General features: G+C 47.6%; 3 protein-coding genes across 7 annotated transcripts in view; all 3 read left to right on the top strand.

Moving 5' to 3' along the window:
- Positions 1-69,293: 69,293 nt before the first annotated feature.
- Positions 69,294-72,556, top strand: SRSF6 (serine and arginine rich splicing factor 6; the record flags this gene model as incomplete). The annotated part of the gene is made up of 6 exons (XM_080716267.1): positions 69,294-69,400; positions 69,629-69,777; positions 71,032-71,156; positions 71,286-71,494; positions 72,022-72,105; positions 72,196-72,556. 6 exons carry the CDS (start codon positions 69,294-69,296, stop codon positions 72,554-72,556), a joined length of 1,035 nt encoding a protein of 344 aa, XP_080572393.1.
- A 16,917-nt stretch (positions 72,557-89,473) lies between these two features.
- Positions 89,474-119,776, top strand: L3MBTL1 (L3MBTL histone methyl-lysine binding protein 1; the record flags this gene model as incomplete). 3 transcript variants are annotated; one of them, XM_080716696.1, is made up of 21 exons in its annotated part: positions 89,474-89,609; positions 89,987-90,213; positions 90,622-90,760; positions 90,993-91,143; positions 91,276-91,384; positions 92,435-92,519; positions 105,492-105,577; positions 106,068-106,172; positions 107,301-107,436; positions 107,604-107,695; positions 109,924-110,075; positions 110,490-110,566; positions 111,211-111,296; positions 111,446-111,556; positions 111,999-112,113; positions 112,492-112,591; positions 112,787-112,984; positions 113,095-113,144; positions 116,368-116,525; positions 116,921-116,983; positions 119,642-119,776. In XM_080716696.1, the coding sequence occupies 21 exons, from the start codon at positions 89,474-89,476 to the stop codon at positions 119,774-119,776; spliced, it is 2,511 nt and encodes an 836-aa protein (XP_080572822.1). The 3 variants fall into 3 exon arrangements, with proteins under 3 accessions (XP_080572822.1, XP_080572823.1, XP_080572824.1); XM_080716697.1 differs by lacking the exon at positions 116,921-116,983; XM_080716698.1 differs by lacking the exons at positions 89,474-89,609; positions 89,987-90,213 and having other exon boundaries at positions 90,619-90,760; positions 112,760-112,984.
- Positions 119,777-138,828: 19,052 nt separating this feature from the next.
- SGK2 (serum/glucocorticoid regulated kinase 2) overlaps positions 138,829-143,015 on the top strand; it is a gene marked incomplete at both ends in the record, with an annotated part of 17,946 nt that continues 13,759 nt past the window's right edge. For 2 of the 3 annotated variants that reach the window (XM_080716343.1, XM_080716341.1), the window contains 5 exons: positions 138,829-138,864; positions 139,759-139,808; positions 140,785-140,842; positions 140,979-141,062; positions 142,372-142,503. In XM_080716343.1, coding sequence (XP_080572469.1) covers positions 138,829-138,864; positions 139,759-139,808; positions 140,785-140,842; positions 140,979-141,062; positions 142,372-142,503 — 360 coding nt within the window. The remainder of the gene's footprint in view (positions 138,865-139,758; positions 139,809-140,784; positions 140,843-140,978; positions 141,063-142,371; positions 142,504-143,015) is intronic. The other variant, XM_080716342.1, reaches the window with a different exon arrangement.

Here is a 143,015-nt window from a genome sequence, read left to right as displayed (position 1 = left end):
AACCCTAATCACACCTCTCCCCTCCTCCGTGAGGCTGGTGCTAAAACACAAGGAGCAAAAACAATCATCGCTGGAGGCTTAATTATGGTGAGCAGCCTGGCGGTGCTGGATATAGACTCTGCTTTGGGGGAAATGTGCTGATTTATGCAGTTTCCAACATTTAAAGGTGGAGACCAGACTGTGGCTGAATCAGATCAGATCATTCTCTGAGACAAATTGCAACCCTGAGCTTCTGAGCAAAAAACTGTCAAGGACTGTCTGGGCCCCTCCTGTCCCTTTTATTCCCAGCTGACTCCCAGTCGGCACCTTGGGTTCTCTGGCCTTTCCTTAGATCCAAACCTCTACGTCGGCCCCACAGGCACTGAGGTGAAAGTTAACAATATTAAGCACCTGCTCTGGGCCTGGCTCTGGGGAAACCAAAGCCCGTGGGAGCTCACAGCCCAGGGGGGCATAAAGACACACAAACAGACCCTCCTCTCCTACTGCACCGCTGTCCAGCAGGGGAACTTTGCAGAAATGGCCTCAGTCTGCTCCACACTCCCTGGGTCTGCATCCTGCCATTATCTTCTTCCAGTGTCCTCCTCTCAGACCCCAGGCTCAATCAGGTGACTTGTGCTGGCCAATAGGACCCTGGCAAACACGATGCACACAAAGGCGGGACAGTCTCTTGGCAGCAAGACTTGTCCTTTTTTGCAGCTCTTGAGATTCATCGTGTGATGAAGTCTGGCTGGCCTGTGGACAGTGGGAGACCAGAGAAGCACGTGGGGATAGAATCAACCCATCACTGAAGATGGTGAGGCCATCAGAAACCCACCAGCCTCACGCAGTCTGCACTCCCCCAGCCAGCCCAGCCTGGTCCAGAAAACCACCCAGCAGAGCCTGCCCAACAGCCAAAACACACTTATAAGTTAAACTTATGGTGGCTGTTTGAAGCTTTCCATGCAGAAGAGAGGACTGAACCAGACCTAGAAGGAGAATGGGATGTAGCAGGTAGACAAAGGAGGAAGGAAGCCAGGGAGAGGGAAGAGCAGAGGCAGAGGCATGCCTCAGTGGGATCAGTGGCCTTGTGAGAAGAGGCAGGGAAGGAGGTGGCTCCATCTCCACCGTGAGCAGATGGAGAGGGAAGGTGGCCCTCACCGGAGCCCGACCTGCAGGAACCCGGGGGCATCAGGCACTTCTAAATGCCAAAACTATAAGAAAACAGACTTCCCTTTCATTACGGTAGTCCCAAGAGACAAAGACTATTCAAGTACTTAGTTCCACATCACTGAGGTCCAAGTAAAGCCCCCTGGGCTCTGCAGTACACAGCAGGGGAGGAGGGAGGCAAAGCTTATCTTCAGTGCCAAGGGAAACATGGCAGTGTCTATAGAGCACCACAAACTCAGCTTGAGGGAGGCCAGGGTTCCAGTGTCAGCGGGTGCTGTTGCTTTTGATGGCTTCACGTCTTTGTGAATTACAGCAACAAGAAAGCAAGTGCCACGTGGAATCCAACAGACAGCAGGAGTGAGGGTGGCAGTGCCCATCCGAGTCTTAGCTTTGAGAAATGGCGCAGCGCCCAACAGGCACGTATGTCCTATTGCTATGTGGTTGTGGCTACTTGAGAGGGAACAAAAGTACTTTTCCTTCCAACTGATGTTATTTTTTTCAAATGACTACTGAGCTGTTAGGACATAAAAGTTGTAAGTTATTTGGACCTCGCTGTCCAAACTGGTAGGTATTTGTTTTGGCCTTAAGGCACCACAAAGAATTTACTTAGATATTAAGGGTATTGAGAACAGAGAAATTGTGAGAATCTTTGTTTTCAGTATTTTTACTTGGGGGCCTGTTTTCCTACACAATATAAACTGGGAGTAAATATATATCATAAGTTTGTTTAAAGGATTAATTAGAAGAGGATATGTGTAGTATTTAGAATAGTAGTTAACACATAACTTCTGTGTTACTATTATTACATGGAGAAGCCAAATCAGTAATTGGCATTATTATATGGGAAATATCCAAAATGTAGCAGAGAGCAATTTTCTAGCATTATCTTCTTTTGTTGATAACGTCATTACCATATACCAAGTACTTTGACATACACCACACAGAGCACTAGACTGGGAGCCATGAAATGTGTTCGAGTCACACTTCAGCCTTGAAGCCTTGACCAAGGCACCCCCTCTCCCAACACCTGTTTCCACATCTGTAAACCATACGACCAGTGCAATGACCATGGTGTTGGGAGCCAGGGGGTACAAGACTCTTTCCCAGGGTGGACAAAGACCAACAGGGACCCATGTAAAACCAGCAAGGGGTGATTCAATGCTTTGCCATTGGTATGCTAATTACAAACCATCTTCATCAGCGTGTTACTGTAAGTTTCTCTGGACTCTGGAGGTAAAAGAATGAGTTTTCTCAGCTTACTCTGAGTTGAAGGTAATTAAGCCTGTCGGAGTTACAAAACCATCCGCTTCTAACTGATTCAGACCTTTCACTAAATTAGACCATCTCAAAATATGTCGCAATAGGGAGGTTTTGCCAGCTGTATAATCAGTTTCATATTCAATTCCTTAAATAGAGATTTGTTGATAAACCAACCTACAGTTTTTAAAGTGTAGTTTTGTGTTTAGGAGAAAAAAATCTGAAAAATATCTCAGTCTTCAACAGATGAAATTTCCTGTGCCATTTGCCTCTAGGGTTCCCAGGGATTCTGGGATTGTTTTAATGCTGAATTTATTCCTTTATTAGATAGTCATTGAAACTGACCTCATTCCCGTAGAGGGGTGATTACAGACTCATTCCTTTTACAAGGCTGGTGGCCAACAGAAGTGATTCTGCAGGTAGCGTCAAGGAAATATGTTTTATAAAAAGATTGAGACTGTTATAAACCTGATTTTGGCGTGTCTTTTTAAGAAAACAGAAAAAGCGACAATGGCTTCTCTCTGCTGAAGGGCTCTACTTGTGTAGCTGGGGCATCAAAGCCTAAAACCCCACAGACAATGAATGAAGGTGAGTGTCGCCCCCTGAACCCCTACCACACTCCAAGCCTCCCTGACTGCCTCTGAGCCCGGAGCAGAAAGTAGGACCCCCCTCCCCATTTCCAGGTCCTCTCTGAAGGCAGGTGGCATTCAGACATAAGAATATTTAAATCCAACTCAACAAAACCAATGATTGCCTCCTGAACTTATCTAAGAAATCACCTTGGCCCATCCTTGAAACTGAATCCCTTGACCTCAGTTATCCTGGTACAAAACGTGGAAGGGAAGGCCTCCAACATCTGCAGAGGAGCAGAGTCAGGACAAAGGATGTCCTCCTCACATAGCTCTGAGAGCCACCTGGAGCAGATGAAGGTCCTGACAGCCACGTCCTAGCTGCGTGACTTTTAACAAGTCACTTTACCTATCTGTGCTCTGCTTTGTTTGATTGCTTAGTGGAAGTACCATCAAAAGCTAAGTGACTGCCAGGCGGGGTGGTATATGCCTGTTATTCCAGCTAAGGAGGCTGAAGGAGGATTGCAAGTTGGAGGCCAGGCTGGGCGACTTAGCCAGAAACAAGACAGAAAAAGAGCCAGGGACACAGCTCAGTGAGACAGAGCTTCACTTAGCATGTGTGAGGCCCTGGATCTGAGCACTGGTGACTGAGCTGCCATGTGCTATGTATAATATATACTGCATTTCAAAGACTTAGAAAACTTTCATATATTTCATTAGTAATCTTTATATTACATGTTGTAGTAGTTTGCTAGGGCTACTGTAAATAAGTGCCAAAAAACGGGGTGAACTTAATCAACATTATCATTGCCTCACAATTCTGAAGGCTAAGAGTCCAAAGTCAAGGTGTCAGCAGGGCGACGCCCTCCCTGAAACCTCTAAGTGGAACCCTTCCTGGCCTCTCCCTGCCTTCTGGGGATGGCCTCAACCCTCGGTGTTTTTTTTTGTTTGTTTGTTTTTTTAGCTTGTATCTGTATCACCCCTATCTTTCTCTGCACCTGCTGTCCTGTGGTGTTCTCCCAGTGAATCTCTGCAGTCACCAGGCATCCTCCTCTCGTGATAACACTGTCCTAGACAGTCGTTGCGGTGCACCCCTATAATCCCATTACTTGGGAGGCTGAGACGGGAGGATCACAAGTTCAAGGACAGCCTCAGCAACTCAGCGAGACCCTGTTTCAAAATAAAAGATGAAAAGATCTGGAGGTGTCGCTTAGAGGTAAAATGCCCCTGCATTCAATCCATAGTGCCATAAAATAAAACACTGGTCTGGCCTTGTTAGACAAAAAGCCCGCCCTATTCCATCTTAACTAATTACTTCTGCAACTCCATTACCAAATAAGAAGTGCCGTGGGCTCGGATTTCAACGTATCTTCTTTAGACGCATGACTTAATCCACAACACACATTTAAATGATGCAACTTTGCACAGAAGAAGTTAAATCCAATAAGATGCTTAATTGTGCGCATGGCTCACGCTCATGTTCCATTTCTAGTGGATGTCATCACTGGGCAGCTGTGCCGAAGCTTCTCTTGCCATTTACTGTTCACTAGGTCACTTTACAACTACAGGGATAGATGGTAAATGCAGGAAATCAAGAATGACAGCGGGCTTTACCCTTCAAAGACGCAAGTGAAAAGATTATAACCCAAAGCTTACAGGTTTCTTTTCTATATCTGTTGGCAATATTACTCCAGTGTCCTTTCTCTTAAGGACTACAAACATTTCTCACTCTCTGAGGCTTTTTTCTTTCTATTTTCTTTTTTTTCTAATTTATTTATTTGTTTGTTTGTCTGTTCATTGGTGGTACTAGAGATAGAACCCAGGGTCACTCTACCTCTGAGCTGTATCCCTAGCCCTATTTTGTTTTTCATTTTTAAAGGTTTCATTAGGTTGCTAAGAGTCTCACTACTTGCTGAGGCTGTCCTCAAACCTGTGATCCTCCTGTCTCAGCCTCCCAAGTACTGGGATTACAGGCGTGCGCCACCACACTCTGGCTTTTCTCAACTCTCTAACCACCTCGTTGGTCCACTCACTGATGGGTTGATTACATCTCTGACCCACACTCCCTCTGTGGGAAGGTAAGTCTTTGATATTTAGGAAACTGTACTTTGTCGAGCAAATTGTAAGGACAGTGAAGCTTGAATAGACTCCCTTTCCTTCCCACCCAGTTCCAACATTATCCATCCATTGCCTTTCTGAGCAAGACCTGGTTTCTGCAAAAGCTGCTGCTGGAGGGCACAGTTTCCTAGACAAGTGACTGGTGAGCAAGGCAGAGGTAAAAAGTGATTGTTCCAGCAAACAGCTACCCTTGCAGGATCCTGAGACGCTGCATGAAACCACTGAGCCTTCCTGACCACGCAGAGGCTGGGAAGGGGAAGTCGCTGCCCTGGGAGCATGTCTGTCTCTCTCTCTCTCTCTCTCTCTCTCTCTCTCTCTCTCTCTCTCTCTCTCTCTCTCTCTGTACTAGGGATTGAACCCAGAGGCATTCTACCTCCAAGCTACACCCCCAGCCCAGTTTTATTTCTTATTGGGAAGCAGGATCTCACTAGGTTGCTGAGAGCCTTGCTAAGTTGCAGGCACTGGCTCTGAACCTGCAGTCCTCCTGCCTCAGCCTCCATGCACTGGGATTACAGGCCTGCACCACCACACCCGGCTTTATGAGCATGTCTGATTGTCTAGAGGGACCAGGCAGCAGAGAAGCCTCTTTTGGGTCCCTTAGCAGAGAGAGCTGCCTGCCTCCCAATAGCCAGGGCTCCTCCAGGACAGAGACCCCGTGTCTCTGCTCATCTTTAAGGATACCTCTCAGCCAGATCTTGAAGCCCAGGAAAGCCTAAGCCCCCTAGCTTCACTTGTGTCTAGTTACTTGCTTTCCTCATTGATATTAAAAGTAGCTTAGCTAAACAATTAATAGACAGCTGCTACTTTGTTATAGATAACACCTCTGAAATGTAGTCACCTTGGTAATTGATTGTTAAAGATGTTTTTCAGAAATTTGGAGAAAGCCTTGTCTAACTCAAACCTGTTGAAACTATAACAGGGACTTAGAGAAGCTGCCTTTGCTAAAAGCAGTGACTCTTTATTTAGGCAGGCAGATGCCCAATGAGTAACTAAAAGCAGGGTAAACTTGGCATCTCTGCTTTCATCTGGTATCTGTCTCCTTTATGGCTGTAAACTCTGTGACCTGCACAGCTCTGCACATAGGCACGTTAATCATTTAAGAGTGTTCATCTAAGAACTTGTAATACAAGTTTTATTAGCCCTAAATTTACCCAACCTCTCTCATCCCTCACTCTTTAAGACTGAGGTAGGATTTGCAGGGATGTTTTCAGTATCCTATTTCAGACCATTGGAGAAACACCTAGCACTCTGCAGGCATTTCCCTACACCTTCCAGGAACAGTAGAACTTTGCAGGCGGGTCACCCCATGATGAGGCTGCCCCCTTGGGAAGAAATGATCATCTCATGGAAATCAAACTGCCCCTTCCAGGATCACAGGTGTGACAGAAACACATCCTGAACAGCAGAGAGAGACTAACCCTCACCACCACCACCACCACCACCACCACCACCCCAGTAGCACAGTCTTCTCTTGAGCTGCCTGGCAGGACAAAAACTAAGACAACTATCAGCCAGATCCAGATCAGTGTGTCCTAGACTGCTCAATTATACAGTCCTTTCCCCAACCTGTCCTCCCTCCATTTAAACCTAAAGCTCCTATTAACACCCTGAAGGTAGGGCTGAGAGGCTTGGACCCACTTTGCCTTTCCCATACGGCCACGTTCATTAAAGTAACTCTCCTGCCTTTGTTTTGTTGGCTTTTGGTTGGGGAGAGGGCTGGGATTTGAACCCTCATTCTACCTTCAAGCTATACCCCCAGCCCTTTTGATAGTTTTATTTTGAAACAGGGTCTCACTAGGTTGCTAAGAGACTCACTGAGTTGCTGAAGCTCTTCTCCAACCTTCGGTCTTCCTATCTCAGCCTCCCTAGTACTAAGATTACAGGCATGTGCACCCTGCTAAGGACTGGTGCTGGGGATTGAATTCAGGGCCTTGTACACGCTAGGCAAGGACTCCACCACTGAGCTCCCAACCCAGCTCTCATTCATTGCCTTCCATCATTATCTTTTCTTTCTTGCTTTCTGTGTGTGTGTGTGTGTGTGTGTGTGTGTGTGTGTGTGTGTGAGATACTGGTTATTAAACTCAGGGGCATTCTACCTCAAAGGTATACCACCAGTCCGTTTTATTTTTTATTTTGAAATAGGGTCTTGCTAAGTTGCTGAGGCTAGTCTAAAACCTGTGATCCTCCTGTCTCAGCCTCCCAAGTACTGGGATTACAAGCAAGCGCCACCATGCCTGGCTTATCCATTACTTTTTCTGCTTGGTGTTTGAAGCAAGTAGCCAAACCTGGCTTGTTGGGACCCCACGAGTCAGGTCTCTGGCCTTGAAATCCAATAACAAAACCACCAACCCCTCCCTTGGGCCTGTGCAGATGTCCGATGGGTGACCTTTTGATGTCAGAGGGCCATAACTCCACCCTCAGATCACACGAATGCTGCCATTTTCTGAACATGTGTGCTAAGAAGAGCCACAAAGTGTGCAGGTGTGCAGACCACGGGTGGCCTCACCTTTCACTGCCTCCAACCACTCTCCCCAAGCCTAAGGCCACCCCACTTTTTCATCACCAAAATACTCCTAAACCTTATCCTCAGGAAAGCAGATTTGAGATTTGGGTCTCCCAAGTCCTCTGTTTGACAACCTCATGAATAAAAGCTTTGTCTTTTGCAAAACGCGTCTGCTTTAGTGATTGACATACTGCAGGGTAACAACCTAAGCCTTTACAGGCAGATGGCAAATGATAACATCCCAACAGAGGCCCCCTAAGGAGGATGAGCTAGAACACTCGGATGGCATGCCCGCTGGGTACAACTATAGCTTGAGGAGACAAATTAATATTTGAGTGTGTGTGTGTGTGTGACAGAGACAGAGAGAGAGAGAGACAGAGAGACAGAGAGAGAGAGAGACAGAGAGAGAGAGAGAGAGAGAGAGAGAGAGAGAGAGAGAGAGAGAGAAAGAGACAGACAGACACTAAGGACTGAACTCAGGGGCATTCTATCTCCAAACTACACCCCTAGCCCTGTTTCATTTTTTATTTGGACACAGGATATCACTAAGTTGCTAAAAGCCTCACTAAGTGGCTGAGGCTGGCTTTGAACCTAGGATCCTCCTATCTCAGCCTCCCAAGTACTAGGACTACAGGTGTATACCACCACGTCTGGCTAACACTTGATTTTTTAAAAAAATTAGAGTAAACTTTAAGAAGACCCAAACGCATCACACAAAAAGACTTCTGAAGCTTAAAACAAGAACTTTGAGCTGTTCTAAAAAAAAAAAAATTGGTAAATTAAAGGAAAGGATGTCATTGTTGAGCCCTGAATCAGAACCCTGGAAGATCAAGTATAAGAAATATCTTACAGCTTAGAGAAGAAAGATAACGAGATAAAAGTCATAAGGGAAAAGATAAAAGATTTAGAGGAGAGATCCAGGAGTCCTAACATGCAAAGAACAGAAGTTCCAGATGGAGAGGCAATAATTAAACAGGATCCAGAAGAGAATCCCTGAACTGAGGGAAGACTTGAATAGCTTGTTCAGACCAAAGAACTGCCTGGCTAAAAAATCACTCACAGGATAGAATGGAAGAAAGACATTCAAGTATATGCATGAACTCAAAGGCAAGCCTGCAGATAAGACACAATACCGGCGAGCTACAAATGGTTTCTGCTTCACCTCTGCTCTCCAAAGCGCCCACAAGAACCCCTCTCTTGTGGCCCCCTCCAACAAGAAATGAATGGGTAAGGCAATTTGTGAAGTGTAGTTCAGCATAGCCAAGTTCACGCATTTCAAAGCCACCAGACCAGCTAAGGCTAAAAGAATCCAATGGTTATTTTTAGCCCCATTTTCTCTGGATGGCTTCCAGACAAAGCTTAGCCATTTCTACCCAGTGGAGGATTTCACTAATGGGCAGTTGTTGCTCCAGAGCTAGCAGAGATGGTCCTAGGGATGTATTAAAATATGATGATTTCTCTTGTCCAAGCCTACTTCCTGCTTTTTTTTTTTTTTTCCTTTTTCATTTGGCGGGGGAATGAACCCAGGGCCTCATGTATGGCCTCTACTACAGAGCCTACTGAACCCTTTTCTATGTTTTTATTTTGAGACAGGGTCTTGCTAAGTTACCCAAGCTGACCTCGGCCTCGCAAGTAGCTGAGATTACAGGAGTCTCCCGCCCTGCCTGGCCTGCCCGTTTCTCTTCATGGGTGTCATTCCGCTAGAAATCCTGTGTATTTCTCACTTTGCTTCAGCATCTGCAGCTCAAAAATTCTCACCAGCATAAAATAATTTTAAAGCAAATACTATAAACATGCACAAAGACTCAAGAGAAAATATGCTTCAAATAAATGAACAAATAGAAAATTTCAACAGATAAAACTACAGAAAAGAAGCAAACGAGCATTCTAAACTAAAAGAAGTACTTTCAAGTTGATCTTTTGGGGTTTTTTTTGTTTGTTTGTTTTATTTTTGGTGGTACTGGGGTTCCTGGAAACCCTTCTACCTCCGGGCTACACTCCCAGACCTATATTTTATATTTTTTTATTTGGAAACAGGGTCTCCTAAGCCAGCGAGGCTGGCTTCGAACCTGCGCGATCCTCCTGTCTCCGCCTCCCAAGCGCGGGGATTACAAGAGTGCGCCACCACGCCCGGCTCAAATTGATCTTTTAAAGTTCACTATATAAGTTTAACAAGAGACTAAAGATAATAGAAGAGTGAAGAATTTAAAGACAGGTCAACAGGAATTGTGCAGTGTAAGCTGGGCATGGCGACCTGTGCTGGTTATCCAGTCAATCAAGCTGAATAACAGAGGGAAGAAAAAAAAAAAAACAATTAACCAACCTGTGGAGTAGATTTAACATATAAATAATGGGAGTCCCCAAAGGCAAGGAGAGAATAAGACAAAAATGTTTTGTGAAAATAATGGCCCCAAGCTGGGTGCACATTTGTAATCCCAGTGTGTGGGAGGCTGAGACAGGAGGATCATGATTCGCAGACAGCCTCAGCTACTTAGTGAGGCCCTTTGCAATCAGTGAGACCCTGTTTCAAAATAAAGAATGAAAAATACAACTGGGGGTGTAGCTCGGAGGCAGACTGCCCCTGGATTCCATCCCCAATACCGCAAAATAAATAAAGGCCCCAATTTTCTCATTTTAGTGAAATTTATGAATTTACAGGTTCAAGAAGCTCAACAAGCCCCAAGCAGGAAAAATAACAAAGAGCCACACATAGATACATCATAATAAATTGCTGAAATCAAAGATTAAATATTATGAAAGCAGCTAGAGAAAATTTACATATTGCATATGGGGAAACAATGATTCAAATGACTTCTAACTTCACATTAGAAATATTGGAGGGTAAAACACAATAGAATACTTCATTAGAAAATGAAAGAAGAATCATCAACCCAGAATTCTCTACTAACCTATACCTCAAAAATGAATTACTACAGTTTAATGGCTTTAAAACCGTGCGCATTAAAAACAAAACAATGCAGCCAGGCATGATGGTGAACACCTGTAATTCCAGTACTCTGAAGTCTGAGACGGGAGGATTACATGTTCAAGGCCAGTCTTAGCAACTTAGCAAGAATCTCAGCAACCTAACAAGACCCTGTTTCAAAATAAAAAATAAAAAGAAGCCGGATGTGGTGGCGCATGCCTGTAATCCCAGCATTTGGGAGGCTGAGACCAGGGGATTGTGGTTTGTAGACAGCCTCAGCTACTTAGTGAAGCTCTCCGCAACTTAGTGAGACCCTGTTTCAAAATAAAGAGTAAAAAATAGGGCAGAGGGTGTAGCTTGGAGGTCAAATGCCCCTGGGTTCCATTCTCAAATCTGCAAAAAAATAAAAATAAAAATAATAAAAAAAAATAAAAAGAACTAGGGATATAGTGTGGAGGTAAAATGCCCCTAGTTCAATCCCCAGTACCACAAAAAGAAAAATGCACACTATTATTTCACAGTTTCTGTGAATTGGATGTATACTGCATACCTGGGTCTTTGGCCAAGTAGCAATCAAGTAGACAGCTAAGGCTCAGTTTCCATCTGGAAGCTGGCTGAACTTGAATCCTCTTCCAAGAACATTCAGCTTGGTGGCAAGATTCATTTCTTCAAGGCTGTAAGATGGATGTTATCCTGAGCAACTAAATCTTGCCCTAAATTTCTTAACCTATGGGCACCAATTACTTTGTGGCAGTTTGACTGCTCGGATTTAACAAGTGAAAGAGCCACCTAACAAGACAATATTTCATAAGGTAACATGATCCTGGGGGTGCCATCCTGTCACCTTTGTTATATACTTTTGGTTAGAAGCAAATTGCAGGTCCCAGCCACACTCAAGGGAGGAGATCACACAGGATGTGAGTATCAGATGGAGAGGGTCACTGGGGATCACTCAAGGACTGTCCCACAACATGAAGATTAAATTAAGACGTTTTCAAATTAATTAAAGCTAAGGGAATCCATTGCCGGCTAGGTAAAGATCAAGTCAAGAGAAGCGGCACAGGTAGAAATTTCAAGAAGAAGCAACAGTTCCTGAAAATGTTAAATATGGAGGTAACAGAAACTATCATATCTTCACTTCTAAACACATCTGCCTCCTCAAAGTACAGATTATATATAGCATTGTATTATGGGGCTTATAATTCATATAGATGTATGTATGTAGTCCAACAATTACAGCATAAAGGTTAAGAGGTCAGCGGAGCTATATCGTTGCAAGGCTCTTAAATTTTGTGTGAAGTGGTAAATAAAATATTCAATCTGAGTAGAATGTAGAATCTAAGAATGAATATGTCAGTCATTCAGCAATGACTTCTAAAAATGGAAAGAGGATCTAGAGATGTAGCTTAGTGGTAGAGTGCCTGTCCAGCATACAGAAAGCCCTGGCTTCAATCCTCAGCACCACAAAAATAAAGAGGTAGAGTTAAAAAGTCATTAATGAGCTAAAATGGAATCCTAAAAAGTATTTAACCCAAAAAAGGCATAAAATAAGAAAGAATAATTTATATGACCCACTAATATTAAAATTATAATGACTCTATCAAATGTCCATGAATATTATCCAGCCAGGCATGGTGGTGTGCAATTCTAATTAGGAGGCTGAGACAGAAAGATCATGTTTTCAAGGCCAGCCTCAGATACTTAGTAAGGCCCTCCACAACTTAGTGAGACCCTGTTTCAAAATAAAGAATAAAAAATAAAAATAGGTCTGGGGATAGAGCTCTGAAGTAGAATACCCCTGGAGTCAATCGTTGGTTTTTCATCACTATGACAAAATACCTGAAAAAAAACAGAAAGAGTTATTTTGACCCATGATTTCAAGTTCATGGTTCATGGTTGGCCAACTCCATTACTATGGGCCTGTGGTGACATCATGGAAGAAAGCCATGGCAGAGGAAACCACTCAGCCCATGACAGCCAGGATAAAGAGAGAGACAGACAGAAGGCAGGGAAGAGGAGGAGGGGAGGGAAAGAGAGAGAGGAAAGAGAAGAGAAGAAAAAAAGGGTCAGGGACAAGATATACTTTCTAGGCATGCCCCAGTGCCCTACTTCTTCAACTAGGCCCCACCTCTTACAAGTTCAACTACTACCCAAAGTCCATTCAAATATGAATACATCAATGTCCACTGATGAGGTCGGAACCCTCATGATCCAATTACTTCCCAAAGACCCCACCCCACCACAATGCTTCAGCACATGAGCCTTTGAGGGACAGTCCAGAACCAAACCATAACACTTTGGATTTATTTTGTTTTGTTTTCTAATAGGCTACAGTCTAACTACAAAGTCAGAGCCATTCTTTGACAATACAGATAGGTTAAAAAAAATGGATAAGAAAAGACATACCATACAACATGCAATCAGGCACGAGAGGGCTGAAAAGAGGAACAGGTTAATTTCTAATAAAGTGGACTCCAAGACAAAAATTAAAAGGGATATTTATGATGGTAAAATGATTGATTTTATCAGGAAGACATAAAAATTATAATTATATCTAAGGACGGAGTTTCAAAACACATGAAACAAAAACTGACAAAATCTAAAATTCCTCTCTCAACTACTGATAAAAGAACTAGATTTATAAAAATCATTAAAGATGTAGAAGATTTGAACAATGCCATAAACCACTTTGATCTAATTTATACTTATAGAACACTAAACTCAACAGCAGAATACACATTTTCTTCAAAAGCTCATGGTATATTCATCAAGATAGATCATATCGGCCATAAACAAGTCCCAATAAATTAAATTGAAATGCAAACTGTATTTTCTGACCACTAAGGAACTAAATTTAAAATCAATAGCAAATAAGTACACAGAAAAAATATTTGACTATTAAGCAATAAATGTATAAATAATCATTGGGTCAATGAAAAATCACAAAGAAATCTTTTAAACATTTTATATGAATAATAAAATATATCAAAATTTGTGGGATTCAGCTAAGGCAGAGCTGAGAGGGTTCACTTTTAAATATTTATATTAGAAAGTAAAATAGGCGGCCGGGCATGGTGGTGCACGCTTGTAATCCCAGTACTTGGGAGGCTGAGACAAAAAGATCATAGGTTCACGGCCAGCCTCAGCTACTCAATGAGGCCATCTGCAATGTAGTGAAACCCTATTTCAAAATTGAGAATAAAAAATAAGGCTGGGGCTGTAGCTCAGAGATAGAATGCCCCTGGCTTCAAACCCAGTTAAGCAAAAAGAAGAAAGAAAGAAAAATAGGCAGCCAGGTGTGGTGGCATATGCTTATAGTCCCAGCACTTGGAAGGCTGAGTAGGAGGAGCACAGGTTTGAAGCCAGTCTCAGCTACTTAGTGAGGACCTCTGCAACTTAGTGACAACCCATTTCAAAATAAAGAATAAAAAACAGGGCTGAGGGTATAACTTGGAGGTAGAATGACCCTGAGTTTAATCCCCAGTACTGAAAAAAAAAAGTAAAATAGGCATAAAATAAATATCCTAAGTTTCTACCTCAAGAATCTAGAAAAAAATAGTACAGTAAGTCTAAACAGTAAAGTTAGTAGAACTAGGGATTATTAAAATAAGAACAGAAAGCAACAAAATAGAAAACAAATAATAGAGGGAAATCGACAAAGCCAAAGTTGGCTAATTGCAAAGATCAATAAAATTAACAAATCCCTAGAGAAAAAACACAAATTACTAGTCTCAAAAATGAAAGAGGAGACAGGCTAAAGTGGTTAGGATGTAGTTTGTGTACCCTGAAATATTCTTGTGATTTAAGGCATGGTCCACAAGTGGGGATATTGAGAAGTGGGGCCTATAGCCGGGCATGGTGGCACATGCCTATAATCCCAGTACTTGGGAGGCTGAGAGAGGAGAATCACAGGTTTGAGGCCAGTCTCAGCAACTTAGCAAAGCCCAGTTTCAAAAAAAAAAAAATCAAGAAGCCCGGCATGGTGGCATGCATTTGTAATCCCTGTACTTGGAAGGCTGAAATAAGAGGATCACAGGTTCGTGGCCAGCCTCAGCTACTTAGGCCCAACGCAACTTAATAAGACTCTATTTCAAAATAAAGAATAAAAAATAGGGCTGGGGCTGAAGCTCAGAGGTGGAATGTCTCTAGGTTCAATCCTCAGTACCACCAAAAAAAAAAAAAAAAAAGGCAAAATGAAGGAAGACATTTATCCTGTAACTCGGAGTTGAAGACTGAACTACTGGAAATACCGTGCCCCTTGGCAAGAGAAGACAGTCTGGGCGTACCCAATGGAGTCTGAACTTGGCCTATGCAGAGGGTGCACAGTGAGTAGATGTTTGAAAAGAGCTCTGTAAACCAGACGTGGTGGCACACGTTTGTAATCCCAGCTTTTGGGAGGCTGAGACAAGAGGATCGCAGTCGGCAGACAGCCTCAGCCACTCAGTGAAGCCCTTTGCAACTCAGTGAGACCCTGTTTCAAAATAAAGGATAAAAAGTAGAGCTGCCCTAATCTATTTAAATAGAATATCCCTGGGTTCCATCCCCAGTACTGCACACACACAAAGAGCTCCGTACTTCTCAACTGATTTGCAGAGGGCGGAGGCGGGAGCCTTGGTGAGGAGCCGCACTGTGGCTGCTGCGGCCCAGCAGCTCCTGGTAAATACAGCTACACTGTCCCCGCCACACTTGCTGAGGTCAGGGAGACGGAGGGAGCACAACTCGCTTCCCTTTGAGGCGGGTGGCCTGTGCGACCAGCTGAAGAGGGTCTGGGAAACTGCAAGGCTGGGCGGACTCTAAACCCTGCGAGGCCATATGCAAAGGCAGGAAGGAGCGTCTATAGAACCCGTAGTGCTTCCTGGCCCAGGAACCTTCCGGAAGCCCCCAGCAGAGACCCACATCCGCCTGGACGCAGAGTGTGTCGATAAAATCTCTCCGGAGTTGATACTATCCAACAAGTCCCAAAAGTTCCGTCCAAAACAAGGCCTCGGCTGCCGGAACTTCCTTTTTAGAACTCTGCACCAGCCATCACCTGGAGTGCACCAACCTATTCTGTCCGGACAAAACTCCAATAGACGGTACTTTCCGTTCCATCCTGTCAGGTGCTGATGAGCAGGGAAGTTGAGCCCCATCTCAACCAATTTCAGTTCCAGGGTAGTCGGGTCAGCCTCGAGGCAATTGATACAAAAGGAGGATGGAGGGGCTGGAGATATAGCTCAGTGGTAGAGTGCTAGCCTAGCACAAGTGAGGCCTTGGGTTTGCTCCCCAGCACTACAAAAAAAAAAGGGGGGGGGTGAGAGGGAGAGTTTTAAAAAACCCAGCTTTATGCTGGGCGTGGTGGTGCACGCTTGTAATCCCCACGCTTGGGAGGTGGAGACAGAAGGATCGTGCAGGTTCGAAGCCAGCCTCACTGGCTTAAGAGACCATGTTTCTAACTTTAAAAAAAAAAAAAAAGTATAAAATAGGTCTGGGAGTGTAGCCCGGAGGTAGAAGGATTTTCAGGAACCCCAGTACCACCAAAAATAAATAAATAAATAAATAAATAAATAAATAAATAAATAAATCCCAGCTTTTGCTCTAAGGGGACATATCCCAAGAAGAAACAAAAAGAACGATAGTCTACAATAGGGACTGTCCATAGTACTGAGCACTTCAACGGAGACTTTTCTTTTTTTCTTTCTTTTTTTTTAGGTTTTAACCTGAAATAATTCTGTTGATATTTGAATTGCTTTCAGTACTTTAAACCACAAGATATCTCCATCTCCAAGTACAAAATCCCTTCTCCCCACCCACCCCCCAGCCAAACAAACGAGGAAACAAAACCCCAAACCCACAACTCAGCTTCGAATAAGTTTGGAAGAAATGTATTGACTTTTACTTTTCTCTTTTTTTTCTTTTTCTTTTTCTTTTTTTTTTTTTTTGTTTTATTATGTTGTTGCTCATTCTTGTGTGTGTATGTGTGGTGATGGGGATTAAACCCAGGGGCATTGTACCTCTGAGCTACAACCCCAGCACTATCTCTTAGTCATTTTATTTTTCCATACTGAGGATGGAACCCAGGGGCATTCTACCTCCGAGCTACACTTTCTGCCCTATTTTTTATTCTTTATTTTGAAACAGGGTCTCACTGAGTTGCAAAGGGCCTCACTAAGTAGCTGAGGCTGTCTGTGAACCACGATCCTCCCGTCTCAGCCTCCTAAATGCTGGAATTACAAGTGTGCGCCACCACTCCCAGCTTAGTCTTTTTATTTTATTTATTTGTTTACTTATTTATTTATTTATTTATTTATTTATTTTGCGGTGCTAGGAATGGAACCCAGGGGCATTCTACCTCTGAGCCACACCCCCAGCCCTATTTTTTTTTTTTTTTTTTTTTTTTTTTTTTGGTGGTGGTACTGGGGTTCCTGGAAGCCCTTCTACCTCTGGGCTACACTCCCAGACCTATTTTATATTTTTGAAACAGGGTCTCTTACACCAGCACGGCTGGCTTCGAACCTGCGCGATCCTCCTGTCTCCGCCTCCCAAGCGCGGGGATTACAAGCGTGTGCCACCACGCCTGGCCCTATTTTTTTTTTGAAACTGGGTCTCACTGAGTTGCAAAGGACCTCACTTCACTAAGTAGCTGAGGCTGTCCCCGAACCCTGATCCTCCAGTCTCAACCTCCCGAATGCTGGGATTACAAGCCTGTACCACCACACCCAGCTCATGTTCTTTTCTCTTAATGAACCATATTGTTACCAGCTTTTAGAACCATTTAGTTCAAAATATGAAATATGCCCCTACCATTTATGGTGTTGCTATTATTATTACTGTAGATGTCCTAGTTGGAGCCTGGTGTTTAAAGCTCTATCTATGCACCTTTGTAATCCCAATACTTGAGAGGGTGAGACAGGAGGATTGCAGGTTCAAGGCCAGTCTTAGCAAAATAAAACAGGGCTGGGAGTATAGCTCAGAGGTAGAATATCAGCCAGGCGTGGTGGTGCACGCTTGTAATCCCCGCGCTCGGGAGGCGGAGACAAGAGAATCGCAGGTTTGAAACCAGCCTCAGCTACTGAGTGAGGCTCTCAGCAATTTAATGAGACCCTGTTTCCAAATAAAAGATATAAAATTGGTCTGGGAGCATAGCCCAGAGGTAGAAAGCCTCTGGGTTCCACCCCCAGTACCACCAAAAAAAAAAAAAAAAGGTAGACTATCCCTGGGTTCCTCCACTCCCAAACCAAAAGAAGAAGAAGAAACTATATCTAGTTCATGGCTGATCCTTGTCGCTGTTGCTAATCACTGACACGGCCATTCCTGTGCACAGTGTTTTTAGTGTTGTGGCTGTCATCACAGGCACCTGACATTCATTTTAATGCTGTACAGTGTTCACCACCGTGGTTGCTGTTGTTTACTTTCCCTCGTCTGGAAGGAATGGGGAATCTAGTGTTAAACAACATATCCTTGGGTTAGTTCTGCTGCTGCTGAACATCTACTCCAGATGATAGAGATGGTTGCACTAATCATCACCCCAGAACTAGCAGGGAAACTATGCTATGAAAAGAGGTGCAAATCAAAGAACCCTGTGAAGACGAGAGAACAGTAAATACACCCCACTACAGTGAAATTCACTGAAAATACCAGAAGGTAAATTTGGAATTTTAATTATTAAAATGATCGAAGTTCTAAAAGAAGAGCTGAGAATTAAGTCAAAGAGAGTATACAGCATCTGAATAAAGGAATCGAAACTCTGGAAAAGAACCAAATGGAAATCCTGCAACAAATCCAATAAAAAATTCAGTAGTAAGTATCACCAATAGACTAGACCACATGGAAAACAGAGCCTCAGGCATTAAATACAGAGTAGATGTAACTGAATAATCAATAATAAAAGACAAGCCAGGTGTGATGGCACATGCCTGTAAACCCAGTATTTGGGAGACTGAGACAGAAAGGTCGCAAGTTCAAGGCCAGCCTCAACAACATAGCAAGGCCCTCAGCAACTTAACAAGATCCTGTTTCAAAATAAAAAATATGACTGAGAGTGTAACTCAAAGGTGGAACACCCCTGAGTTCAATCTGCAGTACCACCAAAACAAACAAACAAACAAACAAACAAACACAAAAATGAAATTCTTCACAGAGCTAGATAAAATAGTCCTAAAATTTACATGGAAGAACAAAAGATCCAGAACACCCACAGCAACTCTGAGCAATAACAACCATGCTGGAGGCATCATAATACCTGATCTCAAATTATATTACAGAGCTATAATAACAAAAATAGCATGGTATTGACATAAAAGCAGACACAAAGACCACTAGAATGGAATAGAAAGCCGGGCATGGTGGCGCACACTTGTAATCCCAGACTTTGGGAGGCTGAGACAGGAGGATCATGGTTCACAGACAGCCTCAGCTACTTAGGCCCTTTGCGACTCAGTGAGACCCTGTTTCAAAATAAAGAATAAAAATAAGACCAAGGGTGTATCTCAGAGGTAGAATGCCCCTGGGTTCCATCTCCAGTACTGAAAAAAAATGGAATAGAAGGTATGGAAACAAATCCTCACACCAACTGATTTTCAACAAAGGAGCCAAAAATATATGCTGAAGAAATGATAGCCCTTTAACAAATGATGCTGGGATAACTAGATATTCATATGTAGAATAAAGAAATTAAACTGCTACTTCTCACCCTGCACAAAAGTCAACTCAAGAAAGATCAAAAACCTAAAAATTACAAGACGGGTGTGTTGGCATATGCTTGTAATCTCAGCATTTGGGAGGCTGAGACAGGAGGATCATGGTTTGCAAACAGCCTCAGCTACCTAATGAGGCCCTTTGAAATTCAGTGAGAGCCTGTTTCAAAATAAAGAATTAAAACAGGGCTAGGGGTGTAGCTCAGAGGTAGAGTGCTCCTGGGTTCCATCTCCAGTACCGCAAAATATTAATTAATTAGTAATTTTATTAATAATAAAAATGGGGCCAGAAATTTTGCAATTACTAGAAGAAAAAACAGGACCCACTTTCCAAGGTTCAATCCTTAGTACCGAAAAAAAAAAAAATCTGAAGAAGCCAGGCCTATAATACACCTATAATTCCAGTGCTTTGGAGGCTAAGGCAGGAGGATTACAGGTTAAAGGAAAGCTTAGCAACCTAGCAAGACCCTACTCTAAAACAAAAAGTAAAAAATGGCTGAGGTATCACAATGCCCCAGGTTCAATTCCTAGTACTACACACAAATAAAAATAAAAAAGAAAGAAGAAAGAAAGAAAGAGAGAAAAAAGAAAGAGGGAGGAAAATGTCTGAAGAGAAATAGTACAGAATGGGAAAAATATTTGCCACCTCTTCTTCCAATAGAAAACTACTATCTAACTTCTGGGAAGATGGCAACCAAGAAAAGCGGGGCTTAAGAGCCCCGCTAACAACCAATCTCCATTACCACAAAATCAGCGCCTTTCATAGCCAGAAAACACCATCACCAGAGAAACAAAAAAATCACCAGGCTCCAGAGAGAAAGCGGACTGAGAACAGAGCTCAGAGCCATAGAGGAGATACACCGGCCTCACGCCCGAGGACGTGGCAGCAGCGCCATACTGCCAGCGGCAGCGGTGAATTCACTAGACGGCCACAGCAAGCCGAGGTGAGCCGCTGTGGAACAGCCGGGTGGAATCTTTCGGCACACGGAGCATCTAAAGCTCCCAGTGGCTGAGCTCAGCACACGCTGCAGGGACTCAGAGTGGAAATCAAAACCAGAGAAGAAAAAATACGCCAGCCTCACGGCCGAGGGCAAAACAGTGGCGCCATATTGCCACCGGTGGCAGCAGCAGTGAATTCACCGAGTCCAGTACAGCTACATCTGCGTACTCAAGAACAGTGAGTCAAATTGCGGGCCACAGAGGAGAAATCCCAGTACTGTACTCCCTGGGACTTGACCCAGTGGGGGAGGGGCGGTGGCAGAGATATCACACCATAGGAGAACGTGCAACCTGGCACCCCCCATAGTCTAAAGCAGCCTCTATCGACTCCCTGGGTCGGAGACTCTGAGATACAACCCAGTAAAGGAGTAGTGGGGTCAGAGATACTACAGACTCGAGATCCAGAGCACCTTAAGCGAAGTCATAGTGACCCAAGGGAAGAACCCAGAGAAGGCACAAACTTCCGAAATCATGGGAAAGAGGAATAACACTGGAGCGATGAATGCCCACAACCTCACAACATCAGAACCCGATAAAACAGAAAATCAGAGATTTCTAAAAGATCAAATCAGGAAAATAACTGTAGAAATAATAGAGGTGCTTCGAAAAGAATTCAGAGAGAGCCAAAAAGAGATAAAGGATGCAATTAATGAAGTAAAGGCCTCAATTCAAAGCACAAACAACCGATTAGAACACATGGAGAACAGAATCTCGCTCTTAGAAGATGATTATTCCAAAAATGAACGCATAGTTTCTAATCTAGAAAAAAATATCCGACAACAGGAATCTGACATTGAAGAAATATGGGCCCATTTTAAGAGAGCTAACCTAAGAATAACTGGAATAGAGGAGGGAAAAGAAAGTGAAACCAAAGGGATCAACAATCTCTTCAAGGAAGTAATAGCAGAAAAATTTCCAAACATAGAGCAAGAGGTCGATACACAGGTCCAGGAAACTTATAGAACTCCCTTTAGACAGGATCGGAGAAGAGGATCCCCACGCCACATAATTGTCAAAATGACCAATGTGGAAGCCAAGCAGAGAATCTTAAAGGCAACAAAAGCAAAGGGCCAAGTGACATTCAGAGGCAAGCCAATTAGAATCACTCCAGACTTCCCAAACCGAGTCATGAGAGCCAGAAGGGCTTGGAGTAACATATTCCAAACTCTGAAAGAAAACTTCCAGCCAAAAATTTCCTACCCAGCAAAACTTTCAATCAAATTAGATGGGGAAATAAGAAGCTTCCATGACAAACAGAAACTGAAGGAATTTATGTCTTCAAAACCAGCGCTAGAGAAAATACTCAAAGAGATTAACTACAAAGAAGAAATAGGTAACTCACACCAGAACCAGAGAAACAAGATTTTCCATCCAACAGACAACTAAGATTGGTTATCTGTGGAGATTCATTATTTATGTTAGTCTTTTACCTATCTCTAAAGGGTATTGTTTGCCTTTATTGTTGTTAATTTTTAGGATGTCTAGTTGGAATATTAATATACCTTCAGATATAGCATTTGGAAATATTTTATCCCATTTTATCAGTAACTTTTAACTCTGTTTACATTGTCTTTGGATATACAATATTTTTTTATTTTTTAGGGAGTTTGTATACTCTTCTGTTGCCTGTGCCATTGAAATCATATCCAAGAAATCACTGCCAATTTCAGTGTTGTGAGGTTTTATGACCCAGATTTTCTTCTAAAAGTTTATAGTCTTAAGATTTATATTTAGGTCTTTTATCTATTTTGAGTTAATATTTGTATATGGGATTAGGTAAGGGTCCAATTTTATTCTTTTCCATGTAAGTATTATATTTCAACAATATTTAGTTAAAAGATTATTATTTCCACCACCAAATGTTCGTGGAAACCTTGTCAAAAATAACTTGACAATATAGGGAAGAATTTAGCTCTAGGCTTTTATTTAACTCCAATGGTTTATATATCTGCCTTTAGAACAGTACTACACTGTTTCAATTATTGTAGCTTTATATGGTTTGAAATCAGAAAATATATATCTTCTAGCTTTATTCTTTTTCAAGATCGTTTTGGGTATCTAGAGTCCATATTCCATATTAGGATAGATTTTTTTCTGAAAAATAAATATATAAATATATGATAGTTTCACCTAAAGAAATAGAAAAAAAATATTCTCTGATAAGAAAAAAAGCAAAAAGAAATATTGAAATGTTATCTTTAAGTTATCAAAAGCTTGGTATCAGACAAATGAAACTGTTATGTGAAATTATCATTTTTAATTTTGGATAAATTGCTATAATACTAGATGTCAACCACTAAGCCAAGTATGGGAAGGAGGGATGGGGAGAGAATGGGGTGGGGATCGGGTGGGGGCTGACTGGGAGATGTGTGCATGTATGTCTACAAAAGTTTGTATCCCACTATGATGTATGAATACAGTGCATCAATAAAAAAATAAAAAAATAAATAAAAAGAAAACTACTATCTAGAATATATAAAGAATTCAAAAAATGAACACCAAAATAAAAAATAACCCTATTTTTAAATGGGCAATTGAGTCAGGCGTGGTTGGTGAATGCTTGTAATCCCAGTACTTGGGAGGCTGAGAGAGGAGGATCACAGGTTGGAAACCAGCCTCAGCAACTTAGTGGGGCTCTCTATAATTTAGTGAGACCCTGATTCCAAATGAAAAAATAAAGTAGTTCTGGAGGTATAGCCCAGAGGTAGAAAGCCCCTGGGTTTTATCCCCAGTACCACAAAAATTAGGGACAGCTGAACTAAATAAACATTTATCAAAAGAAGAAATACAAATAGCCAACAAATATATGAAAAAAAATTGTGTGTAGTATTAGGAATAAAACCCAGAGTTCTACCTTCAGACTATGCCTCTACCCCTATTTTACTTTTTATTTGGAAACAAGGTCTCACTAAGTTGCTGAGAGCCTCATTAAGTTGCTGAGACTGGCTTTGAACCTATGATCTTTCTGTCTCAGCCTCTTAAGTCCTGGGATTACAGACATGCACCACTATGCCTGGCTGAATTTTTAAATTTTAGAAGAATTTTTATACTTTTATTAGTGCACTTTAATTATACATCATAGTGAGATTCAAAGTCATACATCACAAATGCATGCATCACTTGGTGTATTTCTTTCCGCATCCCACCCAGCTCCCTGCTTCCCCATATACCTGTCAGTGGGATTAGCAGTGATTCCTTCAACTGTGCACATAAAACATTATCTACAGTGTTCCCTTCCATAACCCTCATTTTATCCCCTTCCCTCATCCGTCCTCCACTCCCACTCCCCTTCCACTATTTTACTGATCTCTCCTCATTTTACTGAAGTCTCTTGTTAAAAGTCCCTTTTAAGCAGATGTGGTGGCTTGGGAAGCTGAGAAGGAGGATCACAGGTTCAAGGAAAGCCTCAGCAAGTAGCAAGACTCTCATTAACCTAGTGAGACCTTCTTTGTTTCTTTCTTTCTTTCTTTCTTTCTTTCTTTCTTTTTTTTGTGGTACTGGGGGTGGAACTCAGAGGCTTTCTACCTCCGGGCTATACTCCCAGACCTTTTTTATATTTTATTTGGAAACAGGGTCTCACTAAGTTGCTGAAAGCCTCACCAAGTAGCTGAGGCTGGCTTCGAACCCGTGCGATCCTCCTGTCTCAGCCTCCCAAGCGCGGGGATTACAAGCGTGCACCACCACGCCCGGCTAGAGACTCTCTTTCAAAATTAAAAATAAAATAAGGCTGGAGGTGTAGCTCAGAGGTAGAATATTCCTGGGTTCAATCCCCAGTGCCACAAAAATAAAAATCTAGCTGGGCATGTTGGTGCATGCCTATAATCCCAGTACTTCAGAGACTGAGACAGGAGAATCACGGGTTCAAGACCAACCTCAGCAACTTAGTGAGACCCTGTTTCGAAATAATAAGACCTGGGGATATAACTTGAAGGCAGAATGTCCCTGGGTTCAATCACCAGTACCAAAAACAAAGTAATTAATTTATTTAAATAAAAATTAAAGCAAAACAAAAGCCAGGTGTAATGGCCCAAGTCTATAGTCCCAGCTACTTGGGAGGCTGAGTCAGGAAGATTACTTGAACTTAGAAGTTTGAGGACATGGCCCTGACCACGGGAGGGTGGGCGGGCGCAGGTGGGCTCCCTTAGGCGACCCCCCCACACCCAGAAGGGCCCCAGAGGTCCGGGCCACATGGCCCCAACACCGGGAGGGTGGGCGGGCAGGAGCGTGGCTCCCTTAGGCGACCCCCCCACCCACCCAGGTCCGGGCTGCATGGCCCCGACCCCGGGCTGGTGGGTGGCGCAGGCGGGGCACCCCTAGGCGACCTCCCCCACCCGGAAGGACCCGGAGGTCCAGGCTGCGACCCCAGGTGGGTGGGCGGGTGCTGGCAGGACACCCTTAAGAGACCCCCCTCCTACCCAGGAAGAAAAAAAATTTTTCATCGCTACTGAGTGCCTGATCCTACATCCTCCCCAAACCACACATACTCTCTTCTCTTATTTAAAAAATAAAAAGGGAAATGAAAAAAGAAAAATATTGGAGAGGGGTTAAGATGGCCAAGACGGCAGCTAGAATATTGGAGATGCAGACAAAACATATTCATCTGAACTAGAACTTTTAGAAAAATTCCCCGCGAAGGAGGACTGCTGCTTCTCTACATCATTAAGAATCGGGGACATCGCCTGTAAGGAAAGAGTCTAGCGGAGACCTAGGAGGAAGGTGGTGATGGCAGCAGTGGCCAAGATGGCGGTGGAGACTTGGATTTGGGAGAGGCAGACATCTGATCCAACCCACCCTGATCCTCTGAAGAAATTACCCCCAAAGGTTGAATGCTACTGTCGTGCATGCTTAGGAACACTGGACATTATGCAGTATGGGAAAAGAGCTTGGGAAAGATTTGAAATGGTGGAGGCAGTCGCATTGGCAGTGGCAAGTACTCAGGGGAGGCAGAGATCTGATGTAATACACCTGGAACTTTTGAAGAAATTACCTCAGAGGCAGAATACTACCACCATGCACCCTTGGGAACATGGGACAACCTACTGGGTGAAGAGGGTGCTTGGATTGGAGCCTGCCAAGGGGTGAGGCCGGTGCCGGGGCCAGCGAGTCCGGGAACAGAGCCTGCTATGAGGCAAGGCCGCTACTGAGGTCTCCGAGGCTGGGATCGGAGCCTGCCAAGGGGTTAGGCCGGTGCTGGGGCCAACGTGGCTGGGATCGGAACCTGCCGTGAGACAAGGCCAGTGCTGGGGCCTCCAAGGCCGGAATCGGAGCCTGCCGAGGGGTTAGGCCGGTGCCAGGGTCAGCGAGACCAGGATCGGAGCCAGCCATGAGGCAAGGCTGGTGCTGGGGCCTCCGAGGTCAGGATCAGAGCCAGCTGATGTGTTAGGCCAGGGCCGAAGCCAATGAAGCCAGGATCGGAGCCTGCCGCAAGACAAGGCCAGTACTGAGGCCTCCAAGGCCAGGATCAGAGCCTGCCAAGGAGTTAGGCCAGTGCTGGGGCCATCGAGGCCAGGATCAGAGCCTGCTGTGAGGCAAGGCCGGTGTTGGGGCCTCCGAGGCCTGGATAGGAGCCTGCCAAGGGGTTAGGCCAGTGCCAGGGCCAGTGAGGCCAGGATTGGAAACTGCTGTGAGGCAAGGATGGAGCTGGGACTTGCAAGACCAGGATAGGAGCCTGCCGAGTGGTTAGGCCAGTGCCAGGGCCAGCGAGGCCGGGATTGGAGCTTGTCATGAGGCTAGGCTGGTGCTGGGGCCTCTGAGGCCAGGAAAGGAGCCAGTCGAGGGGTTAGTTCGGTGTGGGGGCCAGCAAGGCTAGGATCGGGGCTTCCCATGAGGCAAGGCCGGTGCTGGAGCCAGCAAGGTCGGGATCAGAGTCCTCCGGATGGCCAGGCCAGTACTGGGGCCATCAAGAGTGGGATCGGAACTTGCAATGTGGCATGCACAGAGAAATAGCACAGAAAATAAAATCCAGATGCTTCCCCTAATTAGCAAGAACTAGGAGGAAAGGGGTAACAGGAGGAGGTCAAGTAGTAGAAAGGGTCCTATTGAGAAGCAATTAAGGTTACCAATGGAATCTCTTTAAAACTCATGAGGTACGTAAACAATTATATCAAAGATAATCACCAATTAAGCATGGGATCGAGGGAGGGGGAGAGAATGGGATGGAGATTGGATGAGAGCTTATTGGATGATATGTGCTTGTCTATCCTCTCAAGTCTTGTATTCCAAAGTGATGTATGATTACAAAAAATAATAATAAATAATTTCCACAAAAAATAAAATAAAAATAAATGCTGTAAACAAAAGAAGAAGAAGAAGAAGAAGTTTGAGGCCAGCCTGGGCAACATAGCAAGACCCCATTACAAAAAAATGAAAAAAGAAACAGGAACACTAGTTCCATAAAGCTAGAATTAAAGGACTCTTTCTCCATATGATTAATAGCATCTTCAAAAGCCTACCAATGGGCCAAGTGTGGTGTTGCAAACCTGTAATCCCACTACTTGGGAGGTTAAGACAGAAGGATGGCAGGTTCAAAGACAGTTTCAGCAATTTAGTGAGACTCTCAGCAAACTATCAAGACCCTCTTGCAAACAAAAATAAAAAGGGCTGGGGGTATAGCTCAGAGATAGAATGCCCCTGGGTTCACTCCCCAGTAACAGACACACACACACACACACACACACACACACTCTGCCCTTGGGCTAGGATACAATTTGGTGGTAGGGATCTTTTGTATCATGTATAAGGGTCTGTATTAAATTTCCAGTTACACACATACACACACACACACACACACACACACACACACACACACGGTCTACAGTTAACATTATACATAGTAGTTAAATATTGAATCTTTTCTCTCTAGAATTAGGAATAGTTGGGCGTGGTGGCGCACACTTATAATCCCCGCGCTTGGGAGGCTGACACAGGAGGATCAGACAGGTTCGAAGCCAGCCTCAGCTACTTACTGAGACCCTGTTTACAAATAAAATAGAAAATAGGTCTGGGAGTATAGCCTGGATGTAGAAAGCCCCTGGGTTCCACCCCCAGTACCACACACAAAAAAAAAGGGGTTAGGAATAAGGCAAGGATACCCATTTCCCCACTTCCAGTCACCAGTGTACTGTAGGCCCTAGTGGGTGAGGTAAGGCAAGAAAGAATTAAGTGGCCTACAGCTTATAAAGGAAGAAGCAAAGTTGTCTTTATTCAAGCCAGGCATAGTGGTGCCTGCCTGTAATCCAAGTACTTGGGAGGCTGAGACAAGAGGATTGATAGCTTCAGCAACTCAGTGAGACTATCAGCAGAGACCCTGCTTCAAAACAAAAGAAAAAGAAAGGCTGGGGCTGTGGCTTAGAGGTAGAATACCCCTGGGTTCAATCCCTAGTACCACACACACAACAAAAAAATTGTCTTTATTCACAGATGAAATGGTCGTTTGCACAGAAAATGTTAAGGAATCTATAAAACATCTATGAGAACTAATAAGTAAACTACCAAACATGCTGATACAAGGACGATATCCCCAAATCGATTCTATTTTGTATTCCAGCAGCAGAAAATTGGAAAGTGAAATTAGAAAAACAATTTCACTTACTGTGTTGTCAAAAAACATGAAATACTTGGGAATAAATATAACAAATGATATTACCTCTACATTAAAAACCACAAAATATCACTGAGAGAAATCAAAGGAGATCTAAACAGAAAGAGAGATATACCAAACTTATTGATTGGAATATCCAATGTTTTTAAGAGGTCAATTATCCTCAAAATCAGTCTATATCTAAAGACATCCTAACCAAAACTTGACCCAAGAATTTTATAGAATTTGAAAAACTGGTTCTAAAATGCATACAAAAACACAAAGGACATAGGAATATCCAAAACAGCTTTGAAAGAGGTCTAATTTGTTTGTTTTTTGTTTTTTGTTTTTTGTTTTTTGGTGGTACTAGGGGTGAAGCCCATAGGCTTTCTACCTCCAGGCTATACTCCCAGATTCTATATATATATATATATATATATATATATATATATATATATATTTTTTTTTTTTTTTTTTTAATTTGGAAACAGGGTCTCACTAAGTTGCCGAAAGCCTCACTAAGTAGCTAACGCTGGCTTCAAACCCATGCAATCCTCCTGTCTCAGCCTCCCAAGCGCAGGGATTACAAGCGTGCGCCACCACACCCGGCTGAAAGAGGTCAAATTTGGAGGACCAACACAACCTTATAAGTTTACTACAAAGCTGTAATAATGAAGGCATTAAGGCGCTGCCATAAGGATAGGCAACAAGATTCATGAAATGGAATCAAGAGCCCAGAAAGATATTCATTCATAATAATTCACTGTGTGTGATCAGATTTTTGACAAAAACACCAAAGCACTTCAATGAAGAAAGGAAATATTAGCTGAGTACAGTGGCATGTGCCTATAATTGCAGCACTTGGGAGCCTGAGACAGGAGGATGGCAGGTTCAAGGCCAGCCTCTGCAACTTAGCAAGACCCTGTTTGAAAATAAAAAATAAAGAGGGATGGGCGGGTCTAGGTTGAATATAAAACACCCTGGGTTCAATTTCAAGAGAGAGAGGGAGAGAGAGGGAGGGAGGGAGAGGGAGAAGGGGAGGGAGGGAGAGAAAGAGATAGAGATAGAGAGATAGAGAGAGAGAGAGGAGAGAGAGAGAGAAAAGAAGAAGAAAGAAAGGAAGGAAGGAAAAGAGAAGGGAGATAAAAAAAAAAGAGGGAAGGGAAAGGAGGAAGAAAGTAAAATGTTTTCAGCAAATAATTCTGGGACAACTAGAGATCCAATATGGAAAAAAAAGGATAAATCAAGAAGAATCATGGACCTAAAAACAGAAGCTCAAACTACAAGTCTTCTAAAACAAAATGTAGAAATCTCTTTTTGCAACTTGGGGACTTAGGCTTCTTAGGTAAGTTTCTTAGGTAGTAAGGAGAAAAATGTATAAAATGACATATCCAAATTTGAAACTTTTTACTCATCAATAGACACCTTTATACCAAAGGAAGCAGCACATACCAGTCCTGCTGACACCCGATCTCCACTGCCTCAAAAACGGCATTCTAGCTGGGCGTGGTGGCACATGCTTGTAATCTCCATGCTTGGGAGGCTGAGACAGAAGGATCACACAGGTTCGAAGCCAGCCTCAGCTACTTAGTGAGGCTCTCAGCAACTTAGTGAGACTCTGTTTCCAAATAAAATATAAAATGGGTCTGAGAGTATAGCTCAGAGGTAGAAAGCCCCTGGGTTCCACCCCCTGTACCACCAAAAAAAAAAAAAAAAGCATTCTATAACGCCAGAAAATACTATCAGGGAGCATCTAAAGCTCCCAGAGGCCGGGCTCAGCACACCCTGCAGGGACTCAGAGCGGAGCTGAAAACCAGAGAAGAAATACGCCAGCCTCACGGCTGAGGGCGTGGCAGCGGCGCCATATTGCCACCGGCAGCAGCAGCAGCAAATTCACCGAGTTCACTACAGCTCCATCGGCACACTCAACAACAGTGAGTCAAATTGCGGCCCCTAGAGGAGAAATCCCAGTACTGCACTCCCAGGAACTTGACCCACTGGGGGAGTGGCAGTGGCAGAGATATCATACCGTAGTCACAACTCCCCGCAGGAGAATGCCCAACCTGGCACCCCCCATGGTCTAAAGCAGCCTCATTTGACTCCCTGGGTCTGAGACTCTGCGATACAACCTAGTAAAGGAGTAGTGGTGACTGAGATACCACAGACTCGAGATCCAGAGCACCTTAAGTGAAGTCGTAGTGAACCAAGGGAAGAAACCAGAGAAGGCACAAACTTCCGAAATCATGGGAAAGAGGATTAACACTGGAGCGATGAATGCCCACAACCCCACAACATCAGAACCCGATAAAACAGAAAATCAGAGATTTCTAGAAGATCAAATCAGGAAAATAACTGTAGAAATAATAGAGGTGCTTCGAAAAGAATTCAGAGAGAGCCAAAAAGAGATAAAGGATGCAATCAATGAAGTAAAGGCCTCAATTAAAAGTACAAATAACTGATTAGACCACATGGAGAATAGAATCTCGCTCTTAGATGATGAGCACTCCAAAAATGAATGCATAGTTTCTAATTTAGAAAAAAATATCCGACAACAGGAATCTGACATTGGAGAAATATGGACCCATTTTAAGAGAGCTAACCTTAGAATAATTGGAATAGAGGAGGGAAAAGAAGATGAAACCAAAGGGATCAACAATCTCTTCAAGGAAGTAATAGCAAAAATTTTCCAAACATAGAGCAAAAGGTCGATACACAGGTCCAGGAAACTTATAGAACTCCCTTTAAACAGGATCGGATAAAAGGATCCCCACGCCACATAATTATCAAAATGACCAATGTGGAAGCCAAGCAGAGAATCTTAAAGGCAACAAAAACAAAGGACCAAGTGACATTCAGAGGCAAACCAATTAGAATCATTCCAGACTTCCCAAACCAAGTCATGAGAGCCAGAAGGGCTTGGAGTAACATATTCCAAACTCTGAAAGAAAACAACTTCCAGCCAAAAATTTCCTACCCAGCAAAACTTTCTATCAAATTAGATGGAGAAATAAGAAGCTTCCATGACAAACAGAAACTGAAGGAATTTATGTCTTCAAAACCAGCGCTAGAGAAAATACTCAAAGAGATTAACTACAAAGAAGAAATAGGTAACACACACCAGAACCAGAGAAACAAGATTTTCCATCCAATAGACAACTAAGATTAGTTATCTGTGGAGATTCACTATTTATGTTAGTCTTTTACCTATCTCTAAATTGTATTGTTTGCTTTTATTGTTGCTAATTTTTAGGATTTCTATTTGGAATATTAATATACCTTCAGATATAGCATTTGGAAATATTTTATCCCATTTTATCAGTAACTTTTAACTCTGTTTACATTGTCTTTGGATATACAATAGTTTTTTTGTTTTTGTTTTTTTTTTAGGGAATCTGTATACCCTTCTGTTGCCTGTGCCATTGAAGTCATATCCAAGAAATCACTGCCAATTTCAATGTTGTGAGGTTTTATGACCCAGATTTTCTGCTAAAAGTTTATAGTCTTAAGATTTTATATAGGTCTTTTATCTATTTTGAGTTAATATTTGTATATGGGATTAGGTAAGGGTCCAATTTTATTCTTTTTCATGTAATTATTATTTTTCAACAATATTTAGTTAAAAGATTATTATTTCCTCCACCAAATGTTCATGGAAACCTTTTCAAAAATAACTTGACAATATATGGAAGAATTTATCTCTAGGTTTTTATCTAACTCCAATGGTTTATATATATCTACCTTTATTTTTTTTTTAATTTTATTTTATTGGTGCACTGTATTCATACATCATAGTGGGATACAAACTTTTGTAGACATACATGCACCATCGCCCAGTCAGCCCCCACCCGATCCCCACCCCATTCTCTCCCCATCCCTCCTTCCCATGCTTGGCTTAGTGGTTGACATCTAGTATTATAGCAATTTATCCAAAATTAAAAATGATAATCTCACATAACAGTTTCATTTGTCTGATACCAAGCGTTAGATGATTTAAAGATAGCATTTCAATATTTCTTTTTGCTTTCTTTCTTACTAGAGCATATTTTTTTCTGTTTTTTTAGGTGAAACTATCATATATTTATATATTTATTTTTCAGAAAAAAATCTATCCTAATATGGAATATGAATTCTAGATACCCAAAACGATCTTGAAAAAGAACAAAGCTAGCAGATATATATTTTCTGATTTCAAACCATATAAAGCTACAATAATTGAAACAGTGTAGTACTGTTCTAAAGGCAGATATATAGACCATTGGAGTTAAATACAAGCCTAGAGCTAAATTCTTCCCTATATTGTCAAGTTATTTTTGACAAGGTTTCCATGAACATTTGGTGGTGGAAATAATAATCTTTTAACTAAATATTGTTGAAAAATAATAATTACATGGAAAAGAATAAAATTGGACCTTTACCTAATCCCATATACAAGTATTAACTCAAAATAGATAAAAGACCTAAATATAAATCTTAAGACTATAAACTTTTAGGAGAAAATCTGGGTCATAAAACCTCACAACATTGAAATTGGCAGTGATTTCTCGGATATGATTTCAATGGCACAGGCAACAGAAGAATATACAAACTCCCTAAAAAATAAAAGAAAATATTGTATATCCAAAGACAATGTAAACAGAGTTAAAAGTTACTAATAGAATTGGATAAAATATTTCCAAATGCTATATCTGAAGGTATATTAATATTCCAACTAGAAATCCTAAAAATTAACAACAATAAAGGCAAACAATACAACTTAGAGATAGGTAAAAGACTAACATAAATAATGAATCTCCACAGATAACCAATCTTAGTTGTCTGTTGGATGGAAACTCTTGTTTCTCTGGTTCTGGTGTGTGTTACCTATTTCTTCTTTGTAGTTAATCTCTTTGAGTATTTTCTCTAGCGCTGGTTTTGAAGACATAAATTCCTTCAGTTTCTGTTTGTCATGGAAGCTTCTTATTTCTCCATCTAATTTGATAGAAAGTTTTGCTGGATAGGAAATTTTTGGCTGGAAGTTGTTTTCTTTCAAAGTTTGGAATATGTTACTCCAAGCCCTTCTGGCTCTCATGACTTGGTTTGGGAAGTCTGGAGTGATTCTAATTGGTTTGCCTCTGAATGTCAGTTGGCCCTTTGTTTTTGTTGCCTTTAAGATTCTCTGCTTGGCTTCCACATTGGTCATTTTGACAATTATATGGTGTGGGGATCCTCTTCTCTGATCCTGCCTAAAGGGAGTTCTATAAGTTTCCTGGACCTGTGTATCAACCTCTTGCTCTATATTTGGAAAATTTTCTGCTATTACTTCCTTGAAGAGATTGTTGATCCCTTTGGTATCACTTTCTTTTCCCTCCTCTATTCCAATTATTCTTAGGTTAGCTCTCTTAAGATGGGCCCATATTTCTTCAATGTCAGATTCCTGCTGTTGGATATTTTTTTCTAGATTAGAAACTATGCATTCATTTTTGGATTGCTCATCTTCTAAGAGCGAGATTCTGTTCTCCATGTGGTCTAATCGGTTGTTTGTGCTTTGAATTGAGGCCTTTACTTCATTAATTGCATCCTTTATCTCTTTTTGGCTCTCTCTGAGTTCTTTTCGAAGCACCTCTATTATTTCTACAGTTATTTTCCTGATTTGATCTTCTAGAAATCTCTGATTTTCTGTTTTATCAGATTCTGATGTTGTGGGGTTGTGCACATTCATTACTCCAGTGTTATTCCTCTTTCCCATGATTTCGGAGGTTTGTGCCTTCTTTGGGTTCTTCCCTTGGGTCACTATGGCTTCACTTAAGGTGCTCTGGATCTCGAGTCTGTATTATCTCAGACCCCACTACTCCTTTACTGGGCTGTATCACAGAGTCTCTGACCCAGGGAGTCGATAGAGGCTGCTTTAAACTATGGGGGGTGCCAGGTTGCACGTTCTCCTATGGTGTGATATCTCTGCCACCACCACTCCCTCACTGGGTCAAGTCCCAGGAGGCACAATACTGCGATTTCTCCTCTGTGGCCTGCAATTTGACTCACTGTTCTTGAGTACGCAGATGTAGCTGTACTGGACTCGGTGAATTCACTGCTGCTACTGCCGCTGGTGGCAATATGGCGCCTCTGCCACGCCTTCGGCCATGAGGCTGGCGTATTTTTTCTTCTCTGGTTTTGATTTCCACTCTGAATCCCTGCAGCGTGTGCTGAGCTCAGCCACTGGGAGCTTTAAATGCTGTCTGCACCGAAAGATCCCGCCTGGCTGTTCCGCAGCGGCTCACCTGGCTTGCTGTAGCCGTCCATTGAGTTCGCCGCTGCCGCCGGCAGTATGGCGCTGCTGCCGCGTCCTCGGGCTCGTGTGTCTGCTCTGTGGCCCTGAGCTCTGTTCTCAGTCCGCTTTCTCTCTGGAGCCTCGTGGTTTTTTTTGTTTTTCTGGTGATGGTGTTTTCTGGCTATGAAAGGCGCTCTTTTTGTGGTAATGGAGATTGGTTGTTAGCGGGACTCTTAAGCCCCGCTTTTCTCGGTCGCCATCTTCCCGGAAGTTTTCCTATATCTACCTTTAGAACAGTACTACACTGTTTCAATTATTGTAGCTTTATATGGTTTTAAATAAAAAATATACATCTTCTAGCTTTGTTCTTTTTCGAGATCATTTTGGGTATCTAGAGTCCATATTCCATATTAGGATAAATTTTTTCTGAAAAATAAATAAATAAATGTATGATAGTTTCACCTAAAAAAAAAGAAAAAAATATTCTCTGGTAAGAAAGAAAGCAAAAAGAAATATTGAAATGTTATCTTTAAGTCATCAAAAGCTTGGTATTAGACAAATGAAACTGTTATGTGAGATTATCATTGTTAATTTTGGATAAATTGCTATAATACTAGATGTCAACCACTAAGCCAAGCATGGGAAGGAGGGATGGGGAGGGAATGGGGTGTGGATCGGTTAGGGGCTAACTGGGCGATGTGTGCATGTATCTACAAAAGTTTTTTTTTAATCCCACTATGATGTATGAATACAGTGCACCAATAAAAAAATAAATAAAAAGAAAACAAATAACCCAATCAAAACATGGGCAAGTGAATTAAATAGACACTTCATGAAAAAGAAATTCAAATAGCCAATAAATGCATGAAAAAATGCTCAACATCATTAGCAATCAGATGAAAATCAAAACTACCCTGAGATTTCACCTAACTCCAACTAGAATGGCAATCGTTCAAAACACAAACAACAACAAATGCTGACGAGGATGTGGAGAAGTGGGAACTCTAAAACATTGTTGGTGGGATTGCAAATTAATGCAACCACTTTGGAAAACAGTATGGAGAATCCCCAGAAGAATGGGAATAAATCTACCATTCAATCCAGCAACACCACTTCTGGGTATCTACCCAAAAGAAAGTAAACCAAACTAACAAACTAATGCATGTGTATCTATGTTCATAGCTGCACAATTCACCATAACCAAACTATGGAACCAGCCAAGATGTCCATCAACAGATGAATGGATTACAAAACTGTGGGATATGTACACAATGGAATTTTACTCAGCCATTAAAAAAAAACTCAGTTACATCATTTTCAGAGAAATGGATGGAACTGGAGAACATTATGCTAAGCAGATTAGTCGGTCACAAAAGATAAGAAATCGGATGCATTTCCTAATATGTGAAAGCTAAGGAGAAATGGGTCATAGTAGGAACTCTAGATGAAAAAGGAAAACCTATGGAGGAGCAAACAAGACAACCTAAATGAGGGGATGGGAGGGGGGAAGAAGGAAATTCTCTAAAACACACAATGTACTTAAATATATCGAAGCCAACCACTAAGCCAAGCAAGGGAAGGAGGGATGGGGAGGGAATGGGGTGGGAATTGGGTAGGGGCTAAATGGATGATGTGTGCATGTCTCCACCATCTTTTATCCCATTAATATGTATGACTACAATGCACCAATAAAAAAAAATTTTTAAGACACTTTTTTTTTCTTGGTGGTGCTGGGGATGGAACCCAGGGGGCCTTCTACCTCCGAGATACACTCGCAGACCTATTTTATATTTTTTATTTGGAAACAAGGTTTCTTAAGTCAGCAAAGGCTGGCTTCAAATCTGCCGGATCCTCCTGTCTCAGCCTCCCAAGCATGGGGATTACAAGCGTGCGCCACCACGCCCGGCTAAAAAGACACTTTTACAAAAATGAATATGCAATTTTCAGACTGGGAAAAATTGCAAAAAAAAGAAGAAAAAAATATATATATATATGAGAAATAGCCAATATTCAGGATATATATTTTAAAACCACTCCTACAACTCATAAGTAATTTTTAAAGCCCTCCTAGTAAAAAAAAAAAAAGTGGGTAAAAAACTTAACAAACATTTCACAACAGAAAAAATATATATGGCCTATATGCACATGAAAAAGTGCTAGAAATCATTCATTAGTTATCAAGGAAAAGCAATTTAAACAGCAATAAGAGAGCTCTGCACATTTACTAAATGGCTACATTAAAGGCTAACAATGATTGTTAATAAAAGTGTAGTGTTTACTCACCCATTGTTAAGGGGAGTAAAAAAAATGGTGCAATCACCTGGGAAAAATCTACAAATACCTTTTTGTTTATCTTGGTAGTGATGGTGGTACTAGGGGTTGAACTCAGGGGCATTGTAGCTCCAAGCTTCACTCCCAGCCCTTTTTATTTTTTGCTCTGAAGCAAGGTCTTGCTAGGTTGCTAAGAGTCTCAATACACTGCTAGGGTTGTCGTCAAACCTGCGATCTTCCCGTCTCAGCCTCCTAAATACTGGGATTATAGGTGTGCACTACCAAAACTGGCCTGAATAAATTAACCCTTATTAACAAAATGTGCAATACACTTTTCCCCTGGGCAACAAGCTCCCAAGCCAAAAGTTGAGTCTTCTTACAGAAAAAAAATTATTTGTGATACTTGTTAAAGGCAATAAAGCAGCTGATGTTGATGGTACATGCCTATAATCCCAGGATTTGGGAGGCTGAGGCAGGATGATTGAAGGTTCACAGCCACCCTCGATAAGTTAGCAAGGGGCTTAGCAACTTTGTTAAGACCTGTTTCAAAACAAAAAAATATATATAAAAGGATGGAGGTGTATCTTGGAGTAAGAATATCCCTGGATATTCAATCCCCAGTATCATGCGCGCGCACACACACACACACATACACACACACCTCAATTAGTCAAGCCGGGTGTGGTGGTGCACACTTGTAAACCCAGTACTTGGGAGGCTGAGACAGGAGATTGTTGTTCGCAGACAGTCTCAGCTACTCAGTGAGGCCCTCTGCAACTTAGTGAGGCCTTGTTTCAAAATGAAGAATAAAAATAGAGGCCGGGCGTGGTGGCGCACGCTTGTAATCCCCGCGCTTGGGAGGCTGAGACAGGAGGATCGAAGCCAGCCTCAGCTACTTAGTGAGGCTCTCAGCAACTTAGTGAGACCCTGTTTCCAAATAAAATATAAAATGGGTCTGGTAGTATAGCCGGGAAGTAGAAAGCCTCTGGGTTCCACCCCAGTACCACCAAAAAAAAAAAAAAAAAAGAATAAAAAATAGGGCTGGGGGGGGGGGTGTAGCTCAGAGGTAGAATGCCCCTGGGTTCCACCCCCAGTACTGCAAAAAAAAATTTTTTTAAGGCAATAAGGCAAACTCAATTCAAGGGGGCCTATGGTAACAGGCACAGGACAACTGCCAGGTGGCCCTTCAGTGAGAGGGAGAGATTGGACCCAATTCTGACTCCAATAAGGACAAATGGAGATTTACAGCCAGGCAGCATGATGTCGGGGAGCAGTGAAGCAAGGGTCAATGGATTAAAAAATATATCAAAAGGGAGGACCATCAGGGGCACAGGAGAGTCTGCTAATCAACACAACAGAATTATTGTTTTTTTTCTTTTTTTGTAGTACTGGGGATGGAACCCAGAGGCATTCTACTTTTGAGCTATACCCCAGCCCTATTTTTTATTCTTTATTTTGAAACAAGCTCTCATCAAGTTGCGGAGGGTCTCACTAAGTAGCTGAGGCTGGCTACGAACTGTGATCCTCCTGTCTCATCCTCCCAAGTACTGCGATTACAAAGGCAGGCCACCACGCTCAGCACAACAGAATTCTCTCTTTTTTTTTTTTTTTTTTTTTTTTTTTTGGTGGTGGTACTGGGGTTCCTGGAAGCCCTTCCACCTCCGGGCTACACTCCCAGACCCATTTTACATATTTTTTATTTGGAAGCAGGGTCTCGTAAGCCAGCACGGCTGAACCTGCGCGATCCTCCTGTCTCCGCCTCCCAAGCGCGGGGATTACAAGCGTGCGCCACCACGCCTGGCTCACAGCAGAATTCTTGATGAAGGCGGGTCATGGTAATAAGATCCCAAGGGTCAGAGATTTCTCTAAATTGGTTTAGCAGAATTCTTTCACAAACTGGATTCTACCAGGACAGAGCATGAGGCTCAAGGTGGGCCTGGTCCAGCAGAGGGCTCAGAGAAGCCGGATTATAGTGCTGGTCAAAAGTGTGTGTGTGTGTGTGTGTGTGTGTGTGTGTGTGTGTGTGTGTGTGTGTGTGTTTTACTAGGGACTGAGCCCAGGCACGTTCTACCTCTGAGCTAAACCCCTAACCCTATTTAATTAATTTTTTAAACAGAATCTTGCTAAGTTGCTTAGAAGCTGCCAGCCTCTTGGCCTGCCTTGAATCTGCCATTCTCCTGTCTTGGCCTCCCAAGTACTGATGTTACAGGCTTGTGCTCCTACACCCTGCCAAGAGATTATCTTTGTCTGCATAGACTGAGCCCTGAAGTAAGGAGAAGCGAGGAAGTGAGGCTGATGTGGGTCAGAGGGCCCCTCTGTTTTGAGGCACCTCACAAAGAGATGGAACAGTGGCTGTGGGCTCCACCTGTCGGCTCTAAGTCCAGGTCACCTTGAGCCTCAGTCTCCTATAGGGGGAGACAAGGCGACAAGCCTAGAGCCTGCAGAGGAGCTACAGGGGTTAATGGTGTGTGATCCTGGGGCTCTAAAGCTGATGGTACTTTCCAGAAGGTCCCAACTTGACTGTTTCCTAAAGAACAAATGCCAAATCTTTTTCTTTGGCAACTTTCACATTTACATATAAATTGCTACCTAATGGCTCTGCCCTCCTTTATCTTAGCTCCAGATTCTAATGAGCTGGAAAAATATCCTGTGCCAGGGAATAATGAAACTTCCAGGCTGCGGAAAGGAGAGAATGGGATTCTCGTTTGCTTTGCCGTGGGGAACACACAGAGAGGAGCGCAACACCCCGGCCCACTGGGACTCCTGTCCCGCTGTCTCCAAGGAAGGGGGAGAAAACGTTTTGCAACAGTTTAAAACAGGGTGCAAAATCAGCCATGAAAGTATGTGAAATTCACTATTTATGAAAAGTGAGTCATAATTCTATTTGTTCTGCCTGGTGTATACATGGTAAATACTTGAGACAGACAGGAGCTAAAATGAAGATGGGCCAGGAGCGCCATCTGGGGTGTGATCTGTCAGTAACCTTAACTGCTCAAATCTAGAGATTTCTGCAGACACTTTGGGGTGGCAGGGAGATGTTATAAAGTACCTTCTTCTGCATACACACACACACACACACACACACACACACACACACACACACACACTGGGGTCCAGGCTTCTTCTTAAGGTGCTTTTTTTCTGTGGTACTAAGTATAGACTAGAACCCAGGGGCATTCTGCCTCTGAGCTATACCCTCGGCCCCATTTTTTATCCTTTATTTTGAAACAGGGTCTCACTGAGTTGCAAAGGGCCTAAGTAGCTGACCGAGAACCACAATCCTCCTCTCTCAGCCTCTCAAATGCTGGGATTACAAACCTGGGCCACCACGCCTGGCTCTTGATGCACTTTTGTGTGTGTGTGTGTGTGTGTGTGTGTGTGTGTGTGTGTGTGTGTGATCCTGGGAAATGAACCCAGGGACATTCTACCTCTGAGCTACACTCCCAGACATATTTTTATTATTCATTTAGTATTGAAACAAGTTCTCACTTAAGCTGCAGAGGGCCTTGCTAAGTTTATGAGGCAGGATATGAACTTGTGATTCTCCTATCTCAGCCCTTCTCTTTCTGTGCTCAGCTGACTTCACTTAACATAATGTTCTCCAGGTCTTTCCATCTTCTTGCAAATGACATAATTTTGTTCTTCTTTATTGCTGAGTAGAATTCCATTGTGTGTATTTCCCATAATTTTGCAATCCATTCATCTGTTAATGGAGACCTAGGTTGGTTCCATATTTTGGCTATTAGGAATTGTGCTGCTATGAACATGGGCATTCATATGTTACTGGAGTTCTCTGATTTCAATCCCTTTGGAAAGATACCCAGGAGTGGCATAGCCAGATCATAATGGTGGATTCCTTCCCAGTTTTGTTTTGTTTTTTTTTCGGGTCTGGGGATGGAACCCAGGGGCATTTGACCTCCGAGCTACACCCCTTGCCCTATTTTTTATTCTTTATTTTGAAACCGGGTCTCACTGAGTTGCAGAGGGCCTCACTAAGTAGCTGAGGCTGTCCGCGAACCGCAATCCTCCAGGTCTCAGCCTCCCGAATGCTGGGATTACAAGCGTGCGCCACCACGCCCGGCTCCTTCCCAGTTTTCTAAGGAATCTCCACACTGATCTCCATAATGGCTGAACTAGTTTGCACTCCCACCAACAGTGTAGAATTCCTCCTTCTCCACATCCTCACCAGCATTTGTTATTATTTGATTTCTTTATGCTTGCCACTCTGATTAGGTTAGATGGAATCTCAGCATAGTTTTGATTTGCATCTCCCTGATGGCTAATGATGTTGAACATTTTTCATGTATCTGAACATTATCCATTTGTACCTCTTCTTTTGTGAAGTGTCTGTTCAATTCAGTTGCCCATTTCTTGATTGGGTTATTTGTTTAGCTAGTGTAGAGTCTTTTGAGCTCTTTGTATATTCTGGATATTAGCCCTCTATCAGAGTGGTGGCTGGTAAAGATCGTCTCCTATTCTGTAGACTTTCTCTTTAGATTCTTGATGGTTTCCTTTGTTGAGCAGAAACTTTTTAGTTTGATACCATCCCACTTGTTAGTTCTTGATTTAATTTCCTGCACTTTGGAGGTCTTGTTGAGAAAGTTGCTGCCTGTGCCTATATGTTGGAGTGTTGAGCCTACGCCCTCCTCTAATAGCTTCACAGTCTCTGGTCTAATTTCCAAGTTTTGATCCATCTCGAGTTGATTCCTGTGCATGGTGAGAGTAAGGATTTAGTTCCATCTTTCTACAAATGGATAGCCAGTTCTCCCAGCACCATTGGTTGAAAAGGCTATCTTTTCTCCAGCATATGAGTTTGGCCCCTTTGTCAAAGATCAATTGACTATAACTGTGTGGGTTTGTTTCTGTATCTTCTATTCTGTTCCATTGGTCTGTGTGCCTGTTGTTGTGCCAATACCATGCTGTTTTTACTACTATTGCTCTGTAGTATAATTTGAAGTCAGGGATTGTGATGCCTTCTGCATGGTTCTTATTGCTGAGGATTGCTTTGGCTATTCTGGGTCTTTTCTTTCTCCATATTAAATTCATTACTGATTTTTCTAGGTCTTTGAAGAGTGTCATTGGTATTTTGATAGGAATTGCATGGAATCTGTAGATCACTTTTGGCAGAATCACCATTTTGATTATATTTATTCTGCCTGGCCTCATAGAAGGAGTTTTGGAGAATTCCATCTCTTTTGATTTCCTGGAACAAGTTATGAAGTATCGGGATTAGTTCTTCACTGAAGGTTTTGTAGAATTCAGGGCCTGGGTTTTTCTTTGATGGCAGAATTTTTATTGCTGTTTCTTTTTTTTCTTTCTTTTTTTTTTTTTTTTTTTTTTTTTTTTGCTTGCTATTGGTTGGTTTAGGCTTGCTATGTCCTCTTTGTTCAATTTAGGTAGATTATATGTGCTTAGAAATCTTGATTTCTCCCATTTTTCTAGTCTATTGAAGTATAAATTTTAAAAATAGTTACTGATAATCCTTTGAATTTCCCTACTGTCTGTGTTAATGTTTTCTTTTTCATTTCTGATTTTAATGATTTGAGCTTATTCTCTCTTTCTTTTGGTTATGTTGGCCAGGGGTTTGTCAATCTTATTCATCTTTTCAAAGAACCAACTTTTGTTTTGTTGATTTTTGAACTGTTTTTTATTCTCTATTTCATTTATTTCTGCTCTGATTTTAATTATTTCCTGCCTTCTGCTGGCTTTAGGATTAGACTCTTGAAGTTTTTCAAGGTCCTTGAGATGTGTCATTAGGTTGTTTACTTGGCGACTCTCTGTTCTTCTTATGTGGGCACTCAATGCTATAAACTTTCCTCTTAACACCACCTTCAAAGTGTCCCATAGACGGTGGTAAGTTGTGTCTCTATTTCCATTTAATTCCAGGAATTTCTTTATTTCTCCCCTTATTTCTGATCTTACCCACTCATCATTCAATAGTGTATCATTCAACCTCCATGAATTTAAATAGTTTCTTTCGGTCTTCCTATTGTTGATTTTTACTTTCATTCCATTGTGATCTGAAAAGATTCAGGGAATTATATTACATCTTTTGAATTTACTGTTTCTTGCTTTGTAGCCCAGGATGTGATCTGTTTTGGAGAAGGTTCTATGGGCTGCTGAGAATAATGTGTATTCTACTGTTCCAGGTTGAAACATTCTGTATATGTCTATTAGGTCCATTTGGTTTAGAGTTTTCTTTAGTTCTAAAGAGTCTTTACTCATCTTTTGCCTTGAAGATCAATCTAATGGCATGAGTGGTTTGCTAAAGTCTCCCAATATTATTGTATTTGGGTCTATTTGTGATCTGATGTCCTGAAGGATTTGTTTTACAAATGTGGGTGCACCCACATTTTGGGCATAAACATTTATTATCATTATATTTTCTTGGTGAATTTTTTTTTAATAAAAGGAAGTGCTCTGCTTTGCCTCTTCTGATGTGTTTTAGCTTAAAGTCTATTTTGTTGGATATAAGTGTTGCTGCCTCTGCCCATTTTTGGTCTCCATTAGCATGGTATAACTTTTTCCATCCTTTCACTTTCAGTCTATGAATGTCTTTCACTGTAAAGTGAGTTTCTTGCAAGCAGCATATATTTGAATTATGTTTTTTTAATCCACATTGTCGGCCTATGTCTTTCAATTTGTGAGTTAAGTCCTTTGACATCCAGGGTTATTATTGAAATATGACTTTTGTTTTCTGACATTTTGTGTTCTATCTTCTGTTTGATATAATGTATTTCTTCTTTGCTTAGTTGCCCCGCTGATCAACTTCATCTCTTTTTTGGTTCTGAAATTTGCTTCTTTTTTCTTCTTTATGGGTTATTTCTTTAAGTATTTTCTCTAGTGTTGGCTTTGTATTTATGAAATTTTTTTAAGATTCCACTTATCTTAAAACACTTTTGTTTCTCCACCCATTTTGAATAATAACCTTGCTGGATAAAGCGGTTTTGGTTGGGAGTTGTTTTCTTCCAGTATCTGGATTACATCATACCAGTCTCCTGGCATTCATGACTTCAGTTGTAAAGTCTTGGGTGATTTTTATTGTTTTGCCCCCGTATATCACCTGTTCGTTTGTTCTCACTGTTTTTAAGATTCTTTTCTTAACCTTTATGGTGGTCATTTTGATTATTGCAAGGTGTGGGAAGGTCCTCCTTTGGTCTTAATGTTCTGTATGTCTCCTGTACATGTATGTCCAAGCCTCATTCCATGTTTGGAAAATTCTCTGAAATTATTTCTCTGAAGAGATTACAAATACCCTTGGTCTGTACCTCTATCCCTTCTTCGGTGACTTTTATTCATAAGTTAGGATGTTTCGTGTTGTCCCATAGTTGTTGGCTGTTTAGGTTTTGTTGCTGTAATGACTTCTGTATGCTGTTGACTGTGCTTTTGGTTTTGAATGAACTGTCTGCTAACAGTGATGTTCTATTTCATCTAATTTTCCAGAATTTCTTTCTATTGCTGTCTTCATTTGATTTTATTGACTCTTCCATTTCATTCCAGACCTCTTTCTAATTCTTTCTTAATGTCTCCATTTTCTCTTTCATTTTCCGTACACTTGCTGTGAGGTCTTTCATTATATTGAAGATAAAGATTTGGGATTCTCCTTCTTGCATTTTTTGTAGGTCAGTATTTGTGATTTCCCTTATTTTCACGCTGTTCCTAGTTCTCGTGTTTTCTGGATTCTCGGGCTTGTTTTTCTGATGTCTTGGCATCTTCGTTTTTGTGTGTGATTCTTTGGGTAATCTGTTTGATCCAATCTTAGCAGTAGGAATTTAAAGGTGTCAGCAGGTTTGTGCATGGGTAGGCAGTGCTTTTTTCAATGGTGAGGGTTGAGTAAGGGGGGAGGAGCTGGGGTGTTGGGTATAGGAGTCAGGTAAAGTAGAGAATATGATTAAGTTGAGTAAGAATTTAAGTATAATGAAGTAGTTCTGTTTGAGAAAGAGAGAAGGTTAGATAGTAGGATTCTTGTAGTTAGAATATTTAGGTATGGCGCCGGGCATGGTGGCGCACGCTTGTAATCCCCGCGCTTGGGAGGCGGAGACAGGAGGATCGCGCAGGTTCGAAGCCAGCCGCGCTGGCTTAAGAGACCCTGTTTCCAAAAATAAAAAAATGGTCTGGGAGTGTAGCCCGGAGGTAGAAGGGCTTCCAGGAACCCCAGTACCACACACACAAAAAAAAGAATATTTAGGTAAGGGGAAAAAGATTTGAGGGGAGAGAGTAGATAGGCTAGAGTGAGGAAGGTTGTAAAAGGAATGGGGCGTAGAAGCAAACAAACATGCATAAAGTAATAAACAAGTTACAAAAACTAACAATTATAAATCAAAGACAGAAAAAAAAACCAAAAGGAAAAAAAAAGGAATAAAAAAGAAGAAAAACAAAAACAAGAAGAATTAGCAACAGTGTGAGAGGAAAAAAAAAAAACAAAAATAAAGTAGTCCTGCTAATCTAGGGCCTGCACCTGTATAACGTCTGTATGTCTAGTCACTGTGGTAGATTCTGGAGTGTATTCCAGTATCTCTTATTTACTCTGTAACCCTTTGTCAGCTTTTGGACCCACTTTATGAGTGTTTGTGCCCCTCTCTCACCTCTGACAGCTTTGTGTTTAGGTGTCAGGGCATCGGGTGTCACTGTTAAAGAGTTCCATTTAAGCTCAGGGTTCTGCTTTTCCCCACCCTGGCCGCTGAGCTTTCTGGCCCTGTGGTCTGCGCCCTCTGGCCTCTCCTCACCCTCTGGCTCTAGGATGGCGGCACCCTCCAGCCCTAGCTCTGGGCTCTCCGCCCTGTGCTCTGCGGTCAGTCCTTGTGCTCTGTGCCTTCCCGCCCTGGGCCTGTGCCTCCCTACCCACACCAGCAGAGGGGGTCCAGAGTAGTCTTGGAGCGGCCTCCTGTGGCCCTGTGCAGGCATCATGCCTAGAGCAGTATGGGCCTTTCCTGTGTCTATGGAGATTCTAACCAGACTACCTCTGGGATAGGCCGCCAGGTCTTAGCCTGATGGGGACAGCGGCGGTCATCCACCTCTGCAAAGTAATGCAAAGCCGTTACCTTACCGTTCTGCAGGCTGGGTCTCTGGAGGGCACAGAGCACGGCTGTGGATACCACGTCTGGAGAGCGCATAGGCTTAGGGATCTTTTTCTGTAACCCTGCCTGAAGTTTGGTGCTGATCATTTAAGATGTTGGAGCTCTACCACCGCTTTTTTTGTTTGTTTGTTTTGGGTTTGGGGCTTTTTTGGTTTTTTGTTTTGTTCTGTTTGTTTGTTTTTTTGTACTAAAGATGGAACCTAAGGGCTTTCTACCTCTGGGCTACACTCCCAGACCTATTTTATACATTATTTGGAAACAGGGTCCCATTAAGTTGCCGAGAGCCTCACTAAGTAGCTGAGGCTGGCTTAGAACCTGTGCGATCCTCCTGTCTCAGCCTCCCAAGTATTGGGATTACAAGCGTGCGCCACCACGCCCGGCCTCTAGCACTGCTCTTTGCACTTCAAGTTCTTGTATTATCTGTCAGGATTTCTTGGGGCTGTAGTACCAGAACCAGCAGTGCCGGAGCTGGCAATCGTGGTTCAGGCTGGCAGCACAAGATGGTGCCAGCCGCCATACCAGGTCAGTCACCCCTCGGGCCTCTTGCAGTGAGTCTTGACATCCAGAGTACTTCCTTCCACCATGGTTCCTGTTTGCGTTTTGGTTTGTGAGTATATTCCGCTGCTTTGTTTATTTTGCTTGTCAAGGCGCTGCCTTCAAGCCAGGTGTGGTGGCGCACACTTGTAATCCCATCATTCAGGAGGCTGAGACCAGAGAATAGTGGTTCAAGGACAGCCTCAGCTACTTGGCGAGGCCCTTTACAACTCAGTGAGACCCTATTTCAAAACTAAAAAGACTACTACCCAGGGGTGGTGGCGCACCCTTGTAATCCCAGCGCTTGGGAGGCGGAGACAGGAGGATCGCACAGGTTTGAAGCCATCTTTGCTGGAGACCCTGTTTCCAAATAAAATATAAAATAGGTCTAGTAGTGTAGCCCCAAGGTAGAAGGGTTCCATCCCCATTACCACCAAAACAAAAACAAACAAACAAAAAAAAAAACACAAAAATAATAGTGCTGGGAGTATAGCTCAGAGGTAGAATGTCCCTGGGTTCCATCCCCTGTACCAAAAAAAAAAAAAAATGCTGCCTTCTCAGTAGTTGAACTTTTCTGTTCCAGCTACTGAGATGTGCTGCGTCCCGCAGTCCCCATTTTGAATCTCCTCCAGAGGTTCCTATTTTATAAAGTGAGGAAACTAGGATTTGCCACCTAAATAAAAGGCAGACTTTGCATTCAAACCCAGGGCTACCTGATTCTAAGGCTCTGGTCTATTTATACCAAACCACCTAGTGTGTCCACCAGAGCATAAATTTTTTTATTGCAGTACTGGGGATTGAACCCAGGAGCATTCTACCTCCAAGCTACACCCCCAGTTCTATTTTTTATTCTTTATTTTGAAATGGCCTCACTAAGTATCTGAGGCTAGATGCGAACCTGTGATCCTCCTGTCTCAACCTCCCAAGTACTGGGATTACAAGTGTGCACCACCATGCCTGGATCAGAGTAGAAATTCTTAACCATGAGGTCCATGAACATCTTAATTTGTAAGGCCGGGTGTGGTGGCACACGCTTGTAATCCCAGCATTGGGGAGGCTGAGACTAGAGGATCGTGGTTCACAGACAGCCTCCGCTACTTAGTGAGACCCTCTGTAACTCAATGAGACCCAGTTTCAAAATAAAGAATAAAAAATAGGGCTGTGGGTGTGGCTTGGAGGTTGAATGCCCCTGGGTTCCATTCCCAGTACAGAAAAAAAAAATCTTAATTTGTAACCATGAGGTTTATGGATAGAATATGTCAAGACATTTATGGATGAAAAAGAAAAATATCATATTTTCATTTACTTCTCTTCCTCTTCCACCTCCTCCTTCTTCTTCTTCATATTTTGTTTTGGTACTGCGGATTGAACCCAGGAGCACTCTATCTCTGAACTATACCCTCAGCCCTTTTTATTTTTATTTTAGTACTTATTTATTTATTTATGTGGCACAGGGTTTGAAATCAGGGTATTTGACCTCCGAGTTACACCCTCAGCCCTATTTCATTTTCTTATTTTATTTTATTTTAAAATAAGGCCTCATTAACTTGCTGAAGCTGGCCTCAAACCTGCAATCCTCCTGTCTCCACCTCCCAGGCACTGGGATCACAGGCACGCTCCACCATGTTGCTGGGATGGAACCCAGGGGACACCCTACCTCTGAGCTATATCTTCAGCCCTATTTTTCTTTTTTTTTCAACTTGGAAGCAGGGCCTCACTAAGTTGCTGAGGTTGTCCTCAAACCTGCGGTCTTCTTGTCGAGGCCTCCCAAGTACTGGAATTATAAGCATGCACCACGACACCCAGCTGTCAAGATCTTGTCATTCAACGCATTACTAAAGACGGAGAGTGGGAGCCAAGTCGCTCCGGGAAATAAAGCTCTGCTGTGCAGCGTCTGCCAATTCCCCGGGTGTAAATGCTCCTCCCATTGCTAATTTTAAGGATGACTGTGTTTTACAACTGGTTTGCAAATTTCCTGAACATTTATTTATTTATTTATTTATTTATTTATTTATTTATTTATTTATTTTGGCGGTACTGGGTTCCTGGAAGCCCTTCTGCCTCTGGGATACACTCCCACGGGCTACACTCCCAGACCTATTTTTTACTTTTTTTTTTTTTTTTGGTGGTACTGGGGTTCCTGGAAGCCCTTCTACCTCTGGGCTACACTCCCAGAGCTATTTTTACATTTTTATTTGGAAATATGGTCTCCTAAACCAGCGCGCGCGGCTGGCTTCGAACCTGCGCGATCCTCCTGTCTCCGCCTCCCGAGCGCGGGGATTACAAGCATGCGCCACCACGCCCGGCTTTCCTGAACATTTATCAGTCCTGAGAAGCAAGACACGGTAACTGCAGCACACCTTGGCACAGGAGAGGGTTTTCCCAGCCAGGCCTGCGTACAGCCCCGCATACAGCTGTCTTTCCGGAAACTTCTGCAACCTGTCGTGCGATGATATTAGTAATAAGAAAGGATTTTTAAGTACATATTAAATCTTTACTTTAACCTAGGTATAATCATCAGCACTTAGCATGGCCTGTCCATTTAAACTACCAACAATTCTCTAAGGCAGATATTATTGAAGTTTTTCTCAAAGGGGCTGGGGTGGAGGGAGGGAAAGATGTGATTTTGCCCCCTAGGAACATCTGGCAAAATCTGAAGACTTTTTTGCTTGTCATAACTGGGTTTGCTACTGGCATCTAGTGGGTAGATACTGCTAAGCACCTGTGCTATGCAGGACACATACACCATCCGCAAGGAATTATCCAGCCCCAAACGTCAATAGTGCTGAGATGAGAAAAGCCCATATCACTGTTGTCCTCTGTTTTATTTATTTATTTATTTATTTATTTATTTATTTATTTTGGTGGTACTGGGGTTCCTGGAAACCCTTCTTCCTCCAGGTTACACTCCCAGACCTATTTTTATACTTTTTTATTTGGAAACAGGGTCTCTTAAGCCAGCACGACTGGCTTCGAACCTGCGCGATCCTCCTGTCTCCGCCTCCCAAGCGAGGGGATTACAAGCGTGAGCCACCACGCCCGGCCTCTATTTTATTTTATTTTACTTTTTTATTTTATTTTATTTCATTTCATGGTACTGGGGATTAAAGCCAGGGACATTTTACCTCTGAGCTACACCTCAGCCCTTTTTATTTTTTTTATTTTTTGAAACAAGGCCTCACTCAGTTGTTCAGAGTCTTGCTACATTTCTGAAAGTCTTGTGAAACTTCAGGGGCTAGCCTCAAGTCCGTGGTCCTCTTGTCTCAGTCTCCCAAGTAGAGGGATTACAGGTGTGTGCCATAGCTCATGACTGTTATTCTCCTTTTAAAGATGGGGAAGATTCTTTTGTTCAAGTTCACCCACTTTTCATGGAGCTGGCTCCTAGCCCCCAAGTTTACCTCAGCAGATGTAAGAAAATTGCCTTTCCAAAAGAACGCACCAGCCGGGTGACGTGGTGCATGCCTGTAATCCCAGTACTTGGGAGGCTGAGGCAGGAGAATTGTATATTTGAAGCCAGCCTCAGCAACTTAGTGAGACCCTATTTCAAAATAAAAAAATAAAATCGGGCCGGGTGGGGGGATGTCATCAGATGTAGAATGCCTCTATATTCAATACCCAGCCCCTACACACACACACACACACACACACACACACACACACACACAAGCACCTACTGGGTTTAGTTTGGCAACATGAGTCCAAGATTCGTCTTATAGACGCCGGAATTCCACGGAGGATCTAACCTCAGCTGCTTCCAGAAGGACATGTGGCCCCAGAAATTATGGGCCATGGGGCTGTCTGGGAAATTAAGACAATAAAATGGAAAGGAGATGTGGCAATCCTTCATTCCACACTTTCTGTTTTATCGCCCATCAGAGGGACTGGCAGAACAGGCGGCGAGGCTCTGCAGAGGGAAAGAGGTGGGCGTTCACTGGCCATCCAAAGGAGGTCACAGGGCCAGAGGACAGAGGACAGAGGGGAGGGGCTCAGCCTCAAAGAGTAGAGGTCGCCCAGTCCAGGGGCCAGTCCACCCTGGGCTCTGTGGGGCGGTGTCCCACCCACTCACGTGTGCCCAGCACTTGGAACAGGCACAAAATAAGCTCCCGGTTATGAGGGATGGACAGGTGAGAGTCCAAGACGAAGGAGAGGGACTGTAGGTATCCAAAGAGAGCTTATGGACTCTCCTCTGACCTCCCACCCGCCTCCCTCAACCCGGCACCCTCTGCTGACTCCAAATCCCCAGATGCTAAGAGCCAGGACCCAAAATGCGTATGTGGGTGCGGTATGCGACAGCATCAGCGCTCAAGTAATCAAAGGGCTGTCGGGGAAGGCCCCGGCGCCCAGGTCAGCGGCAGCCCCGGAGAGCAGCACACCCGCTCCGTTCTGAGAAGGTCACTCCTACAGTGGACCAGTAGTTCCTCAGCTGCTGCCCACTATCGCCGACTCACTCTGCCGTCCACCGGGCGGACGTGCAGGCGGGCGCGAGCTGGGTTCACCTTGCAGAGTGGATTAGGAAACTAAGCTCTGCTCAGAGGAGCCCAGAATCCTAGAGCAGGGAGGCTCTGCCCAGAGAGCAGGGCTGGCAGGAGGCCGAGCAAGAAGGGAGGTAGAGATGAAGAGAGAACACAGAGCGTGCTCAGTCCCGACCAGTGGGTACGTGGAGTTCAGTAGACACACGTTATCCTGCTTAACATCCATTTAAGCCCTGTGTGGTGGCTCACACCTGTAATCCCAGTACCTGGAGGCTGAGACAGGTGGATCGCAGGTTCAAAGACAGACTCCGCCAGTAGTGAGACTCTCGTCAACCTAGCAAGACCCTGTTTCCAAACAAAAAATAAAATAAGGCTGAGGGTAGAGCCCAGAGATAGAATGCCTCTGGATTCCATCCCTAGTATCACAAAAAGTACTATTTCCCCTATTTTCTTCTATCTCTCTCTCTCTCTCTCTCTCTCTCTCTCTCTCTCTCTCTTTCTCTCTCTCCCTCTCTCCCTCTCTTCTTTTTCTTTTTTGTGGTGCTGGAGATTGAACCCAGGGGCATTCTACCTTCAAGCTACACCCCTGGTCCTATTTTATTTTCTATTTGGAAACAGAGTCTCACTAAGTTGCTGAGACCCTCGCTAAATTGCTAAGGCTGGCCTCCAACCTGCAACCTCCTGTCTCAGCCTCCCAAGTACTAGGATTACAAGTGTGCACCACCACAACCGGCATCAGAGGACAGATCTGAGGGAAGTTTGGAGGTGGGCCTGAAAGATCAAAAATGGTACAGCTGGTGCCGGGCGTGGTGGCGCACGCTTGTAATCCCCGCGCTCGGGAGGCAGAGACAGGAGGATCGTGCAGGTTCGAAGCCAGGCGCGCTGCCTTAAGAGATCCTGTTTCCGAATAAAAATATTAAGAAACTAGGTCTGGGAGTGTAGCCCGGAGGTAGAAGGGTTTCCAGGAATCCCAGTACTCCAAAAAAAAAAAAAAAAAAAAAAAAAAGGTGCGGCTGAGAACGCAGTATGGTGATGCATGCTTGTAATCCCAGTTCTGAAGGCTGAAATAGGAGGATCACAGATTGAGGCTAGCCTCAGCAACTCAGCCAGACCTTCAGAAACTTGATGAGACCCTGTTTCAAAAGAAAATAGGGCTGGGGAAGTAGATCGGAGGTAGAATGCCCTGGGTTCAGTCCCCAGTACCAAATAAAAGAATAGTGCCGCAGGGGAGGAGCTAGGGAAGGGGAGCCGAGGGACCTCAGATTTCTGACCTGAGCTGCCGAGTGGACTGGGTGCCATCCACTAAGATGGGAATGCACGAGGAAGGCCAGGACTCGGGGGAGGGGAGTGAGGTACTTGCACCAGGTCCTACCATGGTTCACGTGTGTCTTCAAAACGTCATGTGTTGAAAGCTTAGTTCCCAGCGCGGCGCTGTTGAAAGTGCATCCTTTGGGAGATGATAGGTCAGCAGGGCTCCGCCCTCATGAGTAGATTAATCCACTCACGGACTGACGACGTAATGGCTTATTGACGGAGTGGGTTAGTTGTCAAGATCATCTGTTAAGAAAGCCAGTTTGGTTCTCTCGTGGGCCCCCTTGCCACGTGACCCGCTGAGCCACCCGGGTACTCGGAAGAGTCACTACCAGGAAGCAGACTCCTATCAGACGCCAGCACCAGCTCTTGGACTTCGCAGCCTCTAGAACAGAGAAATAAATAAACCCCTATTGTTTGTCAATTACCCGACCTGGCCAGGCCTTTAATCCCAGCACTTGGGAGGCTGAGACAGAAGGATTGCAGGTTCAAGACCAGCCTGGGCAACTTAGTGAGACTCTCAATAACTCAGTGAGACACTGTCTCAAACTTTTAAAAGGGGTGGGGGTATAGCTCAGAGGTAGAATGCCCCAGGCTCAGTCCCCAGTGCATAAATAGATAAATAAATAAAGCAAACAAAAACCTAATCTGTGATATTTTATTATAACAAAAGAAAGTGGGCTCAGTCACCAAATATTAGGATGTACAAAAAAAGAAGAAAGAAAAGAAACTAAGTTAATGTTTTAATGAAGTAATTTTTTTAAAAAAAATCAAGGATCTAAAGCCGGGCGTGGTGGCGCACGCTTGTAACCCCTGCACTTGGGAGGCTGAGACAGGAGGATCGCGCAGGTTGAAGCCAGCCTCAGCTACTTAGTGGGACTCTGTTCCCAAATAAAATATAAAGTAGGTCTGGGAGTATAGCCCAGAGGTAGAACGCCCCTGGGTTCCACCCTCAGTACTACAAAAAAATAAAATAAATAAGAAGTCAAGGATCTAAAAATAATTAATGATGAGCAAGATCGGTATTACTGATTTTTTCCTTGGCCTCAGGCTTCGATATGGCTTGGCTCAGCAAAATCACCGGCCCTGTGTGTGTTGATTAAAAATTTGGATATTTTGTTCACCGCGAATTTTTTTTTTTTTTTTTTTGCAGTACTGGGAATGAAACCCAGGGGCATCTACCTCCAAACGACACCCCCAGCCCTCTTTTTATTCTTCATTTTGTAACAAGGTCTCACTGAGTTGCAAAGGGCTTCACTAAGTAGCTGAGGCTGGCTGCGAATCCCGATCCTTCTATCTCAGCCTCCCAAATGCTGAGATTACAAACATGCACCACCATGCCCAGCGACCGTGGATTTTTTGTTTTGTTTTGTTTTTTTTACAGCCTTTTCTTTTTGTTTTAATGCTGCATTAAGACATTGTTTGACTGTGGTGCTTTCCAAAGCCCCCTTCACTCACCTCACCCAATCCCAACTTCTGAGGAGCGGGTCTGAGGAGACGAGACCAACCAAGATCCAGTCTTGGGTATACAGGAAAATCAAGTGGGATCATAGGTGTTCAGTGCCTGGACCAGAGCAGACCTCCACTGCATGCTGTCGCTGACTCCATGGGTTCTTAGCTCATCCCCTGGCCCCCCTATTTTAGGACGCACCGGCGGTGGACACCTACATTGCCTCCCTGAAGGCTTTCTTGGTCACTAGGGGGATAGATTGGGAGTGCTGGCTAGTTAACATGCCCGGGAGCATCCTTTAACCAATAACCCACAGGAGGCAGTGTATACATACCCCAGCTCCCTTGTCCCTCACGTGGGCTAATTATGAGATGCAATTTCAAGACTCATTTCCCAGAGTCTCCAAGTGAGATTAAGCCCCAGTTGCCCCCAGTATCACTGGCCTGATAATATTCCCGTATGCTGGGTCCCCTCCCCATCGTACCTCCCCACCCTCCCAGCGGTGTTTCTAGAGCATAGAGAGTCCCAGACTCGCTGCATGTGCTTAAATCTTTGTCTCCGGGCCTACTTCCAGGACAAGTCACACATGGTCCTTCCTTCCTTTACCCTCTTCTCTGGAAACACACTTGAAAGTCCGAGCACAGCCTCAGAGGAGGCACCCTGGGCTCCCAGCCCTCTGCTGGGGTGGGGGGGTGTGGGAGGGGGAACTGCAGCCAGCCTAGGAGGCCTGGATCTGAAATGGGCTTGGCCGGGGATCTGTAATCTCTACACCTTGATTGGAAAAATAATTGGCAGACAGCTTTCCTGACCATTAATTCTTTACAGCCAATTCTGAGCCCTCGGGGTAAAAGCTGATTGTCTGCAGTTACTGCCAGCCTGGCCCTGAATTCACAACAGGGAGCTTGGCTCGCCCCTCACCCCCTTTACAGACTCCTCGCCTGGTGCCCGAGACGGGCCAGAGAAGGCCATCCATGCAGGTTGGAAGAGACGAGAAGTGGCCTCGGTCCAGAGAAATTGAGGGTTAAGACCCAGGCGGAAATGGAGGCTGTATGCCCTCTCTCTCTCCTCTCTTCTCTTTCCTCTGTCTCACACTTACTCTGGTGGTAGTATTGGGGATTGAACCCAGGGGCATTCCACCCCCAAGCTATACCCCAAACCCTTTTTTTTGTTTTTTTTTTTTGTTTTTTTTTTAGTTTTTATTTGAAACAGGGTTTCACAGGCTGCTGAGTCTTGCTACATAGATGAAGCTGTTCTCGAACCTATGATGATTCCTCCTGTCTCAGCCTCCCAAGTACTGAGATCACAGACATGCCTCACCATGACCAGCTCTTGCTTTTTTGTTTGTTTGCTTATTTTTGTTTTTGTTTTTATTTTGCCATACTGGGGGTTGAACCCAGGGGCATTCTACCTCAGAGCTACAGTCCCAGCCCTATTTTATTCTTTTTTTTTTTTTTTATGGGTCTGGGGATTGGACCCAGGGGCATCTGACCTCTGAGCTATACCCCCTGCCCTATTTTTTTGTCTTTTTTATTTTTTTATTTTTTTTTTAATTTTTTGGTGGTACTGGGGTTCCTGGAAGCTCTTCTACTTCCGGGCTACACTTCCAGACCTATTTTATATTTTTATTTGGAAACTGGGTCTCTTAAGCCAGCGCGGCTGGCTTCGAACCTGCGCAATCCTCCTGTCTCCGTCTCCCAAGTGTGGGGATTACAAGCGTGCGCCACCACGCCTGGCAGTCTTTTTTATTTTTGAAACCGGGTCTCACTGAGTTGCAGAGGGCCTCACTAAGTAGCTGAGGCTGTCCGCGAACCACGATCCTCCGGTCTCAGCCTCCAGAATGCTGGGATTACAAGCGTGCGCCACCATGCCCGGCCTTATTTTATTCTTTACTTTGAAACAGGATCTCACTAAGTTGCAGAGGGCCTCACAAGTTGCTGAGGCTGGCCGCGAACCTGTGATCCTCCTGGCTGAGCCTACCAAGATTACTAGCATGAGCCACCACACCCAGATTTCTTACTTTCTTTTTAGGAAATATTTTTTTCAGCATCCATACTATACTCCCTTGATCTCCATTAATACTCACAGCAAACATATACAGTGGGTATTATGACTGTGCCTACATTTTTGGTAAAGAGGCTCAGAGAGAGGAAGGGTCTTAGCCCAGACCACATAGACCACAACACAGTTAACTTGGACTCCAAAGTCCATTCTCTCCTCTCTATCAGGTGTTGCTTTCTTCCTTCAGTAAACATTTCCTGAGCGCCTACTATGTAGAAAGTCCCAAGTCTGAGGCTGGTGGGATCGTCTTCCATCAGTTTTTGTCATTAAACCTTTATGGGGAGCCAGGCGTGGTGGCGCACGCTTGTAATCCCCGCGCTTGGGAGGCTGAGACAGGAGGATCGCACAGGTTCGAAGCCAGCCTCAGCTACTTTAGTGAGGCTCTCAGCAACTTAGTGAGACCCTGTTTCCAAATAAAATATATAATAGGTCTGGGAGTATAACCCGGAAGTAGAAAGCCTCTGGGTTCCACCCCCAGTACCACAAAAAAAAAAAAAAAAAAAAACCTTTATGGGAAGGGCAGAGTGATACCCGACGCAGGTGGGCGTGCCCAGGGAGACCTGGCAAAGGCAGGGAGGATTGCAGGGACCAGCTGGAGTGTGTCAGGGATCAAAGTGGACCAGGTCAGCACACAAGGAGTTACATTAATAATTCATCTTGCCGGGCGTGGTGTCACACACTTGTAATCCCAGTACTTGGGAGGCTGAGACAGGAGGATCCAGGTTTGCGGCCAGCCTCAGCTGCTTAGTGAGGCCCTCTGCAACTCAGTGAGACCCTGTTTCAAACACTAAAAGGACTAACAAATAGGGCTGGGGGTGTAGCTTGGAGGTACAATGCCCCTGGGTTTCACGTCCAGTACCACAAAAAAATAAAAATAAAGAAGCCGGGCGTGGTGGCGCACACTTGTAATCCCAGCATTCAGGAGGCTGAGACCGGAAGATCGCGGTTCAGGGACAACCTCAGCTACTTAGTGAGGCCCTCTGCAACTCAGTGAGACCCTGTTTCAAAATAAAGAATAAAAAAAAGGGCAGGGGGTGTAGCTCAGAGGTTGAATGCCCCTGGGTTCCATCCCCAGACCCACAAAAAAAGCAAGAAAGCAAGAAAGAGAAAGAAAGAAGGAAAGAAAGAAAGAAAGAAAGAAAGAAAGAAAGAAAGAAAGAAAGAAAGAAAGAAAGAAAGAAAGAAAGAAGGAAAGAAATAGAGAAATCGGGGCTGGGGGTGTTCCTCGGAGGTAGAATGTCTCTGGGTTCTATGCCCAGTGCCACAAAAAAAAAAGGCCCCTGGGTATACCCATGATCTGCCCTGGCACCTCTGCCCTAGATTGCGACCCTGCTGTTCCCAAACACCCTCCTGTGTTCTGGAGAGCCTGCCTCTCTTCTAGGGTTGGCACTTCCTCTCCTCCCCGTTCCTCATCCTCTCCTGCTGGTGTTTCCTGGGATCCCCTCCCAAAGAAGCCACTTGCCCTCAGGCTCAGCTGGAGACAAACCCAAACCAAGACAAGCCCCAGGCACCCTGCTCGTCTTCCACCACAACTCTGGGAGCTGGGATTGTCCTGGGTTTTCAGACATAGGATTAAAATGATGGACTCATAGGATTAAACTAGCAGAACCCCAACCTGTTAGGGGTTTGCAAAGGCCAGAGCGCTCAGGAAAGGTTCCTGGGGAGGGGGTTGAGCTTGTCTTCTTTTTTTTCCTGTGGTGCTAGGGATTGAACCCAGGGGCATTCTACCTTTGAGCTATACCCCAAGCCCTATTTATCTTTCTTTTCTTTTTCTTCTTTTTCTTTTTCTTTCTTCCTTTCTTTTTCTTTTGCGGGTCTGGGTATGGAACCCAGGGGCATTCTAACTCCAAGCTACACCCCTTGCCCTATTTTTTATTCTTTATTTTGAAACCGGATCTCACTGAGTTGGGGAGGGTCTCACTAAGTAGCTGAAGCTGTCCACGAACCACGATCCTCCGGTCTTGGCCTCTGAATGCTGGGATTACAAGCATGTGCCACCACACCTGGCTTTCTTTCTTTCTTTTTTTCTTTCTTTTTTTCTTTTTTTCGGGTCTGGGGATGGAACCCAGGGCATTCGACCTCTGAGCTACAGCCTCTGCCCTATTTTTAATTCTTCATTTAAAAACCAGGTCTCACTGAGTTGCAAAGGGCCTCACTAAGTAGTAGCTGAGGCTGTCCGCGAACCGCGATCCTCCGGTCTCAGCCTCCCGAATGCTGGGATTACAAGCGTGCGCCACCACGCTCGACTTTTCTTTTTTTTTAAACAAGGTCTCACTCAGTTACTGAGGCTGGCTCAGCCTCCCAAGTCCTAGCATGCCACCATGCTCAGCTTGAGCTTGCCTTCTTGGCCACAGTGTGAATTGTCCCAGACATCATCTGAGCCTCTTGTGTTCTCACTCAGCTCCAGTTCCAGTGCCCGTGTGCCATGTCACCACCTCTGGGAATCCTCCCTTCCTGGGGACAGCTGGAATGGGACCAGAGGCCAATGCACCTGTCATTAAAGGTGGAGAGCAAAGGGTTCTTAGCCCATTACAACTCCATAAAATGATCTCTGTGGCAAAATAGGGGAGAAAAAGGAGAGGGGAGAGATTTTTACAATTGTTAAATAGTCAAGGACAACATTTTTGCATGCCTATTAGATGCTAGCCTATGATAAGGAAACCAGCTCGGTCAACATCCTCACTGCTATAATCCAAAACGACTGACCTCATAATCTAGAGGAAGAAAGATTTATTTGCTCCTAGTTTCTTGGAGATCCTGGAATCAGTCCACACGAGGCTACGGTCAACATCCTCACTGCTATAATCCAAAACGACTGACCTCATAATCTAGAGGAAGAAAGATTTATTTGCTCCTAGTTTCTTGGAGATCCTGGAATCAGTCCACACGAGGCTAGGGTCTATGGATCTCCAGGCATGGCCACAGGAAGCTGAGAGAGGGAGAGCACATGAGCTCTGTTCTCACATCATGGAGGCCAAAAGCAGAGAGAGCCAGCAAGCAAGGAGAGTCAAGACACCAGCACAATCTCAAAGGTCACACCCCCAGGGACCCACTTTCTCTAGCCAGACCCCACACCAAGGTTGCCACCCAGATCCACTGCTGCGATTACAACCCTCATAACTTAACTATGTCAACCCTGAGCACTTCGGGAGACATTCTTTATCTGACTATAACAGAAACTAAGGCCCAGAAAGCTTAAGAAAGTTGTCCAAGGTCACACAGCTAGCCGATTAGGGGCTGGATCCAGGCAATCTTGCTCCGGAGACATATGCAAGTTCAGCTCTTTTTACCCAAAAGTGCCAACGGCACATGGTGGGTGCTTCTATTGGCCTGCTGAGAATGAGACACCACAGGAGACAGTGCCTCCCTCAGGCCCGGAGGTCTCAGTGTTTATTTTATTCGTTTGAGTAGAAGGCCCAGGCATTTACTCTTGGGCAGGATAGAAGCACCTTCACCAAGGTTTTCTGAGAACCAAAAAAATCCTCAAACACTTGAGGACCTTCATAGGTTTGTTCTTTTATTTATTTATTTTTCTTTTTTGCAGTGCTGGAGATTCATCCAGGGCCTCACATGTGCTAGGCAGCCCTAATCCTGAGCTGCAACCCCAGCCCTGTTTATCATTTGGACTGGCACCTCATTCACATATAGTAAAATTCACTCATTTTAAGTACAGAAGCTCCTCAATTTGTGATGAAGCTATATCTGGATATACTTATCATAAATGGGAAATATCATGTCAAAATTCATTGAAGAAGAGCCAGGTGTGGTGGCGCACATTTGTACACCTAGCATTTTGGTGGCCGCGACAGGAGGATCACAGTTTGCGGACAGCCTCAGCTACTTCTCGGACTGCCTCAGTTACTTAGTGAGGCCCTTTGCATCTCAGTGAGACCCTGTTTCAAAATAAAGCATAGAAAAAATAGGGCCGGGAGCTGAGCATGGTGGTGCATGCTTGTAATCACAGCATTTGGGGGACTGAGACAGGAGGATCCGGGTTCACGGGCAGCCTCAGCTACTTAGTGAGGCCCTTTGCAATCAGTGAGATTCTGTTTCAAAATAAAGAATAAAAAAAAATACGGCTGGGGTGTAGGTTGGAGGAAGAATTCCCCTGGGTTCCATCGCTAATACTGCAAAAAAAGAAAAAAGTAGGGCTGGGGGTGAAGTTCAGAGGTAAAATGCCCCTGGGTTCCATTCCCAGTACCACACCAAAATAAAATCCACTGAAGAAACTGGATGTGGTGGCACGCACTAATAATCCCTGACAGGAGGATCTCAGGTTCTCAGCCAATATCAGCTACTTAGCAAGGCTCTCTGCAACTTAGTAAGACCCTGTTCAAATTAAAAAATAAAATAGGGTTGAAGGTATAGCTCGAAAGTAAAATGCCCCTGGGTTCAGTCTCTACTACCATGAGAAAAAAAATGCATTGAATGAGCCAGGCATGGTGGTGTATGCCAATAATCTCTACAATTGGAAAGCTGAGACAGGAGGACCACAGGTCCAAAAACAGCCTCAGCAACATAGCTAGATTCTAAGTAACTTATTGAGACCCTGTTTCAAAAGAAAAAATGTAAAGGGCTGGGGGTATAACATGGAGGTAGACTGCCCCTGGGTTTGATCCCTCGTACCAAACCAAAAACAAAACAACATTGAATACACCTACCCTATCTAACAAACTAGCTTAGCAACACAATACATGGTAGATTATAGGTGGTTGACACGCATGATCAATTGAGTCTTCTCATCCCAAAAAGTTCCTTCCTGCCTCTCTGCAGTCTATCCCTCGCCCCATACCAGCCACCAGCCCAAGCAAGACTAATGTCTTCTGTCCCATTGGCCTTGCCTTCCCCAGGGTGGCCACCTGACCGTGTGCATTGCAGGCTGCAGGAGAACATGCTGATCCCCTGGCCCTCCCAACCAGGCCACAGAACCTGCACGTCTGTTTAAATGGTGCTCCCCAGCGTCTGAGGATCCTGACGTCGGGACCACAATGTTGGGATGGACCGACTGAGTCTGTCTTGTTCCTGGTTACATCCCCTCAGACTAGCACTGTCCCTGCACCAGGCAAGGGACCTGAAACGAAGCGTTCCCCTTGGTCTTCTGGGAGGTGCGCCCTGTACCTCTGACATATGCTCAGCTTCTCCTGCCCAGGGCATTAGAGGGACGCCATTTGGTGCGGCTGCAGAATAAGAGCTGTGGTGGAAACCGAGAACACCCACAGGTGTTCAGGAACACACTTGACTTTGCTCAGATAATAGCATGTGGAACTGCTGATGGGTAAAGCGTTTGCCACCACAGCTGAGCGCCCAGTGGAGGAACAGAAACCCACACGCACCTGCTTTGAGGACAGTCTGGAAGGGGACCCCAGCCTTCCTCTCATGAGATTCCTACAGGTTTGAACAGAGCCTGATGCTCTTCCCCGGCCACACGGCCAGTAAGGATTTTCCTCTTCGGCATCTCTATTTCCTCATGACCCCAGAAGTGGAGCAAGCATCTTGAGCCCCCCTGCCAACCAGCACTGGCTTCCCATCCTGCTGCCTAGACAGCTTCCACTCAAAAGACAAGACTTGTTTGCCAGGAGCTTCCCGGTCCCTGTTTGCTTCCAAACAGCAGAAGTAGGACTGAGTGAGGAATTAGACACCAGCTGCCACCCGTGCAAACAGCGGTCAAAGCTCTTCGCTGGCCCAGAAAGCAGTGTGGCTGCCGCAGCGACAGGCACATCCAGGCACGATGGACTCAGATCTGAGAATATCGTGGTCAGCAGACGCGATGACAGACTTGAAACTAGGTCGCAGGAGGGAGACTGGGTGGGGCGGCAGGGGGGCTGGGACGAGAAAAGAAGTCAAGGAACAGAGGACCTCGGTGCTGCCTGCAAACATCTGGAAGACCCACTCCTGGGAAACAGCTGTGTATTTTCACAGCCTCAGGCACACATAGGACCCATGAGGAGACTGAGATCACTGGGTTTTTTGGTGTGTGTGTGTGTGTGTGTGTGTGTGTGTGTGTGTGTGTTTGTGTGTTTACTACACATGCAAAATCATTCATATACAGTGAAAGATGGACTTGGCTGCCTTGTTAGATAGGGGGTCAAGTAAGGGCTAGAAGACTTCTGGGTGAATAAGAGGCCTGACAATTTAAAAGATTGGTTTGCAGGGACATTGGGAAACTTTCCGTCTTGGCGCCTCATTGAGACCCTTGTGATTTATCTACTACTGTAATCACACAGGAAGCCACCAGGTGGCGACAAGGCCACGCTTCAGCATGATGCGGCGCTACTAAAACTCAATCTAATTGGAATACAGAAACAAACACCACCTCCAACACTCTCGGGGTGGGGCGGGGGGGGGGGATTCACATAAACAACTAATTGGTTCATAAAAATTAATCTTTGTGGACAAAGACTATAAATCAAGTCCTTAGCAGAACTTTAGTCCCTGGCATGACCCCAGAGACGTCTCCCTCTGGAAATCTCAGAAAAGTTTCTAGGGAGACCCCAGAGGGATCCAGGTCAAGTAAGTAGATGTCATTTTTCCTGAAAGATATTTATTAACCCTTTTCAGTTTTTTATTTTCCAATGAATAACAATCTGCACACAACAAAATTCACACAGTATATTAATCAATAGATCTTCACAGGTGGCGCACGCTTGTAATCCCCGCGCTCGGGAGGCGGAGACAGGAGGATCACGCAGGTTCAAAGCCAGCCTCAGCTACTTAGTGAGGCTCTGAACAACTTAGTGAGACCCTGTTTCCAAATAAAATATAAAGAAAAAAATCAATAGATTTTCACACATACCTAGGTAAGTATGCAGTAGTTAACTTAGACATGACCAGGGCAGGAAAAGAGATCGGATGGGGAGTATCTGGCCAGCCTGCCTAGAAGAGATATGGAAATTGGTCTACCCCGCTGTGGTCAGAGATTTGCAGCCTGTACACCAGCAGGAAAATTCCAACACGCTTGTTTTTCAGTTGTACGTACATGAATTCATACAGTGCCGATTCCTCTGTCTCCTCTATGTCACTTGGGAGATGTGTCAGTTTGGCTTCGTGGTTCATGCTGAGTTCCCTCTAGATAGTAGTGTTATTATACAAATATACCACGATTCACCTTTTCACTCTGCTGTGGGTGACATCCGAGTGCTTCCCAGTTTATGGGCTCTCACACACATATCACACTGCTAGGAATATCTAGCTTTCAGCTAGTTTAGCAGATGTGTTAGTCAGCTTTTTGTCTCTCTAACCAAAATACTTGAAAAGAACAGCTCGAAGGATGAAAGGTTTATTTGGCTCATGGTTCAGAGGTTCAGTCCACGGTCAACTGGCTCCAAGGCAGAAACAACATGGTGGCAGAATGTGGGGGAGAAAAACTGCTCCGCTCCTGGTAACTAGGAAACAGAGAGAGAAAGAGAGGTCTGGGACAAGATAAATCCTCCCAGGACACACCCCCAGTGACCCCCAGTGACCCATCCAAAGTATCAGTCCACCAAGGGGATCAATTCACTGATGAGATCACAGCCATCACAAGCCAATCTTTGCCTGGAAGCCCCCACCTCTGAACCTGGCTGCTTTGGGGAGCATGTTTTCAATACATGAGCTCTTGGAGGCAATATTTCAGATCTAAACCATAACACTAGGCAGTGTATGTGGGGGGTCTGAGGACTGAACACAAGGGGATTCTACCTTTAGTCTATACCCCAGCCCTGTTTTATTTTTTTTTTATTTTGAAACAGGGTCTCACTAGGTTGATGAGATTCTCACTACTTACTGAGGCTATCCTTGAACTTGCAATCCTCCTGTCTCAGCTTCCCAAGTACTGGGATTACAGATGTGTCAGCATGCCCAGAAGTGAGAGAACAAACCGTAGGAAAATAAAGTTCCAGAAACAGGGCATTGTTCAGTGAAAAGGCCCTGAGGCAGGTATATATTGACCAATTAAGTAAGAAGCTAGTGGGAGGAAGAGGGGCAAAGCCAAGCCAAGCGTGGTGGGCACGCTTGTAGTCCCAGCCTTCGGGAGGCTGAGACAGGAGGATCTCAGTTCACAGCCAGCCTCTGTTACTACTACTTAGGCCCTTTGCAACTCAGTGAGACCCTGATTCAAAATAAAGAATAAAAATAGGGCTAGGGGTATAGCTCAGAGGTAAAATGCCCCTGGGTTCCGTCCCCAAAAACACAAAAAATGGACTCATTAATACGTTAAAATTTTTTTTTTTCTTTTGTCTTTGAGGTCCTTGATATTGAACCCAGGGCCATTCTACCTCTGAGCTACACCCACAGCTCTATTTAATTAATTAATTTATTTATTTATTTATTTATTTATTTGAATTTGAAACAGGATTTCACAAAGTTGCAGAGGCTGTCCTCGAACCTGCGATCCTTCTGTCTCAGCCTCCCCAGTACTGGGATTACAGGCGTGGGCCACCATACCTGACTCACATGAGCACCTTTTCAATAACATAGAATTGAGTTAGGCCAACTTTCTGTATAGAGCTGGCTAGTCAATACTTTTAGACTTTTTGTAGTCCAGACTCTGTCACAACTACTCAATAAAATAACCGGTTCGGGACTGCTGTCGTTGTTGAGAGAAGCCATAGACACTGTAGATGGAGAGGGGTAGCTGAGCCGGGGCCAGGGTTCGCGGGAATCCATACCTTTCACTTGTTACACCCTAAGGCTGTGAGCAGTCCTGGTACCCTGCGGGCACTCAGTAGATATTTGCAAAATAAATGGATTGTATTCTTTGGTGATAGTTGAAGAGTACTCCATTGCAGAAATAAGCATCCTTGGGCTACAGTTTTTTTCATCCAATGATTTCTAGGAGTGAGCTTGCTGGGTCAAAGTCTTGCGGATTTACTGTTTGGCAGTTGACCACTAAGGCCCTGAAAGCCTCTGCCCTCAGTCCTAAGACAATCCCGTCCTGGGTATGTGCGTGTTTGTTTGTTGTTTCCTCCGACCTTTATGGCCACGCCTCCCCAGTTCCTTTTCCTGAATTTAAATTTCAGAACCGGGCCAACCGCCATGGTACATGCCCGTAATCCCAGGACTTGGGAGGCCAAGACAGGAGGAGCACAGGTTCACAGGTTCAAAGCCAGCCTCAATGACTTAGTGAGGCCCACATCAACTGCGTGAGGCCCTGTTTCCAAGTAAAAAATAAAATAGGGCTGGGGTATAGCTCAGAGGTAGAATACCCCTGGGTTCCATCCTCAATACCACACACACAAAAATTTTTTTCTGCAGAATAATGCCTCTCTAAACTATGTACGTGACTGGACAGGGTGGCGCTTGCCTGTAACATCCTTGGCTTCTACCCATGAGATGCCAAGAGCTCCCTCCCACCTCCAGATATGATAATAAAATGTCTTCTAATGTTAGCAGATACTCTCTGAGGGACAGACCCCCACCGCCACTGTTGAGAACCACTCATGTACAGCTGAGGTCAGCCTTAAAACTGCAAGCCTCCCATCTCCGCCTCCAAAGTACTAGTCTTCCAAACGTCCCTCACCAACGACAAATGTCCCTCATCACCCCACAATACAAAGGGCAGCCCCAGAAGCCAAGAATGACCTGGCCCCAAATGTCAGCACTGTTGAAGTCGAGAGACTCTGCAGGTGGTTTTATTTTGTCCTGTTTGTGTTGGTGCTAGGGATGAGATCCAGGGGCATTGTACCGCCAAACTATACCCCTAGCCTTTTTACGTTTTTTGGGTTTTTTTTTTTGTTTTTGTTTTTGTTTTTGTTTTTTAAGCAGGTTCTCGCTAAGTTGCTGAGGGTCTGGCTACGTTGCTGAGGCCAGCCTTGAACTTGCAGTTCTCCTGTCTCAGCCTCCCAAATGCTGGGATTACAGATGTGCAACCACCAATGCCTGGCTCATATAGATGTATTCAAACAAGGGTTTGGGCTGGTTGAGCAACACCTAACCCAGTCTCCCAGTTGGAAGAGCCTCAGAGGCGCTTTTGATGATCTGACTTGGGATTCTTTTTCTTTTTCTTTTTCTTTTTGCAGGTCTGGGGATGGAACCCAGGGACATTCAACCTTCGAGCTACACCCCCAGCCCTATTTTTTATTCTTTATTTAAAACAGGGTCTCACTATCCTGTTTCAAAATTAAAAAAAAAAAAAAAAGAGGGCAGGGGTGTAGCTCAGAGGTAGAATGCCCCTGGGTTCAATCCCCAGTAATATACAAACACAGTGTCAATGGGCAAGGTAGGGTTCAAGTTGATATACCTGTATCCTATCCCTAAGATTTAATATGAAGCTGATCGTGAAAAAGAGGAGAGAGACGGGGACAGAGAGGAAGATTCTTGAGCAGTAAGTGCAGAAAGGAAGGGGAAAGAGAACAAAGGCCCTGATTAAAGTGGATGGTCGGAGAATAAAACAGGGTCTCACTAAGCAGCAGAGGGCCTCACGAAGTAGCCGAGGCTGTCCGCCAACCGCGATCCTCCTGTCTCTGCCTCCTGAATGCTGGGATTACACGCGTGCGCCACCCTGCCGGGCTGACCTGGGATTCTCTTAACACTGTTGTGGATAGTCTCTGTTTCTGAATTGGGCTGCTGAAGGGGTTCTGCTACCTCCACTCCATTCAGTACAAATACTCTGAGTTGCTGTATTAGGGTTCTCTAGCGAGAGATAGCATCTATGGGAGATGGATGGACGGACGGACGGGAAGAGATTAGGAAACTGGCTCATGCCATTAAGGAGGCTGAGGTTAAGCAGGGAAGCCAGTAAAGTGGTTGAGTCCAAGTCATAAAGCTCAACACCAGGGAAGCTAATGGTGTCATTCTCAGTCTGAGGCCAATGGCCTCAGGACCTGGGGGACCACTGGTGCATGTCCTGGAGTCCAAAGACCGTAAAAACAAAGCCCTGATACCCAAGGGCAGGAAGAGATGGCTGTCCTCATTCCAAGAGAGGAAACATATTCCCCTTCGCTGGATCATTTTGTTCTAACCAGCTCCTCGACCAAATGGATGGTGCCTGCCAAACTGGGCGAGGCAGGTCTTTCATAATAAATCCACTGATCAAATGCTAACCTCAGCCAGGCGGGCTGGCAAACATCTGGAATCCCGAACTCGGGAGCCTGAGGATTGCAGTGTGAGGCCAGCCTCGGCAATTTAGCTAGGACCCTTGCAACTTGGTGGAACCTTGTTTCAAAATTTAAAAAAAGAAAAAGAAAAAGAAAAGAGGGCTGGGGGGTGAAGCTCAGAGGTAGAATGTCCCTTGGTTCCATCCCCAGTACTACAGAAAAATAAAATAAAATAAAATAGGGCTCTGGGTAAAATGCCCCAGGGGTTCAATCTCCAGTAACCCCTTCCAAAAAAAAAAAAATGAGAGGTAAAATGAGGGTGTCAGGATTGAATCATCCTCTTTGGACAAATAAGCTAGGAGAAAGATAGCAACACCCCAGTTTGCACATACAACCTTCGTTTTCTTTTTTTCTTTCTTTCTTTCTTTTTTTTTTTTTTTTTTTGCAGTACTAGGGATGGAACTCAGGGGCATTCTACCTCTGAGCTACACCCCCAGACCTATTTTTATTCTTTATTTTGAAACAGGGTCTCACTAAGTTGCAAAGGGCCTCACTAAGTAGCTGAGGCTGTCTGTGAACCTGGATGCTCCTATCTCAGCCTCCCGAATGCTGGGATGACGAGTGTGCGTCACCACGCCCCGCTTCATTTTTTTTTTTTTTAAATTGGGGATTGAGCTCAGTGACATTTTACCTCCAAGCTATACCCGCAGCCCTATTTTATTCTTATTTTTGAAACAGGGTCTCCCTAGGTTGACGAGAGTTTTGCTACTGAGGCTGTCCTTGAAACAAGTGTGTGCCACCACATCTGGCTCTTTTTTTTTTTTTAATTTTGAAACAGGGCCTTGCTAAGTTTCTGAAGGTCTTGCAAAGTTCTTGAGGCTGTCCTCAAACCAGTGATCCTTCTGCCTCAACCTCCCAAGAACTGAGATTATAGACATACACCACCACGAAGGACTATTTTTTTTTTACTGGCACATTATAATATTTTGTGGTACTATGGATTAAACCCAAGGGTGCTCTACCACTGTGGTATACCCCCAGCCCTTTCTATTTTCTCTCTCTCAGGGACATTCTACCTCCAAGCTATACCCCCAGTCCTATTTTTTATTCTTTATTTTGAATTAGCCAATCCCCAATACAAAATATAAAAATTAAAAAATGAAGAAAAGAAAAATAACAAAAAATAAATAAAGTGGGGCATGGTGGTGCACGCTTGTAATCCCAGCATTTGGGAGGCTGAGACAGGAGGATCCGGGTTCTCGGACAGCCTCAGTTACTTAGTGAGGCCCTTTGCAACTCAGTGAAACCCCGTTTCCCTTCTATTTTTATGAGACCCTCTTTCCCCTGTCTTTTTTACTCTCTAGCTTCCACATAGGAGAGAAAACTTGTGACCCTTGACTTTTAGTCTGATTTACTTTGCTGAACAGAATGCTCTCAAGTTCCATTTATATTTCTGCAAATAAGATAACTGTGTTCTTTATGGTCGAATAAAACTCTGTCGAGTCTACATGCCACATTTTCTTTACCCATTTATCTGTTAGCAGGCACCTGTGAATTACACCATTATAAACGTTTGTCCTTTAATAACTGCTACCCTACCCTTTCCCAAAAGTATTTTTCAGTCCCATCAACACTATATGAGCTATACGAGTGGCATTTTCTGTTCACCTCTTGTAAATAATGAAGCTTAACAACTTTTTTTTTTTTTTGCAGTACTGAGAATTGATCTCCGGCATTCTATCTCCAAGCAACACCCGTAGCCTTATTTGATATCCTTTATTTTGAAACAGAGTCTTACTAGGTTGCAGAGGACCTCACTAAGTAGCCGAGGCTGGCCACGAACCTGAGATCCTCCTGTCTCAGCCTCCTACGTACAGGTATTCAGGCACACGCGAGTCACTGGGTGTCAAACTCAGGGACGTTTTACTTTTTACCTCCGACTTCCCCTCACCCCCCCTTTTTTTTTTCTACTTTGAAACAGTCTCGCTAAATTGCCGAGGCTGGCTGCTATCCTCCTGTCTCAGCCTCCAAGTACAGGGATTATAGGCATGCACCACCCCGCAGGAAATGGTCACGGGTCTTCTGCCCTCCACTTTTAATCGACTCCTCTGGACTCGTTCTGCAGCTTTTTAAGATGGCATCTCTATTGATGCCAAATCATCGGGGAGAAGGGTAGTATTTGGTACAACGGACTCCCCACGGGAGAAAAAAGAGCTCATTGCTGTGTGACCAACGCCAAGTCTTGCCTAGCCTCTGTGGGCACCTGCCTCCGGTGCCAGGGTCCCCAGTAGTCCTCCCTCTGTGGGCAACTGCAGTGAATGCGAGATTCCCGGGTCCACTCCAATCTCGGAGCTGCCAGAGCTCGAAGGGAGAAGGGAACCTGCCGATGGCGGTGAAGACCCTTGAAGGCTGAGCGAGACCCCCAAGGAACTGGAGCTGGCAGGGCCGTGCGCTGGTAACGCGCGGACAAGCGCAGCCCTCGCACGCAGCTCGGTCTAACCAACTGTGTACAAAAAAAAGCACTTTCCCCACCGGAGAGGGGCGTGAACCAATCCGCGAGGGAAATGCGCACCCTCGTTCTAACGGGCCAATCAGAGGCCAAGGTAGTGTATTTGACAACCTCGAGAACCAATGAAATACGCGGATACTTGCTGGCCTCCCGAGCTCGGGCACCAGGAAATCGCTAGGGGGAAGTTTTTATTAAAAAGACACAAGTCAAAAGAGATCTGTCCGCGGCTGGACCCCAGGATGACACGTCCGCAGGACTGGGTGGGAGTGCAAAACGAGCTGCGAGAACCGAGGTCGCGATCCACCGACGCCACGGGACCCGCGCCCGCCGGTCCGCCTCGGCCGGCGCTGGCCGCGGCAGGGCGCGCGCTGCGTGCTGCGCGCTGACGTCACGCGCAGGCCCCGCCCCCGGCCGCCCATATAGCGTAGCCCCGGCGCGCGCGCGCACCATTGTGTGGCTGGACTCGGCCGCCGCTGCGGCGTGAGGCGCGTGTTCGGGTTCTCGCCGTCCCCGCACCCGCACCGCGGCTCCTGCCCCGCGGCCCGCCGCCCGCCAGCCCGCCCCCGGGACTCCGCCCGCCACGGACATGCCGCGCGTCTACATCGGACGCCTGAGCTACAACGTCCGGGAGAAGGACATCCAGCGCTTTTTCAGCGGCTACGGCCGCCTCCTCGAAGTAGACCTCAAAAATGGGTGAGTCGGGCCCGGGCGCCCGCCTCGGCCCCCGGCGCCTCGGGGCTGGCGGCGGGGGCTGCCCACCAGCCGGGGCGGCCCAGGCCGCGGCGCCGCGTGGCAGGCCCGCCAAGATGGCGGCGGCGCGGCGCCGCGGGGGCGCGCGGGGCTCGCGGGGGCGCGGACGCGCGCGCCGCCGGCTAACGACGCCCCCCCCCCGCCGGTGCCCGGCCCGCGCGCCGCCCCCAGGTACGGCTTCGTGGAGTTCGAGGACTCCCGCGACGCCGACGACGCCGTTTACGAGCTGAACGGCAAGGAGCTCTGCGGCGAGCGCGTGATCGTCGAGCACGCCCGGGGCCCGCGCCGCGATCGCGACGGCTACAGCTACGGAAGCCGCAGTGAGTCCCACCCCCGCGCGCTCCGCGTCCGCGGGGCCTGGGGGGCGGGCGCAGGCACGAGGCGGGCGGGGGGGGCCTCCCGGGCCGGGCGGGCGGGCGCGGGGGCCGGGCTCGTTTAGCCTGGGTGTCCCCGGGCCCCGCGGCCTCCGCGCCTGCCCGCGCCGGCCATGGGACACCGGAGCGCGGGGATTGGGCCTGGGTGTTTAGTCTGGGTCAAGTCGGGCGGGGGGTGGTTTCTGCTCGGCCCTCGCTGGCACTGCCGTGGGCTCCGCCCATGTTGGGAGCGAGGGATGGCTGTATTTCTTGTATTCCCTTTGCTCACCGGGCAGTGCTTTAGCTAGAAGTGTGGAAGTTTGGTAGGGCAGGCTGGGGTGGAGGTGGGGCAGGGGGCGGGGAAAGGGGAGGGGCTTGGGGTATGGGAGTTTATTATAAAGTTAGCGGCGGGGGCCAAAGAAAATAGCAATGTGGCATTGCACCACAGTGTAAATCTAAACGAGCTTTATGCTGTATTTGAACTAGTTGGGGCATGTTACTGGGAGGAGGTTGGGGGGATTTTTGCTTATGTTAAATGTTTGATGTTAAATTGTTGCATGTTGAATTCAAACTTTTTAACAAGTCCTTGATGTTTCAATTTGAAAGTGACCAATGGGGCTGAGGCTGTGTCCACTGAGGCTAAGATGACTGCCTTTCCTGATTGGCCTTGGCTTTTCCATACATTGTGTGACCCTTGCCCTATGACCCTTTGGCTGACCTTACCGGAAGCCATGACGACAGCAGCCTTTTGCCATTAGACGCAGGGTGATGGTGAGGATTCCAAGGGTTAGACAAAACTGGTTAATCTGAACTAGGTGACTGTTACCTTGCGTGTTTTGTGGCCAAACCACCACCAAAAACCTCACACTGTGATGTAAGTACTTAGTGTAACTAGTAAACATTTTTGTAAACTGTAGAAATGCATGTAATCAGTTAAGTTTTATATTTTACAATGTTCTGTAAAATAAAACTTAGCGAGGTAAATTGATAAAGGAGCAGTCACTCTCTAACAGATTGTAGGAGAGGTTTAGTTGGATTTAGTCTATTTGACTTGCCCTTAATTTAACTTGTGGCAAATCACAAATGTATCGAAGGTTTAGCAGTGTAATAGCAAAAGTCCTACTCCAGTAAATGAACGTTGATGTGTTTGTACTAACTTTCAAAACATTCTGCATCTCTGTCATTACAAAGCATCTAATTGTCCCCCTTCGTGTGATAAAGGTGGTGGAGGTGGATACAGCAGTCGGAGAACCTCTGGCAGAGACAAATATGGACCACCTGTTCGTACTGAGTACAGGCTTATTGTAGAAAATCTTTCTAGTCGTTGCAGTTGGCAGGACTTAAAGGTATGTAGTATAATTTGACATAAAAACTGTAAGATTATTTCAAAAGTAGGCCCTTTTCCCCCAAGATTGAAGACCATTGTACACAGATCTCTTTCTTTGGATTTCTGAGTTTCACCAATCTTGTTTCAGGATTTCATGCGGCAAGCAGGTGAAGTAACCTATGCAGATGCTCACAAAGAACGCACAAACGAGGGTGTGATTGAATTTCGCTCCTACTCGGACATGAAGCGTGCTTTGGATAAACTGGATGGCACAGAGATAAATGGCAGAAATATTAGGCTTATCGAAGATAAGCCACGAACAAGCCATAGGCGGTCTTACTCTGGAAGTAGATCTAGGTAACGTGAAGGACATGATTTGGGAGGAAAAATACTTGAGGGACTTTTCAGCTGTTGCTTAATTGAACTTAAAGACGGTTATATTGAGTTCTAGATTTTTTTTAAATAATGGGCTTAATTTTGTAGGAAGCAAATACATCCTTCGTTGTAGGCTTATCTGGCTCGGGTGGGGGTGTACTGAGGATTAAACTCGGGGGCATCCTACCTCTGAACTACACTCCCAGCCCTATTTTTGTTTTTTGCTTTTTATTTTGAAACAGGGTTTTGCTAAATTGCTGAGGGTGGCCTCCAACCTGTGAGTCTCCTGTCTCAGCCTTCCCAGTACTGAGATTACAGGCGTGCATCATCACGCCCGGCCATTTTTTATTTTGAAACAGGGTTTTGGTAAGTTGCTGAGGCTGACCTTACAGTCCTTCTCAGTCTCCCCCAAGTCCTGGGATTGAAGGTTTGCACCCAGCTCGGAAGCACTTCATATTCACCTCACTGTGGATGTGTTTGAGAAGCACCTCACTGTGTTTCTTGGACAGGTCACGGTCTAGGAGAAGGTCACGAAGTAGGAGTCGCAGGAGCAGCCGCAGTAGATCTCGAAGCGTCTCAAAAAGCCGTTCACGGTAAATAATGTGGTGTTGGGACCTGTTCTAAACGTAATTGTTCCTGTATGTTCTGACAAGATGCTGAAAGCTGTGCCTTTTCATGTCCAGATCCAGATCACGGAGCAAGGGACGATCACGCTCTCGATCAAAAGGCAGGAAATCTAGATCAAAGAGCAAGTCTAAGCCTAAGTCTGATCGGGGCTCCCACTCACACTCTCGAAGCAGATCTAAGGATGAGTATGAGAAGTCCCGAAGCCGGTCTCGTTCTCGATCTCGGTCCCCCAAAGAAAATGGAAAAGGTGATATAAAGTCAAAATCCAGATCAAGGAGCCAGTCTCATTCCAATTCACCCCCTCCTGCCCCACCCTCAAAGGCTCGCTCTGTGTCCCCGCCACCAAAAAGAGCTACTTCAAGATCCCGTTCTAGGTCTCGCTCAAGGTCAAGGTCCAGATCGAGTTCCAGAGATTAACCCAGAACTCTCCGTTCTTTGCACACTATTATGGAACACTTCCTACTTGCTTAGGCAGTTACTCTTCCATGTTTGTACTTGGCCTCTTCTGCAAGAGAAATCTCCTGAAACAGGGGCACACAGAAATTCGATTTGTGGCCAAATTTGATGAAAAAGATGAGGTTCTAAAGTGGTGGCATGAAGTCAAAGACCTTCCCCCTTCTTTGTAGAATTAAGATAACTTTGATTTTATAGCTTTTGAGCTAAAATAACTTTTGTAAAGATTAAGCTCATTTAGATTTTTTTTTAAGTATTTCAGCAGGATCTGCTGCAGGGGTTTTTTTTTTGTTGTTTTATTTGTTTGCTTATTTTTAAATTAACTGTTTCAAGCTTTGAATACTTAAGGCTTTAGAGGGAGAACCCAATTTTCAATTATGTTGGCTTTTTATAAAGCTTGAGTTATGTAAGATTTAAATAAAAGTTTGCTACCAAGATGATTGCCTTATTGAATAGGTCACTATTAAATTCCTTTAAATGTTGATACCTGCTATTTGTGGAACAGTGTAAATTCTACTTAAGTGTAAAACAAGGCGAGCCTCAGACCAGCAATAAATTATTCAGTTTGGATAACATTATTTTGTGCTGTTAATCAAATTTGCCAAAGTCTTTATCTGCCCCTCTAGCAAGTTGGGTTTAAAATAAAAGGTATTTTGTAGTCAGTCTGTTAAATAATTTTGCCTAAAAGGTTTTTAAATAAGCAGTTTTCAGACTTATAATTTGATTGAACTCTTTAGGAAATAGCTCCTGGAGCTTGGGCTCTTAGCTAGTGACCCCGTGCTCTGGGAGTGGTCAGTGTGACTAGTGTAGAGTTTGGCTCAGTGGTCTTTAATGTTGTTAGTAAATGGAAGTAGCCTTTCTTTGATTAGAAACTTAGTGTATTGTTCAAAGTAGAAAAAGCACATACTGCATTTTCTGCTGAAAGATATTTAACAGGCACTTAACAGATTATTTGGTAAAGTCAGTTGCTAATTAAATTCCAACGGTCAGTCCCCTTTGTAGTTAGTGGGGTGTGTGCTAATTGGATGGGTTGTTCTTGTACATCTTAAACTTCTGTGTGGTGAGTTTGAAAAATGAATTGGGTGAATTCAAAACTTTGTACTTTGTTATGAAGCATAATACTGTGGAAACCAGATTATAGTCCTGCAAATTTGTAGGAATTGCTAGGTTAGCAATTAGTTTATACATCCATAAGCCTGATTAGTTGAGATTGCAGTTTTGAAAAGTGAATTACCTTATATTCCTTTGTTCAGATACTTTTCAGTGATTTCACCTAAAATACTTAACTAACCTTAGTCTTAAGTCAAGGTGTAGGTGAATTGGCTTGGGTTTAATATCTTCCTAGGAGCTGTTTCTATATAAGGTACCAAGAGTTGGACTGTGATAGGGCATAAAGTTCTAGTGTTGGTTTTGGAGAACTAAATCAGAAGACAGTAAAATGAGCCATAGTGAAAAAATTGAGAATAAGGATTTAGGTAGGTCTGAATCACAGAGTAGCTCAGAATACTTTGTAATGTGAAAAGCTTTGTTTTTATAAGAAATTCTTAGACTTTTTGTTTAAAATATCTGAAAAGCCTAACATTTGGAAATGTAGTGCCCCGTAAAGTTGATGCTGCTTCCGTTATCTTTTCTTTGATACTTCATCATTTATTTAGATGTTTATAAGAAATGGGTTTATTTTTCAAATATAAACCAAAATTGAGAAGAAAATGGTGTCTGTAATTGTAGTTCATATCTTACCTGTTCAAAGAACAGGAGTGATTACTCTTACGAATTGACTCTGACCAAAGTTTTCTTGTTTTCAGGGAAAGAACATAAAAGCTTTTAGAGCCACAGCCTTTTAAAAGGAGGGGGGAAGCAATATTAGAATGAATTTTGGCTTTCTAAAAGTATGCAACATCTTCAGCTGGGCTTTCTGTTATTAATGTCACATCATATGGTAAGAGGCATATTTGACAACATTGTTAGCTGCCCTAGTTAAGTGGGTAATTGTATAGGTAAATGGCCTGCACCATAAAATATTACTAGTAATGGCAAAGACTAATTTACTAAAAATCTAGTCCTATTCCATACCTGTAGACCTAAGTCATTGGATGCACTAAACCACTGTATTTATAACATTGGGCTACCTGCTAACAAGAGGTGACTGGTCTAAAATGTTTAGTTCCTTGCTGCCTGGTAAGCACTCAGCAGCAGTGCTGCGCACTTCGGCAGTGGCTAGGTGAAGTATTAACCTTTGAGCACGAGAAGTGAGGAACATCTAGAGCCCCTTTAACTTGATAGTGTTTTTTGATATGCCGTAGTGCCTTTATGGCCAGTTCGAGTCCTACCTACTCCAGCTTTTATGTTGCCACTCCTCCTGTGTTAACCACCACCTTTCATCTTGGTATCTTCTACTCTCCACTTTGTTAACCTATTTTATGTTTTATCTCAATAAAGTGCTTACTGAGGGAAAGCCTTGTTTTGGATTTATTGTGTGTTTCCCCCTTAGCACCAAACTCTTAGCAAGTGGATTTATTTTTCAGTACTGGAGATTGAACCCAGGGGCATTCTACTTAGGAGCTACACCCCAGCCCTGTTTTTATTTTTGAAACAGGGTCTCACTGCGTTGCGGAAGGCCTTGCTAAGTAGCTGAGGCCGGTTTTGAACCTTCAGTCCTCCTGTACTACACTCCTCCAAGTACGGGATTACAAGCCTGTGCTACCACGCCTGGCTGGCAAGTGGATTTTTGTATCAGAATTGCATTGGCTGGCTATTCCTGTCTTTCATGAGAAAGGGTTTGCTTTGGTTCCTCAAACATAAGAGTTTGAAATCATAGTAGATGGTTTGTCTTGAGCGAAGAAATGATTAACTTTCATGCCTTGGAGTTTATGAAGCAGAAGGGGGTCAGACTTCATGGGCTGTGAAGATTCAGAGTCCTTAGACCAGTACCATAAGCAGAGCTGCTGTTACGGATTTAATATGCAATATTTCAAGTTGGTTTTCATATAACATTTGTCCCTTTTTTTGGTACTGGGAATTGAACTCTACTTCTGATTTCATGTTTGAAGAGTGAAAAACTTATTTTGTAGAATTTCTGTCCACTCAGGCCTGTCTTGTGTATCTGCATAACTGCAGTGTTGGCAGAGGTATTGAGCTGGGAGTGGTGGTGGACACTTGTAATTCCAGTACTTGGGAGGCTGAGACAGGAGGATCACAAGGTTCCAGGTCAGCCTCAGCAACTCCGCAAGGCCCTGTATAAAAATCGGTATATATGTATGTATGTATGTGGCTAGGGTCATATAGAATGCTCTGGGACCAACACCCCCCCCCTACACACACACACACACAGACTCCTTGATGTAGCCTATCTAATGGCCCATGGGAGTAACTTGGATCACTATGAAGTCACTTCCACTTCATAATCACGAGAGGGTGTAGCTAGAGCCTCTTAAATGCCCACTTCCTTGTCAAAATGGCATCTAATGGCATGGATAACTACTGGTGGTATTTAAGCTATATTTGGTGGCATTCTGAAAAGTGCTTTCTCCAGGGGACTGTTAACCGTATGGCTAAATGAAGGGAGTTTTGGTCTTTGGGAGGGAGCTAGTTATGGAAATAAAGCTGCTGATGCTGGGCAGGGTGGCACACAACTTGTAATCCCAGTACTTGGGAGGCCCTTGCAACTTAGATGCTATTTTCAAATAAAGAGTAAAATAGGGCTGAGTGTGTAACTCGGAGGTAGAATGCCAGTGAAGTCAATCCCCGGTACCATACCCTCCCCTCCCGCAAAAAAAATTTTTTCTGAGGAGAAAGCTATGATGACATCAGATTGAGCTATTTTACTGTGAAAGCAAATAATGGGCTGATGGGGCCATTGTATGAGGGCTATGCAAGAGAAAACCAGCTGCATCCATAAGCTAGGGGTGTAGCCCAGTGGTGGAGGAGCACTTGCCCAGCATGTGCAGGGCCTTAGGTTCTATCCCCAGCTCAGGGGAAAAAGAAAAAACTGTCCAATAATAAGGACAACCCCTGTGGTGACAGCACCTGACATTCTCTGCGCTCAAGTAAACATACTACGAAGGCGACAGCGGCGGCCCAAGCTCGTAATCCCAGACCTTGGGAAGCTGAGACGGCAGGAGGATTGCAGGTCCGTAGCCACCCTCAGCAGCTTAGTGAGACCCTCCAAAACAGAGAGACCCTGTTTCAGGTTTTTTAATTAAAGGGTTAGGGGTGTAGGCCAGAGGTAAAATGCCCCGGAGTTTAATCCCTAGTGCCAAATAAATAAACCTATCATTTTATTCTGGGGCTGATACCTGAGTCTGCTCAGCCTACTCCTCTATTTTGATGGTACATTTTAATTTTTTTTTTATTTATTTTTATTGTTTTTTGTGTGTGTGGTACTGGGGTTCCTGGAAGCCCTTCTACCTCCAGGCTACACTCCCAGACGTATTTTACACTTTTTTATTTGGAAAAAGCCAGTGCGGCCAGCTTTGAACCTGCGTGATCCTCCTGTCTCCGCCTCCCAAGTGCGGGGATTACAGCGTGCGCCACCACGCATTTTAAAATGCGGCCCTCGACTGCATTTTAAAAAGGACCTGGGTTATTTTTACGGGCCTTGTGCTTAGTGTGGCCCTCACCATCGAGTCTGATTCCTCTTCACTGGTGTCTGCACATTAGACAGTTCTCATATCTCCGGGCTCCATCAACTCAGGGTTCAAATCAGGCCCTACAGCATCTTCAGGGCTGGCCTCAGGGGCTAACATTCTGGGCTTCATTTTCTACCACAACTTAATCTCACTGTTAATTGAGATGTGTGGGAGGCATTGTTTTGGCCTGAGCTCCTGCACCAGGCCTCAACAGAATAAACCCAAAAAGAATTAGGTCATGCTAAAGTTTTATGCCAGCAACCAAAACTAAGCTATTCAACAGACTTAAACTTCAGGGGAAGGCCGGGCGTGGTGGCGCACGCTTGTAATCCCCATGCTTGGGAGGTGGGGACAGGAGGGTCGCGCAGGTTCAATGCCAGCCTCGCTGGCTTAAGAGACCCTGTTTCCAAATAAAAATATAAAAAAGATCTGACAATGTAGCCCGGAGGTAGAAGGGTTTCCAGGAACCCCAGTAACATAAAAAAAAAAAAAAAAAAAAAAAAAATTTTTTTAAATGTGTTTCCCAAGAGCCAGGCGTGGTGGTGTACACTTGTAATCCCAGCATTCGGTAGGCTGAGACAGTAGGATCACGGTTTGTGGACAGTCTCAGCTACTTCGTGAAGCCCTTTGCAACTCAGACCCTGTCTCAAAAAACGGGGTATAGTTCAGAGGTAGAATGTCCCTGGGTTCCATCCCAAGTACCTATGTATATAATCAGAAGAGAGAGAAGGTACAAGGAGAGCCAGAAGAGCTGCCTAAAGTAACCAGTTGTTCACCAATCTGCTTTTTGGAGGGGGAATGCGCATAGAGGTGTTCTACCTCTGAGCTGTATCACCAGCCCTATCATTTTAAAATGGGGTTTCACTAAGTTTCTAAGGCTGGTCTCAAACCTCCTATCTCATCCTCCCAAGTACTAGGATTACAGGCCTGTGCCACCAAACAGCTTTTTTTGAGAGTCAAGGTCCTCTAAGTTGCCCAGGCTGACTTTGAACTTGTGATTCTCCTTCCTTAGACTCTCACGTCACTGGGACCACAGGTGTGAGCTGCTAGGCCCCGCAACATATTTAGTCTCCTTCCAATTATACTATTACCTTAGGTTATTTTGGGTGCTAATCTTCCTACTTACTAGGTCTGCTAGACATGGCAGATGGTTTCACTATTTGCATTTTTCTATTGCAAGCATTCCATTGGCCTGAACTGTGGCAGTATTTCTTTTGTGTATTTATTTTATTTAGTGGGTCTGGAGATGAAACCCAGGGGCATTTGACCTCTGAGCTACAACCCCTGCCCTAGTTTTTATTCTTTATTTTGAAGCAGGGTCTCACTAAGTTGCAGAGGGCCTCACTAAGTAGCTGAGGCTGTCCACGAACCGCGATCCTCCGGTCTCAGCCTCCCGAATGCTGGATGACAAGCGTGCGCCACCGCGCCCGGCTAGCAGTTGTGTATTTACTTTTGCAAATGTATCACTTGCCCAGGACCAGGGTTTTTTTGTTTGTTTGTTTTTGTTTTTTGTTTTTTGTTTGGTGGTACTGGGGTTCTACCTCCGGGCTACATTGTCAGACTTATTTTGTATTTTTATTTGGAAACAGGGCCTCTTAAGCCAGCAAGGCTGGCTTCGAACCAGTGGGATCCTCCTGTGTCCACCTCCCAAGCACGGGGATTACAAGCGTGCGCCACCACGCCCCAGGACAGGTTTTTTTGCACTGCTTTCCTCGCTTGAGATGTCTACACTAGGAGGGGAGTACAAATTGAGTCTCGGGCTCCACTGGCCTAGGCTTAGGGCTCTGATTGTCCATGGCTGACTCGCCCTCACCATCCTCCCCTAGGCACTGGACCTCCCAGGCAGAGACCTTAAGGATCCTTTCCACCTCCTTCCCTACTGGCATAACGAGTTCTTTGGTTTGGTTTGGTTTGGTTTGGTATGTTTTGTGGTACTGGGAATGGAACCCAAGGGCATTCTACCTCTGAGCCACACCCAACCCCTAATTTTTTATTCTTTAATTTTGAAACGGTCTCACTAAATTGCAAAGGGCCTCACTAAGTAGGTGAGGCTGTCTGTGAATCACAATCCTCCTTTCTCAGCCTCGCAAATGCTAGGATTACAAGTGTGCGTCACCATGCCCAGCATACTGAGTTTTTCTAGAACCACCAACTGAATACATATAGTCTAGTGACTGGAGCGTCCAGTCTTAATACAAGGCGTTTTCGACTGCAAACCCAGCATCACATGGACCCAGGATCCCTTGTGCTGTTGTGTAGGTGGTAAAACTCCAGTACCTGGGCTCTGTTTCTACCCAATCCCTACCTCCAGGACAAGATGTCAGCGCCCCCCAGTGCTCCCTTTGCCTCTGTTTCTGGCTGCGGAGCATTTCCCCTTTGCAGGTTCAACAGTGCAGCTCCGTCCACCCTTGCTTGCTTCCTTTCTCGTTTTGTGCAGGATGTTTAGGTGTTAGTGTTAGAAAGTGTTCCCTCTTAGCACGGTCTGGTGTCACTAGAACCAGAAGCATTCTCCCACATAAAAGGCATATCCTGATGATCTTCCTAAATCCAGGGACCACCACAAGGGTGAACTATGGCTCCCGTACAGAAGCAGACAGGTACGGGCGGCCTCAAAACAACTGTCTTCTCATCAGTGCTTCTCCATCCCAACACATTCAGATCCAGTCTTTGGTAGGGGGTTCACGTGGAGAAGACACTGGGATTGTCTCTTGAAGGAAGGATGGGACTTGCTCACTAGCTCCTGAAGGTGGACTAGCCACACGAGGCAAAACCTCCCCCAAATCACATCACCTTGGGAGGAGCTGAAACCAGCAAGCCAGGAATTCGAACCCACGAGATACTGCTAATGGGCAGAAAAATAGTACTTCAGCAACTCAGATCCATGCTAGTTGTTTTTTTCCTGGGTCCCACTTGCGTATCTTAATCACTCTCTAAAAAGAGGGATTTGTTATTGAGAAGTCATGTGTTCGTGTAGGTTCACTGCTTTCTTTTTAATCTTCTGAACACCTAAAATAAACCTTTTGGAATTCAGAACAAGCACAGTCTGGGTAGATAGAGATGAGAGAAAAGCGATGGTTATGTGTGTGTATTGGTGTGTAGACAGAGGCTTTTCCATTGTTATGGCAACCAGCATCCTTAACTGGTGCAGTCCTGTTCCCAATAATATGAGATGTGATTAAAAATTGACATTGCAGCAAGGCAAAACACATGTAATGCGTTGGCGTGGCAACCAGAATACTTCAATTCTGCATAAATTTAAACCTGTTGATCACAGTAGTTGGGATGTGCCCACAAATAAGAATCTTTTTTTTTTTTTCCCCAATCTGGACTGGGAATCTGGAACCTAGACATCTGACTGGTGGACATGATAGATCTGTTTCCTCTTCTGCAAAGTAAGGCACTGAATTTAAGAAGTGGTGTGTAAGAGGGGGTTGGGGCCCTAGAGAGTTGCCTTGATTCATCTGCTTGGGTTTTTATATCCATTAATAGTCACTCTGTGCGTATACCAGGAATACAAAAACTACCCTGTTGGACTGGGTGGGGAGGGGGGTGGGTCATATGCAGCACTAGTGAGCCAGGCCCTGGTTTCTATCCCCTGCATTTGACCCCCAGCACGGCAAAACAACAAAAAATCCTATAACATCCGCCCCACCCCCACCCCCGTCCCTTGGAGCTTTCCGTTTCTTGAATTACTCAAATCTACGTGAAGTTATCGCTGCGATATATGTCAGACAGGCAGGTCCCTCGTGTTACAACAACCAGTAAGTAAGAGATGTGATTAGAGGATCAGGTGGAGGAGGCAGAGAGACCAGGCGAGGCAACGGAGGCCCAGAGGAGCAGACCCACTCAAATCCAAACCACCAAATCCATGACTGAGACAGCCCTGTGTCAAGAAGTAGGGGTAGTCTTTATGGATGCTGAAATGGAAACCCAGAAGCATAAATCCCCACGTCATACCATTAGCCAATGGCAGCGGGGTCCCCCAAACGCGGCGCCCTTCTCTCCGGCCGCACCCGTCCTGCAACCCTCGGGCGGGGCGCCCCCGGCTCTCGGGCAGCCGCCCCCTGGAGCGCGCGGAGGGGGTCCCCTCGGCGTCGGTGTCCGCGTCGGCGCCGCCGCCCTCCCCCACTCCGCGTCCCCGGCCGCAGGGTGCCCAGGCCCGGCGGGCGGGCGGGCGGGCGGGCCCGGTGCGGGCGCGGGGCTGGCGGCTGGGGGCCGCCCTCGGTGCGCGCAGGCGCCGCGGCTCCCAGCGCAGCGGCCGGGGCGGGCGGCCACCGGGCCGGCAGGTGAGCGGCGGCGGGCGGCCGCGTCCAGGGCGGCGCGGGCGGCGGGATGCTGGGCTCGGCCCGGTCCAGACGGGGGTCGGGGCGGCGCGATCGAAATGCCATCCGCCGGGAGTGCCTCCTTGGTGGGGGAGAGGGGCGTAGAGGGCGAGGCTTTGAGTTTTTTTTTTTTTTTTTTTTTTTTTTGGGAAATGAGCCATTTGGCAAACTTTTTTTTTCCTAGCATTAATTTTCTATATCTATAATCAGAAAACGAGACACTTAATTTTGTAAAAAAAAAATTATTGTGGCTAGAAAGGAAAAAATTAAAAAAGAATTCCGCCATTTTGGCGTTTAAAAAAAAAAAAGTCACGGTTGTGCGGAGCCAGTGGACCTGCGGCCGCCCCCCCCCTCGCCCGTCCTGTCTGTCTGTCTCCGCGGGGCCGGGCGGGCGGGGAGGCAGGTGGTGGGGCTGGAGCCGCGCTCCGCTCCGGGCGACTGTCACCAGGGGCGGGGCCGGGCCTCGAGTCTGCAGACCGTGTGTCCTGTGCACGGTTTCTGTCTCGGACACGAGCTCTGCACCCCAGCACCTACAGCCTGGGCATTGATGGGGCATCTGTTGTATAGAAAGCCTTTAAGGACAAGGGGTGGGGAAACCTTGCCTGACAACCAAGAGACCATCAAGGTGGACACATTCGTTCATTAACTACTGAGCATCTGCTCTGTGAGATGACCTGGGCCGGGGATACATTGGTCCTTTTAAGTAGGGTTCTCTGAAAAGAGACTTTGAGATTTGAGTGTAGACTTAAAGGAGTGCCCTTATGAAGACAGTGGGGTTGCCCAGCATGGGGGCACACGCATGTAATTTCAGTACTTGGGAGGCTGAGGCTGGAGGATCCACAGGTTCGAGGCCAGCCTCAGTAAGTAGGGCTGGGGGGCGGGCTGTAGCTAGGAAGTAGAATGCCCCTGGTGTAAAGCCCCAGTATCACAAAAGAAAATAAAACTGAAGTAGGACCAGGAGCATGGCTTTTTCCAGCAAACACTGGAGGACCCAGCATGCCCTGTGCTCTGGGGATTCAGCTGCAAGCAAGACAAACGGCTGTGCTGTAGCTACTATTGGAGACATACTGGATGAGCTAGGTGGTGGAGATATAAAATTCAAAGTCATCATGTATTAAAACACAAGCGTAAAGAGAGCAGAGCGGGAACTTGAAGCACACCGACACTCCCAGGCCGAGAAAAGGAAGGCCATCTAGCCAGCCCCTGAGAAGGGCCTATCCTGAGGGGAGGGGGATCTAGGAGAGCCTGGGCGTTTGGAGGATGCTAGAGAAAGCGTCCAGCCCGGCGGGCAGGCTCCTGGGGTCGCCCTCAGCCAAGGAAGCGCCTGCACCAAGGGCTTTCCATGGGGGGGGAGGGCTTTCCATTGGAGGCACCAGATATAAAGCTCCGCCCCTTTCCTTCACTTGGACCGTCTGCAGGGCCAGCTCAGTTTCAGGGCAGCAGCTCTAGACACTGGCTGAGGTCTCTGCTGAGACTACATCAGCATTTCCTTTTCTTTTCTTTTTATTCTGATACTGGGGGTTGAACTCAGGGCATTCTACCTCCCAGCTACACCCCTAGCCCTATTTTTTATTCATTTTTTGAAACAGGGTCTCACTAAGTTGCAGAGGACCTCACTCCGTAGCTGAGGCTGGCTGCAAACCTGCATCCTCCCGTCTCGGCCTCCCAAATGCTGGGATTACGAGCGTGCGCCGTACACCTGGCTTACATCAGCATTGCACCTTCTCTCGCCAACCCTGTAGTCCTAGCCTCCTCCTCCTCCTCCTCCTCCTCCTCCTCCTCCTCCTCCTCCTCCTCCTCCTCCTCCTCCTCCTCCTCTTCCTCCTCTTCCTTTTTCTTCTTCCTCTTCTTCTTAGATACTGGGGATTGAACCAGGGATATTCTACATCTGAGCTACACCCCTAGCCTGATTTTTTTTTTTTTTTTTTTGGTGGTACTGGGGTTCCTGGAAGCCCTTCTACTTCCGGGCTACACTCCCAGACCTATTTTTATGTTTTTATTTGGAAACAGGGTCTCCTAAGCCAGCGCGCGCACCTGGCTTCGAACCTGCGCGATCCTCCTGTCTCTGCCTCCCAAGCGCGGGGATTACAAGCGTGCGCCACCACGCCCGGCCCCCTAGCCTGACTTTTTAATTTTTATTTTGAAACAAGGTCTCATTAAATTGCTCCGGCTGGCCTGAATGGAAAGGCATCCTTTCTGCCACTCCTTGTTAGACCTGAAATATCTGGCTGATCTTGAAACGGGGGAATTCCTTAAGAAATAACCACATTTGCTTTTTTTTTTTTTTCGGAACTGGGGAAGGAACCCAGGAACATTCTACCTTCGAGCTACACCCCCAGCCCTATTTTTTTATTATTTTGAAACAGGGTCCCACTAAGTTGCAGAGGGCCTCACTAAGTAGCTGAAGCTGGCCGCAAACCTGTGATCCTCCTGTCTCAGCCTCCCAAGTACTGGAATTACAAGTATGTGCCACCATGCCTGCCTTGATTGCCAGCATTTTGAATAAAAAGATCAGTTCTATGTAAAATAAATTATTCTTGTGGTACTGGGAATTGAACCCAGGGGCAGTCTACCTCCAAGCAGCACCACCAGCCTACTTTCATCTTTATTTTGAAACAAGGCCTTGCTGGGTTGCTGAGAATCTCACTACTTGCTGAGGCCGGCCTCAAGCCTACAATCCTCCTGTCTCAGCCTTCAAAGTACTGGGATTACAGGCGTGGGCCACTACACTGGCTTTAAAATAATGTAAAGTGATACAAGTACTTCAGCTATATAAATCAAAATTTAAAAGTGAAATTGAAATTAAGGAAGTTCTGTTATTTTTAAATATATGTATGTATTTATTTGGTACTGGAGGTTGAACTCAGGGTCATTCTACCTCCTAACTACACCCTCAGCCTTTTTTATTTTTTATTTTGAAAAAGGGTCTCACTAAATTACTGAGGCTGGCCTTAAACTCACAATTTTCCTGTCTCAGCCTCCCAGGTAGTGTTATAAGTGTGTGTGTGTGTGTGTGTGTGTGTGTGTGTGTGTGTGTTTGCGCGCGCGCGCACACGCACGCGCAACTGGGGATTGAACCCAGGGGATTCTATGACTGAATTACACCCCTAGTCTTATGTTTTATTTTGAAACAGGGTCTCACTAAGCCAGCCAGACTGGCCTTGAACCTGCTATTCTCCTGTCTCAGCGTCCCACGGACTGGGATTACAGGTGTGTGCCACCACGCCCAGCTCTGTGCTATATATTTTTTTTAAGTGGGAAAACTCGGTTGGCTTGAATGTCGCCTTAATTAATCAGGTTCTATATCTAAATTTTGCCTCCCTCTTTATATATCTAGTGTATACCTCTATTATTATATACATCTATAATATAAAGAATGGATTGTGTATTTGGGGGAGAGGAAGCTAGCAAAAAAAATGAGTACACGAGAGCAGCATGAGGGAGGGAGGAGGGCAGGAGAGATGCCAGCCAGTGAGCGCGGCTTTTGCAAGCACGCAGGTTCATGTGACCAGCCAGAAGCTGCCAAGCTCCTGGAGCTCCTGTGTAAAGGGAGCGGATTGGCGCGTGGTAAAGTCCCGCTAGTACCAGTACTTCACTTTTTTTTTGTTTTCATGTCTAAGCTTTCCTGTAATCCCTTTCAGGTAGATACTATTACGACTTTTATTTTACACATAAGAAAACAGAGGCTCAGAGGGAGTAAGCTGCTTACTTGGTAGTGAGCGGGGGAAGCTGAGATTCAACTCAAGTCTGCCTTAGGCCTTGGTCCACGATTTTTCTTTTAATTTGTGTGCCGGAAGCCATTGCCAAGTACTGCTAACAAACAACCAGGTGTCAGTAACTCTACAGTGTTATAGTTTTTTGGTGCTGGGGAATGAACCCAAGGCCTTGTGCATGCTAAGTATATGGTCTGCCCTTGAGCTTCACCCTCCAACCTGTCCACAGTGCTTTCTAAAATTATTATTTTGTGTGTGTGTGGGTTTGGAAATGGAACCCAGGGGCATTCGACCTCCGAGCTACAGCCCTAGCCCTATTTTTTATTCTTTTTTTTTTTTTTTTTTTTTTTTTTTTTTTTTTTGGTGGTACTGGGGATGGAACCCAGAGGCTTTCTACCTCCGGGCTATACTCCCAGACCTTTTTTTTTAAATATATATTTTATTTGGAAACAGGGTCTCACTAAGTTGCTGAAAGCCTCACTAAGTAGCTGAGACTGGCTTTGAACCTGTGCAATCCTCCTGTCTCCGCCTCCCAAGCGCGGGGATTACAAGCGTGCGCCACCACGCCCGACTATTCTTTATTTTGAAACCGGGTCTCACTGAGTTGCAGAGGGCCTCACTAAGTAGCTGAGGCTGTCCACGAACCACGATCCTCCAGTCTCAGTCTCCCAAAAGCTGGGATGACAAGCGTGCGCCACCACGCCCGGTGTTAAAATTATTATTAAGAAGTTCAAATTACTGAAATCCAAAACAAAGACTTATTTGTGTGTATGTGGCGCTTGCTGAGGATTGACACAAATGCTTTTTGGTTTGTTTCCTTGCTTGCTTGTCTGTTTTTTGGTACTGAGGATTTTTACTCAGGGGCATTCTACCTTGGAGCTATACCACCGGCCTGTTTAATTTTAGTGAATTAATTAATGTATTTATTTATTTAGTGGCATTGGGGATTGAACCCAGGGACACTCTATCTCTGAGCTATGCCCCTCGCCCTATTTTATTTTTTATTTGAAACAAGGTCCTGCTGGGTGGCTTAGAGTCTCATTACGTTGCTGAGGCTGTCATCGAACCTGATCCTCCTGTCTCAGCCTCTCAAGTACTGGGATTACAGGCATGTGCCACCACACCCAGAGTCTCATGAGGTTGATGAGAATCTCACTAAGTTGCTGAGACTAGTCTCGGACCTGTAATCCTCCTGTCTCAGCCTCCTAAGTATTTGTACTACAGGTATGTGCCACCATGCCTGGCTTTTTTTTGTTTTGTTTTGTTTTTATTTTTGTTTTATGCTGGGGATTGAACCCAAAGGCCTCACACATGCTAGGCAAGTCCTTTACTCAGCAGCCCCTGACATAAATACTTACCGAGCACCCACAGCTTGGGGAGGAGCTTTCTAGGCGGAGAGAGCAAGACCAGCACTGGTGCTGAGGTGGGAGCATTGGTCAAGCAATAAAATGAAACCAACGTCTGTCCAGTGGTGGAGGATGAGGATGAGGTCAGAGGCGAAGCTCTCTGCTTGACCCTAAGGGTAATGGAGAGCCATTGAAGAATTTTATTTTATTTTGAGGTACTGGGGATGGAACCCAGGGGCATCCTGCCTCTAAACTGCAGCCTCAGCCCTATTTTTTATTCTTTCGTTTTGAAACAGGGTTTCTCTGAGTTGCAAAGGGCCTCACTGAGTAGCTGAGGCCGTCCACAAACCGAGATCCTCCTGTCTCAGCCTCCTGAACGCTGGGATTACAAGCGTGCGCCACCATGCCCAGATTCTTTTATATTATTTTTGTGGTACTGGGGGATTGAACCCGAGGGTGTTCTACCTCTCAGCTACACCCCCAGCCCTGTTTTTTGTTTTGAAACAAGATTTCACTAAGTTAAGAAAGGCTTTGTGTTGCTGAGGCTGGCCATGAACCTGTGATCCTCCTGTCTCAGCCTCCCAAGTACTGGGACTACAAGCGTGTGCCGCCACACTCAGCTATTAGAATTTTACATAAGTACTACTGAACTACACCGCCATCCTCTTCCTGGAGAATAGACTGTAGGGAGCAGCAGAGAACGCAGGGACAAGGGTCAGGAGGCAATTTCAGAAGTCCTAGCAGAGATGTGATGGTGGGGACCAGAAAGGTGGCAGTAGCGATGGAGAGAAGGGTCAGACTTTAGTAGCACCAATTGGTCAGCTATAGTATGCACAGAGCTGTGCTGTTCAGTGCATTAGTCATGTTCACTGCCCCTCTCCAAATTTAATTAAAATTAAAGCTGGGTGTGGTGACACACATTTGTAGTGCCGCTACTTGGGAGGCTGAGACAGGAGCGTGTCAGGTTTCTGGCCAGCCTCAGCAACTTAGTGAGGCCCTCTACAACTTAGTAAAACGCTGTTGCAAAAATTAAAAATAACGCCAGGCGTGGTGGCGCACGCTTGTAATCCCCGCGCTTGGGAGGCAGAGACAGGAGGATCGCACAGGTTCGAAGCCAGCCTCGCTGGCTTAAGAGACCCTCTTTCCAAATAAAATATAAAAAATAGGTCTGGGAGTGTAGCCCAGAGGTAGAAGGGTTCCATCCCCAGTACCACCAAAATAAAAAATTTTAAAAAATAAAAATTAAAAAAATAGGATTGGGGTTTTAGCTCCGGGGTAGAATGCCTCTGAGTTTCATCTTCAGTAACACACACACACACACACACACACACACACACACACACACCACAAGATTCAGTTTCTCAGTCACATGAGCCACTTTTCAAGTGACCAGGAGCCACTGTGGCTGGGGGCTATGGTGTTGGATACAGAGGTAGAGGACGTTTACAGCATCAACTCTATTGAATGATGACGGAAAGACACGTGGGATGGTAGCCAACATGTTTTAGGAGTTAAGTGAATGCTAGATAAACATGTATGTAGAAGTATATATGTTATTTCAGTAGGTGTGTGTGTGTGTGTGTGTGTGTGTGTGTGTGTGCTCAACCAATGATTTTTTTTTTTTGTACTGAGGATTGAACCCAGGGACATTCTACCTCCAAGTATTCTACACCTCTAGCTCTTTTTATTTTTTAATTAGTTAATTATTTATTTACTTATTTTTTGCAGTACTGGGGATAGAACCCAGGGGCATTCTACCTCCGAACTATACCCCCAGCCCTATTTTTATTCTTTATTTTGAAGCAGGGTGTCACTGAGTTGCAGAGGGCTTCACTAAGTAGCTGAGGCCATCCACGAACCACAATCCTTCTGTCTCAGCCTCCCGAAAGCTGGGATGACAAGTGCGTGCCACCATGCCTGGTTTCTCTTTATTTTTTTGAAGCAGAGTGCTGCTATGTTGCTGAAGGTCTCACTGAGTTGCTGAGGCTGGCCTTGAACCTGCGATCCTCCCATCTCAGCCTCCCAAATACAAGTGTGTACCACCATGTCCAGCTTCAACCAACTCTTTATTAAATGCCCCTACCACCTTTGCTTTTTTTTTTTTTTTTTTTTTTGCAGTACTGGGAATGGAACCCGGGGCATTCTACCTCCGAGCTACATCGTCAGCCCTATTTTTTATTCTTTATTTTGAAGCAGGGTCTCACTGAGTTGCAAAGAGCCTCACTAAGATGCTGAGGCTGTCCTTGAACTGCAATCCTCCAGTCTCAGCCTCCTGAATGCTGGGATTACAAGCGTGTGCCACAACACCCGGCCACCTTGGCTTTTTTAAAACAGAATAGAGCAGTAGGCTGCCCCTTTTTTCTTCAAACCCAGGCATTCATCCAACAGATATTCCTGTGCCCACTCTGTGCTCCAAATTGGAGGCAATGGTGCGTAGGGAGCATAAAAGAAAGTGACCAGGAAAGGTCTCTCCCCCTAGGACGATGACGCTGATGATACCTGGAAGCCGAGTCCCCAGGGAGAAGGGGATGGAGGTGGGGGTCAAGAAGGGCGCGAGTGTGGACTTGACCTGAGCTGGGTCAGGAGGATTCTGGCTAGCAGAATCTTGTCCATACCTGGTTTGCCCATCTTGCCCACCCTCAGGAGGCCTGGCCAGAGCCCTCACAGTGACCCAGGTAGAACCAGGTACCAGCCCTGACCTGCTCTCCTAAAACACCCTACTCCCCTCCGGGCTGAGGCCTTTCTGTGCACGTGCTGGCTTGAGTGGCCAGCTCCCTCTCAAAGAAGCCCCCTCCCTTCTCCTGTCCCTGACCTCTGTAGCAAAGGACCCGCCAGATCACTCTGGGGCTGTTTGGCTAGTAGGCCTGTCAGGATGGAGGGGCGAGCTGAAACGGATATGCTAAGGACACTGAAAGTGCCTTCCCCCGGGGAGATCAGCGTGCGCCTGGTGGCCAGAGACAGCCCGGGTGCCGGTGCTCGCCTGCCCCCAACTCACTCCATCGTTCCAGGTAGGTCCAGTTGGGGCTGGGAGGGGAAGCAGCCCATACCTGCGGAGGCAGGTGCAGATCCTGGGAGAGGGTGACACTGCCCACTTTCCTATACCTGTTTTATTTCACTGGTAGCAGGATTGAGGTCGGGCCACCAGCCTTGTCCGCACTGTGTGTGTGTATGTGTATATGTGTGTGTGTGTGTGTGTGTGTGTGTGTGTGTATCTGTGTGTGTATATATATGTATGTGTGTGTATATATATATATGTGTGTGTGTGTATGTATGTGTATATATATATATGTATATGTGTGTATATATATGTGTGTATGTGTATATATATATATATATATATATATATATATATATATACACACACACTCTATGTATCCATCCGCAGCCGGCTCGGCCACCCTTGGCCTGCCCAGCAGTGCCCTGGATGTGACCTGCTTCTCCCGGGAGCCAATCCATGTGGGCGCCCTGGAGCGTGTGGCTGGTGGCGATCCAGCCACAGCTACTGTCCTGCCGCAGCTAAGCTCTGGGCCAGCGGCCTGCCCTAGCGCCAGTACTGTGCGGCTACTGGAGTGGACGGATGCTGTGGAGCCGCCCCCTGGGAGTGGCCTGCGGGTCAGTGCCCATGGGGATTGGCTAGGCCCTGGAGCCTTAACTGTGGGGCGGGGCCCTGTGGGGCTGGAGGCGGGGCGTGAGACGGAAAGCGGGAGACCGTCTGAGATGGTCGATGCTTTTGCGGGAGGGCTTTTGGGTGGGGGCTCTTGGAATGAGGCTTGGGTTGAAGCGCTCCTGGACCTAGTGACTCTGGGGACTGGTGTAGAATGAAGCACCGTGGGACTGGGCCTACAGGTGCCAGGGGCGTGGCCTCGAGGTCTGGGTCAGGGGCGGGGCTTAGAGTGAGGCAGGGGGCGGGGCCTCGGGGCTTGGCAGGGCACCAACCAGCATGGGAGCCAGTGGGCCGCATCCTAGGTGGGTCAAGGGCTGGTGCCTACCACACGGTCTTCATGCTCTTTCGCGCTCCAGTTTCGGATAAGCGAGTTTGTGCCTCTAAACATGGTGGGAGTGGAGCCACCACCGAGTCCTGAGCTGCGGCGGGAAGGGGTGGCCCAACATGAAGACGCGGCCCCGGCAGGAGGTCGCGAAGCAGGCACCCAGGAACTCGGTAGGATGCCGGTCTCCGGGCCCTGGTCTGGGGCAGGGCGCAGGGGGGGCCAGAGCCGGAGCTCCACACGAGCCTCGGCCGGGATGTGGCCCTGCAGGTGCGCCCAGGGCTTGGCCAGCGAAGGCCAGCGCTGTCCAGTAGGGAGGTGGGACCAGGAGGAGGCGGGGCCTGAGGGGATGTGGGCGGAGCCTGCACGTGGGTGGGAGGCCTGAAGCCTAGTTGGCCCCCACAGAGGACCGCCCCCAGAACCTTCCAGAAGAGCCATCTCAGGATCGCCCCGAGGATGACAACACCTGTCGGTGCCAGGCGTGCGGACCTCAGCACAGCGCGGGTACTGACCCGGGTTCCTCCAACGATGGCTGCCCTCAGCTATTCCAGGAGCGGTAAGGGGGAGGGGGTCGCAGCCATATTTGCTGGGTCCTCCGCTCCGACAGCCCCCTTCTTGCTCACAGGGACGGAGGGGGCTGGGTGGTACAGGGCAGGTGGTTCTTTGGCTAAGGCTGCTTCTCCCTCAGGTCAGTCATAGTGGAGAATTCCTCTTCTGAGCTCCTCAAACCCATGAAGAAGAGGAAGCACAGGGAATACCAGAGCCCCTCAGAGGAGGAGTCGGCGCCAGAGGCCATGGTAGGAAAAGGGCGGCGGGGAGGGGCAGGAGGGAGGCGGGAGCCCTGCTCAATTCCCACTGTCTTCTCATGCTCAGACATGGCCTGGGCCTGAGAAGATACCCATAATGTCTCATCAGATTTGGGGGTCCCAACTGGACTCAGGTTCTAACTTGACTCAGGGTAATAAAACTGTTGAGCCAGGCATGGTGATGCACACTTGTAATCCCAGTACTTGGGAGGCTGAGTCAGGAGGATGGCAGGTACACTGGCCAGCCTCAGCTACTTAGTGAGGCCCTCTGCAGCTTAGACCCTGTTTCAAAAAATAAAGAATAGTACCCGGATGTGGTAGCGCACACTTGTAATCCCCCCACTTGGGAGGCAGAGACAGGAGGATCAGGCAGGTTCAAAGCCAGCCTCGCTGGCTTAAGAGACCCTGTTTCCAAATAAAAATAGAAAAATATGTCTGGGAGTGTAGCCTGGAGGTAGAAGGGCTTCCAGGGACACCAGTACCACCAAAAAATAAAGAAAGAAAGAATAAAAAATAGGATTGGAGATGTAGCTCAGAGGTAGAATGCCCCTGGGTTCAATCCCCAGTATAACAATAACAGTAATAAAACCCTGTTGGTTGTTGGTTTTTCTGTAGCTCCCATCTCAGGGTTAAGCACATTTACATCAATTGACACCCAAGGCAGGTACATGGGGGATGGAAGACTCCATCACTAGAGGCCAGGAAACCCAGGCGTGAATCTTCAGAAGAGATAGAATATGGAGATCCTACTGGGCCAGCACAGTCAGCACAGAGCTCACGGTCCACACCCTTCGTTTCCCTGCCTAGGAATGAGGAGATCTGTGGGCCGGCTGTGTAACGAGGGTGTGCGTGCTCCCACAAGTCTATCCGCAAGTGGTAGAGGGTGGTCCGCTAAGCTCTGTTCCTGCTAGTGGCCTAGAGGAAATTATGCCAGTTCGGAGCAGAATACATATGGCCAGAAAGCCAGGCAGGGACCAGGATCAGAGGCTGGGCCTTCAATCAATGAGGACAGGAGACTGGAATCAGGCTTTCCTTCTACAGGAGAAGCAGGAAGGAGGAAAGGATCCAGAGGGACGCCCCACGACCAGCAGCCCAGAGACTGAGGAGTGGAGCAGCAGCCAGCCTGGTATGGTGCCCACCTCTTATGTTCACATGAAGAGCTGCAAGGCTAGGAGTGGGTCCTGGTTGAGATGGGTCCTGGTTGAGATGGGTCATGGTTGAGATGAATGTATGTGAAAGAGAAAGTGAGGGACTGGCTTGTGCATTAGGATATGTGTGTTCTTGGGGGATCGTAGGTCATGTGTTCGTGTGTGTGTGTGTGTGTGTGTGTGTGTGTGTGTGTGTGTGTGTCACTGGGGATTGAACCCAGGGGCATTTTATCTCCGAGCTATTTTATTTTTATTTTGAAACAGGGTCTCACTAGGTTAATGAGAATCTCACAATTTGCTGAGGCTGTCACTGAACCCGCCATCCTCCTGTCTCAATCACCCAAGTACCGGGATTACAGGCATGCACCCCCATGCCCAGCTATGTTTATTCTTTATTCAATTGAAAGTTGGCCCCACAGCCGGAGAAATCTTAGCTCAGAATCTAAAGAAGACTCTAGCAGCTTTGTCGTTTTGGTGCTGAGAATAGAAGCCATGGGCTTTCCACCGACACCCCCGGTCCTATTTTATTTTTATTTGGAAACAAGGGTCTCTCTAAATTGCTGAGAGCTTCACTAACCTACTGAGGCTGGCTACAAACCTACAGTCTCCTGTCTTAGCCTCCCAAGTACTGGGATTACAGTCATGCGTCACCATGCCTGGCTAGATTTTTTTTGGTTTTGGTACTGGAAATTGATTCCAGGAGCATTCTACCTCTGAACTACACCCCCAGCCCTTCTTATTTTTATTTTTATTTTTATTTTTTGAAACAGGGTCTTGAAGTTGCTGAGCATCTAAGTTGCTGAGACTGGCTTCAAACCTGCAATCTTCCTGTCTCAGCCTCCCACGTACTGGAATTATAAGTGTGAGCCACTGCACCCACCTTTCAGAGGTTTGCGAGTTAGCAACATACGGCTCACATACGCGGTCAGGCCTTTCAAGAATTTCCTTCACCTTCTCAACTGCCGTTTTGTGAGAATAATCGTTTCCTGACACATCATTGCAAAAGTGTTCACAACTTATTTAGTCATGAACAGCTATTCATTTCATTGTAACGGTGACCGACGTTCTCTTGTCCCTCCTGCTGCCCACAGCCAGAGCTGGCGTCTCTGGTGGCTGTCTCCAGGATGAGCTCGCCACGGCCGTTTCAGATTCAGAACCTCCTATTCTGTTTCCTTGTCATTACTTTGGGCAAACATAATTGGGTTATTTACTTTTTTTACTATTCTTTATATATCCTGGGAATAAGTCCTTTGTCAGGTGTGTATTTATAAATATCTTCCCCAGGTCTGTGTCTTTTCTGGATGATGTCCAACGATATCTAGGGCCCATTGCCCATTCCTGGAAACCAGTCTGCCTTTCTAGATCTATGGATGGGAGGGGCATCCTTGAAGTTCTCTGGAATGACTTTGGGATCACCATCCCCATAGTCTTGATGAATAGAACCAGGGTATTCCTGCTGCTTCCAAGGGCAATCTACCTCCAAGCTATGCCTCTAGCTGTTTTTAATCTTTTTTTTTTTTTCTTATGAAACAGGGTCTCACTAGGTTGCCGAGAGTCTTGCTAAGTTTCTTAGGCTGGCTTTGAACCTGCAATCCTCCTGTCTCAGCCTTCCAAGTACTAGTATTGCAGGCCTGTGCCACCACACCCAACTCATACTTCAGTTATCAATGATGGATTTACTCATCAACGATGCTCTTGCTTTTGGAGCTATTATGAATAATGCTGACATGAACATTTGTGTACACGTTTTTGTACGGGCATGTTTTTCTTGGATATGTACCCAGGAGTGGAAGGAATTGTTTGCTCATATGGTAACTTTACGTTTAGTCTTTTGAGGAACTGTCAGACTGTTTTCCAAAATGGCTGCATCCTTTTACATTCCCCCCAGCAATATGTGAGGATTCTGGCTTATCTGTCTCCTCGCCCGTGCCTGTTATTATCTGTCTTTTTTTAGCTTAGCCATCTTTTTAGGTGTGAAGTAGTATCTCATTGTGATTTCAATTTGCATTTTCCTGATGGCTAATGGTGTGTTGAGCATCTTTGTGTGCTTATTGGCCACTTCTGTATTTTCGTTGGAGAAACGTCTATTCAGATTCTTGCCCATTTTTTAATTGGATATAAAGAAAAAACAGATTTTCTCTTGAAATACAAGAGTGCCATATGGGATTGGGGAACAAGTTGAGAATAGGAGTATATAATTCAGTACAAGACATCTATCTGTATGCCACTTACAGAAACACTTTCTTAGCTGAGGCCTCTAATCCAAGTTCACATGCAGAATTCTGTGAATTGTTCATTTTTCTAGGAAGATGGTCTGTGACTGTCATGAAATTCTCAAAGAGTCCTGCCGTAATAGCACTAATCCATTCATGGGGCAGACCTTCATGACCTAATCACCTTTTAAAGGTCTCACCTCTTTTATTGTGTGTAGTACTAGGGGTCGAACCCAGGGGCTTTCTACCTCTGAGCTATAGCCCCCCACCCTATTTTATTTTTTATTTTGAAAAAGGCTCTCATTAGGTTGCTGAGGGCCTTGTTAAGGTGCAAGGGCTCATTCCTGGAAACCAGTCTGCCTTTCTAGATCTATGGATGGCAAGGGTCAAGCCTGCCAATTTTAGGCCTCAAACCTACAATCTTCCTGTCTCAGCCTCCCAAGTACTGGGATTACAGGCATGCACCCTGATGCTAAGCTGGCTTCACTTCTTAATATCATTACCATGACAATTATTTATTTATTTATTTATTTATTTATTTATTTATTTTTGCAGTACTGGGGATGTAACCCAGGGGCATTGTACCTCCAAGCTATACCCCCAGCCCTGATTTTTTTTTTTTTTTTTTTTTTTTTTTTGGTGGTACTGGGGTTCCTGGAAACCCTTCTACCTTCGGGCTACACTCCCAGACCTATTTTTTTTATATTTTTATTTGGAAACAGGGTATCCTAAGCCAGCGAGGCTGGCTTTGAACCAGCGCGATCCTCCTGTCTCTGCCTCCCAAGCACGGCCATCCCAGCCCTGATTTTTTAGTCTTTTTATATTTTGAAACAGAGTCTCACTGAATTGCGAAGGGCCTCACTAAGTAGCTGAGGCCCTGTGAAACACGATCCATCTGTCTCTGCTTCCTGATTATCACCATGACAATTAAATTTCAACCTGAGTTTTGAAGGGGATAGTCAAGCCATGGCATTTTAAACATATCTCCCCAAAATTCATGTCCTCTAACATACAGAGTGCATTCATTCCGTCCCAATAGCCCATCAATTCATAATTCATTCCAGTATCAACGCAGACATCCAAAGTCTCATCTGAATTAGATGTAATGAGATTTAAGGCCTGATTCATCCTGAACCAATTCCCTTCAATCACGAGCCTGTGAAATACGTTTATCTACTTCTAAAATACAGTGGTGGCCAGGTGTGGTGGCGCACACTTGTAATCCCAGCGCTTGGGAGGCTGAGACAGGAGGACCGCACGGGTTCGAAGCCAACTTCAGCTACTTAGTGAGGCTCTCAGCAACTTCATGAGACCCTGTTTATAAATAAAGTATAAAAATAGGTCTGGGGGTGTAGCCTGGCGGTAGAAAATCCCCTGGGTTCCACCCCCAGTACCATCAAATTAATTTATTTATTAAATACAGTGGTGGCACAGGCATAGAATGGACATTCCCCTTCCTTAAGGGGGAGAGAGGAAAGAAAAAAGCAGTAACTACACCCCAATATTTCCAAAGCCAACAGGAAAAACATTAAATCTTAATGCTGCAGAATAATCTTTTACACCCTGGACCACCTCCTAGACTCACGGGGGAGTTGAGATCCCACAGCCGGGGGTGGCTCTGCTCCCGTGCTGCGCTTATCACAGCCTGGCACTCCGCGGGCCTCTCGGGCTGGCCCTGCACGCTGGTAGCTGCATAGTTCTGAGGACTCGGCAGTGGCCCAGTGCCACAACTCCACTAGGGACTGCCCTCGGGGCCTCTGCAGTGGCTCTTCCCTTGTCACAAGTCTGTTCCTGGGCCTTCCGACTGTCTGTGACGTCTTTTAAAATCTGGGTGGAGGAAGTCAAGCCCCCATACCTGTCGCATTGTGTGCACCTGCAGAATCAGCACTGTGGATGCCACCAGGGTTTGCAGTGTGTACCTCCTGCGGCGGCAGGTTGAACCGCGCCTGGGTCGCTTCGGCTGCGGCCGGGGGGTGAGAGTACTGCCACAGGAGAGTTGGAGCTGACACCCAAGGCAGCCCTGGGCAAGGAGCTCAGGGGACCTGGGCCCGCCCCTGGAAACGGCTCTGCCTTCCTAGATCTCTATGCGAGGGGACCTCCTCTCTACTCCTCATTGTCTTGATGAGTAGAAACGGGCTTCCTCATACCCATATTGATCTCTTAGCAAACAATCACCTGGCCACACCATTGGCTTGTTCTCTTAAACATGCCTTTTCCCTATTTTCATGGTCAGGCCATACACTTTCCAAATCTTACCTTACCTCCTCCTCCTCCTCCTCCTCCTCCTCCTCCTCCTCCTCCTCCTCCTCCTCCTCCTCCTCCTCCTCCCCCCCTCCTCTTCCTTCTCCTCCTCCTTCTTCTACTACTCTTCTTCTTCTTCTTCTTCTTCTTCTTCTTCTTCTTCTTCTTCTTCTTCTTCTTCTCTCCTTTTCTCTTTCTTTCTCTCTTTCTCTCTCTCCGATATCAGGAATTGAACATGCCAGGACCTGGAACATGCTAAGCAAATGCTCTACCACTTACCTATGTCCCCGACCCTTCTCTTTTAATGATAAATTCCATCAAGTCATTTCTTTTCTGTCATGTCTTAGTATGTTCAGTTAAGCTGGGCATGGTGGCACACATTTGTAAATTTTAGTACTTGGGAGGCTGAGACAGGAGTATCTGGGTTTGAAGCCAGCCTTCTACTTAGTGAGACCCTGTTTCAAAATAAAAGAATAGAAAAATAGGGCTGGGGGTATAGCTCGGAGGTAGAAGCCCTTGGGTTCAATCTCTAGCACCACACACACACTAAACAGTTAAAAGCAGCCGTGCAAGCTGAGCATGGTGGTATACATTTATAATCCTGGTACTTGGGAGCCCGAGACAGGAGGATCACAGGTTCGAGGCCAGCCTCAGCAACTTAGCAAAACCCTGTTTTAAAATTTAAAAGACAAAGTGTTGTGGGTATAGCTTGGAGATAGAATTTCCCTGATGATTCCTAATATCTCAGAAACAAACAAAATTAGCCATGCAGTAGCAGGAATGCTTTGCTGCTTAGGTTTTCTTCTGCTAATATTCTCAATCAGCTCTCTTAAGTTTTACATTTCGTCAAATCCTAGGACACAGACATAATTCCAAGTTCCTGGTGGCCATATGGCCTTTACTCCAGCTTCCGATAAGATATTCACATTCTGAGACCTCATCAGAGTGACCTATACTGTTCCTACTTCTTCCAACAACATCCCGGTTATGAGCATTTAAGTCATTCTAAGAAGACTCATTTCCCTACGGTTCTCCTGTTCCTCTGAACCTCACCAGAATTGCCCTCAAAGCCCTGTCCATGGAAATCTAAGCTTTGCCTAGTCTGCTTCTCCACTTTCCCATTACCCAGTTCAGAATCACTTCACCATTTTCAGGTATTTGTTATAGCAACAGCCTTACTCTGTGTGTGTGTGTGTGTGTGTGTGTGTGTGTGTGTGTGTGTGTGTGTGTGTATGGAACCCAAGAGCATTCTACCTTCGAGCTGCACCCCCAGCCCTATTTTTTATTCTTTATTTTGAAACAGATTCTCACTACATTGCAGAGGGCCTCACTAAGTAGTTGAGGCTGGATGCAAACCTGCAATCCTCCTGTCTGGGTCTCCCAAGTTCTGGGATTATGAGCATGCGCCACCATGCCCGGCAGCCCTACTTCTTGATAGCAACTGGGTCTTAGTCCATTTTTTTTCCTGCTATTACAGAGTAGCAGAGCCTGGGTAATTTATAAATGATAGAAGTGCATTTGCCTGGCACATCTGGAGGCTGGGAAGTCTGAGAGCACGGTCCTGGCATCTGGCGAGGGCCTTTGAGCTATGTCAAAGATGGCAGAAGATCAAGACAGCATGTGTGAGAGAGAAAAGTGGGTCCAACTCATCCTTTTTATCAGAAACCCATCCTCACAATACCTAACCCACACCTGTGGCCATGGCACGAATCCGTTCCTAAAGGAAGAACCTTCCTGACCCAATCACCTCTTAAAGGTCTCACTTACTACCATCACAGTGCTATTAAATTCATACATCACAGGCAGGCGCAACAGCACAAACCTGTAACCCCGGTACTTGGGAGGGCTGAGACAGGAGGATCGTGGGTTCAAAGCCAGCCGTAGCAACTTAGCAAGACCCTGTTTCCAAATAAAAAGTAAAATAGGGCTGAAGGTATAGCTCAGAGGTAGAATGCCCTGGGTTCAGTCACCAGCACCACAAAGACAAGCAAACAACGGCAACAAAATCTCAGGGGGACCATTCAAACCAGAGCAGGGCTCATTGATGCTTCCTAAAAACTGAAGGCAACTTGGATGGATGCTGCCAGGTAAACGGTGGACCAAAGCACAATGAAGGCCTGCCCCTTTGCTTTAGTGTTGCCCGGCACAGGTCCCTAAGAGGCACTGTTAAACACGAGTGCCAGGCTCTGGGTTAAACTTTGGGTATCTTTGTTTTCTCCCCCTTTAGGCTGGGGATGGAACACAGAGCCTCCCACACACTAAACACATGTTCTACCACTGAGCTACATCCTCAGCACACTTCCATTGTTTTAAAATGAACTGATAGCCGGGCGTGGTGGCACACACTTATAATCCCAGCATTTGGGAAGCTGAGACAGGAGGATCGTGCTTTGCCGTCAGCCTCAGCAACTTAGTGAGTCCCTTTGCAACTCAGTGAGACCCTGCTTCAAAATAAACAATAAAAAATAGGGCTGGGGCTGTAGCTCAGAGGTAGAATGCACCTGGGTTCCATCCCCAGTACCATAAATAAATAAATAAATAAATAAATAAATAAATAAATAATAAATAAATAAATAAATAAATAAATTCTAAGCTAGGTGTGGTGGCATATGCCTAGAATCCCACTACTTGGGAGGCTGAGGCTGGAGGATCATAGGCTGACCAGCCTCAGCAACTTTTAGCAAGACCTTGTTTCAAAGTAAAAAACTGAAAAGGGCCAGGAGTGTATCTCACAGGTAGAATTTCCCTGGGTTCAAAAAATAAACCGATTCTAGGCTGGAGGTGTAGCTCAGTGGTAGAATACTTGTCTGGCATGCATGTGGCCTGAGATTTGAACCCCAGCACTAGAGAAAAAATGTCAGTGAACTGATTCTGAATTGGCTAACCATGATTATGGATTGGCTGTAAGAAGTAGGTAAATACAAAGATAAATCTGTAAGCCAGGCATGGTGGCGCACACACACATGAATCCCAGTACTAGGAGGCTGAAACAGGAGAATTGGCGATTTGAGGACCGCCTCAGTAAGTAGTGAGACTCTCAGTGACCTAGCAAGACCCTGTTTCGAAACAAAAATAAAAAGGGCTGTGATGTAGCTTGGAGGTAGAATGCCCCTGGGTTCAATCCCAAATCCCACCACCCCACACACACAGCTATAGCAAACTTAAAACAACAACAACAAAAAGACCCAACACATGGTAGTGCCCTTTTGACTATTTGTAACTAGTTGTCCTTGAACCCTGGCATCCTTTCTGTCTCTTCTGTATATATTTCCCACTATGTGTAAGGCACTGGGTTAGGTGCTAAAGGAAGGAAAATACAATACCAACACTTAAGGAGCTCACAGTCTAATTGCAGAGATAATTATAACAGTATAAGTATTATATCTGAAATATACAAATACAAGCTTGTCACTTAATAAATGCTGCCTCATGTGGTCAAGGAAGGCTCCAGTTGGTAGGTGAAGTGACATTTCATCCATCCGTCCATCCATCTATCTATCCTTCCATCCATCCATCCATCCATCTATCTATCCATCCATCCATCCACCTATCCATCCATCCATCCACCTATCCATCCACCTGTGCATCCATCCATCCATCCATCCACCTATCCATCCATCCACCTATCCATCCATCTACCCATCCATCCATCCATCCATCCATTCATCCATCCATCCATCCATCCATCCACCTATCCATCCATCCACCTATCCATCCACCTATCCATCCATCTATCCATCCATCCATCCATCCATCCATCCATCCATCCATCCATTCATCCATCCATCCACCTATCCATCCATCCATCCATCCTTCCATCCATCCATCCATTCACCTATCCATCTATCCACCTATCCATCCATCCATCCATCCATCCTTCCATCCATCCATCCATTCACCTATCCATCTATCCACCTATCCATCCATCCACCTATCCATCCATCCACCTATCCATCCATCTACCTATCCATCTATCCACCTATCCATCCATCCATCCATCCATCCATCTATCCATCCATCCATCCATCCACCTATCTATCCATCCACCTATCCATCCACCCATCCATCCATCCATTCATCTATCCATCCATCCACCTATCCATCTATCCATTCTTCCATCCATCCATCCACCTATCTATCCATCCAGTTATGAAACCAATGTTTGCTGAACATCTATCTATTCTAGGTAAAGCCCTGAGCTAGGTGCAGGAGCTATGACTGGGTGTTGAAGGATGGGAAAACTCAAGGGAGATGGGACAAAGTGGGTGCAGGGTCTTTGAAGCAGAGACACCCGCAGCCTGTGCCCAGGCACTGGGTACAAAGCACCAATGTACAGGAGGGAGCTGGAGCCCGAAGGAGGAGGCGCTGGTTCACCGGCAGCTTCCTGGGCTGTGGAAAGGTGTTTGGACTCTGGTTTGGGGATGGAAAAGAGAAACATCGTGGAACTTAAAGCAAATAAACAAGTTTAATAAACAGCAGAATAAGTCTAAGGCAGAGAGATCATTTATCAGGCTCATGGACCAGGTTCAAAGCAAGGACAGTAAGCATTGAGAGGCGGAAATAAATTCAAGAGAGAACCAGGAGTGGGACTGGGCAGGACTGAAGGGTCCTGGGGGTGACGAGAGAGGCTATGCAATGCCTTTGTACAAAGCATAGAAAGGTATCTCTTTGCATCGGACCAGTTAGAAAAGGACGCCCCTTTTCACGGTAGACTCAGCCATCTGATGTGGCCGTGGCAAGGAGCCCAGGCTGAACTTGCCCCATTCACTGCCTTGGCTGAGCGTCTGTGTCCAGCACACAGATTGCACAAACACACACACGTGCTTTGGGAGTTTTCGGAGCTTGGGGTTGCACCTAAAGGCTCAGCCCATTGTTCACCATTTGAAAAAATAATATGCAGGAAACAAGGCAGCTGGAGGCTTGGCTGGGGAGGGAACCAGTTACTGCAGAAAGGTTAGTGGTCAGGCCTCTTTCAATGGATTGCACTGCATCTCTTTTCTACCTGTGAGGAGGATATTAGGAGCACTTCCTGTCGCCCCCAGGCATCGGGAAGCCTAAAGGAGACGGTGTATGTGGAATCTCTGAGGCACCTCTGCACCCGGTTTCTGGCACCAGACCCGGCACACAGGTGGCTCCGCCAAATGGGAAAAAGCATGATCAAAGTAAAACGAGGCAGTACATGATGGTGTACTGCGATGACAGGCATGATTTGTGGCATGTATGAGCGTGTCCAGAGAGCACAGGCCAGGGAGGGAGGGAAGTGGCAGGGCTGAGGGGCAGCAGTGTGAGAGATGGCGCGTAGAGGGTGTCTGATGTGGCATAGGGTTTTTTTTTTTCCCCTATTTCTTTTTGTTTCTGGTTCTGAGGATTGAACCCAGAGGCATTCTACCTCTGAGCTACAACCCCAGCCCTATTTTTTATTCTTTTTATTTTTTCTTTTTGCAGTACTGGAGGTGGAGCCCAGGGGCATTCTACCTCTACCTCCAAGCTACACCCCCAGCTCTATTTTTTATTCTTTATTTCTTTATTTTATTTTATTTGGTGATACTGGGGTTCCTGGAAGCCCTTCTACCTCCGGGCTACGCTCTCAGATCTATTTTTACATTTTATATTTGGAAACAGGGTCTCCTAAGCCAGTGCGCGCGGCTGGCTTCGAACCTGCGCGATCCTCCTGTCTCTGCCTCCCAAGTGCGGGGATTACAAGCGTGCGCCACCACGCCCGGCTATTCTTTATTTTGAAACCAGTTCTCAGTTACAGAGGATCTCCCTTAAATAGCTGAGACTGGCCGTGAACCTGAGATCCTCCTGTCTCAGCCTCCCAAGTACTGAGACTCCAAGCACGCACCACCATGCCAAGCTTTATTCTTTATTTTGAAACAGGTTCTCACCAAGTTGCTGAGGTTGACCGCAAACCTGTGATCCTCCTGTCTCGGCCTCCCAGGCACTGGGATTACAACTGTGTGCCACCATACTTAGCACCCCTGAGCCCTTTTTATTTTTTGTTTTGAAACAGGAGTCACAGTAGGCTAACTGAGAGTCTCACCGTGTTGCTGAGGCGGTCCTTGAACCTGCAATCCTCCAGTTTCAGTCTCCCAAATACTGGGATTACAGGCGTTGGCCACTGCCCCCTGGCAGTGTAGGGTCTTAGAGCTCGGCCATGCTGGAGGATGGCTGAAGGGGGGAAGGGAGTGAACTCAGAATCAAGTGCTCAGGAGCTATAGAGGTGCCTAGATGAGAATTCTGCCAGGTGGCTAGCCCCTTACCTAGCTTGTGTTAACCGTGTGGGGAAAGTGAGGTGAAAAGAAAAATGTGATCCAGGGAGAAAGAAATGGGTACTAAAAGGGCTTGGTCATATCAGGGATGATTTAGAAAAAGCAAAGAGGTGGTTTGCGCAATGATGTGGAATCCCAGTGGCAAGAAATACTAAAATCGCATCAAGCCTGGCATCCCGAGGCCCGCGCTCTCTTCTCGTCCCAACTTACTAGGTATGGATAAAGCCGAGTGGAGAACTAGAAGGTTTCTTGAATACATACATGTATTCTAGGGACAATCCTGGCCTTACTCAGGACAAAGGATGGCCCAGACAGATGTGCTCCGAGTTGGAGTGTCCAGGTGGATCTCCAAGAGATTGATAGCTCCAGGGATCAGTTGATGAGCCAGACGCTTGCTTTAGCCCCACCAAATCCAGTAATTGGGATCTCAGGGTTTGCTATTGTGACTAAGAAATGTAGGCAGCTCGAGACAGATGCTTCTCCACACATTTAGGTTCCAGCTGAAGAAGCAGCCATCTTCCTGAGTGACGAACCACTCCACGCTAAACACCCAGGGCAGGAGCCAGGCGAACAGGGAGGCAGGCAGAGCCAGGATCCAGGGCCGACAGGAGGCCAGGCAGGACTGGTGGCCCAAGACCAGCACTTTGTAATTCATGAGCGTTTTTTACACACAACATCTTTTGCAATCCTCATGAACAACCCTTTATGATAGATGTAATTATCTGCACTTCATAGAAGAAAATATTGAGGCATAGAAGTCCAGAAGAAACAGGAGCTCTTTAGCCAAGGGAGATAAACTGGTGTGTGTGTGTGTGTGTGTGTGTGTGTGTGTGTGTGTGTGTAGCTGGAGATTAAACCCAGGACATTCTGCCTCTGAGCTATACCCCAACCCCTTTTAGTTTTTGTTCTGAAGCAGAATTTCGCTAGGTTGTTGAGAGTCTCAATACATCGCCGAGGCTGGCCTCAGAGCTGTGACTCTCCTTTTTCATCCTCCCAAGTGCTGGGATTACAGGTGTGCACCGCCACGCCTGGCTAAAGATGAGCTGGTTCCTGTGAGTTTTGCCTCTTTGGTTGTCTGACCTTCTGACCTCCCGGGGAAGGGAGCTTGGGTGATCGCTCAGCCTACCTAACAGGCAGCTGGTTTAGCGTTTGAGGGTGTTTGTTCTCGGTGTCAGAGACCATGCGTGTACCTGCAGGGGCGTTCATCTCTCTTCCCAGGACCCCGAGACTCTGAGGCATGGACATGATCTGGGCTAGATGCCCTGACCATAGATTATGCACATGCATGTGTGTGAGTAAACGTGTGTGTGTGTGTGTGTGTGTGTGTGTGTGTGTGTGTGCACGCACGTGCTTACATGTGGTCATGTTGTGGATTCAGTCTGTCTAGTCCAGGGGCATATTGCACATGTGTGCACACACACACATGCACACTTGTGTGGCTCTGTCTGTGCCTATAAGTATTCAGGGGAAGGAGAATTGCAAAAGGATTTCTTATTTCTGTGTGCGCTCTCCTCCTTTCCTGCTTTTCCCACATTTTCCCTCTCGTTCCCCTTTTCTTCTTTCCTTGTGGCCCTGGCTAGTACCGCGACTGAGTCCTCTGGCTCAGGACTTGTCACTCACTTCGTACCGTGCTGCCTGTCAGGGCACAGGGTGCGTCTGTAGCTGAGACGTTGTAAGACCAGTTAGTTGCTACTTAACCCTAAATACTTCTGTAGGCGGTGGCGCGGGGCCGGGGCGGGCCGGGGCGGGCCGGGGCGGGGCCGGGCCAGGCCGATTTTGGGATTTTGGCGGCCTCACCTGAGATGAAGCCTCACCTCGGGCCACCTCACCCCCTGCGCGTGGCACTGTCCTACCGGAGTAGAGCCTAAGGGCACGTGTGACTGCAGACAAAGGGTGACTAGAGTTCCAGCCGGGTGTGGCCATGCGCATCTGTGATCCTAGTACTCCGGAGGCTGAGACAGGCGGAGGCTGAGACAGGCAGATCGCAGATTCAAGGCCAGCCTCAGTAACTCAGCCAGGCTCCTAGCAACTTAGTGAGACCCTATAAAATAAAATATAAATAAAAAATAAAAATAAAACAGGACTGGGGATGTAGCTCAGGGGTGGCCCCTGGGTCCAATCCCCAGTACCACCACTACCCCCCAAAAGAAGATAGTGTGCAGGCAGGGGAGGGTCAGGCACCAGGAGCAGCCCAGCAGCCAGCCTGCCTGTCTCCTCTCCACAGCGTCAGGTGAGAAGGAAGGCTGGTCGTGGGAGTCCTACCTGGAGGAGCAGAAGGCCGTCACAGCCCCGCTCAGCCTCTTCCAGGACGTGAGTAAAGCTCGCCTTCCCAGCCCAGGGCCTCACCACCAAACCCAGGCCTTCTGGTATTTGCCATTCCTTGAGAGACTGCCAATGGGAGGGGGAGACTGGTGAGGGGTCCAGGGTAAAAAAGGACCCGCCAGAAGGGGCTTCCAAGGTGGGAAGAAATGCGCCGGCGCCCACCTGCCTCATTATCTTGCACCCAGGCTCAGCCATCCCCAGGCCTGCAGGCTTTTGAATTCTAGTACCTTCTGCTCGGTTCGGCACTGACCTTCCCATGAATTGGATGAGAAATGGGGAACCCCTCAGTGCAGCCCCCACTCGGCCCCTCAGAGCAGCCCCCCAGCTATTCTCTCCCTCTCCGGATCCCTGCAGCACCGACCCCAAGCAGGTTGCCCCTTTGGGAAGGCCTGGCGGGTGGGGCCTAAAGGCAGCCCCTTCACCCCAAGCCCACCAGGCAAGGATGAGGCTGGGCCCTCTCCACTCTGTGCGTTGACAGTCCCAGGCCGTCACTCAGAACAAGAACGGCTTCAAGCTGGGCATGAAGCTGGAAGGCGTGGACCCGCAGCACCCGTCCTTGTACTTCATCCTCACGGTGGCCGAGGTGAGCGGCCCGGTGGTGCCCTGCCCGTGAGCCTCCCGGCTGGAGCAAGGCTGCACCGAGGGAGACGCGCCCGCCCCAGGAAGCAGTCTGCAGGGATTTGGTTGCAAGCTTAACAAGGGAGGGAGGGAGGGAAGCTGGGTGTGAGTGCTCATGCCTATGATCCCAGGAAGATTATCAGATCCTCGGCGATTTAGCAAGCCCCCCCCCCCCGTTTCAAAATAAAAAAATAAAACAGGTCTAGCGATTTGGTTCAGAGGTAGAACGCCCTTGGGTTCAATCCCCAGTACCAAGGAAGGAAGGGAGGGAGGGAAGGAAGGCACACGCCTGTAACCCCAGTACTGAGGAGGCTGAGACAAGAGGCTTGCAGGTTCAATGCCAGCCTCAAAACTTTGACCCTCAGCAATTTAGAAGACCTTTGTTTCAAAATAAAGTAGGGGGTGTGAGCCAGAGGTAGAATGGCCCTGGGTTCAATCCCCAGTACCAAAAAGAAAAGAAAGAAACCCAAATGAAGGTCTGTGGGGTGTGGGATTAGTAAGGCGCTACGTTGGTAGCGCTGGGGGACTTGAGAAGGAGACGTCCCAAGGGCCAGGCTGTGGGCTGAAGGCAGGAGGTCCGTGTCCTTGGAGTTGTATAGGGAACCAGATAAACATGTCTGCGCTCCGTTCTGCTTGAGGGGATGAGGAGCAAAGAGGAGGGCCTCCCTTGCTGAGTCTCCAGCGAGGAGTTGTGAATGAGTGGGGGGCTCCGGGCAGAAGCAGCGCAGTGAGGAAGGGCCGCAGGCAGGGCATAGGCCGCCACAGTCACGGGCTCGCCCTAGCAAAACCACCATGGCAGGGCGGTGAGGGGCAGCAGTGAGCGGAGGAAGCGGAAGGAAAGGCCGCCGGCCCTGAGCAGCCCGAGACTCGGGGGCACCTCCCAAGCTCTGTCCAGGGCTCAAGGGGGCAGGAGGCCGTCAGATCGTCCACCCACCCTCCACCCTGTGCCCAGGGGTCCTGAGTTCATGAAGTGACCCCGTGGAGAGGGCAGAGTTGAGGATGAGGGAGAGGGGGAAAGGCGGGTGGGGGAGCCAGGGCCAGGGGCATCTGCTGGCAGCGACATCAGCACCCCGTGGTTGCCTCCATGGGCCAGGTGTGCGGCTACCGCCTGCGCCTGCACTTTGATGGGTATGCCGAGTGCCATGACTTCTGGGTCAATGCCAACTCCCCCGACATTCACCCGGCCGGCTGGGTTGAGAAGACCGGGCACAAGCTGCAGCCTCCCAAAGGTAAGGCCGACTCGGGGTGGTCCCCGTGAGGCAGTGAGGCCGGGGGTGTCTGGGCAGGTTCTCGAGACTCGTGGGGTCCTCGGGCCTGAGTCGCTGCTCCCGTGTGGGGCTCCCTCTTTGTGGCCCCACTCTGCACAGTGCTCTGTCCATTCCCCCGAGGGGCCTAGGTTACAAGGAGGAGGAGTTCAGCTGGAGCCAGTACCTGCGCAACACCAGGGCTCAGGCCGCCCCCAAGCACCTGTTTGTGAGCCAGACCAACGTGAGTGCCCCTGCCTAAGAGCTGAGCCCACCTCCCAGGCCAGGGTCTCCACAGCCGGCCCAGGGAACCTGACTCCTCAGAAGAGAACTCCTCCACGGTTGCTCTCAGCTTTGTGTGGGTCTTTCCTGTCAGATCCAAGAGGCACAGCTGGGCAGGACTTAGGGTCAGAAGGGTCTTCCCCCAGTTCCCGCCTTCCATCCTGTCTTAGCCCGTTTTCCTGTTGCTATAACAAAATACCTGAGGCTGGGTAATATATAAAGAAAAGAGGTTTATGTCGCACCTAGTTTCAGAGACTGAAAGTCCAGCATCAGGCAGGCCCATCTGTTCAACCTCTGAAGAGGCCCTCACGGTTGGAAGGCACCACAGTGGTGGTGGAGCACTTCTGGGAGAGATCACAGAGCAAGTCTGCAAGTCAGAGGGATTCAGGGGCCAGCCTTGCCTTGTTCCTGTTTTGTAACAAGAACTCACTCTCAGCAGCAGCTAACCAAGATCCTGCAAAAACTACATTAATCTCTTCGAAGAGTCATGCCCCAGGACCTTAGTTATCTTAAGGGTTCTGCGGTCTCTCGATTCTGCCACACGGGGGACCAAACCTTCAGCACAGGAACCTTTGGGGACACACTCGCTTCAGCCATATCCAAACCATAGCACTTTCCTACTGCAGAGCCCCCTTCCCCACGTCCCTCCAGGGTCCCCGCCCCCACCGCAGCCCAGGCACGGTGTGCAATTGCCGGGAGAGCCTTCCTTTTACTCTGCAGCTCTGTGGCACGAGGTGAGCGTCTAATCGGGGAGCTTCTTTCCGCTGACATTGAGGCTCTCCTGTTCATCCTTAGCAACTCACCCCTTGTTCATTACTGTGCTGGGGCGCCTGGGGCTTTAACACCAGTCCAAGTCTCACGTAATCCCAAGCAAAAGGTCTGAGAGATCAAGAGAGCAGTCATTAAAAGTGTTACCGTAAAGCCAGGCGTGGTGGTGCATGCCTGGAATCCCAGCACTTGGAAAGCTGTTATAGGAGGATTATAAGTTCGAGGACAGAGCCTCAGTAAGTAAAGAGACTCTCATCAATCTAGCAAGACCCTGTCTCAAAATAAAAATAAAAAATCAGGCTGGTGGTGTCTCTCGGAGGTAGAATACCCCCGGGCTCAATCCCAGGTAACCACACACACATACATATACACACACACACACACATGAGGGTGCACAAAGTGTTACTGTCTTGGAGTGAGTGTGGTGGTGCACGCCTATAATTCCAGTACTTGGGAGGCCGAGTCAGAAGGATCGCAAGTTCGAGGCCAGCCTGGGTAACGTAGTGAAAATCTGTTTCAGAATTCAAAGCGTTGGGGGTATAACGCAATGGTAGAGTACCCCGGGTTTAATCCCTGGCACCACCAAAATAAATAAGTAAGTAAATATTATTGTATTGGAGGCTAGGGGTGTAGCTCAGTGTTGTAGTGTCTGGCATGCAAGGAACCCTAGATTCAACCCCCAGCACTTCAAAGAAAGAAACTCATATTGAAGGTCCAGGGTTCTCACGGGCCAGGGACTCCACCATACAGCAGGCCCGGATCCTTACTGCCCGGTCGGTCCAGCCCCAGACACCACACTGCCAGGCTCACAGTGACTGCTGGGGTCCCGCCTGCTGTTGGGACTGGAAAGGCAGGCTTTGAAGTTAGACTCTTTAAATCCTGGCCCCATTATTGGCCGGCAGCATCGAGTTCTGGGTCAAGCTGTTTAACTTGTAAAATAGGAATAATGATACTTATCTCACAGAGACCTTGTAAAGATGGAGGGAGGGGATATGTTTTGAAGCGTACGCCCGATAAGTGGCAGGTGCCCAGTGACTATTGCTTCCCTCCCATGTCAACACTTCCTGTCGCCCCCGTGACCTCAGGGCTCGCCCAGGTAGGGGAGACCTGTGCTTAGCCTACCCGATCCTTTGAGTAAATGCATGGCCTCCTGCCACCTAGCTACCTTCTGCCACAAGTCGGGCCTCCCCTGGGTGCAGCAGAGGCCAGACGTTCCCGAGTGGCTCCAAGCTTGGGTTATCTTTCTGCCCTGGGGCGGGGGGCTCATTCCCAGCCTACCCCTCCCTCCTCCCCCACTTTCTATACCCCGCCCGCAGGGGGTCCTCATAGGCAACCTGCTCCCCCGGTTGCCAATGGGCTGTGGGCTGTGGGCTGGCACTGGCTGGTCTGGCCCTGGCCCAGCAGCCCTTCTCTTCACCCCAGGGTCCCCCGCCCCTGGGCTTCCAGGTGGGCATGAAGCTGGAGGCCGTGGACCGCATGAACCCGTCCCTGGTGTGCGTGGCCAGCGTGACCGACATTGTGGACGGCCGCTTCCTGGTGCACTTTGACAACTGGGATGATACTTATGACTACTGGTAGTGAGAGGACCCAGACTTGGCCTGGGGGGTGGGTAACAGCTTTTGTATCCTGGGCCCCATGGAGACTTTCCCGAGCCACCCCTGGCATTCAGATCTTGGTAAGGGGGGGCATCATCGGCTGTCCCGGAAATTTGGGCTGTATCATAAGAAATACTGCCCAATATTACATGTTTCATCTAAAAATACCCTGGCTAAGAAGAGCAAACCCCGTGACTCTGATGGTCCCTCGTATGTCGAGGTGTGCCAGAGCGTTTGTTACTGTGGTGGTGTCCTGCCTCTGTCCGCAGCCACTGTCCCCTTCACTAGGGAGTAGGGTGTGGGGATGGGGCGGGTGCCTGAAGCCACCCAAGAGAGCAGGGCAGGCTGGGCCCTCCACGTTTCTAGGAACAGTGACACGTTCTTGGATTTCAGGTGTGATCCCAGCAGTCCTTACATCCACCCTGTGGGCTGGTGCCAGAAGCAAGGAAAGCCCCTCACCCCTCCCCAAGGTGACCCACCGCCTGAGCATGCGCCTGGGAAACCGGGCCTGGCCCCTCGTGCTGTGCTTCTTGGCTTAGGAGTTGAACCCGTGTGTGTGTGTGTGTTTACTGGGGATTAGCCCAGGCACCTTCTCCCTCCAAGCTACACCCTCAGCCCTTTTTTATTTGGAAACAAGTTCTCGCTGTGTTGCTGAGGCTGCCCTCAAACCTGCGATCCTCCTGTCACAGCCTCCTTAGCTCTGGGATAAGAAGCCAGTGCCCCCATGCCCAGCTGAGACCCCTTTGATTTTAGAAGAGTCCTGTCAAACCCTGACTCGGGCGGGTTTAGGGGAAGAAAGTTAGCAAGGGAGCCGGGAGTCCAAAGCAACAAAAGTGTCCTTCCTCCCGGGAGCACTCCATTAGCTCAAGCAGAGCTGGTGTGGGAGCAACAGGGCCGCGGGTGATGGGATTGGGGTTCCCAGGTAGCCCTGCGAGCAGCTGGGGTAGTGCTATGCTCGGTCCTCGCCAGCACCCGGCTGCCTCAGGAGCCCTAGTCATGGTGGCGGGATTCCCCTCCCAGGAGCCCTCAGCCCCTTCCACATACCCGATGTTGCGTGGGGCGAGAGCTCTCCATCACCTGGGCAACTGGACATTACCCTCATCCTCTTCCCCAGGCTACCCAGACCCTGATAGTTTCTGCTGGGAGAAATATCTAGAAGAAACAAGGGCTTCTGCTGTGCCCACCTGGGCCTTCAAAGTGGTGAGTCGCTGCTCAGTGGCCAGCAGGATTGGCCCCGGCCTCCCCTCGGTGGACCACAGTTTCCCCGGGTGCAACCCTCGGACTCATTGCTCAGAGCCACCACTATGCTGAGCCGGGCCTTGCCCTGAACTGCAGCGGTCCCTCCGCAGAGACCCCCTCACAACTTCCTGGTCAACATGAAGCTGGAAGTCGTGGACCGCAGGAACCCAGCCCTGATTCGCGTGGCCAGCGTGGAAGATGTGGAGGACCATCGGATAAAGGTGGCTCCGGGACCCTAGGGCTGGGGCAGTGGACAGGTCAGTTGGGCAGGGATTCTGGAGACTGGTTAGAGGCACGGGCGGGCGTGAGGCCGGAAGCTGGAGAGCTTGGATCTTGTCCTCACCTTGTTGGTGTCTTAGATTTGTGGGCTTGGCAGCTAAGTCCCTTTTCTTCTCTGATCTTTAATCTTCTCATCCATAAAACAGGCCTAGTAATCCTTGTCCTACCCAAGGACTGATGGGAGATGCCAGGCATTTAATGAGTTAAGCCCCTGGTGAATGTGGGCCAGGATCAGCTGCTGGGGTCGGTCCTATGGTCCTCTCATTCCAGGGTCTTGCCTCTGGCCAGCCCCGGGGTGGGCAGAGACTCCTGGAGCCCGGAGGACCTTCGGCTGGACCAGGCTCCATGAGGAACACCTGACCCCCAAGGGCCTTTCCTCCCCAGCTCCACTTCGACGGCTGGAGTCACGGCTGTGACTTCTGGATCGACGCTGACCACCCAGACATCCACCCTGCAGGCTGGTGCTCCAAGACAGGACATCCTCTGGAGCCCCCTCTCCGTGTGTACCCCAGACTCGTTCCCTTCCCTGCAATCTCGGGCAACTCTTCCATCCTATAGCCTGTCCAGGAGGCCCTGAGCCCCCATGCCCAGGTCTGACACTCAGAGCTCCGGTGCTGCAGTGAGCTCCCGGTCCCCATCCTCCCTCTTCCTCCTACGCTAGGCAGTGCTTCTGGGATAGACGGAGGCCATGGGCTGCAGGTTTCAGCAGAGTGTATGAGAACCAAGCCTCGCTTCCCCAGTGGCTGGCAGATGTCCAGCAGCAGTGGCTCAGGGCTCCATCCCCAGGGAACTAGATCCTAGCACTGACCTCCTGCATTGGCACGTGCTCCCCTCCACCCTTAGGACTCCATGCCGGCTTCTCTTCCTGCTCCTCCAGGGCCCAGAGAGCCCAGCTCCACCTCCCCAGGGAGCTGCCCCCCTCTCAGCTACAGGAGCTTGTCCCAGGCCAGGACCTCCAAATACAGCTTTCACCACCGGTAAGTGAAGGCCTCCTGCCAGGAGACCCCGACCCCACTGCCACGCAGGCATCGTTCCCATTCCAGTAGGCTCTGTTTGGACCTGCCGTGTGAGGGCCATCAAGGGCCACCAAGGCTTTCTGAATCGCGCCAGAGTTGGGGAGGGCGCAGTAGGGACACGTGCGTCAGCCCGATGCAAGCTTTCCTCTTCCCCAGGAAGTGCCCCACTCCTGGCTGTGACGGCTCTGGCCACGTCACAGGCAAGTTCACGGCTCACCATTGCCTCTCGGGCTGCCCGCTGGCTGAGCGGAACCAGAGCCGGCTGAAAGCGGAGCTGTCCGACAGCGAGGCCTCGGCGCGGAAGAAGAACCTCTCCAACTTGTCGCCGAGGAAGAAGGCTCGCCACCAAGGCCGGTGCGAGGGCTGGGGAATCAGGGCCGGGGCTTTCAGAGTGCGGGGCCTCCTGTCTGTCCTCTTGGACCAGACACCCGTCCCTGCCACAGCCCTGGTCCCTCCCTCTCCAGGATCGGACGTCCTCCAAAGTTTCGGAAGATTCCACAGGACGATTTCCAGAGTAAGCCTGGGTCCTCTGCTCCCACACCTTCTATCGAGTGTCTGCAGGGAGTTCTTTGGAGTTGTGGGATGAGACACCAGAGATGCCCAGAGTGAGGGAAGCCTCCTCTCTAAGATTCGTTGAGCGCATAGGGCAGTGGCAAGAGCCCAGGCCGGGCCTTGAGCGACCCGGCTTCTGGGACCCTGGCCTCGCTGTGAGTCTGTGGGAGGGCACCAGGCCCCCCACTGTGGAGCAGGACACCCAGCTCTGCTTCTCTCTGCGTTGGGGCTTCCTGGGAAGGAGGCCATGGCTGTCAGTGTCTCTTCCTGTGATCTTGAGTGAGTCATTTAACATCTCTGAGCCCATTTCCTGACATGAAAACACAGATAAAACCTGCCTTGATGCAGGTCGGTGGTAGAGAACTTGCCTAGCATGTGGGAGGCCCTGGGTTCCATCCCTAGCAACACACACACACACACACACACACACACACACACACACACACACACCCTTTTTGGGGTTTAGTGGCACATACCTGAAATCCTAGTATCGGGGAGACAGAGAGAGGAGGATTGCAAGTTCGAGACCAGCCTCAGCAATTTAGCAAGACCCTGTTCCAAAATAAAAAATAAGGGAGCTGGGCGCGGTGGCGCACACTTGTAATCCCAGCATTTGGGAGGCTGAGACAGGAGGATCACAGTTCGCAGACAGCCTCAGCTACTTAGGAAGGCCCTTTGCAACTCAGTGAGACCCTGTTTCAAAAAAAAGAATAGAACAATAGGGCAGGGGGGGGTGTATCTCGGAGATAGAATGCCCCTGGGTTCCATCCCCAGTACCGCAAAAAAAATAAATAAAATATAAATAAATAAAGGGCTAGGGGTGTAGCTCAGAAGTAGAATGCCCTTGGGTTCAATCTCCAGTAACCCCTCAAAAAAAAAGCCTTTCACGTGTCAATACCTAAAACAATTACCATGTAATATTGGTTCCTACTACCATTTACTGAGCAGCTGCTATGGGCCAGGCACTGTTCTGAGAGCTTTAAGTATATTCTCGCCCGCTCCACGAGCATCCTGTGACATATCTAAGAGAGAACAGGAGCCTTCGGGCGAGGTCATTGGACCCGGGTCATTTGCCCTGTGAGGGGTTGAAGTGGGATTCGAACTTGGGCCTGATCTGCCTCATGCTGCTGGTACAATAGACGGGACACACCTAACCAGAACACCATTTCACTTCTTGGTCCCCTTGAGATTCATTTTCCTGGGGCCCCATCACAAAACACCACTGACTCGGTGGCTCAAGTTTCTGGCCATTTTGGAGGCCTGGAGTTGGGGGCCAGCAGGTTTGTTTCTTCTGTGGCCTCTCCTTGGCAGGTGGCCACCTCCTTGCTGGGTCCCTACACGGTCTTCTCCATCTGTGATCCTCCCTGGCCCTCCATTCTGCCTCTAAGTTCCCCAAGCCTCAGCATCCGCATTTGTCAGATGCTGAGAAGGCTCGCTCTCCACGTCCAGTGCTCAGCACAGGGACCTGTCACCTGCAGGTGCTGTTATTAGTCCAGTTCTCTCGCCTGCCTCTCTGGCTGCCTTTCCATATTGTGTTTTCTTGGTGGAAACAGAAAGTGCTTCCTGCAGCCTCAGGCCTGAGTGAGGGGGCCTTGGCCAGCCTCTAGGCCCTCAGACAAGACTTGGGAGCAGCGGACACCATAACCCACCTGGTCAGCTCCCATTGCAGGGCCAAGTTCTGGCCTGCAGAGGGCGTTCGCCGACCAGCTGTGTAGAATTCTTAGGCAGCTTTTTTCCTTGGCTGAGATCGGGCCAAGGAAGGGAGGAAGGACTCTCTGGACACTGAGGCTCTTCAGTGACAGAGCCCAGGTTTCTGACCTCTGTGCAGGGCTCCTTTGCTCTATCAGCTGGCCCCTCACCCAAAAGGCACTCTGGTCCCTCCCAACCTTCTGGATGAGATTCCCATCCCTATCAGACATCCTCAGTGCAGGCTCCTGGTCTGCTGGCGAACCTTCCCTGGCAGGGCTGCTTGGGAAGAGGAAGCTTAGCTCTGCTTTCTGTGAAGGCCCCAATATGTGAGCTGTTTAAAGAATGAACGGAGCCACTTCTGACCTGCAACCAGATGGTTGGATAAAAGGCTGCACCTTCCCTTGCGAGCCCAAACGTGCCCTGGGGAGGACCATCAAGAGGGAAGCTCCAGACAAACTTGCCCCAAGCCCAGCCCAGGCTGCGAGGAGGATCAGGCCCAGGGCTGCAGAGAAGGAGCACCTGGTGCACGAGAGGCCAGCGCATGGCCAGGTAGACAGGTGCTAGTAGATCTCAGGGGAATCCCTGTGGGTCCCCGGAAGCAGCTTCTCAGACTCTAGGAGCTGTCAGGAGGGCAGAGGGCAGTGGGGAGCGGAGCTGCCCACTCACAAAGGCTTCAGTGAGTGTGGCTGGGATCCCCAAGGCCTGGGCTAGGTGTGGGAAGCAGGGCGATCAGGGCGAGAGGCTGAGGCTCAGGGAGAGAGGACAGGGTGGTCTGTGGTGAGCGGGGTGTCCGTGGAGAGCAGGGCACTGGAGAGGCTGAGGCTACATTCATGAGCCACTGGAATTAGCAGCAAGAGAAGAGAGGCATAACTCCCCTGGGCCCTGGTCAGTGATGGGGCAGGCCCCACGCGAGAGAGCCACACTGCCCAGGGCAGCTAAGGGATGGAGGTGGTGGGAGCCAAGTTCATCAGAGCTGCCCAAGGCGGGTGAAGTCCAAGTGGGTGAGCGCCAGCCCTGGCCAAGCAGAGCCACGTGGGTCACCCAGAGCCTGGAGCCAGGCTTCCCAGAGTGACAGGCTGTGTGGGGTTGGAGTGGGTCCTAGATCGCCCTCTAGTGCCAGCGAAGGCAGCTAGGGCAGATGACAGAGAATCGCCCTGGCTGAGAGCAGAGGTAGGAAAGAAGCCATCAGGGCTGAGCGTGTCTGCATGCTGGCCAACTGTGACGCCGCCAAGAGCCTCCTTGCAGAGCCTGGGGCCCCGCAGCCTCAGAGGGACGAGGGGAGGTCACTCAAAGCAGCTGACCCCAGACTCTGAGCAGAAGGAGCAGCCCCAGGTGAGGAGTTGGAAGTACAGGTCACCCCTGTGGCTCTGCGGGCCATCAGAAGCAGCCCCTGGTCCCATCTGCTGTGCCAGCCAGTCCCCCCGTGGCGGGGTGTGAGTCCTCAGGGACCGGGTCAGTCCTCGGCCCTAGCCTCCAGCCTTTGCCTCTGCCCCCAGCGCTCACTGCAGATGGGGTGCCCCAGTCCCTCTTCATGCCGGCCTTGTCGATGCGCCCTGACCGCTCGCTGTCCCTGTGCTGGGAGCAGCACTACAAGCTCCTGCCGGGAGTGGCGGGCATCTCGGCCTCCACCGTCTCCAAGTGGACCATTGAGGAGGTAAGGGTCCCCTCCTCATCCTCCCGCCCCACTTCTTCCTCTCGCCATACCCTGGCAGGCGGGCTCAGGAAAGGCCCTGGCAGGTGGAAGCCCACCCCACTCCTGACTGTCCCTCCTGTCCACAGTCCCGTATAGCTGGCCAGGAAGGCTGGCTGAGATGTGGCCCATAGCCCATCAGAGCAGGGGGAGGGACGTGCTGCTGGCTCAGCCGGAAAGGCTGCGGCTCAGCCTCAGGAACAAGTGGCCTCACCTCCCGTGCTCACCAGCACAGAGACACAAGGGTCCTCTGAGCTGATCAGAAAAAAACAGCGCTGGTGTGGCCCAGGTGCCGCCACGCCCCGGGCCGGCCCCTGCCCCCTGCTGCCCTCGTCAGCACTTCTCCCTTGGTTTTCAAGGTCTTCGGCTTCGTTCAGACCCTGACAGGTTGTGAGGACCAAGCGCGCCTCTTCAAAGACGAGGTGAGGCGCAGGTGCAGGTGCAGGGTGGGGGCGGAGACAAGGTCACTGTGTCCTCTCGACAGCAGGAAGCTGGTGCCCTGCGACAGGAGTCGTAGTGCCCTTGACTCCAAAGAGTCTGGGGTGGACCGCGGCCCGCCCTGGGGATGCTGGGGTCACCCCATCTTCAGGAAGGAAAGTGCAGCCTGGCGACGGGGTATCATTCAGCCCTCTGCTCTCTGCCCAGTCTTTTGTGGGCCAAACAGCCAGTGGTGGTCAGTAGATTAACGTGTTCATTCTTTTTCTTTTCTTTTTTTATTTCCCGTGCTCTCTGCTGCTCCCCTAATAGGTTTTTGGTTTTGTTTTGTTTTGTTTTTGGTGCTGGGGCTTGAACCAAAGACCAGGTACAGGCCAAGTTTGTGCTTTCCCCCGATCTATGCCCACTGCCCCCTAGACGGTCTTCAGTTGAGATACAGGCACGAGGAGCCGAATGCACTCATCTTGAAAACGCAACGCCACAAGTTTTATGACATGTGCACACACCTGAGTGCGCCCAACACTACATTCAACGTCTAAACTATTTCCCACATCCCAGAAAGTCTTCTTAGCCCCTTTACTCAGACCTCACCCCAAAAGACAACCACTAATTTCTAGCACCATAGATTATTAGTTTTGCCTGGTCTCAAACTCCTATAAAGGGAAGCAGATAGCGCGCACTCTTGGGTCAGTGTAACATTCGTGAAGTTTTCCCGTGTGGTCACACACACTCTCTGTAGCTCACGCGTTAACAGTGCTCCCCTGCGCAGTCCTCCTGCTCATGGCCCTTTGGGTTCCCTTCCCCAAGGGCCCCACTCCACAGACAGCCTCGCTGGCAGGCTCTTCTTCTCCCCTCCCGGACAGAGGGCACTAGAGTCAGCAGTCCTCAGCATGCCCCATTCTCACTCTACCTATTTTTGTTTATTCTCTTTTTGTGGTGCTGAGGATTAAACCCAGGGGGGCTCAACCTCTGAGCTACTCCCACAACCCCATCTTATTTTTTCTTTGGAAACTGGGTCTCACTAGGTTACTGAGAACCTTGCTAAGTTGCTGAGGCTGGCTTCGAACCTGCAATCCTCCCATCTCAGCCTCCCGAGTACTGGGATTGCAGGTGTGCGCCGCCATGTTCAGCTGGCTCACCCTATCTTGGGGTGAAGTGTTTTAAGTAGGTTATGAACATCATGACATGTCGGCCCTGAGTCTTGCAGAACGTGCTCTCCCGAGATGGCTGGCTTCCTTGTGGTGTCATTTAACTTGTTCTCCTGTTGCCTGTGTTTTCTCTAAACCAAAAGTCGAATCCAAAGGCTTTGATTTAGGTTAAATCTCTCTCTCTCTCTCTCTCTCTCTCTCTCTCTCTCTCTCTCTCTCTCTGCACTTCACACTGTACTGTGTCAGAGTGCACGTGTCTACTGTCCCACTGTTAATAGTGCTGAGGCTGCCCGTGGGCTCGGTATGACAACGGCAACCGGGTTTTTGTTTGTTTTTTATTTTTGGTGTTGCAAATATGTTGATCACACTTGTTGACTTGGAGGTTGTTACACAGATGGTGGAGGAGTTCAGGACACATTCGTAAAGTGGATGACCAGTGATGGAACCGCTTAGAGTGTGGACAAGGTGGATTTCACACCTGTAATCCCAGTACTTGGGAGGCTGAGACAGGAGGATCTCAGGTTTGAGACCAACACACAGTAACTTAATGAGACTCTGTTTAAAAATGCAAAATAAAAAGGGCTGGGGTGTAACTCAGAGGAAGACCACTCCTGGATTCAATCCCCATTAACACACACACACACACACACACACACACACACACACACACACACACGAAGAGCCCTGCACACTTGGTTTAATGCCCAGCCACTGTGATCTTGGAATTCTTCATAATTTTTTAACAGGGGCTCAACATTTTCATTTTAGACTGAGCCTCATAACTATGTAGGAAAAGCAGGAGATTTTTTTGTTTTGTTTTGTTCTTTAGTACTAGGGCTTGAACCCAGAGGCATTCTACCTCTGAGCTACAACCCCGCCTCCCCCACCTATTTTACTTATTTATTTCAAAACAGGGTCTCACTAGGCTGCTGAGAGCCTCACTAAACTGCTAAGGCTGGTCCCAAACCTATGGTCCTCCTGTCTCAGCCAACCGAGTACTGGGATTAGGCGTGTGCACAGGCTTTTTGAAGCTGCTGTCCATGAGACATTTTGTAAATAAAAAACCTGAGACATATTAGGCAGCAGAAAGAGAGGAGCCGAGCATGATGACGCATGCTTATAATCCTTAGGGAGGCCCTCCAAAACCTAGTGAGACCCTGTTTCAAAATAAAGAATAAAATATAGGGCTGGGGTGGAGCTCAGAGGTAGAATGCCCCTGGGTTCCATCCTCAGTACAAAAAAAAAAAAAAAAGGAAAGATAGTGTGTGGCATGTGGGAGCCGGTGGCCAGCTTTCTTTCCTTCTTGTCCCATCGCTGTCTTCCTTTTCTCCTTTCTCCCTCTCTTCTCTCTCCTTGTTCTTCCTCTCCCTCCCCCTGCTCCTTCCCTTCTCCCACTTGTAACACCTCCTTCACCTCTCTCCCCCCACGCCCATGCTTATCCCTGCCCCCACCCCTTCCTCGTCCCCCACCTTCTCGCCTCCCCCCCCCCACCCTCAGATGATTGACGGGGAGGCCTTCCTTTTGCTGACACAGGCGGACATCGTGAAGATCATGAGGGTCAAGCTGGGCCCAGCCTTGAAGATCTATAACTCCATTCTCATGTTCAAAAACGCAGATGACACCTTAAAGTGACTGGCCTGGTGCTGGGCCTCCCTCTCCAGCCGAGCCCCACCCTCTCTGCCGGCCTGCCCCCCCCCCCGGAGGGGAGGGGTGCTGGTCCTCCCTAGGAGGGCGAGCGAGCCGAGGAGGCCCGTCCTGGCCCTGGCGCTGGGCTGCCTCCAGGCCAGGGACTTTGCTGCTGGAGTGGGGTGGAGCGCCCCGCTGCGGGCAGCCCATCTCCAGGGACTCGCGCTGTCACTGAAGGTTCTTAGCAGCGAAGAGCCAGCGTGCCCCAATCTGAGGCCCTTTTTCCTTTTGGCATTTCCATGTATTGCTCTCCTTGGCTCCTTTTTTCCTACTAGAAGTGCCCCTACCACAGATGTTTGTGCAGAAAGGCACCGACAGTCTCTCTGCTGTCTGGTTCTGCAGCCCTTATTCTGCTGCCTAGTTTCTTAGGCAGCGGCCCCAGCCAGGATCCCATCACTCTTCCCCCTTAGATGTGTGAGTCTCGGAAACATGTCCTCGTGGGGCCTCTGGGAGCCTTGGGCCAGGGACGGATGCAGGGCCAAGAGGCCTTCCCACGGTACTGGCTCTGGCATTTCAGTGACCTTGCTGGGTCTTGGCTCCAGCAGAGGAAGCAGGTGCCTGGAGCCTGTTTTCCAGCTGGCAGAGGAGGAGGGCATGATGTTCCCCACGCGTGCTTTCTGTGTTGAGTCTGGGAGGAGGAAGCCTGGCCCTGCCCTGGGCCAGGAGACCAGCCCAAAAGCATGCCAGACAATCACGGGTCGGTGGCCAGAGGGCAGTTTCAGCAGAAATGGTATCACCAAGGTCAGAGCGAGAGCGAGAGCGAGAGCGAGAGCGAGAGCGAGAGCGAGAGCGAGAGAGAGAGAGAGAGAGAGAGAGAGAGAGAAAGAGAGCGCGCTCCCTGCAGCTGTGGGTCCCGGCCAAGGTATTGCACACAGGGTAAGGGCCCCAAGCACACCAGGCCTCCCACCACGAGAACCTAGCCTCCTGTCCAGCCCGCCCCCAGCCCATGGCGTCACGTTCTGCCCCTTCTGAAACGTTTACCCCTGACATTTACCCCTGAGGATTCTCCGGCAGACCACTTGAGGCCGGGAGTTTGGGAGCTCTTCTATCCCCGAATTCTCCAGGCCCCTTAAGCCCGTCTTGCCACTCTCCATCCGCCTTGTACTGCCAGCTGGGTCCCTGCTGGGGCTCTGAGACCTTGACCTCTGTCCAAGTCAGGCCCCAGCCTCCACCAAGCCGCTGCCAAACCTGCCTCCCTGCCTGGTGGGGAGAGCCAGCACCCCCTACAGGAGCCTACCCCACATGGAAGGAGGCGTCCAGGTGCAGGCTCTGCAGTCGGGGGTTGTTCCCCAGGCCCCTCCTCCATCACCCCTCTGGGGTGTGTGTGTGTGTGTGTGTGTGTGTGTGTGTGTGTGTGTGTATAGCACTCTCAGAAGTGTTTTATAGGGTGCAGATGAGGTTCAGTGTTGGGGAGATGTCAAGGGCTATCATTGTTAAAATATGAAGCTTTATTATTATTATTTTTTTCTTAGAAGTGGGAAACTTGAAGTTCTATTAATTTCCTGCCCCGGCCCTGGAGGGCTCCTCTTCCCTGTGGCCCTCACGGCTTTGTGGGCCCCCAGCTGACCTCCGGAGCTTCAGATGTCACTGGGGGAGCCCTGCCGCAGGGGAGGTTTGGGCGTGCAGAGGTGACACTGCTGTCCCCTGGCTGGGTAAAGAGGAGCGAGTCTTGCCTCACGCGGCAGCGGAATGCCTCAGCGCCTGTGTCCTCAGTCGGCAACCACGAAGCTCGCTGACTGCAGCACGAGAAGGCTGGGGCCATGGGACCTCGCAGCTCCTGACAGAGCAACCAGCGCGGCCTTTGCCACGCGGATCTGCCGGCCACCCAATGCTCTCCTGTGGGGAAGGCCAGCGGACCAGGCCTCGGCGAAGACGGGCCCGGCCTCCAGACCAGCGTTGAAGCCTCAGCACCTTCAGCACTAACTCAAACTCTCTGGAAAGACACCAAATCAGGAGAAAATGGGAACTGTCCGCTGCTGCCCCCGACGGCTGCAGCGCCGCTCTGAGTCCCTTCCCCTCCTGAGATCACTGCGCCCAGCCTGGGGGGCAGCAGGGGAGGGTGGGCACGGCGCCCGTGGCCTGCGGCCTGCTCTCTAGCGTCCACGTGCTCTCTAGCGCCCACGTCGGCCTGGCAGGCTCACCATGCCGGTGCAGCCCCGGCAGAGGCCAGAGTGAGCTTCTGCTTAGTTCCCGGGGCAGAGAGAATAGTCCCAGAGTTTGACAAAATGAAGCCTGTTTGCACTTTGGTACACATGCACTTTGGTGGGTTATGTTTTTGTACTTGCCGTGTATGTGTGTGTGTGTGTGTGTGTGTGTGTGTGTGTGTGTGTGTTTAAGAGAATCCTCTGATTTAAGCTAAAATGACTCTTGAGAGAGAAAAATTACAAGCAAAATTGGGGATGACTTGTCAGTGTATCGAAATGACAAATAAATCTGGGCAACTGGACGACGTGCAGCCAGCGTGGGTTTCTATTTTTATGATAGAACACCCAGAAAATACTAAGCAAATACCAGCACCGCTGCTGCTGAGGAGATTGGAATGGTCTTCTCGCTGTGAGCTTGAGGTCCTGGAGAATCCGATTTTTATGCTAACCGAAGAATCAGGCTAACTGGGTCTGTGTACATTGAAAAAGTCTAAGCAAGGAGCCAGATATGGTAGCACTCACCTGTAATCTCAGTACTTCGAAGGCTGAGATGGGAAGATCACAGGTTCAAGGCCAGCCTCAGCGACTTCATGAGACCCACTGCAACTTAGCAAGACCCTGTTTCAAAATAAAAAAAGGGCCAGGGGTGACTCCATCACCTCAACAGACATCCTCACCACCGGTGTCATAGAAAATGGAAGTCATCAGCGGAGACACCTGCACTTTCTGCCACCTCTTCTGTGCAGCCTCCCCCCCCCCCCCAGCCTCTACCCTCTGCTTTCCTGTTACAGTGAAGAGTCAACCCTCCCACTCATCAGAAGCTGAACTTTCACCAGCTGCAGCAAAAGGAAAAGAAACAGTGAAACAAGAAAGGGCCTTTGGAATTTAAGTTGTGATTGTAAGTTAAGGTTAGAAATAGTGTTGAAGCTGGACATGGTGGCACACAATAGTAATCCCAGTAGTTGGGAGGCTGAGGCAGGAGGATCACAGGTTTGAGGACAGTCTCAGCAAGTAATGAGACTCTCATTAACCTAGCGAGACCCTGTTTCCAAATAAAAATAAAATAGGGCTGGGGGTATATTGCAGAGGTAGAATTCCCCTGGGTTCAATCTCCAGTGCCACACACACACACACACACACACACACACACACACACACACACACACACAATTTTTAAGTATAAAGTTGAGGATATTGCCCAGAAAGCAGAATAAAAAGACAAAGATATAGCCAGGCATAGTGGCACACATCTGTAATCCCAATACTTAGGAGGCTGAGATAGGAGAATTGTAAGTTCGAGGACAGGCTCAGCAACTTAGACTGTCAGCAATCTAGCGAGACCCTGGTTTGAAACAAAAAAAATAAAAAGGGCTGAGGGTTTAGCTCAGAGGTAAGAATACCCCTGGCTTTGATCCCCCGTACCACCACCAAAAAAAAAAAAAAAAAGTAATGAAAATTAGAAAAGATTAAAAATCAGAAGACTAGCTAGGGGTTTAACATGCAACTCACCTGAATTCTAGTAAAAGAGAACAAGGAAAGCAAATTTTTATCGTTGTTACTATTGCTATCATTATTTTCGTACTAGGGATTGAACCAAAGGGCATTCTACCTCTAGGCTACATCCCCAGCCCTTTTTATATTTTGTTTTGAAACAGGGTCTTGTTAAGTTGCAGACACTGTCCTCAAACTTGTGATTCTCCGGTCTCAGCCTCCCAAGTACTGGGATTGCAGGTGCGTACCACCGTGCCTGCCTCTGCCATTATTTTGTGGTGCTACAGGTTGAACACAGGACCTCAAGCATTCTAGGCAAGCACTCTACATCCCCAACCCAGAGAAAGCAAATTATAACAATCAAAAATGTAAAAGGTAGCGGGCATGATGATGCATGCCTGTAAGCCCAGTACTTGGGAGGCTGAAACAGGAGGATCGCAGGAGCAAATCCAGCCTCAGAAATTTAGCGAGACCCTGTTCCAAAATTAAAAATCAAATAAAATAGGGTTGGGGTATAGGTTGGAGATAGGCTGCCTCTGGGTTCAAATTCCAGTACAAAAGAAAAGAAACCCACAGAAACAAAAAGTAGGAAATTTAATAGAACTGAAAGACACCAGTTTTCCAGTTGAGATGCCGCACTGAATGGCCAGCACACAGGCCGTAGAAGGGATGGCACCAAGCTACACTACTGTGAAAGGTCAGAATAATGAGGCCAAAAAGAAGACCCTGGATGCTTTCAGAGAGAATAAAATAGGTCTATCCAAAGGGACTGAGTACTGGGCTTCTCAGGGACCATGTATGGAACCAGACAGTGGAGTAGTGTTTTCACAATCCTAAAAGAAGAGGGTCCAAGCTGTCGATCGAGTGTGAAAGCTGAGCATTTATTAAAAAAAAAAAATAGATGTCTTCGAGCCGAGCATGGTGGCGCACACTTGTCATCCCAGTACTTGGGAGACTGAGACAGGAGGATCTGGATTCGCCGCCAGCCTCAGCTACTTAGTGAGGCCCTTTGCAACTCAGTGAGACCCTGTTTCAAAATAAAGAATAAAAAATAGAGCTGGGGATATAGCTCAGAGGTAGAATGCCCCAGGATTCAACCTCCAGTACTGCAAAACAAAACAAAAAAACAGCAGTAAACCAGGTATGGTGGCATATACCTATGATCCCAATACTTGGGAGGCTGAGACGGGAAGATTGCATATTTAAGACCAGACGCAGAAACTTAGGCCCTCAGTAACTTAGTGAGATTGTGTTTCAAAATAAAAAGGGCCAGGGGTTCCATCCCCAGACCCATAAAAAAAAAAAAAAGAAAAGAAAAGAAAAGAAAAAGCTCAGGCCAGGCGTGGCGGCTCACACCTGCAGTCTCAGTACTGGGGAGGCTGAGACAGGAGAATTTCAGGCTCACTGCCAGCCTCAGCAGCTTGGCAAGGCCTTGTTTCAAAATTAAAAGGGGAAGGGGTTGGGGGTGTAGCTTGGAGGCAGAATATCCCTGGATTCGATTCCCAGTATGGAAGGAATGGAATTCAATCTGTGTTAACATGCAAACATACATGCAAGATAAAGAAAAGAATTGCTGAATATTATACATAAAATATGGCCCAGTTTTCTGCAGGGGTGGGGGAAAGCAGGCAGATAAAATCTGTTAATTAACAGAATTTCCAAACCCTGGAAGTAAAACTGAATAGGTGTTTCGAGAGAAAGTTTTCACTTTTCACTTTTTTCTTTTATACTACTGGGGATTGAACCCAAAGGCATTCTACCTCTAAATTACATCCCCAGTCCTATTTAATTCTGAAACAAGGTCTCGCTAAGTTACTGTGCACCGGTCTTGACTGTCTCAGCCTCCCAAGCCCCGGAGCTTTCACTTTTTATTTGACGTCCTTCTCTGTGTTGAAATTCTTCGATAGTTTGTGCAATCGGTAGCTGCGTGGGTCGGTTAAAACCAGCTCAGGGGGCGCAGGGGAGGAGTCACCGCATCATGAGAGGGCGGGACCTGGCCCCGTCCTGGGCACGCGGCCAGCCGCCTCCCCTCTCTGGGCCCGGGCCAGACACGCGTGCACTTCTGTGTGCGTTGGCGAAGGTGGGGCAGGCGGCCCCGGAGGACCCACGCACACAGAGCGTCGTAGCGGTGAGTATTCAAGGCACTGGACCTACACATTAACTTGTTGACATTTTAATGCCAATGCCATGGTAGAAGCAGAGGCTTGTACTATCATGGGGCCACCGAGCAGAGCTTTTCCCATCGTCTAGTGGGCCAGCCCTGCCCCTGCCTTGACTCATAACCCTCGCTCAATCTCGAGAAAGCCTTCCTCCCAGGTGACCTGGGAGCGGCCCGGCCTGGTTCCTGAGCCTCAGATCTGCAAAGGGCGGGGCAGGGCGGGGATCTCAACTCAGCTGCGATTTTCCTCCCAGGATGGTACCAGGGCGGCGCCAGGGCAGGTGAGCTCTGGGTGGCAGAGCACAAGAGTGCCAGAGGTGTCTGGAAATGAGGCTGGCTCAGGGCGGGGAAAGCCGCCCGGCGCTGCGAGTGTCCGTGGAAAGGCTAGGCCCAGAGGCTCTGCCAGTTCAGCTAGAGCACTGGAGAGGTTGCTGAGAGACCAAGAAAGTACCCAGGGACAGCATGAGAAATACAAGGTTTTTATTTATTTATTTAAGTCTCTGGGGGTTGAACTCAGAGACATTCTACTTCTGGGCTATTCCCCCCACCAAGCCATTTGTCTGTCTGTCTGTCTGTCTGTTTGTTTGTTGAAACAGTCTTACAAGGTTGCTCAGAGTCTCGCTAAGTAATTGAGGCTGCTTTTGAACCTACAATCCTCCGGTCTCAGCCTCCCAAGTCCTGGAATTATAGGCCTGCACCACCACAGCCAGCGATATATATATATATATATATATATATATATATATATATATATATATATATATATATTTGTACTGGGAATTGAACCTAGGGGCATTCTACCTCTGAGCTACACCCCCAGCCTTTTTTTAAAAAAAATTATTCTTTATTTTGAAACAGGGTCTCACTGAGTTACAAAGGGCCTCACTAAGTAGCTGAGGCTGTCCGCGAACTGCACTCCTCCTGTCTCAGCCTCCCGAATGCTGGGATTACAAGCATGAGTCACCATACCCAGCTGCTATAAAGTTTATTGAAAACCACTTATGGGGAAGGTCCAGTGGTGACAGGCACCAAGTGACAGCTCCATCCCTCACGATGTTACTCAGAAATGGTATCTCCCAGCCGGGTGTGGGGGCGCACACTTGTAATCCTAGCCCTGGGGAGGCTGAGACAGGAGGATCGCAGTTCGCGGCCAGCCTCAGCTACTTAGGCCCTCTGCAACTCAGTGAGACCCTGTTTCAAAATAAAGAATAAAAAATAGGGCTGGGGTGTAGCTTGGAGGTAGAATGCCCCTGGGTTCCATCCCCAGTACCGCAAAAAAAAAAAAAAAAAGAAAAGAAAAAAATGACCTCTTTCTCCCCCATGATGCTTTGCCCAGTGGCGGCCGACAGGACAAGTGGCACTTGTCGTCTCCACGGGCCCCTCAAAACACACCAGTTACTGCGGGGAGAGGGGCTTTACGTCAGGCTGCAGAAGCAGCTACATCACCGGCTGGGCGTGCTCCGCCCCATTGTACGGCCTGCCTCCCCAGGACCCGGGCCTGCCGGGAGCAGAGCAGCTCTCCACAGATGCCGCTACCTGGCCCTGACTCCCAGCTCACGGCAAGGAAAGCCGGTGTCCTTTGATTTTCTTTATTTTCATTTTTATTTTATTTTTGGTGATACTGGGGATTGAAACCAGGGACATTCTACCTCTGAGCTGCACCCCCAGCCCAATTTTATCTTTTCATTTTGAAACAAGGTCTCACTACGTTGCAGAGGGCCTCACTAAGTTGCTGCGTCTGGCTTTGAACCGCCGATCTTCCTGTCTCAGCCTCCCAAGTATTTGGGAGGCTGAGACAGGAGGATCACAGGTTTGAGGAGACTTTCATCAACATAGTGAGACCCTGTTTCAAAATAAAATAGGGCTAGGGATATAGCTCAGAGGTAGAATGCCCCTGGGCTCAATCCCCAGTATCAAGTATATACACACACTCAAAAAGAAGGGGGTTTTGGACACCCTCTCTCATAGCAGGACACACAGCACTGTCCACATGAGTCCCTGGGAGCTGACGCCACATGCCCAAGGTCACACAACTTCAGCTGGGCAGTCGCTCTTAAAAGTTCAGAGGGTCCCCAGGGCAGGGCTGTCCAGCAGCCAGTGGGCGCAGCCAGCTTGGTGATTCAGTCCAGTGGTTAATTAATAACCCAAAGGCCCTGTAGCCAGCTCTCAGCTGGCAGGGCTGGGACGTTGAACTCCAGCCGGTTTGAGAGCCCGGCGAGTGGGTGACAGGTCGCTCCAGCTGGGAAGATTGCGGAGCAAGTCAGGGCCGGGTTTCAGGTCAGAAGAGCCATGCAGAGAGCAGGCAAAGCTCCCCAGAAGCTGCGCCGGAACCCAGAGTTCTCAGGTGAGAGGCTCCCTGTGAGCCGGACCCTGCCTGCAGGCTTGCTAGTCTGCGGAATTGGCTAATCTGCTTCCTAACACCTCTCTACTCTCCTGTTTTTATGACTTTCCTTTGTTTTTGCTTTCTTAACCTCTTTCCTTCCTTCCTTCCTCCCTCCCTTCCTTCTTTCATCCTTTCTTTCCTTCCTTCCTTTCTACTTTTCTTCTTTCCTAGTTTTTTTCTTTCCTAAATTCTTTTCCCTCTCCTTTCTTTCTTCCCAACTAACCGCCCAATTTCATCTCAGCCGCCCAATTTTCCCTATCAGCTGCCCAATTTCTTTTCCTCCGATTTACATTTCTCCCAGCATTCCTTCCCTTCTTTGCTAACTTCCTGACTTCTCCCAGATCTCCCAGGCCAGGGTTTTTGGCCTCCGACGGCCTGGACTCCGGCGATGCACCTCTCCTCTATCGTTCATCGTCTCTGTGTCTTGATCACGTTACTCTCCCTCTCCAGCCTCCGCTCGCTCCCGGGGCAGGGGCGATGACAGCTCCTCAGCCTCGGGGCTGTGGGGACAAAATCAGGCAAGCTGGGCAGGCAGGTAAACGGGCAAATTACAACGGGGTGAGAGCAGGCGCCACAAGAGAAGCAGGTGTGAGGACGGCAGAGGAGGCCCGGCAGCAGGTTGCCCAGGCAGACCGGGGTGGGGGTGGGGGTGCTCCAGCATTTGATACCCCTACCCTCACCCCACTCTGCAGATCCAGGGAGATGTAAGCAGGTCCCCGTAGTGACAGAGCAGAGGAAGGCAGATCTAGGCTGGGCAGGTCAGGGGACAGACAAGATGGAGAGCTCTTGGAGGGGCTTAGGAGACCCGTGGGAGCCTGCAGCCGCTGCTACAGGTCAGAGTCAGGGAAGATACGGATGGCTGGCCTCTGCTCTGATCGTCACAAGGCTGTAGGGCAAGAGAGAAGGAAGCCTGAGACGCCGAGAGCTGCTTAGGAGTGGGGGTCACGGTCAAGGTGACGGGGAGGTGGGGGGTAATAAGCTTGTTAAAGTTTCCATCAGGACTTAGTGTGTGTGTGTGTGTGTGTGTGTGTGTGTGTGTGTGTGTTACCGGGGATGGAACCCAGGGGCATTCCACCTCAAAGCTACATCCCCAGCCCTATTTTTTTATTCTTTATTTGGAAACAGGGTCTCACTGAGTTGCAAAGAGCCTCACTAAGTAGCTGAGGCTGTCCGCGAACCCTGATCCTCTTTTTCTTTTTTTTTTTTTTTTTTTTTTTTTTTTGGTGGTGGTACTGGGGTTCCTGGAAGCCCTTCTAATTTTTTTATATTTTTTATTTGGAAACAGGGTCTCTTAAGCCAGCGAGGCTGGCTTCGAACCTGCGCGATCCTCCTGTCTCTGTCTCCCAAGCGCGGGGATTACAAGCGTGCACCACCACGCCCGGCTAACCCCGATCCTCTTGTCTCAGCCTCCCAAATGCTGGGATTACAAGCGTGCGCCACCACACCCAGCTAGGACTTAGTATTTAAGTGTTAACTAAATAGCAACATCTTGAAAATTTTTACACAGAAGATCAAATGTAAAAATAACCTCAGAATCTATTATCATGGTCCCACCACTTTTTCTTTTGTGGTTATATACACAAATGCACATGTGTGTACCTCCCTCCCTTCTTTTTTTTTACTTTTACAAAATTGGGGCTCAGGATATATCTAGCAATTTGAAACTTGCTTTTTGGCTTGATACTGAATAAGACATGTGTTCTTATTTTGATATATTCAGGCTGCTATAGAGGTTTCGGTTGTATAATTTTTTACTTTATGTATATACCATAATTTTGCAGTTCACTGCTTGATCTCATTAGTTAAATATGTCCTGAGAACCGCCCGTATTCCAGGCGCATTCTAAGTGCTGAGAGTACAAGATTGAACAAGAAGTCTTTGACCTTGTAGAGCTGAGAACAAACATTTAAATAGTGGCATGATTCAGGTGTGGCAGTGTGTGCTTGTAATCCCAATACCCGGTAGGCTGAGACAGGGGAATCAAAGGTTCAAGGCCAGTTTCAGTAACTTAGCAAGGCTCTCAGCAACTTAACGAAACCCTATTTCAAAATAAAAAATAAAAGGTATGGTGGCACGCACTTGTAATCCTAGTGCTTGGGAGGCTGAGAGAGGAGGATTGCAGGTTTGAGGAGAGTTTCAGCAAGTAGTGAGGCTCTCATTAACGTAGTGAGACCCTGTTTTAAAATAAAAATAAAGCCGGGCGTGATGGCGCACGCTTGTCATCCCAGCATTCGGGAGGCCGAGACCTGAGGATCACGGTTCGCAAACAGCCTCAGCTACTTAGTGAGGTCCTCCACAACTTAGTGAGACACTGCTTCAAAATAAAGAATAAAAATAGGGCAAGGGGTGTGACTGAGAGGGCGAATGCCCCTGGGTTCCATCCCCAGACCTGCAAATAAATAAAATAAAATAGGACTGAGGGGCCGGGCATGGTGGCACACGCTTGTAATCCCAGCATTCGGGAGGCTGAGTCAGGAGGAGGATCGTGGTTCATGGACAGTCTCAGCTACTACTTAGTGAATCCCTTTGCAACTCAGTGAGACCCTGTTTCAAAATAAAGAATAAAAAAATAGGGCTGGAGGTGTAGCTCAAAGGTAGAATGCCCCTGGGTTCAATCCCTAGTACCACAAAAAATAAATAAAAATAAATAAATAAAATAAGGATCTGGAGCCAGGCATGTTGGTCCACGCTTGTAATCCCCGCGCTTGGGAGGCTGAGACAGGAGGATCGCACAGGTTCGAAGCCAGCCTCAGCTACTTAGTGAGGCTCTCAGCAACTTAGTGAGAACCTGTTTCCAAATAAAGTATAAATAAGTCTGGGAGTATAGCCTGGAGGTAGAAAAGCCCCTGAGTTCCACCCCCAGTACCACAAATAAAAATAATAACAATAAAAATAAGGATCTGGACATGGTGGCACACACCTGTGATCCTAGTACTTGGGAGCCTGAAACAGGAAGATCACAGGTTCAAAGCCAGTTTCAGCAATTTAGTGAATCTCTCGGCAAACTACTGAGACCCTATTTCCAGATAAAAAGTAAAATAGGGCTGGGGGTATAGCTCAAAGCTAGAATGCCCCTGGGTTCAATCCCTGTACCACCTTAAAAAAAAAAAAAAGCAGGATATGCTGGCACTGGTCTTTTATCCCAGTACTTTGAAGGCTAAGACAGGAGAGGAGGATCACAGGTTCAAAGACAGCCTCAGCAACTTAGCGAGGCTCTGTTTCAAAATAAAAAGCGCTATGCCGGGCGTGGTGGCGCACGCTTGTAATCCCCGCTCTTGGGAGGCTGAGACAGGAGGATCGCACAGGTTCGAAGCCAGCCTCGGCTACTTAGTGAGGCTCTCAGCAACTTAGTGAGACCCTGTTTCCAAAGAAAATATAAAATAGGTCTGGGAGTATAGCCCGGAAGTAGAAAGCCTCTGGGTTCCACCCCCCAGTACCACCAAAAGAAAATAAAAAGCGCTGAGAGTAGAGCTCAGAAGTAGAATGCCCTGGGTTCAATTCCCAGTAAAACGCGCGCGCGCACACACACACACACACACACACACACACACACACACACACAGGTTTACCCTGGCTTTCGATAGAAAAGATTGTTTGTAGTGGGTAAAGATAGAAGCAGGGAGTGAGTAGAGAATCTATTGCAATAATAAATGCAAGTGAGCTGGGCCTGGGGGCTCACACCTGTAATCCTAGTGCTTGGGAGGCGGAGACAGGAGGATTACAGGTTCAAAGATGACCTCAGCAAGTAGTGAGACTCTCATCAACTTAGTGAGACCCTGTGTCGAAGTAAAAATAAAATAGAACTGGGGGTTGAGCTAGGAGGTAGAATGCCAGTGGGTTCAATTCTCAGTGCCACACACACACAAACTAATGCCTGCTGGTGATGCTGGTGTCTCAGCAATGGTGAGCAGCAGTGGGGGCTGAGACTCTGTGTGTGTGTGTGTGTGTGTGTGTGTGTGTGTGTGTGTGTTTGTGTGTGTCCGAGCTATACCCCCTGCCCTATTTTTTATTCTTTATTTTGAAACAGGGTCTCACTAAGTTGCCGAGGGCCTCACTAAGTAGCTGAGGCTGTCTGCGAACCGCCATCCTCCGGTCTCAGCCTCCCGAATGCTGGGATTACAAGCGTGCACCACCATGTCTGGCTTGAGACTTTTTATACGGAAGTGGTATTTCATCTTTAATTGACACATGAAAATTGTACATACTTGGAGGGTATGAGTTGCATGTATATTGTGTAATGATCAAATCAGGGTAATTTACGCACCTATCACCTCACACATTTAACAGTAACTCGTGGTGAGAACATTCAAAATCCTCTTTGCTGAGCAATGTGGGGCATGCCTGCAAGCCCAGTACTTGAGAAGCTGAGACAGGAGGACTGAGGCCAGCCTCAGCAACTCAGTAAGACTCTGTTTCAAAATAAAAAATAAAGAGCTGGGACTGATGGCGCACACTTGTAATCTCAGTACTTGGAAGGCTGAGACAGAAGGATCACAGGTTCGCAGCCAGCCTCGGCTAATTAGTGAGGCCCTGTTTCAAAACAAAGCATACAAAATAAGGCTGGGGGTGTAGCTCAGAGGTAGAATGCCCCGTGATTCAATCTCCAGACTGCAAACCTAAGAAAGTAGTGAGCTTCTCATCAACCTATAAAAATAAATAAAATATTTATTAAAATAAAATAAGGCTAGAGATGTAGCTTGAAGGTAGAATGCCCCTGGGTTCCATCACCAGTACCAATAAATTAATTAATTAATTAATTAATTAAAAAATAAAATGAGAATGGGGGTAGAGCTTGAAGATAGAACACCCCTGGGGTCAATCCTCTGTGTGTGTGTGTGTGTGTGTGTGTGTGTGTGTGTGTTTCTCTCTCTTTTATAGTTATCTGGAAATATATAATGCACTATCATTACCTATAATCACTTTATTATGCAATAGAATTCTAGAACTTCTGTCTCCTATCTATGATTTTGTACCTGTTAATCATTTTCTTCCTCTCCTTCCCCCTCCCCCAAGCCTCTGGTGACCACTACTCTACTCTGTCCTATGGGATCAGCTTTTTAAAATTATACAAATGGCCAGGCGTGGTGGCGCACGTTTGTAATCCCAGCATTTGGGAGGCTGAGAACAGAGGATCACGGTTCGCAGACAGCCTCAGCTACTGAGTGAGGCCCTGTGCAACTCAGTGAGACCCTGTTTCAAAATAAAGAATAAAACATAGAGCAGGGGGTGTAGCTCGAAGGTTGAATGCCCATGGGTTCCATCCCCAGACCCACAAAAAAAATAAAATTATACAAATGAATCCAGATGTGTGGTGCACATCTGTAATCCTAGCTCTTTGGAGGCTGACATAGGAGGATCACAGGTTCACAGCCAGCCCCAGAAACTCAGTGAGGCTGGCAGCAGCTTACCAAGACCTCGTTTCCAAATAAAAAAATAAAATAAGGCTAGGGGCTAGCCTAGAGGTAGAAAGCACCTGGGTTCCATCCCTAGTACCCCCCACACCCACTATACAAATGAGTGAAATCGACAGTTTTTCTGTACCTGAATATTTCACTTAATATAATGTTCTTCTGGTACATGTATGTTCCCATAAATAACAGGATTTCATCCTTTTTATGACTGAATGATATTCTATTGTGCATATGTGATATACATATACGTATATATATGATTAATATGTTATTATTATTTTGGATCTAGGGGTGAAACCCAGGGACATTCAACCTCCGAGCTACACCCCCTGCCCTAAATTGTTTATTCTTTATTTTGAAACAGGGTCTCACTGAGTTGCGGAGGGCCTCACTAAGTAGCTGAGGCTGTCTGCGAACCTCAATCCTCTGGTCTCAGCCTCCCGAATGCTGGGATTACAAGTGTGCGCCACCACGCCCGACTTTGTATAATAAATTATCTGGGAGGGGGGAAGAGGGAAATTCCCTAATGTGCATGATATACATTCATAAACATGTCAATCACTAAGCCAAACATGAGAAGGAGGGAGGGGGAGGGAATGGGGAGGGGACTGGGTAAGGGCTAATTGGATGATGTGTGCATGTGTGCCTCCACCATCTTGTACCCCATTAAGATGTATGACTACAATGTACCAATAAAAAATTTAAATATATATTATGTATTTTATGTAATATATATGCAATCATAGTTTCTTTATCCATCATCCACTGATGGGCTGTTAGGTTGATTCTGCATCTTAGCTGTCATGAGTTAACATGGGGGTGCGGGTATTTTTTTTTGCAGTACCGGGGATGGGACCCAGGGGCCTTCTACCTCTGAGCTGCGTCCCCAGCCCCATTTTTTTATTTTTTATTTTGAAACAGGGTCTCACTAGGTTTTGGAGGGCCTCACTAAGTAGCTGAGAACGGCCACAACCTGCCATCCTCCTGTCTTGGCCTCCCAAGTACTGGGATTACAAGCAGGCGCCCCCACGCCTGGCTTTGCAGGTGTCTCTGACACGCTGGGTTCAGTTCTTAGATATGTTTTGAATGGGATGCCATGCTGGAGCGGCAGGAGGGTGAGGATGCACGGTTTTTAGAGTGAATTCCAAGTTGCTGGCTTGAACCTGTGGTGGTGGCGCCACTGCTGAGACAGAAGACTGAGGGGGAGGCAGGCCGGGTAGAGTGGAAAGAGTGCAAGTCATGACCTTCGAAGGTTTGGGGTATGTTAAGACTACGACGCCTCCGGACGGACGGCTAAGTAGTGAACCGTCGCGCAAGCTGTTAGATGCATAAGCGGGAGTTCAGGAGAGAATCAGAACTAGAGAAAAACGCAGGATCCTCTGAATACAGCTGGTTAGGCCATTGGGCTGCTTTTGGTCAACTAAGGAGCACGTGGGATTAGGATCCTGGACTGAGCCAGGGCTGAGGGATCAAGAAGGAGACGCTGCAGCAGAAGGGGCTGAGAGGGAGCGTCGGGCTGGGAGCGAGGGCAGCTCCAGAGGCCCTGGGGTGGGGGGCACAAAGCCCTAGAGGAATGGAGGAGGAGTCCCCAGGGGCTCCAGCACACCGAGGTCGCCTCATTCACTGGAGTGTTGGGATGAAAGCCAGTTTGGAATGGGTTCCAGAGAGAAAGGGAAAGGGAGTGGCCAGTGAGTCCAGACATCTAGAAATGGGGCAGTCTCTGGACAGAGGTGGAAGGTCAGGAGCGGGAGCCGGCTAGTGTTCTGAAGGGCCCTGTGGGGATAGTTAGGTTATTACTGTCACTGTTATCCTGTCTTATAAATAATGCTACTGAGGCCGGGTGTGATGGTGCCTACCTGTAATTCCAGTACTTGGCAGGCTAACATAGGAAAATCACAGATTCAAGACCAGTCTCAGCAACTTAGTGAGGCCCTCAGCAACTTAGCAAGACCCCGTTTCGAAATTTAAAGGAAGCCAGGCGAGGCGGCGCACGCTTGTCATCCCAGCATTGGGGAGGCTGAGACGGGAGGATCGCGGTTCGCCGACAGCCTCAGCTACTACTTAGTGAGGCCCTCTGCAACTCAGTGAGACCCTGTTTCAAACTAAAGAATAAAAAATAGGGCTAGGGGTGTAGATCGGAGGTAAAATGCCTCTGGGTTCTATCCCCAGTACCGAAAAAAAAAAAAAAATTGAAAGGGAGCCGGGCGTGAGACTGAGACAGGAGGATCTGGGTTCGCGGCCAGCCTCAGCTACTTAGTGAGGCCCTCTGAAACTTAGTGAGATCCTGTTTCAAAATAAAGAATAAAACATAGGGCTGGGGATATAGCTCTGAGGTAGAATGCCCCTGGGTTCCATCCCCAGTACTGGAAAGAAAGAAGAAAGGAAGGAAGGAAGGAAGGAAGGAAGGAAGTTAGTTCTAGAAAGAGGCATAGTGGTGTATGCCTGTAATCCTAGTATTTGGGAGGCAAAGACAGCGGAGCAAAGGTTCAAGGCCAATCTTGTCATGAACAGCGATAACTTCTGTGGGTTCTTGGCTTCCGTGGCAAAAAGAATTTCAACACGCGTCAGTCAGAGAAAAAGGCAGAGGATTTAATATAAGCAAAGTAAGGGTAAACGTCCAGGCAAACGCAGGCCACCTCAAGAAAGCATGAGAGTGGCCTTGGAAAGAGAGGCCAGTCGCTCACAACCTTGCCCAAAATGGCCCCAACGGCCTAGAGTGGCCCCAAATGGCCCAAGATTGCCCAGAATGGCCCCATTTTCACAGGGGGCCTTGCTATTCTGGGCAATATGTCATGAACAACACAATAACTTTTGTGTGAATATGGGGATCCTGTTTCAAAATTAAAAATAAAAGAAGAGCTGATGTGTAGCTCAGAGGTAGAACACCACCCATGGGTTCAATCCCCAGCACCAAAATAATAATAACAACAACAACAACAACAACAACTGACACATGCCACCCAGTCACACTAAAGCACATGCACATACACACTACACACACACAAACACAATGACACACACAGTCACAGATACACAGACACACGCTGACATAAATGGAAGTCTAGAGTCACATCAACACCTGCACGTGTTCTTACACAAACACACACACATGCCCCTGAAATACAGGGCCACACTCACACACCAAGACACACAAAGCTCATCTGTGCCGCAAACCCTTGCACACTCACCCAACACACAGTCCCACACATCCTAAGTAGCTCAGGGTTCTCCGTGCTCCCCTGGGGCTATTGCCCACCCTCCTCTGTTGCCCCAGTGGGAGATGGGGTCCCCAAGGGTCTCCCATCCTGTCTCAAGTTCTGCCGGGTCTCATCTTAAGCTCTGCTGGGTCCGGTGTGACATCACCAGTCCCCTTGCTGCTGCTGCTGCTGCTGCTGCTGCTGCTGCTGCCGCCGCCACCGCCGGAACTTCTGAGCTCCGTGCTGGGCCGGCCCGCACCAGGCGCTGACACATCGGCCCTTGTTGGGAGAACAGAGTGAGGCTCTTGTCTGCTGCCAGTCCTCAGCTCCAGTCGCTGGTTCTCCCGGAGGCTGTCCTCAGCACACGGGTAGGTGGGCCCGGGTAGGCCCGGGTGGGCAAAGGATCAGCCAGGGCTGCAGGGAGGGCATGGTGTGAGGGCGCGGGGGGGCTGGGGCCTCTCTTATAAAGATGGAAGCTCTCTACTCAGAGGGGCCAGGCTGCAGCCCGGGCTCCACCTAGCCCGAAGCTGTGACCTTGGAATGCATCATTGCCAGCAGCCCCCATGAGCCACTGGGCTCTCAGGTGTCATCTTGGCTCAGCTTTGACCTTCCAAGTGGGAAGTGCAGGGGCTCCGGGGGCCTGAGCACCCTGGCTCCCTCCACAGCGCAGAACAAGAGCCTACTGGGCTGTAGGCGGCTTCGACCAGCTGCTCCTTCCCCGCACGACCTCCGACAGACACCGGCGAGTCCTGGGGCTCTCCTCGGGTCTGGACCAAGGCCCCCTGGTAGCTGCTGTTCCCGGGGAGCAGGCAGAGGTCCTCGGGACAGGGGAAACAGTCAGCGTAAGGCCGATCCTCAGGAATTCAGGGTCACCAAGATGCTTGAACAGGAGTCAACACAGCCCACCCCTCACAAACCGTGTGACCCTAGGAAGCCCTTTCCAGGCCTCAGTTGCCCGGCCTGTGAAGTGGGGGGAAGGATGCAGACCTGAGGCCGGCCAAGGTCCTTCCTGCCCTGGCCCTCCTGGACTTCTGCAGCTGCCGGAGCCCTGGCTCGTCCCCAGCCTTTGAGAAGACCCAGCCTGGGAGGAGCCACGTCTGCCTGTGCCGATTAGAGATGGCTGGCCAGAGTGAAAGCAACTCCATCTTATGTAGGCTTTCCACTTACTGGAAAAACCCTGCTATCTTGCTTACCAGGACTCCCCAATATCTTGCTTGGCACAAACCACAAAGGACCTTTAGATAATTCCTGCCTCAAGGACTCCTGCTTTCATGCCTTAAAAACCACCCACCAGCCGGACGTGGTGGTGCCCGCTTGCAATCCTAGTACTTGGGAGGCTGAGATGGGAGGATGGCAGGTTCAAAGCCAGCCTTGGAGCTGGGCATGGAGGCGCACGCCTGTAATCCCAGTGTTTGGGAGGTTGAGACAGGAGGATCGCAAGTTCAAAGCCAGCCTCAGCAGCTTAGTGAGGCTGCCAGCAACTGAGTGAGACCTTGTTTCCAAATAAAAAATAAAATAGGGCTGGGGGTGTAGCTCAAAGGTAGAATACCCCTGGGTTCAATCCCCAGCACCATGAAAAAAAAAAAAGCAAGGCTTTTGGTAATCTAGTGAGATACTATTTCCAAATAAAACATAAAATTGGGCTGGGGGCAGGCTGGGTGTGGTGGCGCATGCTTGTAATCCCCGCGCTTGGGAGGCGGAGACAGGAGGATCGCGCAGTTTCGAAGCCAGCCTTGCTGGTTTAAGAGACTTAAGAGACCCTGTTTCCAAATAAAATATAAAATAGCTCTGGGAGTATAGCCCAGAGGTAGAAGGGTTCCATCCCCAGTACCACCCCCAAAAAAAAAAACTGGGCTGGGGGTATAGCTTGGAAGTATAATGCCTCGGAGTCGATACCCAATACCAAAAACAAACAAACTACCCACCAGAATTTGAATTTCCCTTCTGATTAACTTACAAACCTCAATCCGTAAGTAGATATGAGCTCCATCCTTTCCTGAATGAAACCTCTTAGCCTAAAACCTCTGCAGGTTTTATCTCGATAAAGCCTGTTCTGCCCTAGAACCATCTCCCGCTGGCCCTTTGGGGTGTGAGCCGCTCAGTCAGTGGCAGGGGTTCGGGGCTGAGGAGAGGGCAATGTGCCTAAAGCCCTGGGTGGGGCTCTCATGCCTGTCTCCCCTGTGTCCCCAGGGCCCACCTGATCACGGCTGCAGAATGGCCTCTGGCCCGGCCGGGGTCCCCAGCCTGCAGGTGAGTGGTTCTTGGTTTCCCACTCAGCACCAGGTGGCTTAGCTCCTCCCAAGCCTGAGGAGACCTATAGAGACATCGGTGGGGCCCATGGAGTGTCCTAGACCAGACTGAGACAACGGTGTCACCGTGAGCTCATGGAGGGGGCCCTGCAGGGCAAGGGCTTGGAGAAATAGACAGGAGCTGGGCACGATGGCATATACTTGGAATCCCAGGACTTGGGAGGCTGACACTGGTGGATTGAAGGTTTGAGGACAGCCTTAGCTGAGACTCAGCAACCTAGCAAGACCCTGTTTCAAAATAAAAATAAAAATAAAAATAAAAATAAACTGGGCATGGTGGTACTACATAGTGAGGCCCTTTGCAACTCAGTGCGACCCTGTTCCAAAATAAAGAATAAAAAATAGGGCTTGGGGTGTAGCTTGGAGGGAGAATGCCCCTGGGTTCAATCTCCAGTACCACAAATAAATATATATATATATATATATATATATATATATATATATTAGGGAAAATAGGGTTGGGGTGTCGCTGGGAGGTAGGATGACTCTGGGTTCAATCCTCAGTACAAAAAGAAAAAATAGTAGATGGGGGGAAAAAAAAGTAGATGGGGTAGAAAAGTCACGGGATTGTCTATGAAGACATGAGTTCCTCTCTCAGCTCCGTTTCCTCGCCTTTACAATTGGCCTAACAGCCAGCAGCTTCCCAACACTGTTGTGAGAAGCAGGTGAGATGGTGGTAGGCGGGCAGGGAGGCGGGGAGACAGGCAGTGATGGAAAGACACAGATGAAGGAGGGAGGCAGGCTGCTAGAAATGCTGGAGGAGGGGCCCGAGCCCGGGCCAGGGGCAGGGAGAGCCTTGCCAATCCGAATCACCTCTTTCTTTCAATGTTTTCAGCCCTCCAGGGCCAATGGCAACATCAACCTGGGGCCTTCCGCCAACCCAAAGTGAGTTCTGGTGTCTCGCGTGGCTTTGCTACTGACTCCCCTCCGGGCTGGCTTCCTTCGCCTTGGGAACCAAATCCGAGCTCTCTCGCCGACATCCGGGCCCTCTGACATCTGACATCCAGGCCCCCGGCCCTCCCCCAGCTTCATCTGCCAATAATCTTTTAGCCTTTACTCCTGCTGAAGCTTCTGTCTGAAATGCCCCCCAACGGTGACACCACTGGCGATTCCCCACCCTCGGGCCCTGTCCAGGGTCTGGAGGCCAGCGCCCTGCCTGCAGTGCAGTTACCTGGTTTTCTCTCCTCCTTGTCTGCTGGTAACTGGACTGTGAGCTCCCAGGAAGAGGGGTCAGGTGTACAAGCCTCTCTTGCCTGAGAGGACCTGACATTCTTGGGGGCGAGGAAGTCCCTGCGTTTCCCAGTTCCAAAGTTAAAAAGGATGCCGGGCATGGTGGGGCGCGCCTGGGAGGCTGAGACAGGAGGACCTCAGTTTTGAAACCACCCTCAGCAGTTTAGCAAGAGCCTGAGCAAATCAGTGAGACTCTGTTTAAAAAGTAATAATAATAGCCGGGCGTGGTGGCGCACGCTTGTAATCCCCGCGCTTGGGAGGCTGAGGCAGGAGGATCGCGCAGGTTCGAAGCCAGCCTCAGCTACTTAGTGAGGCTCTCAGCAACTTAGTGAGACCCTGTTTCCAAGTAAAGTATAAAAATAGGTCTGGGAGTATAGCCCGGAGGTAGAAAGCCCCTGGGTTCCACCCCTAGTACCACCAAAAATAAAATAATAATAATAATAATAATAATAATAATAATAATAATAATATAAGGCTGGGGAAACAGAATGTAGCTCAGAGGTAAAAATGCCATGGGTTTAATCCCCTCCCCAGTAAAACACACACACACACACACACACCATGGATTTGCTCTCAGGAACCAGGTGCCCTGATCTTGTGAGTGCTGACCATGGCCCCTCTTTTTCCCCAGTGCTCGGCCCACAGACTTCGACTTCCTCAAAGTCATTGGCAAAGGGAGCTACGGGAAGGTGAGAGTGGCGTGGGGGCCGGGCAGACGGAGAGCTCACCCGGCGCCCGCAGAAGGAAGCAGGGTCGGGGCGGAGGCCGGCACCTGCCATCGGGAAGCCAGGGTCACCGGGGCTTTGCACGTGGGCTTCCTTTCAGGTCCTCTTGGCCAAGCGCAAGTCAGATGGGACATTCTATGCCGTAAAGGTGCTGCAGAAAAAGTCCATCTTAAAGAACAAAGAGGTATCAGAGCTCGGGCACAGGGCTTTCCTCTCCCACTTCTAGACCTCCAGCCTAGGGTCCCACCTCCAAGGGGTCTCCAGGGCTGGGTGCAGAGGCGGTCACTGCAGGGGTCCGGCTGGTGCCCAGGATGCTGGCCCTGGTCAAGGCAGGCAGGCAAAGCCGCCTCACCTAGGGGACTAGTCCCGGCCTCTGCCTTCCCATAGGAAATGAGCGCCCCATGGGCCTGCGCTGTCTAGATGCCAGACTCCCCATCCGTGCAACGTGGAGTCGCACTTTATATTCTCCAAAGGCCCTTCCAGCCGCGCCAGCCTGGGCCGCTCGAGGCCTCAGCTGACTTGACTCCCTTTAGCACTGACCTCATTAGGAGGACAGAGGGAGAGGGCAGCCCAGGAGAGAGACGGACTGTCACTAGGAAGGGCATCGTGGGGTGGGAGGGGAGGTCTCCAGGAGGAGGCGGCCTCATAGCGGGCCTTGATGATAGCATTCTAGTGGTCTGAAAAGAGGGTGGAACATACAGGGAGGGAAATAGCATGAATATAGAATTATAGAATCCCCCTCCCCTAAAGATTTTCCTTGGGACTCTTTTTTTTTTTTTGTGGTATTGGGGATGGAACCCAGAGGCATTCTACCTCTGAGCAACACCCCCATCCTGATTTTTTATTCTGTTTTTTTTTTTTTTTTTTTTTTTTTGTGGTACTGGAGTTCCTGGAAGCCCTTTTACCTCCGGGCTACACTCCCAGACCTATTTTTACATTTTTATTTGGAAACGGGGTCTCCTAAGCCAGTATGCACGGCTAGCTTCGAACCAGCACGATCCTCCTGTCTCCGCCTCCCAAGCGCGGGGATTACAAGCGTGCGCCACCACGCCCGGCTTATTCTTTATTTTGAATCAGAGTCTCACTGAGTTGCAAAGGGCCTCACTAAGTACCTGAGGCTGTCTGCAAACCACGATCCTCCTTTCTCAGCCTCCCAAATGCTGGGATTACAAACGTGTGTCATCACACCCGGGCGGGACTCATTTATAAGGTCCTCACGTAGGCTTTGCTTCTTACTCTGGGGCAGGGGCTTCTCACCCAAGGGCTGAAGCTGTACGCACAGGGAATCACTGGGGATGAGACTGACCACACTAATCCTTGAATACTAGGCCAGGAGCCTGGGCGTGGCTCCAAGGGCAATGGGGAGCCATTGTGGGTGTTTGAGGAGGGGGTACGAGAAAGGCAGAGGCAGGACCACCTGCACCAGCAAGGCCAGGCTGGTTGTGCTGAGATCAGAGGGGCCGTGACATGGCCCCTGTCCGTTGACTCCACAGCAGAGTCACATCATGGCGGAACGCAACGTGCTGCTGAAGAATGTGCGGCACCCCTTCCTCGTCGGCCTGCGCTACTCCTTCCAGACGCCGGAGAAGCTCTACTTCGTGCTCGACTATGTCAACGGGGGAGAGGTGAGGGCCTGCAGAAAGGCCCCTGGGCTGGCTCCTGGCTGGGGCATCCAACCTGCACGCCCACCGCGTACGGAGTTCTGGGACAATCTCCCTTCATCCTTACAACACGAACAAGCTGAGCTTATGTAGACGCAGAGACTGAGGCTCAGGGAGGCCAACCCCTAGCGCAAGGCCGCGCGCTCCGCGGCAGGCTTTGTTTGTTTATTTGTTTGTTTGTTTTCTGGTGCTTGGGATTGAATCCAGGGGCATTCTATCTCCAAGCTAAACCCCCAACCCTATTTTTTTTGTGTGGGTCTGGGGATGGAACCCAGGGGTATTCTACCCTCAAGCTGTACCCCCCAGCCCTATCTTTTTATTCTTTATTTTGAAACCTTTACAATTCACTGAATTGTAAAGGGCCTCACTAAGTAGCTGAGGCTGTTCATGAACCACGATTCTCTGGTCTCAGCCTCCCAAATGCTAGGATTAGAAGCATGCGCCACCATGCCCGGCTTTATTCTTTATTTTGAAAC

The sequence above is a fragment of the Muscardinus avellanarius genome (assembly GCF_963383645.1).
Source record: "Muscardinus avellanarius genome assembly, chromosome: 19".
NCBI lineage: Eukaryota > Metazoa > Chordata > Mammalia > Rodentia > Gliridae > Muscardinus > Muscardinus avellanarius.
This window is presented reverse-complemented; position numbering and strand designations above follow the sequence as displayed.